At 39.2% G+C, this 133995-nt stretch overlaps 1 protein-coding gene across 2 annotated transcripts; it reads left to right on the top strand.

Moving 5' to 3' along the window:
- Positions 1 to 20745: 20745 nt before the first annotated feature.
- On the top strand, positions 20746 to 121354 carry LOC139727323 (GTP-binding protein Di-Ras2-like). 2 transcript variants are annotated; one of them, XM_071638276.1, is made up of 2 exons: positions 20746 to 20867; positions 119943 to 121354. In XM_071638276.1, exons 1-2 carry the CDS (start codon positions 20757 to 20759, stop codon positions 120570 to 120572), a joined length of 741 nt encoding a protein of 246 aa, XP_071494377.1. In that variant the 5' UTR covers positions 20746 to 20756; the 3' UTR covers positions 120573 to 121354. The 2 variants fall into 2 exon arrangements, with proteins under 2 accessions (XP_071494377.1, XP_071494378.1); XM_071638277.1 differs by lacking the exon at positions 20746 to 20867 and adding an exon at positions 68494 to 68521.
- Positions 121355 to 133995: the final 12641 nt, after the last annotated feature.

Genomic DNA, 133995 nt, shown 5'->3' with positions numbered 1-133995 from the left:
TTCTTCTTCTTCTTCATGTGCTTTTGTTTTTTTCTCGTCGCCAGAAAGATTACAGTTCCTCCACTAAACATTCAGAGGGGAGATGTGAGTAAGAAAGGAACGACCCTAGGAAGAGCATGAAAGGTGTTGTTGCGGAACAGAGAGGGTTTCGAAATTGTGACGCAGTGATAATTTCTCGTTTGCCTGTGACATTCATCCGTATCGAGTAGTATTCATGCAGTTTGTAGATTCTTAGCACAATACCAGTATCTGTGTATGTTAGCCTGCTAGGGTTACTGAGTATACAAATGACGTGCACAAACATAGACAACTGTGTTTTTCATAAACAAGAGTGCTTGAATGTAACCAACACATGGATTTTATTTTGTGTAAGGAGCGAAGAATGTAAGACCGAATGTAGCGCTAAGATTAGCACGTGGCCATGAAATTTACCATGCTCCAAAAATTCTTATGTGTAAGTGCAAAAATTGTGGTTTCAGTTACCAGTTGACTTACTTCTGTCTGTGGCAAATGGAGTTACTGATCTCGGTATGATGAAACAAAACAAAGTTATTCCAATGTTGATGAATCAGTTTGCAGTAGCTGCTATACTGGTTCACTTTCATACGTGATGAAGGCCATTTACTTGCGAATAATGCGCACACGATGTTACGAGTAGAAGAAAATTCATATCCTTGTGAAAGAAAGATGATTAATTTATAGGATTTTACGAAGTTACAGGATTCACGAGTGTTGCAGTGACAATTGATTATATCTTTTTCTTTTTTTTTAAGATGTGGAAGAAAAGAAGTGATATATAGTTTCATCTCATGCATACTCTGATGTATCGTATCTGCTTTTCATGAACTTATTACATTTAAAGTGGGTTACTGGAGTACAACCATTCATATTTCATAATTCATATAGTAGCTTGCAAGTTCGTGTTTATACTGAATATTGTGGCTTTACCATCTATGTGTAGGAAGAAAATTGGAGTAAAGGAAAAAAGAGTAGCATTAGTGCAGTGGAAGTCACCGAGAACATTGCTTCCTGCGAATTGCATTTACGTAAAGAGAAAAATATGTACCAGTAATTCATTATCAAAACTACATGGCATAAGGCTTTTGTTATTTTGGTGGATTTCATTATCATTCATGCATCTTTACCAACCGGTGTTTTTGTCACAGTCAGCTCTGAAGTGGAGATGTTGGTAGAAGTATGCACAACCCTAAATTTGTGGGGGAATATGTTTTCCTGGGTTTGTGATACAAAACGCGTAGTTGGGCAGGTTCGGTTGAGTTTGCTTGAAATGCTTGCACATGCATTAATTCATTTTCCATTAGGGCATTTGAAATACGCTCATAGCGTATCTGGACAGTTGCAACTGCCTGCTGAAGTAGTATCATAAAAAAAAAAAGAATTGCTATCATGCGAATGTAATCAAACATGCATCATCACTGTGTGCAGCCAAGCATTGGTGTTGGTTTACCTGTTGGTATTTCATTACCTTTCTTGTGTGAGGATTTCTTTTCAGATGCGCTTTCTTTCTTTTATTCCTTTTTCTTTCTTTCTTTCTTTTTTTTTTCTTTTTTTTTGGCTTGTATGCATAGACTTGACTATTGTGCTGTGGTGGCCATACATGCAATAACAGCAACAAGAAGAAAAAGAAGAAATAATAGAAGACTAAATATGCAAAAAAAAAAAAAAAAAAAAAAAAAAAATGCTTAATAGTACTTTAGAGCTATTTTAGCATGTTCCTTATTTTACCGCACAAGGCATATTTCATTTTAGGGACAGCTTCTTACCAATGCATAAAACTTCGGTGGCTCTACTCTGAAATAGGAAACTCTGTAGCAAGGCAAGTGCACCCAGTGAGTGGAAACAATCCATGTAATCACAGATGTTCCAGATTACTATCTGTTTATGCCATGTTTACCACTGGCTACGTCTGTACGTACGACTCCACAACAAAGGCACAGTGGGCTTTATCAAGGAATAACTCGAATTCACATATACATATGTGCCCAAAGGTACTGGGCCTGTTGAATGTACCAATAGCAACTGGCCAAGATATTCTCAAACATCGTGGCTGTGTACCACTCGGGTTCAGCCGTGCATTGCGCAGAAATATGGAAATATGCGTACAGGAGATGTTTATTCTCATCATATGTGCTCTGTAGAGTTATACAGTATGACAAGAATATAATCTATGTTAATTGCCCGCACAGTGAGCTGTTTAACCACTAGTAGATGATATATTGTATCTTGTAGTGTCTCATATTCTTTGCTAGTGCATGCCAGTATCTATCGCAGTAGCTTGCGTGTCAACGCTGTAATTACATTTACCATTCAGCTACCAGGTAGTGCTGTCACATTAATGTTTGTCATACATTGGAAATCGAGATAATATGTGGCCAGCGTGCTGTCTTTTGTGAGTAACTTGCCAATATCTGCGCCACAAGTGATGGCTGCAGTGAACAAGGACGGGGGCATTTCGTTCCACTGGAAGTGCATAGTTATTTTGTTTTTGAGTCTAGATGAAAAAAAAAGGCAGTATAGCATGACGCCCGGAGTCTCATATAGCATGTTCTATAGTAAACACGCCTGGATGGATATACTAAGTTTGTGCACTTTCAAATGCATTTTTTTTTTTCACTTTTCTTTTTCACTTCTTGTTTGCTAGTCAGCTGTCGTACAATGGATGGCCTATACTTGGATCGGCTATGACCATTTGGCCAAAATTGCTTGCATGTTCTTTATTCATAGGTAGTTTGTACGGTTGACCTCTCAAATATGCAAATGCCAGCCATAAGTAACATCTGGATTATGTATTTATCGTAAGATGTACTTATCAAGTTAGTTTGCCTGTCATGGGACTTATCATTTTTTTGTCATCAATGTTATGCTGTGATATATAGTGCATGCTGGATCGCATCCCATCGTACAGAGCATGGTCGTAGTGGAGTTCTTTCTCGCTCAGCAGCCAAACTTTAAAAATCGTTTTATACGTGGAAAGAGCAGGGCGGCGGCGGCAAAGCTGCACCTGTAAGTATGTACTGCTATCGTAAGCTATATCGTGTAGTGTAAGTGATTCGGTCTTAGGGCATACAGAATATGTTGTCTGCGTAAGCTTATTACGATCTTTTACTCGTAGCACGTTAGGTGACCAAAGAGGGCGACGCGTATCGTAGGAATAAAGGCGGCAGAAGTACCTCGTCATTCCGGTGGAGATAGGGCAGCTGGCGTTGCCGATTCCTTACGTCGCAAGGAAAGAGGCAAACATTTCATTTCCAGCTATATTGTATGGCGTACCCTTCATGTAATGTGTGGGGACTGTATTTTCAATTCATATGTGCTGAGCACATGTCTTTAAGAAAAAAAGAAAAGAAAATTGCATTCTTGCTTGACAAAAAAAGAGAGGGAGAGCGTGAGAAAAAAAAAAATAGGTGTGACAAAATTATCGGGATGATTTATCCTTTTATTGTAGTGTAAATTGAGCATGCCTCAGAGAGAGAATGAAGTGTATTTTGAAATGCGTAAGTACTTCAAGTATTCCAGGTGTAGAGTGTAAGTAAGTCATAGCAATCAAGGCGTAAGGGGAGTGTGATGTATCTTTTTTATTAGTATTATGATAATGCTAGGGCAACTCGTTAGCACAAAGGATTTATCGATGAGTGTCTGTTTGCTAAGGATATACCTCTCATACTACGAAAATAGCTGCATTTTTAACCTTAAGAAGGAACTCTACGTTAGGTATTCATTTGCCTCGAGGGAAAAAAAAGAAGGTATGTGATGTATGCGGTGTTTGAGGGCATGAGTTTTTTGCATGTGATTGTTGGCAAAACGTACCATACAGAGTGCATGTATGCATGTGTTGTGCAGATGTCTGGAACGATAAGTAGAACATGCTACCAAACAAACAAACAAAAAAAAAAAAGAGAAAAACTGCAAAAAAAAAAATATGTACGATGTAATTGTATGAGTAACATAGGAAATGTCGTTGTAAGCGTTAAGGAAGTAAACAATGGGTGCTTAGTTGTCACTTTTGCATCGGTTGTGTGAAGTGACCAATTTTTCTTCTTTTTTTTTTCCTTATGTTAAGATTGTGAGAGGGCAATATATTAAGGCAATATACGTACTTAAATGTGTGACTCTGTGCAGTACCTTGTATGTAGAGACTTTTAAGAGTGTAATGGGTAGATGCACTTGCATTTTTCGCCGTGTCTCGGAGGGAATGTTTCGCTGATGTCGCTTCTCAATCTGCCAGGTAAAATTTGCGTGAGCTCTTCTAAGTGGTGGGGGAAAGACCTACCGAGATGTCGTTGTGCGAGATATTACGTATGAGAAAAATATTTTAGTACTGTAATCATCTTGATATCGCAAACTATCATTGCTTCCTTGATTTGCACCTAGGAAAACTTCGTTGAGGTGAATCCAAAATCTCAGTCTACTGAAAAGAGAAAAACAATGTCACAGGGCTTATGCAATCCATATTAACAGTTTGATCCCCTTTTCAGCTTCATCAGAAACCTCGTATAGATTTAGTTGTAAGCGTAACATACAGCATCATTTCCACACGTTTTCCACTCTCCAATTTCATTGTCTACTACACTAATCTATGCACTAGGCTTTTTGCAGGACTTGAGGGAGATAACAATGGATTTGTAATGACTATCTGTAATCATATTGGGGGGGGGGGGGGATACATGAATGTGTAGATGTTAGCTTCTGATTGTGTCTGTGTATGATTGGTGGGACCATAGCTTCTTAAACATGAGTAGGGATCTTGTAGGCGTGCGTGAAGTTCGGGTGCGTGTTTGTGTAAAACATCTCTTCGTGAACACAGAGGCATAGCTTTCTGTAAATGCAATGAATCAGCTCAATTAAATGCAATTCGATTTAGTCATTCCATGTAAACTCTCTTTTTGTTTTTCTTCTTCTCTTCATCGTTAGATTTTGAGTTCATTGCACGTGAGAAGGTCTCTTTAAAAAAGTTCGACCTCTGGCTTCGATTGGACGAAGAGTATCCACATTTTCCAAACTGAAGCAATATGATAGAAGTGAAGTTCTGGGTAGCTCTTTGATAGTGTTTACATATTGCTTTGTATTGCTGGTCAGTAAGTTTGAAGACGCAATCTTTGTAGGGAAAAAAATGTGGGGGAAAAAAGAAAAAAAACAATTATCAAAGTGTATCTGTTTGGTACATCTTGCAGGTAGCACAATTTTTACCTCCTGTGTAATAAGGGGAGCAAAGAAAAATATATTGTGTACGTGTATGGATAATATCTTTGGCAAGCTGTCACTACTCTTCTATTTTCGTTAATCTGTTGATGTAGCATCTTGTGTGAATGGGCTAACACAGGGTATTTTTAGGGAATAAAAATGAAACGACAAATCAGGTGATTTGATAGAGTTCTGATGAAAACTGTTTGTTGTTGCAAGGTGATGAGACGTATCTGTGTGATAGGAAATATTGCGAGCATTATATCATGTTTCTGTATCAGGGCTTTCTATATTGGAATATTAAATGACGAGTTCTGCATTTGCTATATTAATGCACCTATATGAATATCATGCAGTCTTCTGTTAGAATAATATTTTTGTGAATGCTTTATGATTTTTTTTTTTCAATTAGTACTGTTGGGATGTTGCTAATGAATACTTCTTCCCATTTATAAATGATGTGATATGAGTTTACTACGAGGAACCAAACGTCGGATTCTCGGTTGTGATCCTCAGTATGGTCTTTTCTCTGTGTTTATCTGCAGAAGAAAACCTGCAGTCGGTCATGTAGGGCTAGACCCTCAGAACGATCCAATTCAAAGATGTTAGTGTAGCCCAGTAATTTGGCTCATCATTATTGTACTCCAACAGTCTTGTGTGTGTACTACCAGTGTTGGTATATAACAAATAGTTTGAGGTTGTACATTTTGTTTTGTTTTTGTTTCATTTTTTTTTTTATGTTTTATTTATTTTTCTTGCAGCCTGCAGTATATGGCCATCTGTATGCAGTGTATGGCTTGATGTATCCTTATGGCATAGTAATACACGCTGGTGGTCGAAAGCCACAGTACAGATCTCAAAATTGTCCCCTAATGACTGTTGATAGTAATAGATGAAGATGATGATCATCATCACGTTGAGAAAAAGCTAGACAAAGGCCATATCTCCAGAAAACTGCAAATTAAATTATGTGTGCGTCCGTGCATGGACCCCCCTCCCCCCCCCCCCCCCATATCGGGCCTACAGAGCTGACCAGTGCTGTATTTTACACATCATCAAAGCTGCGGACGGCAGCCATTTCAGTGCATGCCAACTTCAGCGGAGGCACATGCATGTTAAAGGGATTGTACAGTTTTGGTTGAGACCTAATTTCAGGTTTCTGACACTTTTTGGTGAGATAATGAGAAACCTCTTATGAAATATGAAAGAGCATGTGATTCTATGAGGAATTCAACGTTTATTTGATGAAAATTGGTTTTGAAATGGCTGAGATACCCAAAAAAGCAATTCTGATAAAGTGTGGGACCCACACTTTATTACGATTGCTTTGTTTTACTGTGTTTTTGGATGTTTCAGTCATTCCAAACCCGATTTTCATCAAATAAACTTTAAATTCCTCTTAAAATGGTATGCTCTGTACTATATCATAAGTGTTTTGTTGGTATCTCGCAAAAAGTTAAAAGCCCAATTCTCATCTCCACCAATACTGTACTATCCCTTTAAATGTGATTATGTCAGCGGCAGAGAGATTTGAATTAGTGCGCTATTCACACCCTTGTCGTAAACTAGATGGCATTGTTGAATTCATGGTGGTATGGCTGCTGGTATCTATCAAGTTCTGACTGTAGATGGCGTCCTTTTGTTTTCAGGGAATAACATGTTGGCATCCTCGTCAACTGCAGTGCATTTTGGACAGTAATTCTTATTTCATAGAGTGGGAAAACGGCACAGCTCCTGTATACATGGTGACACAATATGTGTCCTATTAGGCTACCCATCGATGGCAAAATGAGTGGATTATCTAGGAGAAGAGTGATAAACAATGATAATACTGATGAAGAAGTTTTGATATGGTGCTAATGTTTGACGTTTATTTTGAGAGGTGTAGGGGGGAATGTGATTTACAGTGTTTGATGAAATATGGGTTTTCCCCGAGTCTCCATTTTCTGTGTTGTTATAGAGGAGTTATGACCGTGATATTTGCTAGGCAGGCAGTCTGCCGTGTACACAGCAACCACTACATTTGGGCCACCTTGTCAGAACAAACTTCCATTAAGTCGACCTCAAACTATGGACAGTGATAACTTAATGTTGGTCATCACACTACAAGTTTTACATCCTTAAACACAAGCCGAAACTGTTAATGTTTATCCCCTTTATGTTGTTTTTTTCTTTCTCTCCTAGTCATGTAACTTTATGTATTTTCGTTGTTATCAACACATTTAGGTGTTTCTGTGTCAGTTAAAAAATTCAGACCTGTTAATAGATGAGTAAAGCTATGTAGGTGGTTTCTAGGTTCTTCCAATACATGTTATGAATGGTCACTACCACTGTCCTTGCCCACTGTGGTCATTTCAGTGGTGGGCCGTGCTTGGACATCCCCTCATCTATCCAGTAAGTTCAGGTTTGATTGCGGGTGGCATAGGAATTGCCCGCACCTTGTTTATTGCTGATGTCTGCTGTTGCTTCTGCTCATCAAAACTATTGAGGATATTGTGTGGGACTGTTGATTACTGCTACTTCAGAAATGAATTATTCCTGTAACATGTCGTTGCATTTAGAAGGTGTCTTATACGGTTATATTGAGTGATTATTTTTCATTTTTGTAAGCGATATATGGGGCTAGGCTCTAAACATTTGATGATTGAGTAAGTTTTATTACTGTAAAAGAAGCTATCAGTATTTTTAAGTGCATTGATAATGCCATTAACTGTACAGTATTTTTTAAGTTAAGGTTTGTACATTTGAAATGTTATTTATTGTGGGTAGGGGGTAATGAAGGCTGCAGATTTTCAAAGTTTTGTCTCCCTTTAAGTGCAAGGGATGGGTGGCTAGTTTTCGAAAGGTGCATTACGAAATGAGTTTTGCGTTCCTGAAGGTGGATGTGAGACGGAAGGGATCATGAAATTTATTTGGGGGAAGTATGTGAAATTCTTGTGAATTTGCAGACTTGCCCAATCAGAGGTGCATTATGCGTTTGATACTTTGAGGTCATGTGGCATCAATTTTGTTGCATGTCGTCGTTCTTCCTGCAAACTTCAGCTACTCAAACACTTTTGTTCAATGCTGCTTGTCTATGTCGATGCAATTCCCGGCCATGTACGCTGAATCGTTCGCCGAGATTAGTTTAGATTTTCCCCATCAGACGCAAAAGTTCAGACATATCAGGTGTGAGAGTGACTATTGGACATGGTGATCATGGTAGAAGATGAATCCAGGTTTAGGAGACATGGTACAATTTCTCGTACCTTGTTTATAGAAACGAATGAGTAAATGTTGAGCACATAAGAAAAATGTACCTGGTATCTGAGTTTGTGTGTATGTATGTGAGAGACTTTGTTAGGATGAGTGCTTTCAAAACCCAAGGAGGATGCATAGACAGTTTATGGGGGCATGGCTCCCTCTTTGCCTTTCAGACAACCTTTTTTACTAGTCTTTCTGACATGGTCATTAGTATCACTCATGAAATGGGATATGTACATTCTGCATTGTGAGTGTCAACACATTATTTTGGTGTGTGTGGGTTTTTTTTTCCCCTTCATGTCCCACTAAAGTTAGGGAACTTTCTCTGCAGTTGTAAAATTTGTGACTCCCGTGCTACAAACACTGTGAGATAATAGGGGAGAGAAAAAGTTTGAGCGTCGTCGAATTGTCTGACACAAACACATAGTTAGGAAAGATAGGTTAATTTTTAATCAAAATGAGTCATGTCATGGGGAATTAAAGACTTGATGAGGAGTGGTTTGCTTAACTCTGCAGATGATTGAAGTCTATTTCAGTGTGTCTTGTAAGGTTAAGATTTAGCAGAGTGCTGAAGTTTTCATCTTGCCAGGTGGTAACACGAATGCATCCTGTGATGTGGTCAGTGACAGTTTACTGTTTCAAGCAACTTGTTGATATATTCTAAGCAATGCAAGGGGGAAAAGACATGGACGCATTTAGTCTGAAATTATGAATATTGTGTGGATATTGCAGCATCATTTGACACACTTAGTTGTGCTGTTTCAGTGATAATTGTTTCCATAAGATACAACTCGTACCATTCATTTAGGAAATGTTCCTTCTTAACTGGATTGATTAGAAGGTTCATATGATAGTTCTAGCAATGGGAAATATTATCAGCTTTGACCTAATGAGTTCAATCTATTGTATGATTATTGGCTGAACTATACTGAAATTGCTAGTGGCCCAAATAATGCTATTTTCTTTTTTTTTCCAGGTGAGAAACTTATCACTGAATAGGTTGATATTTCTGAAAGCATTATGTGTTTACAATTGCAACAGTTTCTGCCAGCTGCATGTGTCTATAGAGAGAGAGAGAAAAAAAAGTTTTTTGAATACTGTGCAACTGACCGCAACTATTTCGCTAAGTGATGAATATCATTATGAAACAGTATATCAAGTTTTTGGGGCATTGCGTATGAGGCAGTTTTATCTGTGAGAGAGAAGAACACTTTAAATCTGTGTGCAAACTTGTTTCACAGAGTTTGTATGGCAGAGTTTGTATGTTCACAATAGAAGCATCAAAAGACACTGGGCATACAGTGATTAGTATACTCCCCTTCCCCATGTCTATTAGAATTATTCCCTCCACCTGACTTAAGAATTCAAAAAAAAAAAACATTTTTTATGATAGTAACAGAGTCATAAAGGTCAATTTTTACGGTGTATGTGTCACCTCTTTCCATTTCGTTCCCTAGGTGAGAATAGTTTGTGTTGCAGATTGCACCTTTCCTTCACAGCATGGTACTCGAAGTGCATAGCATTGTATTGAATTACCGAGTCTCTGACAAATCCCCAATTGGTCCGTCTGGACAAATTTCGCAGAATACCTTGTTTCTTCTCGCAGCCCTTTAGCTACTGAGAATCAAAATGAGGGACCCTGTAACTTGCTCTTCTTGTTCTTCCATGCAGTATATGCATTGGCGCAGTGCTAGGATGTAGTGTGTTTGGAGTATGTCGCAAGACAAAATCAAAACCAAGATTTCGTTGACAAGACAAAGGTTTATCTTACTCCATTGCAAATACTGCTCGTACTTTTGTGCACCACTCTTTGTTGTAATGTGAATTGGAAAGGAGTGAAACATTTCGTTGCTATTTCCAGATATGTTTGTGTATTTTGGGCATTCCCGCTGTAGCTATGTGATATTAATGCAGATCTACCTGCTTTGCACACCACAACTGATAAATTATGGATGGGAGGGGCTTGATTGATTGGCTGTAGTGAGATCAACATGCTCATGTTGTGACCGAGACATGAATAGTAGTTTGGGGGGGGGGGGGGGGGGGGGGGAGCCATGTCACTCAATCATGGTAATTGTTTGTGTAGTGGCTCTTGAGAATAATAGCTTTTAAAGCCTTCTTGCTGGTGGTTATGTCGATTCCATTAGTGGTATTGGGATGATGTAGGTACCTAGGTGGCATGGTATCTGTTGGAATATAATCATTATATGTGCAAACAATGCAAGTTTTTTAAAGGCATGTGAGACCCACCCCCCCCCCCAAAAAAAAAAAAAGATATCAGTAGGTTCCATTTGGAATTGACCATGCTGTCATTCTTAAGGTAACACCCCAACCACATTGAGGTGCAGCTGTCATTCTTGAGGTAACACCGACCACATTGCGGTGCAACTGTCATCCTTGAGGTAACATGGACCCCATTGAGGTGCAGCTGTCATTCTGGAGGTAACACTACCCCCACTGTGGTGCAGCTGTCATTCTTGAGGTAACACCGACTACATTGAGGTGCAGCTGTCATTCTTGAGGTGACAAGGACCCCATTAAGGTGCAGATGTCACCTTGGGGTAAACCTTTTGAAGTGCCACACCGGCACCTTGAGGTACAAACGTCTCCAACGAGGTCTATGCAGTCTGGTAGTAAGGTCAAGAGTTATTCCCCGTTTCAGGTGTGTGACGAGGTAGATCTACAGAATCATTAAGGTGTCTTACCCCACTTCTCCGCCTAAAAAGCATTATTTGTCTGAAGGACGTCTCATATGTCATTATTTCCGTTTGTCTTTGATTTTATATTCGTTTGTGTGTGTGTCTCTCAGTCTCTGAGTTGGGTTAGTAATCTCTGTTATGTGCTGGATTTTTCTTCTTTTTTTTTTGTCTTTCATTAAAACACCTCTGAGTGAACTTCTGTGGTAGTGCCAGACAAAATGACCAAGTTTTCTCCCAATTTTTTTTTTCCCTAGTACAATGAAATCAATGGTCAACACCTGGTTGTGTCAAATTGTCCCATGTAATGTATTAAGGCTTGGGACAATATTGTGGATACAACGATGTCTTGTTTGTGTTTCGCTGCTGAAGAGGTTATAAACCAGCGCATTGCGGTATCTCATACTACATGGAGTACATGTACCGAGTGAAAAGGGCCCTACACTGACAACTTCATCTCAGCTATATCTGGTATTGTGTGCTATATCTAGCTCCTGTTGAAACTTGTAGGGACACAATCAACTCTGCCACACATATACATGTCTAAGCGTCCTGTTGCTTTGGCTGTATGTGTGTATGTATGTATGTTTGTGTGTGTGTATGTGAATGTGTGTGTGTTATTTTTTTTTTCAAATTTTGTTGTTGTTATTTGCACTGGCCAATGAAGCTTTGTCTTGCCTGCTACAATTGGCAAAAGTGGCGAAATATGTGTAAATGATAATTTCTTTCCCCTCTTTTTTTTTTTATTAAGCCTGTGATGTAACAGTGGACGAGCGATGTTTCTTCGTCAGTGTCGTGTTATACTATGAATATGCATTTTTTGTGGAAATACCTGTGACAGCGGCCACCTTAGTTATTATCATTCTCTTCTTTTGTATGGATAAGCGATGTTTCAGATGTAAGTAATTTGTAAACTAAGATATTTATGTACAAAATTATGACAGGACAATAAGTATGTTATGATAGGTGTATGAAGACTCAAGGTTATAGGTATAAGTCTGTAGAACAATCAAGGATTGTTATGCTACGAGGTAAGGCTAGGCATCTGGCGTGCAGGAAAGGACAGTGAGCGTAAGGATTAAGAGGACTGTAAGAGGTACGTCTTAAACATAAATAAGTAAGTACTGTTTAAAAAGGGGCAGCTCTAGGACGGTAATAAACTATGAAGTAAGGCAAGATTTGCTCTCTCGGTTTGCTGATTTTTTTTTTTTCATGCCTCCTTTTCTGTACTCTGTGTATGTGTTCTGTGTGTTTGAGTCCTGTAGGTTGAAATGGTGGTATGACAGTATACACATATTTCATACAAATACTTATATAAACATTCTCACACTTACACACACACACACACACACACACACACACACACACAAATATCTATCTATATATATATATATATATAGATATATATATAGATATATGATAGATATATAGATATATATATATATATATATATATATATATATATATACACACATATGTAATGAAGAGTTTGATCGCAAAACGACTTAACTTCGTTCTTGTTAAATTGAGATATTTTGCAGTTAAAGCTACTAAAAGATACAGAAAATGATTAACTGTTAGAAAATAAAAGGATATTTTTAATCAAAATTTCAATGAAATTCTTCGTCTATGTACCAAGTGCAATGTCGCCTGAAATTTTTCAATCTGCTCTATCTGATGATGGACTTACTTTGAAATGTTTAGAAATTGCACTTAACCCCTTATTGCAATCAAACTTCATATACTAGTATTCAGATACTCGGAATAATATTGCAGAGATGGAGAGAGCTTGGACAAGTGATATATATATATATATATATATATATATATATATATATATATACATATATACATATATATATACATATATATATATGTATGTATATATATATATATATATATATATATATATATATAAAGACGAAGACAAACAAGTTGACATAATGCATTGGATTCCAACTTCATTTATTTGTAAACCAAATTTTTCATCCTTGCACGGATCTTCCTCGGGGTAACAGTTATAATACCATAATACCATAATATATATATATATATATATATGTGTGTGTGTGTGTGTATATATATAAATTATGTATGTATAGGGGGATGGTGTATGACATTCACCACAATTAATCATTAAAACAATCAGTTTTCCATGTCTTGATAGTGGAGAACATAACCAGTATAGTAGAGAGTATGCAAAGAAATATGGCAGATTACTTACTAGTAGCAGATGCATGAATCCTTGCAAGTCCCAGATCGACCCGAGCTGGCACTGATAGTTAGTCCAATAAAATAAAACGAAGACAAAACATAATTGTGTGTAGCAAATTTTAGTACGAAACGGCACATGAATACTGAGTACATCAAATGATTTTCTGATTTGCCAAGTATATTTTTCCCTCTTGTCTGATTTGTATGCCTCCGCCGGGAAGTGTCGTTGGAAGCATTTGTTTTTGGGTTGTCCGTCAGTTTGTTGTGGACAGCGTAACTTTAGAACCTCAATGAAAACTAGGCATTGATTTTGTGTGTATGAGTGAGCGAAAGTATGCCTATCAACTTTTCTTTGCACACGCTCGCGGTCAAAGTTCAAGGTTAAACTAGAGATTGTAATTTGTCATTACTGACAAATTAAGGTGATCCGATTTTTTTTTTAATCAATGATTCGAGTCCTGATCGCAATAGGCATGACCATACATGTTTCATTTGTGTTTAGAGACATTGGCCGTGTGATGTTTGGATTCTCATTTAGAAAAGTAAGTCATGTCTGCCATCTTTGGTACTGATTCTGTATACACTAGATAACGATGATACAGCAACAAATACATATGACCTTTGACCCACCTTTACACTCCCAAAATGGCATCTGAGGAAAAAGTGGTTATTTTGTGAAATGATTCTCGCGACATCGTCTATACGTGTGCAAAATATGGGAAAGATAGGACAGGTATTCACCAAGATACAAGATGAAACATTTATGACCTTTGACCCTAAATTACATAACCAAGATGGTGTCCGATCAAGTAGTTGTTATTTTATGAAATAATGTACGTGACATGAACTTAACATGTGCAAAATATGGGGGTGATAGGGGCTGTTTTTCTTAAGTTATTGCAAAGAAAGTTGCAGAATGAAAGAAATATCTAAATACATAGAAGATAAGCTTTAATTTCAACCAAGTTTTTTAACGTGAACCCGACATTGTATGAAAAAACGAAGGCACACTGGCGATAGCGCAAAGTCTTAGCTACAACATACTAAAATCTGGGAGAAATTCACCGAAGGGTAAGTGAGCTAGTGCTCGATAAAGACAACCATGTCAATTTTCACATTTAAAAAATTCCCTCCCATATAGATAACACGTCATAACGAAGATACAGAAAGAAGTACATATGACTTTGACCCCAATTTGCACAGACAAGATGGCATCTGAGCAAAAAGTGGTTATTTTGTGAAATGATCCTTGTAACTTGGTCTTTGCGTGTGCAAAATATGGGAACGATAGGACATGTATTCAACAAGATACATGATGAAACATCTATGACCTTCGACCCTTATTTACATACCCAAGATGATGTCCGATCAAGTAGTTGTTATTTTAGGAAATAATGAACGTGACATGAACTAAACATGTGCAAAATATGGGGGTGATAGAGGCTGTTTTTCTTGAGTTATTGCAAAGAAAGTTGCAGAAAGAAAGAAATATCTCAATACATCGAAGATAAGCTTTAATTTAAACCAAAATTTTTGACGTGAACCTGACATCGTATGAAACAACGAAGGGCACATTTACGGTAGCGTTAAGTCTCAGCTACAACATATTAAAATCTGGAAGAAATTTACCGAAGGGTAAGGGAGCTAGTGCTCGATGAAGATTGTCATGTCAATTTTCATTTCCAGAAAAACTGCATTCCCATAGAGATAACACGTAAACTGGTCAAATTTGACAAGATTACTTTCAATCCATTTTTACGAGGTGATGCCGTCATCCAATCAAAATTTTGTAATTTTACGTTTGAAAGAACATTAAATAAGCTACAACATACTGAAATCTGGGTGAAAATTGGCAAAGGATTAGTGAGATACGCTCGAATGAACTTGAAATTTGATGACGTCATTTTGAAAATTTGCTTTGTTTACTTTATTAAGAAATTTGATATATTTTAATCATTTTGCCAGCATTGCCACAGCATGAAATGACATGTACAACTCATCAGCTTTCAGAATATGTAAAGAAAATGGGGGGGGTCACCGTCCATCCTGACGAGTAAAATCGGATTTAAAATTGGCGGTTTTTTGGCATAGTTGCACTGTATATCGCTATTGACGCGCGCGCGGAATTTCAACTTTGACGGGCCCGTATGACGTCATATTGAGTCAGATTGACTTGAAACTTGGTAGAATTATTCCTTGACATTTCAAACATCCGATCCGTGTGAAAAACCGGGAAATTTATATTGCATATGAGCTGTGCTTGCGTATATGCGCGCGCGCGTACGCGTCCGTCCAATTTTTTCAATTTTTCAAAAAATGCTGCAAATGGTCTGAAACGGATGCAAAAAAAAATTTGAGCTCGATTGGAGCATACAAATATTTCAACGCGCGCGTACGCGCACGTCTTAGGGTATAGATGATTTTTGAGAATATGGGTAAAATCCGCTTGACTTGAAATATATGTGACGTAAATTTCATTGAAAAATTCTAGTCCATTAATGAGATATGAATGAGAATGTGCTTTCATGTAATGACGTCATAGTGACGTCACGGTCGACTGATCACTATGATTTTATTAGATCTGTCGTCTTTGTGACATGATACATATATGGTATAATTTTGAAATTGATAGGAGCAGCACTTTCTGAGCTAATCGCTGCACAACTTTTGTCCAGAAATAAATAAAGAATCCGTACAGATACAATAGGTGATCCGAAGGATACTCGGATCACCTAATTACTGAAATGTCATGTCATCATATCCCCATATCTCTGCAGTGCCTGAAGGTGTTTTCATGGAAATTAGTGGATACATATATACATATACTACCAGATAAAGATTCTCTAGAAAAAAAAAAATCGGGCAATGGGGTCAGAGGTCAAAGATCAAGTGAAAATGTTAAAATTTTGCTTTTTTTTTCTCCATACCTTGGAAAGGACTCACGGTTTCTTCATGAAACTTAGTACAATCATATGCATGTACTGCCTGGCAATGATTCTCTAGGGTGTTTTGGGGTCATGGGGTCAAAAGTCAAGGGTTAAAGGTTAAGTTAAAATGCTAAAATTCTACTATTTAATGCTGAAATTACACTATTTGCTCCAAACCTTGGAAATTTCTCAACTTAATCAAATTAGTTATACACGTATATTACTGCACAACGAGTCTGTAGGAAGGAAAGATTTGGGCCATGGGGTCAAACGTCAAATGAAAGTGTTAAAATGTCACTATTTTCCCCCATGTTTTGAAAATAGCTCAAAGTATTCTGAAAATTGAATATTACCAGTTAGATATTATTCAAAGAAAGTTGTGGACCATGGGGTCAAATGGCAAGGGTTTAAGGGGAGGTGCATACACTCAAATTCCCGCATACTTGCTCTCTGAAACAATGTAGCCATCCAAATGAAACCTGGTTCAGGAAAATGCATAGACACTCAACGCATTTGGGGTTGTGCCACCAAACTTTCAAACGTGCCATTTTCAGCTTTTTGCCAATCATGTAACGCTGTCGTATCACATTGTCAAGATGTATTCTTGACTTATTTGGAGAATAACGCGATATGGCTGAGACATACTAGTCGCTTTCCAGTTTAATTCTGATACAAAAGCAACTCTCTCTTTCTGCCTAACTATCACTCTATCTCTCTGCCTGTCTATTTATATGTCCACCTCTCTGTATCTATATATCCTTGTATTATATATATATATATGTATACATATATATATATATATATATATATATATATATATATATATATGATACTTGTAGTCCGCGTGTTGATACCAGTACAGAAAAGATGGCGAAGTAGGGTGGTAATGCATTTCAGTCCAACAGTGCTATTTTATTCAGACGAAATTTTCGACGAATACATTCGTCTTCCTCAGGCTCGAAAATGTGGTCTGAATAAATAGCACTGTTGGACTGAAATGCATTACCACCCTACTTCGTCATCTTATATTCTATATATATATATATATATATATATATATATATATATATATATAGAGAGAGAAAGAGAGAGAGAGAGCGAGAGGGAGGGAGAGAATTACCTGTATCTGTCTATTTTTATCTCTCTCTCTCTTACATCCAAATGCAAAGATACTCAACTCACCTTATTCTATTCTCTTCGCACCATTTTACCTGTCCCATTTCATGGGTGGTGTCGCGAATCTCTCGATCAAGTGATGTTGCTCTCTGAACAGTTCGGTTTCGGTGTGATGGGGGTTGGGTGGGGGGGGGGGGTTAACTCCAGCGAGAATTCTCGATTAATCAATCGTGTCACGTGACATATAGCAGTTAGAAAGGGAATTGCCGTCTCTTATTCCAGCCGCCGCGCTGTATACAACTCACAGCAGACGGTACGGAAGCAACTGGTGAATTCAGCGTGCGCGCGAAATGAAATCGCGCTGATGGATGGATGGACGAGTCGAGGGGCACCGAGAAAGGGTTTTATAGTCCTGTCTCTAAAATTCATATCACCATGACAACATATCAAATGTGCACTATGTCGAAGCATGCTCATGTGTATAATGCGGGATGCTGAGGCACAATTCTCCCATTGGATTGTACGCGTATATATATATATATATATATATATATATATATATATATATAATTATATATTGTGTAGCAAGAGATCAGAAAATTCCTCCGGGAAATAAACTCTTGGTGTATACAACATGATAACTTTCCGGAGGAACTTTTCTGTTCTCCTGCTATTGATATTGTTTACTCAACACGTGGACTACGAATTATTTGATTGTTTTTTTCATTTCATGTCAAAGAAGGAAATTTATTGCAGGTTGTTTGTAGGTCAATGGGAGACAAATCAGACAATGACGTCATCAACTCATTTTACTGGCATAATTTGCAGTTCAACTTATAACTTTTCATAAAGAAGTGTGGAAACTTATAACATTCCATAAATTCCTTATTATCATAATGTCCGATTTTTATAAAACTGCTATCGTTTTGTTCGACTGGTGTTATTCTATTTACCAGTAATAACACGACATGAACGTAGTTTCGAATTGCACTTCAGTTTCTCTGATTTCTATTGAAGTGTCTTTTGAATTCAGATGATAACCATGATATATCGGCCTGTGAATGCACACACGTTGTGAGAAGAAAAGTGAGTTTGTTCTCGGATTTTTGTTGGTAAATAGTTAATTGAGGTAGGAGGGTAAAAAGACCAAATGCCATCATCTTATTCTTAGTGTTGTGCATCGTCATACACATTGGTCATCCCACAGATCTATGACAAGGCATCCACGGTGGCACCACCCCTCCCCCCCCCCCAGACACACATTACACAAACATACACACAAATACACCGTCTTTTCGGATAATAAAAGATTAGGTAAATTTGTCTTTATGCTAAACATTACACTGGAAAAAAAAACAAGCAACATGAAATCCTACTAAAACCAAATATTTTTCGTCTCGGGAATTGCATCAGCCTATAGATTTCCCCAACGTGCCCGGCGTTGCCTGGACCCCACAGGCAGTAGTAAGACAGGTCCCTGGCTCTCGCTCTCTCTCCCCCCCCCCCCCCCCCCCCCAAGCCCTGTAGTATGCTCGTTCCTTCGCATATAATATAGTGCTGAAATTGTGTGTGTGTGAGAGAGAGAGAGTGTGTGTGTGTGTGTGTGTGCGTGTTAATGTGCGTGTATCCTCTTTCCCGACACTGTCCCCGATAATTTATCAAATACATTTTTCTTCATTAGCGCTTTTATGCGTTCACACGTGGGAGCACTCTACCCCCCCCCCCCCCCCCGCTGTCCCAAGCTATGTATCTTTCTTATTTCTTTTTTTTTCTATCCTCCGTTCTTACCTTTTTTCTCTCTCTTTATTCTTTGGTCATTTTAGAGTCTCATATTTGATTTTAGTTGTACATTACTGCTTTTTTTCTTTGCATCTGAACAATCGTTATTTACTGTTAAATGCAACATGTCAAATTCATGTAGATAGATTAATTGATCGTTAAACCGTCGACAGTTTCATTTCACTGTTGCACATATTTAGCAGTAGAATAATTTACCATGTAATTTTAATATATGATATATATATATATATATATATATATATTTTTTTTTTTTTTTACAAAAATGGAAATAAGTAAGTAGGGTTGAGATTAAAGAGATTAGATAAAATGAAAGAGGATGAAGAAAGGCTTCTCTTCTCTCTAAAATTTTGCTTCTCGAAGACGTTGAAGCTACCGGTATCTCGAGTACATCCTTTTTATTAAAGTAATGTTCTCAAAACGGTCTATTATGATTTGTGTAGCCGGATCAGTTACCTCAACCAGACGAAATTCTGAGTTAAGTTCTGCGTCCTTCAGTACGAAGTTGACAGATAGTCTATCCGCAGGTCTGACGGTTATGATCTTTCACTGTGAATGCACTGATCCCCAGATCTCACCAGTCGATCCACAAAGTACAATAACTTTGCACTTTTGTTCCCAGGTACAATTTCAGAGCAACAGTAAGGTTGACTTCAGAAAGCGATCGATAGCGGCCAGCATCGTGACGGTGCTATCGATTCTGCGAAGCTGACATGACAGGCAAAAGATACTGAACTTGATATCTTTTTCTACCGGGGTTTATGGAAGCAAACGACCAGACTGACGAATTGATATGAACGACTGGCGGTAGTCAATCGGATAATGCATAAAGAGGAAAGAGAGGTAGATTTCAAAGAAAGAAAAGTAAGCTGGAAGGAAAAGATAAAAAGCAAAGAATGGGAAGAAAAAGGGAGTGATTGACTGATAGAGAGTGAGAGAGAGACACTCTGCTAGGATTACAATCAATTGGTCAATTGCGACAAATTTCATGCCTGCATTTTTTACACGACGAGCTTAGTCATTCATCCAGGTGGTTGTTTTCGTTTCTATTGCATCCCTTGATCTCGTTCCCACTTTGGTTTCCCAATCATCAGCCCGCAAGCGTGTCTACGCGCACGTTGGTGAAGACCCAAAGGACTACAAGCAGGTTTAGACTTGTGATTGGTCGCTCATTTACTGCCAGATTTCCTTACCCGCCAACTGCTGGAGCAGACGACCGCTACCGTAATGTTTTATTAACCTCGCGGCGATATAAGCTAGCATATTGAGAGGTTAGCTTTTCAATCGTGCACCACTCGACTCACGCGAAGCGATTCGTCATAACTAAGCAGTGCCCCCGTTCTATTTGTTGTGTCTTTGCCGCGCAAATTTTTGATTGATTTTCTGCATCCGTCTGAGAGACACCGATCGGAATTCGTGTTTGGATTAATACCGGTTATATCGAATAGGCCTCTGGATCTGAACTTGCCCCGCAGGAACCCAAATCTTTGCCTTGGCTTGGATTTTATACTCCTATAGATTGTTCTCGTCGCTCATTTGAGTGACCTAGCTGGCCGGAGGTATGTCCGTGGTACCACAGAGACGCGAGCGGCGGCATGGCACGGCTCAGAACCCGATCCAGACGGGGAAAGAAGAAGGTTTTGGGCTGGATGTCTGGCAGCCAAGGGAAAAGGTAAGCTTCCCACGCGTCTCTCTTATACATCCAATGTTTTTATTCACGTGTTTTTACTCTCATTAGGAAACGTATTCATGCTCCAGGTAAGAGTGTGGGAGAGTCAGTGGTAATTCCTGTACAGAGGAAATGGAGAAGTAGTCATGTGGTTTTGCAACTACAGTTTGGATAGACTTTTACGCCTACCTGGCCATACCTTGTTGAATCCCATTCATTATAAACAAGGAAATGGACGAGGTGACCATTTAAACTTCCACAAACTGATAAAAGATTGCATACAGAGTCTACGAGAAGAATGGGCTCTGTTTGATGAAGTAGTTTGCTTAAGTAGTTAAGAGCTTTGATACTTCACTTAAAAAAAAAGAAAATAGATAAGCCATATCCCTTTTAATCTCCGTTTCACTTTAGAAATACCCTTTTCTAAGATTACTGATATTTCAATAAACATCATGAGACCAAGAAAAACACTCCACGAGAAGGAAGGAAAGTGGAGATTGTACAAAAGAAATTATGTTAAAAGGCTAAGTCAGTTGGTCTAAATTGGTATGAAGTTGGATGTTTCGTCGCCTAATCTAGGTCTTATTCCAAACGACTACGAAGTCTTAAACTTCGCTGCTGCTCTGTATTACGAAGACTTCGTAGGACTAGACTTAATATGCGGCCGCTATAAAGCTGGGGTGCGGAAGCATATTTAAAGATGATATTTTATTGACATAACACTAACGAGCTGTCAAATTGCATTGTTATTACAAAAAAAAAATCGAACAACTTCCGGACCTCATCGTGTCTGCATATGGTACTGTGTGTAGACTCTTTATTTCCTAGACATCCCATTAAGAGAAATCATTGGTAATATCGATGATGATTGTCTTTGACACTGTGCACGGCAGACAATGGGAAATCAACCACCAACGATTTCTAGCAGTAACCTTAGAGTGCTTTTTCCAGTTGTTGACCGATATGTTATGTATGTTTTGTCGCTGACCACCAAATACTTTTGGAAGTTATCTTTTTTTTTTCCCTGAAGCATCCGTCAGCTGGATTTAGACTCGGCTAATGAATCTACCGACCTTGTTTTCAGACGACATTCTCTGGTTTTAAGAGAAATGAATGTGACCTTTCATGGATGGTTTCAGGGCTCTCAGGAAAACATAATTTTGCCAATTTAACGTTGATGCTTCACCAAATTACTCACGGCAGCTTGCTGTCAGTAATCATTAAATGACGTCACAGATAAATAATCGAGTTCTTCACGTTCGGATTTTACTGAAATCTCTCTCTCCGCACACACAGAGTATGAGAGAATGAATTAAAGAACATTAAGAAATAGTGACAAAATAAAACAAATCGCACACATTTGCATCTATGCGACGAGGTGTGCTATAGTTCTCTTGTGTGTTACAATGGCACACAGGTAGTAGATGACGTGAATATTATACAATGTGAAAAGAGGGAGTAAAAAGAGTAATAGGCCATGTCTACCATATTACAATTTATGGACTTTTTCCCCAACAGCCTGGTAATGATGCATTTCATTATCCTGCTCCCTTCGATTAAGTTCCCTAGGTTGGAGTTCACCGAGTAGTAGCTAGGTTGGGCAAGCCTCGGGCAAGCTTTGTGGTTGCTAGAGGCATCTTTTGTGAACAAAGCGTGCATAGAATCTGAATGCATTACAGAAACCGGTCTATTAAAGCGTACGTGCTTTCTTCATTAGATATGAAAGTACTACATTGTGTACAGTGCAAAGTGTTTCACGTAGATATACCATTGTGTTGGAGCATTGCAATGGTTCAATATGTCTTTAAATAGAATGTACTAACGAGACATTATTATTATTCCTAGCAGAACAGATGGTTGTTCTACATTTCGTATTCAAGGTTAAAGTTTATGACTTGCGTGTCTATGGAGATTTTTATTCAGATTTGACTAGCATCAAGTTTTACTTTTTACTCGATGCATGGCGGCTATGTCAAACTTGTATGGTGTTTTTTTCCCCCACCAAATAATGGCACTCGTCTAGATTGTGATTCTTAACGAGACATTTAAGGTCAGTGCAGTCCTGTCATTGAAGCACTCGGGCTAAATTAGATAATGGACATCGTTATACTTACGTGGAAGTGCAGAGGAGGCCAGCCGAACGTTGCTGGCGAATTTCCTTCAAAACGTATTTACGGCTTTGCACAAAGCCTTGTAAAGAATAAGTGTTCACTAATGAGCTCGCAATTTCTGCCCACTCATGTGCTGTTGTGTTTCTAACGCTTCCAGAATCACCGACATTCACTTTGGTAGAAATTCAGCGAATTTCTGATCGGGGGCACCGATCTGTTTCAGGTCATTTCAAGTTTTAGTTTGTTCCTCTGTTTCTCGCTCTGTTAGTCTGTCTTTCCGTCTGCCTGTCTGTATCTCTTTTCTCTCTTTTTGTCGTTTCACGGGCATATGTATAACATGGCATTCCTTTCGTAATTACTATAAAGTAAACAGGTGCCCTGGACGATTTGACCTGATTATCGATTGTCGTTCGGTGTGGCCCCGTAACGCGCTCCCTCTCTTCGCCCCTTACCCAGCGCCCCTCTCCCACTCTCTCTCTCTCTCTCTCTCTCTCCCTCTCTCCTCGAGTGCAACATGAGCACAAGCCTGGCATCTCGCTGTCAGTTTTCATAACACGGCTGCCCGCTGAATTCACTGCGTTCCCTCTAGGCCCTTAGATGAGGCATGCATTTACGTAAGAGCGGGAAAATGAAGGGCCGTAAGTGTCATGGAGTGGCGTAAGACGGAATAGAATAATGCCTTGTCGACTCTTGTACCGAGGGGAGAGAGGGGGGCATACGGGGCAGGTATTCACAACTCAACATGGATTGCATTTTTGCCTCTGCACACAAAATGTAGGTGAGACTGGATGACTGTTGACATGTGATTTTCACTGACTTAAAAATGCGAATTGCATGTTTGCATGCATGACATCGCAGGGGAGAAATGTTTGCGTTGAATCTTTAAGACGGCCATAAAGGTCACAATCATGATGTCTCCAGTTATCAATGATGATTGTACTTCCGAATCAGCAAAATGTGATGAAAAATATGTCTCCTTTGTCAGAGTAGATCCGACTTGGTGCTCTGCTTTTTCTTTATTTTTTGAGCATCCTTGTCTTCATCATCTCCATGGTTACGACATCTGAAACCTCACCAGATTCCATATCACAAATCGCACTCTTGAGGAATGCCAGACAATTTCAGCTGACAACTTCTTGTTTGATATCCTGTTTCAACTTCATTTACCACTTTAATTCATTTATTTCCATCACGGCAAAGATAACCTTATAACAATTTCAGAGCAAAATAAGAGAGATAAGTGAGATGGTGGACGAGTAGGTACATAACGCAGTTCTTTTGTTGTGCTGCTATTGCTACAGAGATGATTATTAAGCACAGCGGATATAGGCCACACGATAACGCATGTGATGTTGGGACGAAGCAAAAAGCAATGGCAATTTGTATGGTGCCTGATGTCGATGCTATGTAGTACCCGTCTGCTCGTGCAGAAGTCAGTAATGAAGAAGCTATATGACATTCAACATTCTCAGACAATATTATGTATTCGTCAACTCTTTAAAGAAAACATCGAAAGCACATTTTCCTAGGCATAGCCGTTTAATTTCATGTGCAGGCTGCACATGTATCTTATATTCAATCTCGGCACCCCAGACAGTAGTTTTCTAAGCTCCCCCCCCCCCCAACAAACAAACAAAAAAAAATCGTCGCAAAAACTATCACGGATGGACAGTTATTGTCTTTTCAAAATATTTACTGAAAGAAATACAATTTTTTATTTGATGATTCGAAAATTATGAGTATCGTATTGTTCCAGGAAAAAAGGTAATTAAAAGAATGTCCCTTCCAAAGAGCATTGTAAAAAGAGTATTTCATCTTTATGTAGTAACAACAATTTTATTGCATAGTTTTAGAACCATAACGACTACTTTAAGATGCCGATAGGACATCAGGGAATTGTTGGTACTAAATAGCACAGAAGCGGATTCTTTGACCCTTGGTTCTATTTAAATTCTCCTTCTGTATATATATATATATATATATATATATATATATATATATATATATGTATATATATATATATATATATATATATATATATATATATATATGGTGTGTGTGTGCATAAATGTCTGTGTGTGGTCGTGTGTGTGTATATATATATATATATATATATATATATATTTACACATATACACATATACACATAAAAGCCTTCATGCGCGTGTGTGTATAATATACGGGATTATAATCATATGGGAGAGACGAACCTAAGTATGATGTCCATTTCTTTCATGCTAACTTCATGTTAAGCTTGCAGCCCTTTTCCATATACTCCCCCCCCCCCCCCCCCAGCAACCCCCTCCCCACATTCCACCACTCAGGCTTATCTTCTAATCCTTCGAGCACATCATACCCGGAAGCAAAGTCTGCTCGCAAGTACTAGTAATACGATCTGGCCCCACATTTCTCAAAGGGACGAGAACGAAAGGTCATGCAGGAGATATTACGCCCCTTCCTATTATGGATTTACGGTCCATTCTAATGCCTCGCGACATTAATGATAAAAAGGCGTCGGGATGCACAGAGAACGTTGTAATGTTTAACCCATCCTTCATTAAAGTCACACTTGGGGTTTTCCCTCCCTAATAATATCTGCAGGAGTTTGGTTTTACATATACCAGGAAGATGACAACTGCCAGGAATGCCGGTTTACTAATGACCAATAAAGACAGCAACGACGCAGCAAGAGATTTTGTGGTTTATGTGGTTCATTATATCTTCTTCTGACTTCGAAGCTAATGCATTGAATTGACAGCTCTGAAATCGATGATATTGACTTATTTCGTGAGAAGGGCATTGCCCCACAAAGTTGCTAAAGTATTGATGAGATATGCCTAGAGTTAATGTACGAAAAAAAGAAAAGTACACCTGCATTAAAATAAGTATAAGTGCGCGGGCGGGTCAAACATAGTAATACCATATGAATTTGAATGATGAATGGTTGACAAATTGTTGGCGTTAAAATTACCTCATTTTTGCCCACGAGCCGTCCTTAAATTTTTACTGTGTTATACTGCAAGGGCATTTTCAACGAACCCCAAAGAAGAGGATTTGAAGAACTTTACCATGGGGGTTGTAATTCACTTATATTTCTGTTTTCCCGCTTTTTTGGTCCTCGTTTCGGGGGGGGGGATGTTTCAGTTGATAAATATTTGCTGTCCCCCAACAGACAAAAGTGCACGTATCAACCAGAGCAGTTTCAGACAGTTCGGCACAATAAATTCCTGTGTCATTTGCGAAGGTTCCTGGTAACCCTTTCTATATACACAAAGCAATATTCAGCTCATTTTCCAAAACCCACTCTGCATCAAACCTTCTCCATCCGAGGAATTGGTACGTCTGAGATACATGTACTTTCAGCTATACAAGACGAAATCCGCCCACGAGCAACAAGTGATTTTATCCCTCGTCGCTCACTTTGAACAAACAGCTCAATGCTGTCATGTACTTTGCGCGAGATTTCGATCTATTTCCGTCCTAAATTACTTAGTCCAGATATATTCAACCTTCACTGGCATACATCAACTGTGATGTTGTTTACTTATCCAGCAATATTGTTATTATTCAAGCTAAAAATAACTACCATGCTAAAATTTATCAATTGAAGCATATCGTTTATTGAAGTGTATGGCTGATGGAGTAAAATGTCGTTGGCATTAATCTTTTTATTAAAGACGTTTAATTAATATGAGCCTTCAAAGCCAGCCGCATAGCAGGCTAGCTAAGCTACTGTGACTTGATATGGCCGTGATAGCATTATTAACAAAAGCAAGTATGTTCCTTTTATGCAGTGGTTCGGAGTGCTAGTATAGCCCAATATAAGCGTCGACCCATTTACGCCACGGTCAATAAATAAATGGAGAAACGCCACTTTTACGACTTGTAGGAGAGATACCCGGGTGGAAACTATAGGTTTACAGAAACGAACTAGTGATCTATCTCGGTCTTGATTTGTTGATATGTTTTCCGTGACCGCCAAGAAAGCACTGAATGCAAGCAGTATTACGGGACTGACGGTTTTTAATTAATGGTTTATAGTTTGGGTGGAGATGGGACTTCAGGTTTCCAACTTCTTTTGTGAGATAATGAGAAACCACGTATGAAATATAAAAAAACCATATAATTCTAAGAGGAAGTGAAAGTTTATTTGATGAAAATTGGCTTTGAAATGGTTGGGATATCAAACAACAAAGGGGTCCTAATATAAAGGTGGGATCCACCTTTTATCAGGACCACTTTGTTATACTTTGTTTTTCCCCATCTCAATCAAAACTATACCATCCTTTTGAGTCATCTTAGAAGGACTATAGGCAATGAGGATAAATTACCTTGCCAAGAGGGACGCAGCCGCTGTCGCGAGGAGGACTCGAACCAGGAACATCGCGACTGATAGTCCATTGTCTTATCCACTTAGCCAAAATAGCTAGAATGCATGTCGCGAGTTCGACACCCATGATTCATGCAGCCCATGAGTTATACAGCCCACGAGTCGTACAGCCTATGCGTTCGACACTAAGCAAACAAGGCCCATGAAATCGACACACTACCCCAATGTTGTACTGTCGAATTCGTGGGCTGTTTCTAGCTAGTGTCGAACGCATGGGCTGTCTATGACTCATGGTCCTTTTTTCAGTGTCGAACTCATGGGCTGTGTGACTCGTGGGTTGACCCCAATAGCTCCTCTTTGAAACAACTGGCATCATTTCAGGAGAGGGAACGATCACATACATGGCACAACTAATTTGTTTATCTGGTATACAGTCAAACCAAGGGAGAAGATAAAGGTGGCCGCTATGGATAGGGTCATTTTAAACATAGTTTTTCTCTAGGTTTTTTTTGTGTGGCCGTATACAACAGGTGACCAATAGGGCAAATTGGACTGTAGAATAATCTGCTATTTTTTTTTTTTTTAGTTTGATCGACGCTATGTACGTGATTGCAATTTTCAATATTACCACGTATGACCAGTTGTCTCGAAGGAGAACGAAAATTGCTGAAATCAATGATTAAACATCGATTGATAATTATTTTTAGCATTGGATTTAATCCCATATTTACAAGGAGTTTTGTGTTTATTTTGTTTTACGAGATGCCTCACGTACCAGCTGGTTAAAATGCTTCACGTACCAGCTGGTTAAAATGCTTGTTCTATATAGTTCGGGACTGAATCGTATGACGTCTGTTGTACTAAGAATTGCAGGGTTCCTGAAGCGAACCAGACTTGTGGAGACAAAGCCATTATCGAACTCCATGGTACACATCCTCGGGCGAGCGAGCATGAAAGAAAAACATACAACATGACAGAGACATAAACATGTCTTGCATTTGAATTCCCTGTTGGCACTGGCTGGCGCGAGAACAAAAATAGTCTCCACCCCAACGCAGGTTATACATAAACTCTTGACTAGATTATGATAACCAGAATCTATAATGCACTCAACAAGAAGTTTTTTTTTTTTTCCTCTGGTGGCCCCGTTACGGCCACTTAAATCTGTAAATCTGAGATTTTGGCGGCCCGAAAGTGACATTTAGTTGCCCGAGATAAAAACAAACGTAACAATCCATTTTGAACTTTAGATGTCCGATCGATGGACCAATATATAGTATCATGTATTTTTATATATAAATGTTGAACATAGTAGATTCATATTACAAGTGATGATTGGTCAGCTATAGATGTACATTAATCACTCTTTGTGATTGCCATATATATATATATATAATATATATATATATATATATATTGCAATCACAAAGAGTGATCAATATATAATCACAAAGAGTGATTAATATATATATATATATATATATATATATATATATATATATATATATTGCAATCACAAAGAGTGATTAATGTACATCTATAGCTGACCAATCATCACTTGTAATATGAATCTATTATGTTCAACATTTTCAGAATGTTCGGTGAAAGAGCATTATTTCCTAGCAAAAGGTGTCATTGGGCTTAAGCCTTGAAAGTATGTGATTAAGAAAATGATGATGTTGAGCGACCCACACACTAAAGTTTGTGGAATGGGACGGGCTCAAGTTTGGATAAAAACACCATTGCCCGTCAAAAGCTATATCGCAAATACGCCCATGATGACGAACCGAAATGTGTGTATGTATGTGTCAAAACATATCCACGCCAGCCCTCTCCACCTGCAGAAGAAACGTTATTATCCTTAGGCCTCCAGGAGTGGCCAGGGGAACCAGGACATATCATAAAACACGGGGTCAACGGGTTGACATGATCTGCCGCAGTGGCTGAGGTGCATCGGAGGAGTGCAATGCCTTGATTTCACCACGTGACCGCTGCAGGCAACACGGATGACAATCTGCTCTTCGCACACTGTGAGGCCAGGTTTTTGGCGCCTCTGAGTCAGTGGTAACACGAACCACGGTCAACTGACTTAGACGCGTGTGGCTGGGAGTGATTTTTACGCGAGTGTCCTGTAGACACTTACGGAACGCGCTTTGGGTCGCCCCTAGCGGCACTCCTTCAAAGTGCCAGTGATTTCTTTTTTTTTCTCACATCGTCGCTCTTACAAACTCTGTGATATGAAATCCATCCATGATCTCACCTTATTAAAGACCACTTACCACAATGTACGGCTGCTAATAAAATACACACACACACACACACACACACACACACACACACACACACATCTCTTGCTGAACGTTTTTTTAAAAAAGAGATAACATGTCAATAGTCATTGAGGTGTAATGTCATACACAATTGTCATAAGTCTGTTGGAGGTCTAAATGATTCATCGTGATTGAACAAAATCAAGCTCATTGCAGAATCTATTCGAAAGGAAAAAAAAACAACTTTCAATGAGGTGGAACACATGGTTAATCTATACGTAGAGACTGGTTTATACAAACAGCTGTGACGAGGTCCAGGTAATTTGCTGTGCGACAACAAACGTGATTCTACTCATCATAAAGAGAACGATGCAAAACAGAGTCTGAAATAGCAGACAACACAACACTTCCTGCAAGATTTTACGAGGATAAGAGGCAGAATAGTGACGTAAACTTATAACGCGCATCATACAACACGGTCATTGATGCAGGGAATGAGAGTTCAGCAGAACTGTGTCAAGTGAGTTGAAGGGCCAACAAATTGTTGTATTGACCGGTGTCATCTCGAAGCAGTACAGATTATTATGAAATGTGCTATTTTGAAGGATGCCGAATGACGTTACTGCAGACGGTTTCAGTTCAAAATGTTACGCACACTTGTTGATTCAGGTTGGTTGAAACTACATGTCAAATTAATGATTGACGTTGCAACTTAACGACGGAAATGATGACAGCTGATTGGATGTTACCAATTGCTACCATGGTTACAGCATTTAAGTATTAATTTAAGGACTGACGATGTACAAAGACAACATTCTATGGATCCGACGAACATGATACTGGAATAATATGACATGATCTGTTCAAAGCCCACCGATCTAACTCCAGGTCAACTTTTCGCTGTCACGTTAAGATATATACGCTTATTTTGAGTGCAAAAGTAGCTTTAAGCATAAAAATCTTGATCATAGGGACGCCTTTCATGGATTATCAAACGTCAGCATTATACTAGGTAGAAGTTCATCATACTTTGAAGTAAATGAGAAAGCTAACCACCCATATACATTAACTATTATCACTACCGTGATCTTAAAGGGTTATAAGAGGAAGCAATTTCTCTGTAAGTGAATGCGATGATCAGAAGTTCAGGTCCATACCCAACTGGTGCCCACTACGCACATACGCTCCCATTCATTTACGCAGCACACGAACCCTCGTATGATGAGTCATTACAGTGCTGCGGCGCTGAGCACCACGTCGGCATAATGTTATCGTTCCCAGCCGAATTGCGAGGACCGAGGGGAGAATCGCAGACGGACCATGGCGGCTTTTGTCGCCTGTCATCGAGCGATTCGAGAAAGCCGTTGCAATCGATAAGCGAATGCATGGGCTAATTTGTCGTCGTGCTGATCATCTTCAAAAGTCAAAGAGCACTGTAGATCAAAAACTTTCTGCAATCCACTTACATTTAATTTCCTAAAGAATTCTTCATTCCCACCATTTGTTTCAGTTCGTTACGCATTACGTTACGATGCATCACATTCTAGAAGCATTCTATTTTCGTTGAGATCGGTATGCTGGACCTGTATTGTGCCGCTTTTGGAATAGGCTTTTTCCTCTTCCAATCCAGTGGATATCATGTGCGTTCATCTAGCATGTCTACTGGTTCTGGATCACCGCATTTCTCAATTAAACCGTGGGAGGCGCACTTTAAAGGTACTTGTCCGGGTGCAGAATGAACGAAGGTTTAAAGTGAAGTTCACCCACAGCATCTACAGACACGCACATGTAGTAATACACGCTTCTTGTCTAATTCACATCACTGAATGAGCCCTTGTGCGCTCAGATCCTCTTTAAAAAAAAAAGAAATAAGGAAATTATTTTCAAAGTCACTGTGAATTGTAGAAATAGATTCTAAAGTTAACGAGTGATCGAGCCCGTTACAAGAACAGGTTGAAAATTATCAATTGGTCGTGTACACATCTGACGTTCTTAGGCTGATCATTCCAAAAGACGCTGCTGACTCGAAAGTGGCAACCGCCTTTTAGTCCTTTAGTAATTTAGCATGGACATCGAACTTGATCGGAAATTCCTGGCGACGTGTAAAAGTCACTAAATTTCCTGAAGATAGAACGGAGCAGTATATTCCAAAACAGTAACAGGAGTGACAGCAATATAAAATCATCCTAGTTTGTTAACAGGTAATACAATGCAGATCATGGGGAACAGAAGAAAAGAAATGCTGGATTGAACAGCTATTAATTAAGTATAATGCAGGCCATAACAGTAAAAACTCATAGAAATCTGTGCGGACGTTATAGGAAGATAAACCATTTATTTACTTTTTTTGATTACAGCTTTGTACAGAAGCGCGAGAGCACACACATGCACATAATGTATGTGTATGTATACATGTGTATATCCATACATAATTATGATTATATTCAGTATATATATATATATGTACATAATACAGTAATAATTATATTGATACATTCACGCACAGTCGAATTATAAATAAGTCAAATCCATAGCCTATGTATGTATGTGTTAGTGTGTGTGTATATGTGTGTGTGTACAGTGATAATTATATCGAAATAAAATTTATGTACAGCCAACTTGTATTCATAAATAAGTCGAATCCAAAAGGACCAGCGAAAATCCTTCGACCAACGTGAATCTCGACTTATACAATATAGTCTGGGTGCCAAAGCCACTTTTTGGGCCTAACCTTGTTTTACCGTCCACCCAATGTTTTTTGATAGTTCTACCCTATTTCGGGGGTGCTGAATCAGAATCTGGATGATGCAACTCTTGCATCCTTGAGGGTTTCGAGATATTCAAGATGGCCGCCAAAATGGCCGCCCAAACCAGAAATTCCCATGTATTTCCTTCTAGATGGTGAGAAATTGAAAACAATTGATGGTTTTACCCTATTTCGAGGGTGCCAAATCCGAATCTGGATGATGCAACTGTTGCATTCTTGAAGATTTTGAGATATTCAAGATGGCCGCCAAAATGCCTGCCAAAACCGGAAATTCCTATATATTTCCTTCTAAATGGTGAGAAATTGAAAACAATTAATGGTTTTACCCTAGCTCGGTGGTGCTGAATCCGAATCAGGATGATGCAACTCCTGCATCCTTGAGGGTTGTTAGATATTCAAGATGGCCGCCAAAATGGCCGCTAAAACCGGAAATTCCCTTGAATTTCCTTCTAAATGGTGAGAAATTGAAAACATTTGATGGTTCTACCCTATTTCGAGGGTGCTGAATCCAAATCTGGATGATGCAACCCTTGCATCCTTGGAGGTATTGAGATATTCAAGATGGCCGCCAAAATGGCAGCCAAAATTGCCGCCAATTAAAACCGGAAACTCCTATGAATTAGCTTTTAAATGATGAGAAATAGAAAACAATTGATGGTGTTACCCTATTTCGAGGATGCTGAATCCGAATCTGGATGATTCACCTTGAGATATTCAACATGGCTGCCAAAATGGCCGCCAAAGCGGAAATTCTTATGTATTTCCTTCTTATAAATGGCGAGAAATTGATAACAATTGATGGTTTTGCCCTATTTCGAGGGTGCCAAATCCGAATCTGGATGATGCAAGTGTTGCATTCTTGAAGATTTTGAGATATTCAAGATGGCCGCCAAAATGCCTGCCAAAACCGGAAATTCCTATATATTTCCTTCTAAATGGTGAGAAATTGAAAACAATTAATGGTTTTACCCTAGCTCGGTGGTGCTGAATCCGAATCAGGATGATGCAACTCCTGCATCCTTGAGGGTTGTGAGATATTCAAGATGGCCGCCAAAATGGCCGCTAAAACCGGAAATTCCCTTGAATTTCCTTCTAAATGGTGAGAAATTGAAAACATTTGATGGTTCTACCCTATTTCAAGGGTGCTGAATCCAAATCTGGATGATGCAACCCTTGCATCCTTGGAGGTATTGAGATATTCAAGATGGCCGCCAAAATGGCAGCCAAAATTGCCGCCAATTAAAACCGGAAACTCCTATGAATTAGCTTTTAAATGATGAGAAATAGAAAACAATTGATGGTGTTACCCTATTTCGAGGATGCTGAATCCGAATCTGGATGATTCACCTCGAGATATTCAACATGGCTGCCAAAATGGCCGCCAAAGCGGAAATTCTTATGTATTTCCTTCTTATAAATGGCGAGAAATTGATAACAATTGATGGTTTTATTTTTGACTGCAAGATTTCATGTTTTCGTTAATGGCACAGTTTGAACTTGCTGTATAATACAGTGAAACCAGCTCTACCGGATATCTTTGAGTTGGTAGGATACAAGTGTGCCAGCGGTTCATCTAAATCATATTGTGATAGTGATGTAGAGAAGTTTACTGAAATTACCCAACATTATACCTGTCTTAATCCATTTATATATATATATATATATATATATATATATATATATATATATATATATATTATATATATTATTATATATGAAATTACCCTTATTGATATCTACTATAGTGGTCATGGATGCAACCATTTCCAATGACGTTATCAGAATATGAGACAAGTTTCATAAAAATACGAGGCGAGACTCGTCAGAATACAAGACAAGTTTCAACACCAAATACCAGCATGCTATAATTTAATTTTACTCTATTGATAGCCGAAAAGGCGACCACAAGCATTATTAGCAATTATGCATAAAGGAATTTCCAGTCGTATCTTTGTGTTTGTACGTTTCAGTATGATGTCAAGATCACTTTTTTTTTCCAGTACGTGTTAAAGTTCCGTTTGAGACATATCGGAATGTCTCAGTATATTACAATATCATTGTGACAGTCATTTTGGATGCCAAATCTTTCGGCTGATTTGACAAATCCGCTCAACTGAGTTGAATGTTAGAATACGAATTATTGCTTTTCACCCTGGGTTTAATCCCCCGCTTCGCGTTAGAGCACAATACTTCACCATTTAAGTATAAGAAAATGTTGAGGAGTTTCCGCTTATACAGGACATTCATAGATGTCTCTAAACCTTCAAAGACCTTCAGCACCCTCGAAATAGGGTGAAACCATCAATTTATTTTTAAATTTTCACCATTAAGAAAAAAATTAACATTGGAATTTCTGCCACTTATTTGGGCTGTCATCTTGGACGTCTAAAAACCTTAAAGAATGGACAAATTTAAAAAACCGAGTTTCGAGGGTCACGGTCCTGAATAGGGTCTAAAATTTTCTAATTTTTGACAGTTATTTTGGTGGTCATCTTGGACATCTCAAAACCCTAAAAAAAAGAACACGAATGTTGCATCAACAAGGTTCGGATTCAGCGACCTCAAAATAGAGTAAAACCGCCAATTGTTTTCAATTTTACACCATTTAGAAGGTAATATAGGGCTTACATGAAAAATTTCGTTTTTCACGGCCATTTGGGGGCCATTCTGGCGGCCATCTTTATCATCTCAAAACCCTCAAGGAAGCAAGAGCTGGATCCTGGAGCATCAAATTCAGCAAACTGAAAATAGGGTGAAACCACCAACTGTTTTATATTTTACACCATTTAGAAGGAAATAGGGGGTCTACCTATGAATTTCCGTTTTTGGCGGTCATTTTTGGCGACCATCTTTACCATCTCTAAACCGTTACGGATGCAAAAGTTGTATCCTGCAGCTTCGGATTCAGCACACTCAAAATAAGATAAAAACCACCAATTGCTTTCAAATTGTCACCATTTAGAAGGAAATACATGGGAACTTCCGTTTTGGGCGACCATTTTAGCGGCCATCTTGAATATCTCAAAAACTTCAACAATGCAGGAGTTGCATCATCCAGATTCGGATTCAGCACCCTTCAAGTAGGGTTTAACCATCAATGTCTTCAATTTCTCACCATTTAGAAGGAAAAACATGGGAATTTCTGGTTTTAATTGGCTGCCATTTTGGCGGCCATCTTGAATATCTCAAAAACTTCATGGATGCAAGAGTTGCATCATCCAGATTCGGATTCAGTACCCTCGAAATAGGGTAGACCCATCAATTGTTTTCAATGTCTCACCATTTAGAAGGAAATACATGGGATATAACGAATTTCAGGTTTTAATTGGCGGCCATTTTGGCGGCCATCTTGAATATCTCAAAAACTTCATGGATGCAAGAGTTGCATCATCCAGATTCGGATTCAGCACCCTCGAAATAGGGTAAAACCATCAATTGTCTTCAATTTCTCACCATTTGGAGGGAAATACATGGGAATTTCCGGTTCTAATTGGTGACCATTTTGGCGGCCATCTTGAATATCTCAAAAACTTCATGGATGCAAGAGTTGCATCATCCACATTCGGATTCAGCACCCTCGAAATAGGGTATGTAACACCATCAATTATTTTCAATTTCACACCATTTAGAAGGAAATACGTGGGAATTTTCGGTTTGGGCGGCCATTTTGGGGGCCATCTTGAATATCTCAAAATGCTCAAGGATGCAACAGTTGCATCATCCAGATTCGGATTCAGCACCCTCGAAATAGGGTGAAACCATCGATTGTTTTCAATTTCTCACCATCTAGAAGGAAATACATGGGAATTTCCGGTTTTGGCGGCCATATTGGCGGCCATCTTGAATATCTCAAAACCCTCAAGGATGCAAGAGTTGCATCATCCAGATTCGGATTCAGCACCCCCAAAATAGGTTGATACCATCAAAAAACATTGGGTGGACGATAAAACAAGGTTCAGCCTCTGGCACCCAGACTAATAGAATTGCCAGGGCATGTATATCACAAATGTATATTCATCCGCGTATTTTTTTTTTCTTCATCAGAGGCAATGTTCCGACTTGTGTGAGTGTGACTGTATCTCATCTTGTCCCGGAAGTGACGCTTTTTTCATCGTATTTACATCCGGGCCAAGTAAACAAAATGGAAATGTAATGCATTTAGCAAATCCGATACTGCTAGACGCTGTCTGCCATTGTTAAATTGACAAAAGCCTGCAAAGTATAGAATTTCCCCACTATTTACGAGAGATGTGAAATTCATGCAGACGAAAACATTCCACTTGTTTTCCTTACGGCACCACGGCTAATTGACTATTCTGCTCGTAGGGAATTCTGTAATGTCAAGTTGTCATTATACCCCATGTTTTTTACGAAGACGTTAAAGACTTAGTAGAAAACAGCTGCGCCTGTTGCGTGGGCCTGGAATTTCAGTCGGAAGTTAAAAGTTCATTTGTTTTCATATTTCTGAAATGAAGAAGTATCAATGCAACCAGTACAATTCAGTTGATTATGATTGATGGCCCTTCTGTGATATTCTATTTTCTGGGGCATTGCTGCAGCAAGTGTAGCTGTGAGAAGTGTCTATCAAGCGAAGCGGTAAACACGAGAGTCATTTAAGCTATAAGAATTACAGTGTTGTTGTTTTTTTTGTGTGTGTGCTAATGTGCGTGCATGTGTGTGTAAAGGAGTGTTCTGATGATTATATTTCATCTATTTTATCGGCAGTATTGCTGATGCTAAAGTACTTTGTTTGCTGGAAAAAGAACATTGCATTTTCAGTCGAGATCGGAGGGTGTAGTTCTACTTCAAAGAAGTTTAAAGGATTGTGGAATATTATTAAAATGATCGCTTGGCAAAGAAAATATGTAACTGTTGAAAATATTCATTGATATGACAAAGTGCTATATATCGCCAAGAAGCAGCACACTGTAAATGATCTACATGTGTATCAATGTAAGCCTGGTATGTAAGTCAGAGATACACTAATTATAATGCCAAGTGAGTGCCGTTGTAAAATACACAGCAAAAAAAAGAATGAATTAAGGCATAGTGACATGCATCGAGAGATTCTTGTTCAGCAATATTGACAGCTGTTTTGTGGGTAGATGAATAATATGATATATATATATATATATATATATATATATATATATATATGTGTGTGTGTGTGTGTGTGTGTGTGTGTGTGTGCATGTGTGTTATGCATATAGTTTTTTTATTTATATACAATACATCCCGAAGAAACTCCGAATAAACAACAATAAGAAACTAGCAAAGATTTTACAGTACATCCGTGCTCAGTGCAAACAATAATTTTAGTATAATTTTATTGATCAATTTTATTTTTTTTTTCATTTTATTAATTGGGTGTATTATAAGTATACAGTAATTTCGACACAAATGAGAAGAGATACAAGAGAGGGATATATAAGATAGTTTTAAAGGAAACTGCATGCTTGTGACCTTCTACCAATGTTTTATTAGTTCTGCAGTGGTTACGGCTGCGCGGGTATCAACATTCATTTCAGTAACCACCACCTATGCCAGAAATTTTCATAAGGGGTCTTATCCGAATCAATAATCAATACACTGGCAATGGAAAAGGTGCCGCAGAGATTAGGAGTACCGCCAATGGCTGAATTACGATGAGCGCCATCGATATTAGACGCGCCGAATTAAGATCAAGAGCTAAATTGTGTATGTATGCGTGTGTGTGTGTGTGTGTGTGTGTGTGTATGTATGTGTGTGTGTAGACATGACGTGTGGTTGACGATGTTTGTATGTGTATATATGTATGTACACACATACCACACACACGCATATATATATATATATATATATACATATACTTATGCTTGTGTGTGTGTGTGTGTGTGTGTGTGTGTTTCCTTACAGCGAGCATGCAGTCAGTGATATCATTCGGGTTTGTTGTTTTGTCTTGTCTTGTTAAAACAAACAAAAACCCGAGTGACTGCTCTGGCGCCAGAAAATGCTACTGTCGATAAATGTACATTTTGAACGTATTATACCGAAGTTTATTTGAATGTGTTGAGATGTTCACTGAATCGTATTGAGGCAGGCACGGCTGATTATATAATGAATAATGAATGCTTTCCCAGCAGAATATGTTTTGTATGTCAGTCCCACGATGTATTGGAAGCTGTACGTCTGAACGTGTAGAGTATGTAAAATCATGATATAGGATGTGTGATAGCAATCGCTGACGTATTGTATTTATGTTCATGCATCAAATTCCCACAAAATGGCGCCAGACGGGTCTTTTTTTTTTTAGAGTTGTGGTCAAATTTTGAAAGGGGGGATTCTCAGCTTTAAAACAACTCATCAAAATTCGATGTTCCCCAACCATCAAAATAAATGACATGGACAATCAAGCATGTAAGTACATTACTTGTGAGAAAAGGGGGGCTTTGAAGGTATTAAAAGGGTCTGCTCAGGTATACTGAGTCAACCTTTATTAAGTTTGGAAAGTGAGATTGAAAATTCCATGGCAGCCATGCACTGTGAAAAGGGATCGTCGCATTTTAAAAGCACTTACCATCATACACTAAACAACAAATTCATCGTTTATACAGCTGCCAACAAGAACGGCCTGGATTGAACAACTGCTGTTTCTTCCTAATGCCCCCCCCCCCCCCCCGACCCCTGTGGTTATCATGAGATTCGGTGAGCGAGTGAGGTTATAATGCACACACATAATACTCATTACATATAGGCCCACATTATTCGTGAAAAGAGAAAACAAACCCAATTTGAGACGAAAAAACACTGAATAAGGCTACAAAAATATTGAAAGTACTATATGCGACGAAATTCATGCTTCAAACGTCGAATTTGTATAGTAAAGGAATAAATGGGGGAATATCGAGTCCATAAATGAGCTTTATTTTGTGACTTGTTATGCAGGATCGCTTTTTCATAATGTGATGGAACTGAATGTATACAATAGCAGACTGAAATATATATTTTTTTTATTTATTTCAAAGAATTCGGCATATCATTATTGATATGCAACATCATCATAACTTCTTGTTAGAGAATCTTTGGGAACATCGTCTATTCGCATAAATTGGTATTTCATAGCTGCGCATGATTGCACATTAAAATTGTTGCGTGACAGCTGTCCAGACAAAATTGAGAATGGATCCCATTACGTTATTCCGTCACCTCCCTGTTCTGGAAAAAAAAAATGCACCAACAAAATGCTACTTCATGACTGAAATTTACGGGACTACTCATTACTGGATGAGCCTGAGAAGGGAATGGAAACGTATCACCTCCTGTCTGATATGAACCACACTTCGACTAAATAATGTGTTGACGGGAATAATAAATAAGCAGTCCGCAACGCGACAAGATGTTGACAAGACTCGCTAATGAACGTCAAAGAATTTACGACGGTGGTAGACATAAAGTACCGAGTCTCCGTTTGAGACTGACTGTCGTGCCTGTTCACAAACGTGTGAAAGTTCGTCACTACGCTCCAGATCCCCTGGATGCAACGTTTCCAGAACACTAGATAACCTTTTTCCATGCTCGCTTGTCCGAAGGGTGTCAAAACACGATACTGGCCGGCTTCGCAGGTGGGCGGCGTGGGTAAACGCCATTTATCTTATAGATTACGGTCGACGTGAGTTTGGATCTTTTGTCGAACATGGCTCGCGAGATTATATCATACTCCTATCATACATCAATGTGATAGCAAGCTTATAAATTTCACAGCGCAGTAACCCTCTTTGAGAGTGTCATGTTTCTGAGTAATTTACTTGTATTATTGTTCGCGCTGTGACTCATAATTGGTTAGACGTTCCAAAGTCAAAATGAGTAATATGTTAACATCTACGCCTGATAAAGCCTCTAGTAGGCCCCTACATTCCCAACTAGCTTACAGACATACGGAAACAAGCATTTACAGAGACAGATTGCGAAGACAGTTTTGAGGATTTTAAAGGCCTACATCAATAGTTTTGGGCATCCTTGCCAGCAAACAACACACATTTGCACTGCACACCCGCCTTGCAATACACACTTGCGCGTATGCCCAGCACTTGTTACAGCCCAGTTTTCATGTGAAGACCGATCTACTATAGGTATATACGTGCGTGGGATGGAGTACCCAGACCATAGAACCACTGTTGCTGAGTGTACATGCACGCCTGAGCTTTAAAAGCTTTTTGATTGAATAGCCCTCGGCAGTGACCTTCGTAAATGTTATCCGCTTGTGGCAGTAGCCAGTAATCCCAACAGATTATTGTCTCAGGTCAGTCGGCGGAAACGAATAAGCGCAGCGTGGCGTGGGCAAATCTGGTAATGGACACTTTCGATCACTCCACTCAGTTTAGATTTGCCGGAATAATCGTTTCATTGCAAGACATGCATGGTCGTTCATCATTATACAAAATTATTGCGGATGCAACTTTTTTTCTTAATCTCTTAGAGGGGGATTTGGGATGGATCGGAGTTTGGCTTTAAAATGTGATGCGCTGGATTTGGAACCGAAAGAAAAAGGTTGAAAAAATGACACAGTGTAGCAAAGAAGATGGGAATGATTTGCCTTGAAAGAGAAAATGGATCAGTCAATGATTATAACTGATGCATGCAAGCGTAGGATCGATCTGATAGTTCGTGCTTCATAAAAATCATCGGCGCATTTTTATTTTCATTTCAATTTCACGATACAGGTATATCATACAGAATAAATTGCACCAAGACATGTCCCAAAGCATGAAATATTCAATATATTCTTTTCACTGTATCGTATCTATAACGCGCAATTTTTTAATCTTATGCTAAAATCAGTGCATCAAGTTAAGACATTACAGGATTGCATAACAGTGCCGAATTCTGAGAACAAAGTTGCCTTAGTTCAGGGTTAAGATGATTAGTATGAACTATACAGAGACAAATACAAGTCGATTTATATGTTAATGCAAATTCACCCTTCACGACTTCCCATCAAATACTTTGTAAAATTGAAATATGCCATAGCACAAGGTACTACATTAAAACACAAGAAGCATGACTTCCGAGTATCTTATCTTTGACGTATAGACATCTCGTCTCAATGGTCTGTTAATGCGAACCAAAATGCTGGACTATAGCATTTGAGGTAGGCCCTATACCCAGTGCCACAAAACATGTAGAGAGACAGTAAGTACGGGTTGAAGTTACAGAACGTGCAATGGTAACAGTAAAATATCCAGATTTTAAAGATCAATCAATAAGTGCTGGTGCTTTGAGTTGGTCAAAATGAATATGATATGACATCGAAAGGTCAATTTGACAAAGTCGATTCAATCATACATTTCAACACACACGCGTCTTAAATGCAAAGAGTTTACCTGACAGGGAGAATGGAACTACTTGAATTGAGGTTTCCTATAGGTATAATGTATGTGAGTTTGGCCGATGAGAGTCGGACCAAAGATTGGGTTTGGTTGATGACGAGAGCTGCCTTCGTGTGGTTTCATTGCTGTCTTCGGGTGCTGTTCGTTATTCCGAAGGTTCGATATTCCGAAGGTTCGTTATTCCGAAGGTTCGTTATTCCGAAGATTCGTTAATCCGAAACACACAAATTCCCTATACCTAGAGGTTCGTTAATCCAAAAATGAAAAAGGGTTCGTTAATCCGAACATTTGTGGCGTTATTCCGAAGGTTCGTTACTCCTAAGATTTGTTCATCCGAAAATGAAATTCGGAAAAACGAACCTTCGGAATAACGAATCTTCGGACTGAAGAGCCTTCGGAATAACGAACCTTCGGAATAACGAGCTGTAACCCTGTCTTCGTCTAAGGAGGAGGAGAAGTTCAGGGTGCGGCAGTACAGACCTGTACGAGGCTTGTCCACATCGTCAGCAGGTGGATATAGCAGGTGTAAAGGGGAACATGCGTGCTCGTGGATCAAATGGTACCACTGTCCGTTTTTCTGTGTAGTGACGTCATAATGATTTGACTCGAAGGTGGACGAGAGAGGGAGAGGCATGTTTGGTTTGAGGAATGACAAAGGATCAAGTGCCAAAGGCCTCCGAAAAACACAACCATAGATGGTCATTTCATGATCCGTTGCCGCGCTCTGTGTAAAATTTGATTTGATTCAATTTGATCATTGATTTCTATGTAATCATAGTAATCAAATGGTAATTACATTAGAATGCAAGCTTCGCTATGATCGCGATGATAAATTTATTCGGGTTGTTTTAGTTGTTTATATCATTTGGAAGCGAAACAAACATCCAAATGACAACAGCTCCAGAGAGATTGGTGCTCTTGCTACACATCTATAGACAATATATTGTTTTGCATGTCCTTACTAATATCAAAATATGTAAATGACTTGTCTAGAGGAGAGGAGGGAGAAAGGAACTTGTACTGCTTTCGTTGAAGGAAGTATCATAAAGGAAAGATTTTAGCGCCCTCGCATAAAAACCACTTTCCTCATTATCACATGTATTTTCATTATTAGTTGTGGCAGAAGTTTTACCAATTTTCCCCTATCATCATTATCACATATTAGTTTTGGCATCATCATCATCGTCATCAGTATCACCAACCGCAAGCTATATACTGGCTTGCAATGGATGGAGCAAACCTACCCGAGTAGAAAGGGATCACATCACCTCACACTTGATTGCCCACAGCGGTAATGGCCCCGAGTGAACTCTTTTCCCTACTGGAGGAGGAGGAGGGTTCATCCACCCTTTCCATACACGTTTGTGTGTGTGTGTGTGTGTGTGTGTGTGTGTGCGTGTGTGTGTGTGTGTGTATCAATATTGTATAACTTGCCACCAGAGCAGTCAAAGGTACTTATCTATAGGAATTACCCGTAATGGAAAGTATGGGGCACCATACTGCGCACATACGTTCTCATAATGTATAAGTGGCTTTGTGTAAATGCAAACATTCTTCGGGGTTCCACGGAAGACCAGGACCTCATTTCATAAACTTTGACAGGGTATGAGAGTGAAGCTCTTGCTAGAATGGCAATTGTCATGGCAACGGTTTATACCGACAAGAATCCAGCTTCCTGATTTGCTGTTACGTGAGAACTTATCATTCCAGCAAGAGTTGTTGTCCTAACATATTTTATGAAATGGGATCCAGAAGTATGACTATTATTGTCAAGTGTGATGATTGGGCAATATCCACCGTATTTTCAATTTAGAACATATTTTTATCTTAGATGTACTTTTCTCTGACGATTCTATATGTTCTAAATAAAGATAACAATAACAACCCGATTAACAATACATTTTATACACACCGCTTCCATTTTGAGCAGAAGTCCAATTTACCAGCAGCGCCGTGCGTATCTCCGTCAAGTTCAGGGACTTTTTTTTTCCTTATAAGGCCAGTGCACACGAAGAGACATTACTATTACTCCCTTCATTAATCAAACAGTATCCGATTTTTTCGTTGTTTTTTTTTTTAATGCAAGTGTTTCTGGTTTGTTTGTTTGTTTGTTTGTTTGTTTGTTTGTTTGTTTTGGGTTTTTTGGGGGGACGTAGTGTCCAATGAATGGTAAGGCACATAACATTATGTCTATTGTTCAGCTCAAGTGTTACAGGAGGATGATGTCACGGCTGAAATATGGATAAAGATGATCTTGAGGATTTATTTTTCTTAGAGGTGATAGGGCTTCACAGGGTGTAGAAAAGAATGAAAAAAATGATTAAAAATAAATGATGCATATTTTCATGAAGTATTTAGAAATTTCGTTATGAAGAGACCAAAAGGCATCAATACAGATCAGCATACATGTCGATTACAGCGTCCTTTTAAATGTACGCCAACTGAGAATCATACTTGCGCATAAAATTTTAATCCCAAATCTTGAGCTTACGCTAACTAGGAATCTTTAAGCATGGATTTATTCCCAAATATAGTTTATGCTGAGAATCCCTAGGCATGGTAACTATTCCTATGCCTTAAGTTGATGGTAGTTGGAAATATTTATGCATAGTATTTTGGCTTTAAATCTGCTGACTGGGGATCCATGCGCATTAGTCCCAAATTGTTAAAGGGATAGTACAGTATTGGTGGAGATGAGAATTGGGCTTCTAACTTTTTGCGAGATACCAAGAAAACACTTATGATATAGTACAGAGCATATCATTTTAAGAGGAATTCAAAGTTTATTTGATGAAAATCGGGTTTGGAATGACTGAAACATCCAAAAACAAAGGAAAACAAAGCGATTGTAATAGAGTGTGGGTCCCACACTTTATCAGAATCGCACTTTTTTGGATATCTCAGCCATTTCAAAACCAATTTTACCAAATAAACATTGAATTCCTCATAGAATTACATGCTCTTTCATATTTCATAAGAGGTTTCTCATTATCTCACCAAAAAATGTTAGAAACCTGAAATTAGGTCTGAACCAAAACTGTACGATCCCTTTAAGCTAATGGCAACTGTGAATACAATATGTACTTACTTGCGTTTTTTTTTAAGTTCCAAATGTTGAGCTTATACCCGATGCACATGTTATTTTGTTTATTAGACAGTTAGATGAAAGTATTGTTTTTGTTTACGGTATTTTTTGTTTTTGTTTGTTTTTGTTTTTGTTTTTGTTTTTTTTGCTTCACGTGACAAAGTATGTATATGATTCTTTATGTCTAATAAATTCATATCTAAATTGATGTGCAACTTTGATTAAATCAAATCAAATCAAATCAAAAGTTTAAGGTCACCTGTCCGTCTGCTAGATACACGTTGCTTCCTCTGACAGTTGTGCAATAACAAACACTGGGCCAAACTTATTTACACGCACTCGGATGTGATTGTTGTGATGGGGGTACCATCTTCGTCTATCAATAGGAGAGAATGTCAATAATCAGTTTTCCGCGGAGACGCCGAAGATGTTTAAAAGCAAGCAGCCGACAAGGTTTCGTGTTTGACTGGCGCTGCTTCTCTTTGACGTAAACATCCGGAGAGAACCCCTACATCTGGATTTAGCTCTGATGCAGGCGGTGATTTAGAGCAATTTTCCTCAGTGTGGTCAGAATAAACACGCCAATCTAGCATAAACCCGTTTCAATGTAAACAAACGAAGTCACATTGCGCGTAATCATCGAGCACCTGATCACCGGGCCAGAGGGGAGCATTCATGAATAGTTCCTATACTTCACAAACACGCCACCATCCAATCAAGGTTTGCTTGTTTGCTCAAGCTCTGCTATTGGTCATCTGCATCAAATACTCATCAGTCTTCATTCCAACAGAACGTATTCAAATTGGCAACATCACTTCGTACCTTGTCGTGTGGGCTACACGCAATAATTGTCATATCTAATCACGGTGGACATACGTATACCTTCATTTGCTCTGGCATTGTCTCGGCATTATTCAGTTGCGCTTAACTCTTCTGTCTATTCATTCGAATGAGTACGAATGTGATCTGACACTTGGTATTTGTGCTTTACGAAGTACCATTAGATTTGATCGTGGATTTGATGTTGCTGCCTCATCCATTGACGTCACATATATTAGAGCTTTGTAACACGCTCTTTGTTCTCACGAATGTGACAACTTTGACTTAATAAGTAGTTCAATAACATGTCCAATTTCGGCACTTCTAGTTTTAGAAGTATCAATATTATCTTCATTGGTATTAACTGCTATCATATTGGGATCGACGTCATAAGAGGTTACCTAAAGCCAAAACCACGCTGGGGCCTCATTCAAGTAATGGCACGTCGCTATCTACTACATGGATTGTAGTTCCAACCGAGTATTGATTGAATGTAATTGAGCGCGTATAGTATTACAATTTAGTGTTCATCGTGGAATCTAATAAAGGGCTTTTTACACTTGCGTTTCTTAACCCCGGACTTTCTCTGACCCAGGACTATCGTTAGTCCCGTACCAATTTTTTCAGCTTTTTACACTCGCCAATTAGTCCCGTACTATCTCTTGTCCGGGGCTAAGGAGAAAACTGACCTTTTTACACTCGTATTTCTTAGCCCCGGACTTTCCAAACCACATGAATATTCATGATTACGCTGTGTACTGTACACGTACACGCGCGCACCGGCAGCACTTGATTACCTCGTTTCTGATTGGTCAGTGAGGGTCGGACTTCGTCTCCGTCGCTTAGCCCAGGATTATTTTTTCGTTCTGTTTACACTCACTTGCTTGGCACCGCAATTGCGGTGCTAACCCCTGCTATTTTGCAGGGCCAGATAGTACCGTACTATCGGTGGGGCTAGCCCACTTTGGCAAAAACGAGTGTAAACAGAAAGTGGGCTAAGGATAGTCCCGTACCAACGGTGGGGCTAAGGCCCCCCCCCCCCTTAGCCCTTAAGTGTGTAAATATGTCCTTGTGGTTTTAGACGTACGTAATTTGTCGATATGATAGGTGCCAAAACATGCATTTTATTCATTAACATATAATCATATGTGATTACACATTCATTGAATGTCACCATGTGACTATTTGGCGTCGAATTGCTTCCTTCTTTCGAGGACGCTGAAAATGCGAAACTTTATCTGATGCTTGCTATACGACATAATCGTCGACGTTTAAACGGAGAGGGCTGTGCGCTTCTGACGAAAGTTTCCTCGCTCCATCTGTGACGCAAATTCCCACGCTCAATCTGTGATGCCGCCAGCATTACACTCTTCGTGTCTTTTAAGTGGCAAAAATATTGGATGATATTCTTCAATTTTACTTTTTCTCTGTTACCTGACATTTAAACCGTGCTGAGAAAACATTATTTTCATGGATGTGAGGGGACTTTAAAAAAAATCAGAAGAGCCTTCAGACAGTTGTCAGATTATTAGTATGCAGAGGTATATCTGTTTACACTGCATTAACGCAAATCCACGCTCATTACTTCATACCACTGCACCTTTTGTCGCCTAATGATACCACGAGACGTGATAAATGGAGAAAAGGCATTGGCCTACATCTAAGATCATTAGGGTTGGCGTCTTAAATGAGTTTGAGAATATATCCGTGCATTACGACGAATTTATGGTTCCCATGGAACACGCGATGTACTGCATCGGAAATGAAAGACGCAAGACTTTAGCGTTGTGACTTGCATAATAAGTTACTGCATGATACTGCTTGATAATCATCAGGACTGACTAAAAACAACAACAAAAACAATTGTGGAGGCTGCTGAAGGAATGAAGCTGCCTTTTCTCTTCATTTTTACTTTAGTTTTTTTTTAAAGGAGAAGGAAGAGGGATGAATTAGTACTATAAGTGTCAAGAATTCTGTGAAGACGTATTGGTTTTTTTTCCTTGCGAATGGATTGCGCGCTTTGATGTGTGAGAATCAAATCTACAACAAAACGATGCTTCATTACGACAACATCTTTAATGGTAGATAGGCATCTTCTAAAACACGTTATCCATTAAGATTGAATGTGTAAAAAAATCCCAATGAATGCAAAACGAAAGAATAATGAACATTATTATGTAAGGCCAACGCTTTTTTTTTTTTTTGCTTGATTAAGAAAATGTTGTTTTGACTTTAAGTCTAAATGACAAAAAGTCACATTATTCACCAAGAGATTTGAACGATAGTATTACTGCTGCTAAACAATATAATCCTCGGTGATAGTCATGTTGCTTATAGTCCATGAAACATCCCCCCCCCCCAAAAAAAAAAGAAATGAAAAAAAAATAAAAATAAACAAACAAACAAAAAACAAACAAAGCAAAACAAAAACAAAAACAAAAACAAAAACAAAAAAATAATAATTATAATATCTTCATTATACTGGGCCGCATCTGTTCTGCACTGTGTTGGCCGGCTCGACAGAGAGCAGTGTATAAATATGATATTAGCGTCCCTTTCTATGGAGGGACTCTTATGTAGTTGAAAGGCGACTACATTGTACTTGAACTCGGTCTTTAAGACGTCTGTCGGAGATCTTGCGCATGCGTGACACTGTCTGCATGCCCACGTCACCTGCCTACAATTGTTTTTTAACCCCTTCTGTTTTAAGATGGGCAAATGTGCACTAGTTTCACTCACATAGGCCTACCTATATCGACTGGATATTAACGTGGAACGCGGAGGGTTAAAGTATGATGCTATTTAGAGGTTCCGATGGTCTTGCCAAGGCAAGATGCTACGTTGTGATGTCAAGGAAGGTTAAAGCGCTTGCCTTATGATGTTTGCCTTTCAGTTTCTGTGTTTATATTATATTAACTGATAATGCACTGATAATGCATACTGTATTTTGGTTCGTTGTCGCCCTCAACAGAGCAAGCCATCTGCGTGACAGTCGGTCACTAAGTATGATAACCCCACGTGCTGTTCCGTGACGTCATCACATCCTGATATTTCCAAAACAGTTATTATGTTCTGACCTTTGTGTCAAACAGTAGCCACTCTATATAGCTACTGGGCCTACCTCCAGTACCGTGGTTGACCTCAACAGGGTGAATGCCCGCACAAAACCTTACTAGTCTTTCCAAAAAAAATGAAAACAGCAAACAAACTACGAAATCATAAGACTGGACGACCCAAAGTCGAAATCACTCGGGATGCATTTACTTTTCCTTTCCCTTCTTATCCGCATACAGCGGGGAACGTGATGCTGATTATATTGTCTTGGCCAAGTCAGGCGTCACGACGTCTCGTTCCACACAGTCGGAATGACGATCTCCCAGTCGCCTTCGACTGACGGACGATAAGAATTAAGAGCTCAGAAAGCATTGACGAGCTCATTAGGCAAACCAAAACAAACTTAATTTCACGTCGTCGACGAATCTAAAATTGCATATACGCTCTGAATCGGAGACGGTTGGCTCGAGTTGCTGACCTGTACGAAGACGGCGGGGTTTACGCCATCTATCTTTGTTAACTCTGCGGTTGACTCTGAATGCCTCTGTCTTGATCCGTTTGCTTGTTTCCGTAAAAAAAAAAACGACTCCGAGTTAAGGGGAGATGTACCCCCAGATTTATATTATGTGAATTCTGTGAATGCAGAAATACTATAGGAAAAAAACAGACATAAGTAAAGTTTGAGGAAAATTAGACAATCCGTTCAAAGGGTTATGAATCTTTGAAGTTTTTTGTGAAAGCAATATGGAGTCATTGCTGAATAAAAATACTGCAACACAATTTAATGTCATGCACAATAATGATATTGAACGACATGAATATGATATAAGGAGAATTTCGTAAAATTGATATGCACGTAAAGTATATATTCCCTCTCTTTATAAGTGACATACATGAACAAGGATGATACTATTCTCCTGCCTTCTGAAGGCGGAAAGTGAAGTCCTTTTCCATTATCCTAGAAAAATTATTATATGTGGAATTTCCTTTATACGTTTCACTTTTGTGACATCACCTATCTTAATCTTTTTATCCAGCAATGGCGGCACCAAAACTTAAAAACGGAATATCCGAACTTCCTCAAAATTTCGCTGACGTGTTCTACTGATATTGCTGCTCATGCATTCAGTAAAATTCACCTAACACTTAGGATAAAAACCTTAAGAGGCACTTTTTAACAATGTATCCATTTCCATAAATCCGAGCTGAATCATCCATTATATAAACAATATCAATATTTCTTTGTGTAAAAAATGCGAATGATTTTTAAATGCATTGACAAAGTGAACATCTGTAGGAAGATTTTCGAGATTCGATCGTGCCCATTAAAGTTTTGAATATACTTAATGTATTATATAGACCTTGAGAAAATGGTTTATTAGCATTACGTCATTTGTTTACTGACATCGTATGATCTGTTCATAATTTGCGTTGATATCAGTGCTGCCTGGAGGAAATTATTCTTAATAGGGTCCCGTTTATTTATTTTTCATAAATAATAATAACAACATAATATCATATTCACTTACATCTTGACATTGACAGCATACATTTTCTAACTCCGCTATGCTTCAATCTGATTTCATCCATTCCAACATCAATATAAAGATCAGTCCGTAATATCATAAGTTTTATGATTACTGCGCCACCTCAAGTATGTAATACAGAACAAATACAGAATGTCAGCGGAAGAAACATTTTCCTTCATTTGTGTATTTGTGTATGTGTGCATTATTAAGAATGTGTAAATGAGATGTTAGTGAAGCAACGGTTACGTCATATTCATATGTTCAAGTTGATGAGCATGTATGAGAGAATTGCTCAAACATTAGTGAACCAGCCGTTGTATAAGAAGTATATGGAGTAGAAGTATGAATCTAAAAGTGAAGGCAGGTAAAACATTTGCTTGAAATTTGACGTGACATGTAAAATGTATGATGAGCTATCTGACGTCACGCTTTTATTTGTTGTTTTCTTTTTCAATTGATTAATTAATTGAGTGTTCCGTTTTTAATGCAGTCATATTTCTCCAGTTCTGATAAAAAATGATATTGCCTCATATATACATATCCCAAGTGATGATACTAAAAACTTTCATCGGTTGGGGATGACAATAAATTCAAATGTTTAAGCTTCTACCAACCTTTAATTGTAGTGGGCAAGCGTAGGACGAAAGCTTGCCCACTACAATTAAAGGTTGGTAGAAGCTTAAACATTTAAATTTATCTCAAGTGATGCTTTGCGATTTTTTAACGCTGTTATCTTTATTCGATATATTTGCAATCCATCATCAGGATAACAACAAAGTATGAGTTACATTAATGATGATGATGATGATGATGGTGATAATAATAATAATAATAATAATAATAATAATAATAATAATGATAAATTTTGCTTAACGCAATCAAATCCTATAGAATGTGTAGAGAACATCTACCTGTGTCTCTATAGAGCATTCCCATACGTCTGTATATCCATTAGTCAAAACCTGAAATGATGTTTGAAAAATAGTCAATTAAAAACCTTTACTTTCTCTAGCTTCAGGCCGAATGATCCTGATGGTATATTCCTTCAAATACATAAACGAGGATTGATCACCGTCAGAAAAAACAGAAACAAAATGTAATATGTGATTGCCAGCAAACTGTCACAACGAGAAGACAGCGCTGAAATCAAAAAGTGTTAAAAGTTTTGAAGTTGAAGAATCGACGTTAAGACACAGGTCACAACATTCCGGAATACGTTTCTGCAGTGAAGACATGGTGAGGCGAAATGAGACTTGACATCTAATCCATATTCTAGACAGGTTGTTTATAGCTGTCATCACCTTATCACGGAGTTCAATGATAGCAGATACATCGTGAGGCTGTACACAAATGTGAACATCACGGTGTCCATGTCCGACAGTACAAATGGCATGCTGAAGTCTCTAGAATGTGACTTCGTATGCGCTCATGTTATTCCGTCTGTTTGATTCCGTCCCTCACGATCCCCATCCCTTTTCAGTGTCAATGGCTTGAAGAAGCAACCTGTTTCTTCTATGAGTTATTTTCTAAACACAAACACGTGTGTTCAAGATCGGCAAGCAGGTGCCAAGGGGATTCTCTATGGAAACCTACATGCCGATGCCATTATAGGTGCAGAATGGCGACTATCATTTCGGTGAGGGGGAAAAAATCTAATTTCTTTGGGCCTCTCCACTTACCAATATAGAAGCGAAGTATTAAAGTAATTTTGGTCGAATCATGCAAACTTAGATCACCATTCTAATCATCTTTATGATTTATTATACCTGCATTCTGGCAAGAGAAAGAGGGAAATTGAAATGGACAAAAGCGCCCCTGTCTATTCATGAGAAACGCATTTTCTCAACTCGCGAGGCTGCTGCGTACGTGGTAGGTCACTAACCGCGACCTGGAATCTAGGCGAAAGTAGTACGTATTCGCGACGTCGAAACTTCGACTGCAATTCATTGTCATGCTGGGCGTCTGCTCCGGTGGCGAATTTTAGATGAATCAAATTTCGAAGAAGAGCAGGACGGTTTTTTTTTGTTAATTCGGCTGCGGCGATGCTTCCTCATATTTGTGCATCTTGTTTTTTTGAATGTCTGCTTTGTTTAGTTTCAGCTCTTAACTTGCTTTTTCCTTGGATAAGATAATACACAAATATGTGTATGAATCTGTAAATTTCAGCGTGTGAAAGCTGGAAACTAGTCTATTTTATAGTTGCCCTGCTAGACCTGACATGTCGCGATATCTTATCATTAACAATGCTAGAATATAAGATATCTTCTAATGCGATAGACTTCTTGAACTATTGATAAGTTGAGGGAAACTTTTATACCGTCCCAATTATCGGTTGAAATCGTCATTAGTAAATAATCATATTAAGCTGTGCACATAAAGTGTCTAATGCATTTTAGAATTGAAAGGGTGGTAACACTACATTGGCAAACAGAGTATGCATGCAGCAAAGATGCGCCAAAAAAAAGACACACTTTTGCTTCGTTTTCGTCAGACAACAACAAACACCAACTACAGCAGCAATACTCTAAACTGTGTTACGCTACACAAAATGAGTACTGCATGGCAATGTTGGTTTTTATAGAACGAGGAAATTAAACTCGACATCGAGTTCCGCCTCGAAATCATCCTAATCCCTCGGCCGCGCATGACGATGATGATTACCGGCAGGTAGACACAACGCCGGGATTGTCCGGTATAGTTTAAACCTCGTGTAGAAAGAAGCGGCTGTAGTGAGGAATTCAAAAACGTTTTTGACAGTTTCTTCCATCTCCCATGAGACCATCTGTCAGAGCACGAGCGTATTGTTGTCTCCGTCGAACATATTTAAGATCCTTAATGTTTGTAGCGGCAAATGACCCTCAATATAGAGCACCTCTCGATTATCATTGCTCGGAGTTCCGCATTTTCGTAATATCACTGACATATTTTGATATGCGCTGTCATCTGCAGGTTACAAATTCAAATATAACATGACCATTTTATACCATCAAAAAATTGTATTTTAAACCGTAGATGCTTTTAGGCCTTGCCATTTGCACTTAATTGTTTATCAATTAATTGTCTATTTTTTTTCTATTCACATCTATACCAACGCAGAAAAATCACTGAATGTGTCGCAACCATCGCATATCAATCGCAAGTGGGCGGCAGCAATTACAGATGAATCGCAGAGTGCTCCCAACCATTTCAGTCATTGAAGATTACTAGTAGATGAATCGAGGATCCGTCAAGGTCATTGTAAACAAATCGCAAAGAGAGTCGCGGCGGTCGCAAATGCATAGCACATTGTATGGCGGGCGCAGAAGACAACTCGCATTCGGAGCATCGCAAGTGTGTTAAAATCGCAGGGTGCCTCTTCAGCCACTTAAAATACATCGCAGTGTGACGTGTTGTAGTTTTAAACAAGTCGCAAACATCCTCACAACCATCATAGAGAGAAATAGAGTGCATTGCGGCCATTGAAAATTATATCAAACAGTGAATCGTAATCACGTCTAAGTCGCATGGTACGTCACGACGTACTCATTGCAGACAAATCGCATCCTGCTCACTGATCTCATAAGACTGGTATAATCTTTGCGATTACAGACCGAGCGCTTGTCGACACCGCGATTTTACATTTCAAGGGGAGCTTGACGACGGGTAATATCACCAGACGTGTATTAGTATCGATGTGATAACTAACCGCTGAGCACGGAGACATGTCATGAATCAGGAATTCGCTGATCCGTCACATCTCATTCGAAGTGTTCTCCATCATGAAGGTCAGCGAATTCGTCTTACCATTTCTCTTGTTTCTTTTTACCCCCTAGCTTGTTTCTTGCTGTTAGCGCAACAGCGATTCTCTCAGCTGGCTATACAATCGGATGGAGAGGACAAATACTGGGAGAGGGGAAGTGTAAGTCATCCCGGCATCAATCTTGCCCGCTCCATGAGCGGAAGATAAATGAGGGGCCTAAATGGGGGCAAAGCCGGGAGAAAGGATGAGTTTTCATTATCAGGCAGGACACTGTACAGTAATCGAAACTGGATAAATGATTGCCCAGCCGAGTCGAGACGGATTGCTAGCACCACATCACATAGGTATCAGTGAAATACTATAATATCATATGTCTTACGGAAGATAGATGATTTAGTTCCAGTTACAAGTCTTTTCCCAACTTAAATCTTACCCTTGTTGATTGCAACGTGGCAATGTGTTATGGAGTATTTCTTGATTATTCCATATGGATTTGTCATATTTTGATAAATATATTTCGGGGAAAGTAGACTCAACTCGTTTACCGTCACGAAATCTCCGGAAATGATATCTTAGATTGGTTCAATGTTATGTATTTCTGATCATATCGGTGCTCAGTGAGTAGAATCTAAAGTATAAGAAGAAAAGATGTCCAGAACTTATTAGGTAGTCACAATAGAGCGCTCCCGGTCTCTCTCTCCCTTTCTTCCCCCCCCCCTTTCTCTCTCGCTCTATATCTGTCCGTCTGATCTATACTCTATCACCGTCTATGGGTGTACTAGACTCTCGATGTATGATTATTTCATTCTAATAGTCATGGAATGCGGTATCATTTCGTATGCTTCTTAGCCTTTGCCCATGGTAGAAAATAATGACTCCAGTCACTAAGTACATCATGTTTGATGTGCAAACTTTATATATAATTATAAATATATATTTCTAATTTGTCAGAGATGACTGCCCTTTAAAAATGTACCCATTTGTGCACCTCGATGAAAAGTGTGGGGGCACACCACATCAAACGGATGTTTGCACCAAATAAGATCTGAATCCGGATTTTCTTTCCTGTTCTACAACACATTTTTCTCTTTCTACTCTCCTCTTTTTAAAGTGTCTTTATTTTCTTTCTTTTCATGGCTAGAAAGAGAAAAAATGCATGAGAGATACAAAGGGCACACAATGAAACTGGATTCTTCCTCCGGATTTTATACTTGGTAGACTGTAAGTTCTTGACTATACTAAAACTTTTTTTTGTTAATGTAAAATGAACTACCTATCGATATTAACTGATTGCATTGCATCAGATATTGTTACATGGGTTAGATATATTTATCAAGGCATCTGTGTACTCGATCACGGATAAGTCCGTCCAGCAGCAGCAGTAGTAGTAGAAGTAGTAGTAGAAGTAGAAGTAGTAGTAGTAGTAGTAGTAGTAGTAGTAGTAGTAGTAGTAATAGTAGTAGTAGTAGTAGTAGTAGTAGTAGAAGTAGTAGTAGTAGAAGTAGTGGTAATAGCAGTAGCATTAGAGTTAGTAGTCATGGTAGTAGTGGTAGTAGTAGTAGTAGTAGTAGTAATAGTAGCAGCATCAGCAGCAGTAGTAGTAGTGGTGGTAATAGTAGTTTGATAGTAGTACATGTGTGGTATAGTAAACCTATCAATAGCTTATCTAAAATGACAAAAGAATATGAGATATTAGTGACTTTTTTTGAGGGGGAGGGTCATGTGGACTTGGTGAAGAGATTCTATTTTCAAGTCACCTGTTCGTATTTGGAATAAAGTTTGCATGCATTGTTTAGTCATGTTAGGTTTTGCTTTCTCGGGGATGTATCGGGCGCACTTTCCGATAGTTAGGGACAGCTTATGATAAGGGTAGGCCTATATCCAGCACATTATCAAAATGGAATGTTCTATATTTAAGACACTCTTATGATATAATACGCCATGTATACCATATACGACATACACAAATAGGCTGTTGACTAGAAAGAAGTGTACCGTCCTTTCCGCCCTGCTTGAAGTTACGTGTCGTTGCTACACTCCGAAGGATAATAACTTACATGCAAATGAAACTATTTATGGTGCTGGAAGTAACGGTCCGCCTTTTTTCGAAGCTTTCTTTTTCCAAGGCCAGACTACACACCACCATGTGATGATTGTCCACACTCAGATGATTAAGGGAAAATATAAGAACGCACACACAAAGACACTTTCACTTTCACCCTCACACACACACACACACACACACACACACACACACACACACATACACACACATACACACACGCACATTGAAATCAGCTTGCAATCTGTGGGCCTCCAGTGATCTCTCAAGTTCGCCAACAATGTCACAAGTGAACAGTGAAGAATGCAAAGTTCACACGCATTTATAAACGCGCCCCCTCCCAAGATACACACGGAAATGAAAACGGAGAATGTGTGATTTGGCGTTACCGTCGTTAAACATGGAAGTAGTGACTAAGGACTTGAGGAGACTGAGAGCCGTCTGAATGGCCGCCAAAAAAAGGGGGAACCCTTCCACTCATCGGGTGCCTCCATCATAAAGCGAGAGTAATAAGCTTTCAAGATAATTACAGCCCCGATAGTTGTGGGATATTCTATCTCTTTTCGCCACGTACGCGATCAAGCGTCACCCTTTTTCATTCGATGGAGTGTTTCTTCTTCTCCCCCCCCCCACCCGCCCAACACACAGTCAGTACGTTCACAGTGGTTCTTTTACTTAACCGTAATTATAGTAACACTGAATGATATACCAGCCCACTCGGAAGTGAAAGAAATCATAGGAAACTATATTCTCCGTGTCCATCTACTGTCCGTTTTCACCTATTGCGGTTAATGCACGTCGTGAATGTTTGGTATTAATCCTGTTTTACCGCCATTCTGATATCAACCCTGCTGTTCGTGATTATGCAACACGTGACAAGTACATAAAGCGCTCCTCCGAAGTGAACCTATTTTCTTGGGTGTACTGTTTGGGAAATATTGACAGGTTGGGAATGATTTATCTGTGAGACAGCGGGACATTCGTTCCTCTTTTGGAATAGTTGTGTCCCATGATTGATAGCCAATCTTCTATCTGTCTGTCCCCCCCCCCCCCCTGCTAGCATTCATTCTTCATTTTCTGGCGCATCCCATGGGGGTACTACTCATATTATCATTATTGTTATATCTGTTGACATTTCATAGGTAGATCGAGTGGTAAACAAAAGATGAGACTATTCCCCTGTCCACATCTGTGCGATTCCCGGCCTATTTTCATGCCTTCATTTCATGTAGCAGTTTGTATGTTGATTTGTTCCGCAGTCATCTTGCCTTGATATTTCTCTTTCACGTTGCATGGCCCTGTTGTGATTGTGAGAGTCGCTGACCAAGCATCTTATGCCAACGTTCAGAGCTTCTCTTCCGTGATCTTAGATTTTTTTTCAAGATAGCATAGAATTACTCTTGTCGAAAACCCCGGGGGAAATCAGGCAGTTTGCAATCATTTTTGATATTGCATGCTGCAATAATTCTGCAATCCAATACAGCCCTTTGTAACTCAAGAAGACCACCATGACTACAATCAATTGTCGATTACCCACTTTCTAGGAAACTCTGCATGGGATAATGAAAATTTCATTATGACTTATTAAGTCGATAAACATGTCTTGTGACGAAATGAATGATCACATCAAAACATTCTAATCATAAACCCTCTTTATAAGAGAGTGTTTTATCCTGAACTATTCATTACAACCTTTGTTTTCTTCTTCTTCCTCCTCCTCCTCCTCTTCTTCTTCTGCTTCTTCTTCTTCTTTAGCAAATAGAACCGTGGTGCCTTTTCAATCGCCCTGCATCATAAAAAAAAACCCAAACCAAAATAGAACAAAACAGGGGACCGTTTCATGAAACTTTTTGTCAGTGATTTACACTGACGACTGTTAAAAGCTACTGAAATCCTTGCGTCTGATTGGCTGATAGCAAATTTGTCGGTGAAAATCACTGACAAGTTGCTTCATGAAACATCCCCCAGATGTGCTCCCGCAAATTAACAGTCGTTAAGTGCAACGTAAGACCAACGCCCACTGATACATTTACCTGCTCTGTGCCGTTCCTATCTATGAAGAGCGCCACCTACAGGCCTTAAACTGACTGACAGTGAGCAGAATTCATATCCAACAAAATCCCGCCTCCCAACTTTAATCAAGCAGCCCTCGGCAAGTTGGACCGACTTGTATCCCCCCAAAAAATCAATACAAGATCTGTTGATCTGCTGCAGATGTTTCGACTTCTGGACGAAAGCCAAGGACTCATTGGAGTTTCAGGACAAACACATGAATAAGGTTTGACCAAAGAAAATATTACTGATTTGGATGCAGTTGCGTCAAGGTTGTCGGAAGTTAGTGACAAAAACATTATAAGATAGTGCGCATCTGTAACTTATATTCTTATAACCACATTTCTCTTATTTTTATATTTTTGTAAGGATATGGTAAGAATAAACATTGTTAGTATCCATGACAAATTAATGATGATATATTGGAAGAAAAGATGCAAACTGCCAAGTGCTTGCAGATGCAATAACAACATCCACACCGCCCACATACTTGTCTCTAATTATGTATTACATAAAATACATATGCAATACACAAATATATATATATAAATATATATAATTATATTCTTGTGTTCATATGTTTATAGCACGTACAAGCACACACGTGAATATCAAGAAGCATGGATAGGATTTGATGTCTGTTTGATGTCTTAGAGATTTACCAATGGGTTGACATCTAATGAAGATAGCACAGCTGCGAATAACTCTCGTTTAACCTTGTGGAAGGACTGTACAAGCTGAAATATGCAGGATGATCTGATTAAAATCGCTACCATGAGACTTATGTCCACGTCACCTTGCAAGCTCGCGTAGGTCAAGGTTACTATCCTAGCTGAGAAAGCTTCACTTCATAATTGTGATTGGGCTGTTAATGACATATGCAGGCGTCTTACATATCATATATACCCATGTAATATATATATTCTTTATATGTTATATATCATATGTTATAATCATATATTGTATATCATGTATTATATATTGAATATTGTATAATATATATCATATATTATATATTATATATATGTTTAATACGTCGAATATTGGGAATCACAAGGAGAAATGAAGCAAAGGACATAAATAGTTATAATAATCGTGACCTGTCTACCATATGTTTTCCATCGCCATTACGTTTCTAACAATATCCCCTCGAGAACGATTTGTTGGAATGTGACACTCGCTCATAAATCTCTTGAGAGTTAACGGCATGGCTTTCACAAATTGTACATGTTCGCATATATTTGTCCCCCCCCCCCCCCCCCATTTGATTAACAACGACTTAAAAAAAAAAATCAGGTAGCAGAATCTTGAATTGAACTATATACCACTTTGTCAAACATTTATCTTTAAATCAAACTTTGGCAGGACATCTATCTCAAATTAACCAAGCCCCCCCACTAACAGTGATTACATTTTGTAGAGAAAAACTGCACAAGGCCATTAAAAATGGATCACATAGTCATTTCAAGGAAGTTTCATTTGAGGTTTTTCGTCAAGTTGATTCCTGGGTCTTAACGCCTGATATAAAAAATCATTTAGATTTCTCATATTAATTTTGTCTTTTTTTGTGAATGTCTTCACATGATATCGAACACATCTCTCCCCTACTCTTCCTAGATTATATGTATAAATCTGTCATCATTTCTGCGTATATATTATATGTGTGTCCATTTCTGTCCAATTCATGTGCAGATAAATTTATGCCATAGGTATTCCTGTGTAATCATTTACTGTGTATATTTAAAGTAACCGGAAAATAAATGATAATGTAATAGTAGCTGCGCTATAGATAATGATTATGATGTAAATGCTATGAAACAGCTTATGGTTTGAAAAAGCATTATGAAAATGTAATTATTGTATCATTGTATTTATTCAGATGCATAAACACGTGCTCACGCATACGTACACGCACACATACAGGCATACAGTAAGACGTACGTCGGCTGTAAAAGAAGGAAAGTTACTTTAAACAAGACGTTTCGGAATGGAACTTCCTGTGAATTATTAATCCCATCAGCATGCAAATTGCCTGCTTTGGTTTCCACTGACGGAATTAGTGTCAAGCCACAAAATATCAAAGCATTATACCTGACTCATTAGCAGCGTGGTTTTCATTGATGGAATTCCGTCACACCACGACATGGAACAAACCTCAATCAGTAGTTAAAACCCGTGGGAGGACAGGCTTGGCTCTATATTGGCAGCGGAGTGGAATTACTGTCGGGCTCCATGCACGCAGGTCCCGCCGCAAGGATATAATTTGAATTCGGCAGCGGAAGAAAGTGTTCGTGGTAAATTGCATCATTGATAAGGACAGTCACAATGATGCGCTGTTGTGTGTGTGTTTGTGTTTGTATGTATGTGTGTGTGTGAGAGAGAGAGAGAGAGAGAGAGAGAGTGATACACGGCATTTGACCCACACCTGAGGATCATGTGCTTCAACAAGACAACTGATAAAAAAGACAAAACAAAAAACAATTGCACAAAACTCAAAAAGTTTTAGGCCGTCGGAATTTTTTCCCTGAATGCTTCCTTTCAAATTCCAGTAGTCAATTCCATTCAATTCAATTCATATCACGTTATCTTTATTCTTTTCTCCAGCAAAACGTAACATAAAAATTACGAATAATAATGTCAACAATAATTATAACACACTGATAATAAGCATGACAATTACGAATATACGCTGTTGTAGTGTTTGCTTTGAAATAACAATAAAAAAGAGAAGTGAAGTACTTGAATAGCAGTACTCTTCCCCAATATATGCCCCTTCACCATCGGATGGACAGGCACCTATTCACGCGAATTTGATCACGTGGTATAGGAAACAGATCGAAAAGAATCACGTCAGAAGAGAAGCCTGCCCTCATACGAGGAACATTAGTAATTGGCGAGTCCATATTGCTTTTCATCTGTCAGCTCGTAGTCTCCTCATCGATAGTATCGATTATGGTTTATCTGTCTACTTTTAGTCACCCATTTATCAACAGATCTTTTCATTACATCCCTCTGGTCAGATGATTTATATTGAGATCATCTCTTATTGTCTCTTAGTTAGTGAATAGATATCCATGCACCCAGCCAGCTGCTCAGAACTCTCTCCTGCTTCCTGAGATAATCTACTTTTGTCTACTTTATCTTTCCTAATTCCTTCGTGGTTACTAATATAAAGCTTTTGGAACATGTCATGAATGTACTCATAAAAGATGGCATTATTGATACTACTGGATGAATTTGAGTGTGATTAAAGTTACTAATATTTCAAAAACACGTAGTTCAAGCTTGTATGACAATGTAAGCTAGAGAAAGGAATGCATCTTCGGTTAATCATCAAGGTTGGTATCATACTGCCTGAAAAATGCTCAATTTCCACGCTTGCTATAATCTCGTGTTCAGAAAAAAAAAATCAATTAAAGCTGCTGGTACGATACCGACGTCCGGTGGTTCTTCCAAGGGGAATTGCCACACTAGTAATGTTCAGTTCAACCTGGCCATTCGAATAGAATGCTTCAATAAAGATTCCATTCGAATTTGAATTAAGTGCAGTAAATGCTGGACCATAAAATGCCTTAACGCCAAGCGACATTGACCGCGGGATCCCGTGACAAAACTGTCCCGTTACAAAAATCATCACTGTACGGCCGTAGATGGGGCAATTCATAAAGAGAGAACTTGTCAGATGGTGGGATGCGCCGGGATGTAGTTTAACTTGTCTTGGACGCTCTTTTGTATGAGTGACCTATTTCTTATTGACTCCAATGATACCTGCAACAACCGGCTGTGAGTGAAATGCGAGGTTTTCTTTAAACTGGTGATTCTGATACGGTTAACATAGTTAATTGTGCAGGATTCCACACGTGCTCAAAGGAGGGTGCAGTGTACAGGTTGCTGTCGTGAACTTAGTACAAACTTGACATACCACATATCGTGATGCGGGCGTGTAAAGTGATGTTTCTGTACTGGTGGAAGCGTGTTTCACGATGTAAGATAAATCTATCTAGAACACGGTAGATATGACAGTCACAGTGTGTTCATATGGCTAGCAGGGAATTGCAATACGATGTTAATGTTGAGAATAAATGGGCATACACTTCAAGTGATATAACCACGACTTGGAAGGAAAAGCAAAGGAACGTCTCTAGATTATGGAATGAACGCCGCCATTTCTGTTTTCCAACTTGTCATGCTAAATGAATCCAACAGAATGGGCTGTTGTGCATCCGAATTGCTATTCTTAGTGGTCGTATTTCTTTAATCAAATTTTAGAGACACCTCAGCTTTTGTTGCGGAACTCTTCAAACTTCAGGCATGTGCCATGCAGGAAAAGATCATGATTTTAGGGTGCCGTAAATGTGCTGATATTCAGAAAACTTGATATGGGATGGTATCATCCTCGGGATGGACCAAGGTTGTCACCGTGGGTGAGACGCTTACCACAATTTCACGAATACGAAAGAAAAATAAAATCACCCGGATAAAAAACATGTCTAACTGCCGTTACCTTCTTTTGATTTTCAAAAAGGCAAACTGAAAACTGATTGCAAATTTAGCAGCCGCTTCCATGAGTGTCTGAAGAAGGTTATAAGCTACCATGATGATAAAAGCGTATTCGAACAGTGTGCACCGGAGCTTGCATGTATTGTCCCATAAAATTAAACCAAATACAGTTTTGATAGCTGACCAGAAACTTCCAGAAGAGATGGCAATACCGCCAACCTTGCTTTGCGCTTTGCCGGTTTTGGCCTTGACGCTAACACGCTTTGTGTCACTCTTATTCCTTCCGCTGTTGAATATGAGTGCTTATTCTTGAAATTTTACATGTCCATGACTTTTACGTTGCAATGTATCGATTACACATGTTATTTCGATTGCGAAGAGTGAATTTCTTTTTCTGGTCCCTCACAATTTTTTGCACATGGATTTTCTGCGCTTAAAATATAATGCGCCATATAATGCTAACACGATTTAGGTGCATCAGGCATGCAGGAATAGGCAAATGTTAATATTACGTCATTCCTTAAATGGTGATAGATATGTTATTATCGATTAGTTTGTCATCTCGGTGCTGACTGTCAACCTTATCCGCGCTGTTCTGTAAGTGTGTTATGTACGGACAAATAATTTCAGATCTGTTTGTTTCTCTCCTGTACGATGTTCGTAATTACTCGATTTCACAGGCGCCCTCACGTGATCACACTGCCACAACTACAACAGTGACAACCACAACAACAAACCACGCAAGCGTAAATTCTGATGCTGACTCGAAGCAGCGGAAATGCGTCGTCAATACGTTTGAGTATAATTACGTGAGTAGACCGCCAAAGTTGAGATGGGCGTCGCATATATCATATATGGCTTGAATTGATGTTTATGTATATATCATTTCATTTTAACTTATTACCTTTTATTTACTCTTTTCGTTTTATTCTATTTTTGCATTTTCCAAACAACATGACCTTATACATATTCGTTGATGAATGACTTGAGTACAAAAGGACAAGTATAATCCTTAACATTAACAGAAAAAGCATACATAACCGCATCTTTAGATCACATGCTAATAATCTTGTTTCAGTATTTAAAAATAGGAGCTTCGATGCTTTGGAGTTGCCAAAAAAAAAAAAACGAGACAAAACAAACAAACAGGCACACAAAAGTAGCAGACTGCTATCAATTGCTTTCACAATGTCACTTCGAAGCCTATGTTACGGTATTTTTTTTTTCTTGTTTCATTAGTATGTATCGCCTATCATTATTCCATGCGACGTAATAGATTTAGGAGAACCAACTGATCACGAGTTAAAAATTGAACTTTGTGTTTTGAGCGATGTTACTTATTGACATTTTGATCATGTTCACGTGCGTTTATAAGATGTATAGAGGAAGGTTAAAAGCTCTCTGAGGAAAAATACCGATGTTAGCGCAAAATGAAATATATATATATATATATATATATATATATATATATATATAATTATTTACTTCTCGTATAGATACTGGTTAATAGGCTACTGGTTAAAGTAATACCACAAAAAGATCCAAAAGTAAGGGATTAGAACAAAGTATTACCGCATTGAGAAAAAAAAGGATTGAATAATCGGCAAGGCTTAGCAATTGCCACTGCTTGTGCTTGATAATCATAAGAAATGAATGGCACTGGACAATTTTGTCGGTGGTTGCATTGTGCAGACTAAATAGTGTTTGGTGATGAAATGTTGCTTGTCTCTTTTTTTTTTTGATAGAAATTGTGTAGTTTCTAGTCATCGTTAATGTTAAAGAGTTTCAATAGTGCTCACTCAGTCAGTGTCAGATTGTTTCCTAACGTGTTGTATTCTATATACCGCGTTCATTTATACACATATGCTGCACTATATTTCAACTGAAATATTCCACGTTTACCCATAATTTATGTCTACTATTTACGCCATTTGACGTCTTTAATTGTTTTTTTTTTGCCAAGTTTAGTTTATATATAAACATTAATGTCAACTCCAACCCCCATAACACGCTTTGTTGTAGACTATACAGAGGTTCACTCTGAAAGTGAAAAATATCTTTACAAAAGAGAAGAATGTTGTTTCCTCTAAGTTTATAAGTTAATGAATCAATCCTGCTCAAATTTGTTTTATCGCATCCCGAAAATCCTGCTTGCTGCCCCCTGATGAGTATTACAACGTTTATATAAAACTTGCCCGAGCCCATTCCACTGATTCATATCTGTAAGTCATTTTGGGTAAAATGTTATAGGAGGATAAAGTAAACAAGCAGCTGAAGTGAGTCTAATGTTTGAGATGCTTATTAAAAAAAAAAAACTGCTGCCAATAATATCCATAATTTGATAAGAAATAATATAACCTTTATTTGAATTTATGCTTCGGAGAGTGGTCCTTAGACTACACATTTGGTAGTGTTTCATTGTTAGTTACTATTGATTGACGATTAGATATCAGTATTATCAATTAACTTGATTATCAATAAACTTTCGCATGACTTTCAGTGAAATCCAGATAATCCGGTTCCAAGTGAAACACAGCTGTCAATGAACCGGAAATGTGACACCCTTAAACGAATGTTAACGAATATAGCAAACTTTTTTTTAAAACACGTTTCTGTACAGAGTGGATACACCTTTGTTTGGTACAACCTCTGAGAAATTATCTGAGCGATCTTTCACGTCATCGAAAGGTATCTATTCAGGAACGACTGATTACCGACTTCGGACTTCCACCTGTAGAAGTTACACTTCATAGCTTTTGGCTGTCCGCCAAGGAGCCGCCTCATTCATCTCTTCGTTATGGGAGTACGATGCTATTTCTCATAACTTCGAGACTGCTTAGACCAAAAACCTCTTAGCAAGCAATATTCGTCAGGCGAAGATTGGAGGAGTATTACCAGTTTTTGTTTGTCTGTTCGCTTGCTTGCTTTTGTCCGAGGCTTTGTAATGGCTTTTTTTACTATAATCTTGGATTGGTTTCTTGCTTTGCTGTCGCCAAGCATTAAATTCTGTTTTATCTCTGCGTTTCTTGTCGTCAACAAGTCTAGTCCATGACGTGGATATAAATGGGCTCAAGATAAACATTGGCTCAGTGCTCGCCAAAATCGAGACATGTGAATGACATCTCAATGGCTTTCTGGTATTGTCTTTATTCCTGACAGATTCAGCATGAGTGGGTATATACTTGCTTTAAAGTTGACACAATTCTATTGTGATTTCAACGATATACAATTCAGTAAATCGGTAGATGAGTATAGTTCCTGTATAGCTCCTGTACAGCGAAATTGCATCGCAAAAACATGAACTTTAATGAATCTTTTAAAGGATAAAATGAATGCACTTTTTTTTAATAAAAGAATGCTAAATTTTTCATCCAGATGGGTGCGATATTTTGCTCTGAACCTGCTGAATACAGATATACAGCACTGGCACATGCGCTGTGATCTTATGATGCGTGTATCACATGTATTAAACTATTTTACGTATATATGTGTGCAGTGGAGGATTTACGGGGGACGAGTGGGATGGGGGTTGAACCCCTTACCCTTTAGTTCCATTTTATGGGCATGTCAGCAAATGGTATGTAAACTCATAAGAAGGAACATGATAATAGATATACCTCAGTTAAATTCAAATTTAAGTTGATTTTAAATTTGAATTTATGCCGCACAACATCTCTTATCTATTATTATACCATCTCTGCACAAAATGTATTCTTTTTTTTTAGGGGGGTCTATCGAAATCCTAATTATTTCTATTCCCATCCGTCTCTTATCCTTCTCCATCTTGAACTTCCTTCAGTACCTCAAACGATGATTGGAGGTATTCTGAGTCTTGTCATACCAGGCAGGTGTGCCGCCCACTCTTTGTTTTTTGACAGACCGCATTATTCTGTGTGTGAGCAGTGCAACGGCTTTTGACCTTCATATTCTCCGCATCTTCATTTGTTCAGTTCAAAGAATGGCGCTATGTGCGCATACTTGAAAATGATCGTATTGAATAGGCAGGAAGGAATGCCCGCACATGGCTCCGTGACAATAAATATTGGCATGGAGATTTCTCGTACTCTTTTTTTTTGTGGGGTCGTTGTTGTTTTTATTTGTGAGATTAATCGCTTCCTTTCATGCTGCTGTCTGTGTATCTTTCTATCTATCCATCCATCCACCTATGTCTATATCTATCTTTTATGTATTTATCTCCATGTCCTCATATCCATAAATATATGTGGCTATTATAAAGAATCAAAGCTTATCAAGATTTAAATCTTAAGAATTTAAACAAAAATTCCAAGTCACCTTAAAACCACAGTATTGCTATGAACAAGACTTAGTGTTTCACTACTACATGTCAGGTCCCAAGAATTGTTCCGCTTTAGGAGGAGGAGGGGGGTTAAACCTTTATGCAGAGCACTTGTTTCCCTCTATATGTCACACGAGCATGAATTCGTCTCTTCTTGCTTTCCCGTTCACAACGCGCCCTTATCTCGTTCATCTATTTGGAAATGCTGCCCTCTGCGGGAAGAAGCGAGAATGATAATAATAATGATAAAAGAAAACTCAAGCGTATTGTAACGCCATCTACTCGTAGGTTGCTCCAGTATCATCATTTGCCAAATTCCCGCAGGGACCTATAAATTTCTTTGTGTCTTTTATCGACTTCCTCTAGTCAGTAAATCAGTTATTTTTCTCTCCGTCAGCATCCGTTGGCTTGTTGTTGATCAAATCCACGGACCAAGATGGGTTCCAAGTCCTGAAAAGATATTTTCGGTAATCAGCCTAGATTATTCGAACAGACAATGCTATTGTCATACTTACGTGTTGAATTTTGTGGTCCTTGCTTTAAGAATTATGCAGACAAGCTCAATTATACGTCAGAAATTAAGATTGACAGCGCTGCAATGAGCTGTACACATAATAACACTTTACTTCTCCTGACTCCGTAGATTTCTTTCAAACACTTGATTATTTCCATTATGGACTCATGATATATTTTTGAAAACGATCATTGTTAACCAGTTCGTTTGACTGGCACAAATCATAATGTAACGTGCTAATGTGTTCGAGAAGGAAAGGCTGACCACTAACCACGCTCCGTCAACAAACATGAGACGGCACAATGCCTGTGATAAGAGGAAACAAGACGTTCCCAAATTGTGCTACCCAGTATAAAGTAGTGGATGGAACGAAATTTCGTTCGATTTTATCATACTTGGTGTAGCGGATGCATTTTGCACACTTAGTGTGGATCGGGGGCTGGAGTAGGTGCTCGAATTTCATCGTCTGCTCGGCATAAATCATATTACTACATTTTCTTCATCGGAATCGTTCTGGCACGCCGCCTGCACATCACTCAACCGACCAATCAGGCGTGTTACATCTCGCTGACGTCACAGACTGGAACAGTTGATTTTTCATTGATCGTCAATTGCATTAGCGCACCGTGGAACGTACCCCCGTGTTTCGTAGCGCGCCAACTGACGTTGGTACAATAGGCAACATCGTGCCGCGGAGAATAGGAGGATTGAGATGCTCTATATGGAATAGATGCACGCTTTCAGCAACACCGAGCTCGGTTCTGATGTCGCAATTTGGCGACGCAGTTAAGCAGACAGGGAAAAATAAGGTCGGCCGATACACGCTCTGGCGAACGATGTTGGATAGCATCTTCCCATCATCTTAACCCCGTGGAGAGACAGCCCACAATACCTGGCAGCTAAACATTGCTTGGAGGCATTCTGCGCTCCAGAGACTCTTTTCCCCATCTTCCGTCCGTGCAGGGTATTTTTTTTTTCTTCACATTTTTTTTTTTGTGTGTGTAAGGAACGCATCAACCTAAGACTCCAGAGCCCACAGGGGGTGTATGAGTGTGCGGTCAGCATCCAAAGCTCACGGGGACTTACTGTGGCATCCCGCCAGATTTTTACCTCAGGTGAAGACCGTGCCAACCGCTGAACTGGATACCAGTATCACTACAATCGAGGTGGGTGTTTGAAAAATACGACTAGGCCCAAGACTACAATACACACGCCATTGAAAAATAAAATGCTCGGTGGTGTTAATGCCGATTGAGGTCTACGCAAACCATAATGGTAACCAGCAATGGCGACAATCTGGTAGCTATATAGATAGATTACATGGATAACAATCTATAGAGAGATCCGTGATCATGTAATTTCTACGCTGTGAAATGAAATACCCTGCTTACAAAATAGCGCGTGAGTGTACGAGGAGGTAGATTATATATTTGTCCTTATAACCGGTATCGTACACAATATCTTGATGCGAGAGCAGTAGTTAAGTCGTCCGTTAAGCCTATCTCACCATTGTATAGTCATGTATAGAGAGTATTACCTGGACAACGGGGATATCAATAAATCATGCATTTTCGCGCGGGTGACTCCATTTTGCCTTGGCAGCGATATTTCATAAAGTATGATCTCCCTATTCCTCTTACTCTCTCCCTCTCCATCTATCCCTCTCTCTCTATCACTGTCTCATACACACACACATACACACGCACACACACACACAAGCACACACACTTTCTCCGTTCCCTTCCCCCGTCTCTCTACATTGTATTACCCATATAATTTTTAGATTCTGCCATTGAAGCACTTTAGATCGTTTATTCAACATTTAGTGTTCTTTCTCTCTCCTACACAGACACACACACACACACATACACACACACAAACATACACGAATTATTCTCCATCCCAACCCTATCTCTCTCTCTCTCTCTCTGTTTTTGCTTATAAAATGATTCGATTTGTGAAGTCTTGTTGATTTGTTGCCTTTCATTGGACATCGATGAGATATCTCTTTTTGTCACTCCTGGATTCTTGGAATCATATATAATTCACGTGAATGTTGATGTGCCCACACGTGCAACCTGTGTGAGAGCAAATTTTGTAGAGATCTTATACAAATACGCATTGGCCTTTCGTCCTATAGAAGTTGTCTCTGATGTGCGTATAGTTTTCAAGTGCTTGTCCTACACTTAAAAGACAAATAAAGTGGTCCATTATTTGGGGGGCAAAAAACGTGACTTCCAGTAGAAAATGATCAATGACGGCATTGTAGGTTGTGGTTTTATTTCCGGTTTTACAGGATTTTTTGTTGCTGTTTTTTTTTTCTTTGTCTGTTCGGGCTGTTTTCATTTACTTTGTTATACTTTAGATGACATTTACATGATTTCATGCGCACTTAACCGTATATTTAAGAGCGTCACACCCAACGCAGCCCAGGGTCGTATCACAGAACGGGTACGAAGTCGTCATCAAAATCAGACTTTGTTATTATATCTAACAGGTGGCAATAAATTCGCAATGATGCGTATTTATAGATATCGAACGATCTTAATTCATATCTTTGCGTGGGTCTTGGGCAATTAGCTCTGGACAATTACCCCTTTCCTCTGACCCTGACCCTAACCATAATCCTAATCCTGAACCCAATTCTGACCGCGGGGCAAGGTTATCTTTGGTAAAAATCATTCGTACTCTTGAAGATAGCTTAAATGTGACCTATCCCTCGTGTTGTAAGTCAACATTCGGCCAGAGCGATACTCGGCATCATTAAAAGGTTGATTTGTTAGTTTTCGCAATGATCTGGAATCTGAAAAGCTCAAAATCTTTCATGTAGGCCTACACATTGTTCTTGCTGAGATCATATTAGTCTGAAATTAAATACGCCTTCAATCTAGAACGCCCATTATCACTGGAGCCAAAGGTATTAAGTCAAGTTTTATCGTTAACCTGAGACGAAATATCGACAATTACTCATTATTTTCCATAATTTAACACTATCAGCTTATATTGCCTAGTGTGGAGAAGTTATAGTCAGTTATAAACAGGTGAGATCCCATATTTGATTTCACCCTTGAGTCATTCAGAGAAGTCTATTTCAAATAAATTCAGTGAGTTCTCGACATTCCTTAGGTATTCTTTAAGTTTGTAAACAAGGAATAAGTGTCATTTTTTTCCCAATAGTGATAAGTGTATTATACTACACCTGTCAACTGAACTTTAAACTTCTTTTCATTTACCACAGCGACTTGTTCGTGAAATAAAACATAATTCATTTGACATAAGCCGTGGCTGCTGGCTCTATGTTATTCGGTCAAATTCACTTGACATTTCCGACGTGGAGAAACTAGGAGAAAAAAAGACATCAAAGCAAAACAACAACAAGATCGGGGCAATGATCTAGTTTGCTTAACATCGAACGATACTGCATTATTTCTATCCCGATGGCTGTCCTAAGCCAAGCGTCATTAGCGTAATTAGAACACGGTCGATGACTAGGCACGTGCAATATTCTGAAATGAGAAGAGGAAAACTGGCTCGTTTTTTTCGGAGACAGGGTATAGTAGTTGTCTCTTAAAGAGGGGCTGATTATTCAGTCAGTTATTACCTCATTAACATCAGTGTGAATGATTAAATCCTGATGTCCTTGCCAAGCGCAATTTGATTTTTCCCCACATGAGAATGCAGATGGCGATCCACTATACCCTTATTGCAAAACCTGCTGATGACTATCGACGTCCTCTGAATCGCGTCTTCGTTTCTATTTGCCATGGCTAGATGCGAGACCGACAGACTGTGTTAGATATCATTAGGTTGTCAGGGAGAACCAAGAGGAGGACATCCATTAGGGGGGATGGTTGTAAACAGGTCAATAGCTTACCAAACGAAATCCGAAATAATGATCGTCACCTTTAGGCGAGTACATATAATCCCCAAGAGATTTCGAGGACTCAACTTTGCGTTGGTGCCAGGTGAGAAGATCGTACGAGCGCTGCTGAAATATTACATTTTTATGGTATTCAGCACGCATTTTCATCGCAAAAATATACGAAAGTATGTTTTGCCTTAAGCTTGTTTCAGCGTGAATATTGTGTGCAATTTTCGCAAAACGACGTCACAGTTTGATATTGGGCTTCGCTATTATGTTTTTTAATCATGGATCAGTATGTTTTTAGGTTCTGGTGCAGGAGTTGGCTGCGCCCGCCCTGGTGTATAAAAATGATCTCGGCAAGCACGAAGCGTGTTTTAGTACGTGAATACGTATCAGCTGATATATGCACATGGTCTATACGGTATATCATCGCATGGAGTTGATCCGCACAAAACTAAACATTGTTGACGAGGCAAGAATATCTATGATGATAGTGTTTGTGTAGGTCCTAATAATATGTGTGTACGGCTATCGGGGTGTTGATGTCGAGAAAGCCAATAAATGCACCGTCATGTATCTGATGTACCGAAAACAGTATACCATCGACGGATCCGACATGGACTTGTTTAGGCATAATGTCATGGGCAGCCTTGGTGTTGGGTGCTTTTGGTTGATGGGTCTGTGACAAATTATCTGTCTTGGAGGCTGGATGCAGACGACCAACGCAAGAAAATTTTCTTCTTCTGTCAATGGCGGGAGACACACTTACACCTGCGCACATTCGTTTGTTCTCCCTATGTTCAGAAGAACCTTGTTTTTTTTTCTCTTGTTTGGTGAATTTCGTTTTACTCTATGGACTATAAGACCCAAATAGATGTAACAGTGGACATGTGGACATCTCGTCTCGCGCATTGCAGTTAGATATGATGATGTATAGCTCACAGAAGGCCTTCCATCTGAGATGTACCGAAACGAGCTTACACAAAACAATTATTATGACCTGATGACGATTACAACTGTGGTACATCAGTGAGACAAGGTAGAGGTATCAATTGTTATGCTGATTCATTCGAACACAGGTCTATTGCCAGTGATGGACGCGTTTGTGTCAACCATTTTATCAGGCGCACCTAGATTTTCATGGTCGGACATCCGGGTACATGTATTTTATAGTGGCAGCTAAAGTGAAAACAAACCCACGCAATCATCAGTGCACAATCGACGTATTTGGGGGACCAATTTAATTATCAAATTTTCTTCCTTAAGTGGCTTTGAAATTCCATATAACTGGCAGAACGCGATTCATCCTAGCATTTCCGATAGCCACAAGACCTGTTATTGTTGATAAATTACGTGAAAGAATGGAAGATCGAGGATTTGAATGCAGACGCCGTATCGTATCATATGATGTTACTACATGATCATCACGTAGATTCGTACACTGTATGCTTGCACAGCACAGGGGGTTCATTTACACACAGCATTCACACCGATTCACACCTCAGCCTCGCACATGCACAAGCTAGCTATTTGTTTTTACTCCAGCTATACCGGAAGTGACGTATACCCGACCATGAGAATATGTGGAATCAAATGTTTGAAGCGGTTTTCTCCTCCAGAATATCACGAAAGTAATCCGAGGAGGGAATGCTGTAATTGCTGTGATTTCCCTGACCAAATTTCGGGGAAGGCGAGGGGCTGTGTTTGATAAGCACTCCGGTGACACTTTACGGGGATGGCGGAGCACACAGTTGCTTCATGACTTGCATCGCTATCTCACTGAATGCTCTCTTCATAATTCCTATAAATAGCTCGTTCTGCAGGCTTTCATCCGGGTTAGACACGTAATGAAACTCGAGTTGACCATGCACTCGGTAGGCTTTTTGTCAGTCCTCCTAACACACTCTTGCTATTCATTTTTTTTCTATACATAGACTCATAAACACTTGGAAGAGATCTGCTGTACTGTTGTATTCTATGCGTAAACACGCAAGTGCGGAATCTTTTTTGAATCCATCCTTTAACTGCGGGCCTATAAGCTAATAGTAGGCCTAAGTATACGTATCAATGATTCTGTCTATTGCCGGTGACGATGAAAACATGATGTCGCTGCATGTTTTACCCTTATTACAGGATTTTAGGGTAATGTGTATGCCATGTAACAAGTTATTTCTATTTTACCTTTAGCGACAAATTGTGATGATGAAGAACATTAGCAATCAAGTTGACACTCGGGACGGGAATTCTGCATGGATGGAAATAAGTGATGAAGTTTGTTCTGTTTTTATTATCTATGTAATTATTGGCGCAGAAGCCAAGTAAGCTGTTCGAGATCCCTCTTATGGGAGGCCTATATCTTTTTTTTTTATGATGTAGTCCAAATTTCAAAATCTATTTGGAGAAAGGAACAAACCTTTGTAGATGCTATCGCAGCGTCTAATGAACTTCATTGTTTCTGTAATCTACAATCATCGGTTAAAAGCACGTGGGTGTTGAAATTAGGACACACTTTCTTATGCGCTAATTCGCTGGCGCCTGTATATCGGCCAGCAACTATGACTATGTGCTAGGATCATAAGACGGTTGCGTGATGAGGCCGGCGTTTCTGCAGCGTTTTGACGCACTATCTTTGGAAGGCCACTTTGCATTCACTGAAAGATTATGACATGGTAGTTGTTTATTGCACGCCAGCGAGCCATCGAGGGCAGTTATTCACGCAATCACCAAGAAGTGGATGATTGATTATGCTTATTAGCAAACTTCCATTGCTGGAAACACCCTCCTCTCTTCACAACGCCAAACACACCCGTAAACACCCGTACCCACACACACACGCAGCAAAAGCACACACTCATGCATACACACGTGATTAAGATATGGCACAGCATTCATCAAGCGGATTTTTCGTTCTTGCATGTGGATCTCGTCATCGAGCTTGTAGGCCCCCTCCCCCTCCTACTCCTCCCCCACACAATTTCATATACAGTAAACATCACATACAAACAAATCACCACATTCTAAACACAACACACTACTGACAGACACACACACACACACGTACGCAGACACGCAAACAGGCCTTAATACGATCCCTGACACCAGCGTCCTTTTTTCCTCCTACTTGCCATGGTACATCCTTTCACAACGGACACTATGTCTGGTGAAGACTGTGTTGTGACAGCGGATGATCTCTCATGCCCCCCCCCCCCCCCCCCCACACACACACATTTCGTTTCCTCCCCCTCATTTTCTATATGTCCCACTTTCCTTATCCATCGCTACCTAAACACACATAACACACACACACATATACACACACACACACACACACACACGCACGCACGCACAAGAAATTTTCATTATTACACGCACCCTAACCCACATCTTTCTCTCCGTTAATTTGCCTGTTATCCCTCATCGCTGGAGCGTAATTACCAATTCTTGTCTAGTGTGACATGGTCTTGACATGTCATCTATCAACAGGAAAAGCGTCTCATGAGCTCGCGCTGAAGTAGGCCGCTGATCTGAGGGAGGTTATGGGGGCTCAGCCGCGACGGTGAAAGGGTGTTAACTGGCATCAAAATCTATTTTGTTTGCATAAGGAGGCAATGTTCGCCCACGTTTCAGCTTCAGCACATGTTTGTTTGTTTGTTTGTTTGTTTGTTTGTTTGTTTTATTTCCGTCATAAACATACATACAGATATAAAAGACAACATAAGGTATAAGGAAAATGATACATCATGCATAAAATGAAACATACATACATAGCAAATGAATATTTGTGTGACACATCATCGATATACAAAAAGAATAGAATGTAGGATTGTAGAAAGATAAAAGGCTGGATAGCCCATGTACTTGCTTTTCAGCAACTATTTGAGCAGAGTTTCCAGCTTTTACTTCTTCTTCTTTCTTTTTTTTTTTGCAGTAATTTGTACTGTTTATTTCCTTCTTTTTTTAAGACACTGTAGGGTCCATGGAAATACTGTTTTCCCCAAAATGTATTCCCATACACATGTGTACTGCAGGAAGAACATAGAAATACTGTTTTCCATAAGGAAAACACCTCTTCAGCCCTCAGAATACTGCAATGATATTAACAAGGTTGGCATGACTGTCAAAGCCAGTCCAAGGTAGAGTATGAACGTCTAGAGGGCTAAATGATAAACCAATATAATTATGATAATACATTTATATTATATACCCGTTTCTTATATACCTATATACATGTATATCTATATCTATCTATCTATCTATCTATCTATCTTAGATCTATCCATCTATCTATCTATCTATCTATCTATCTATCTATCTATCTATCTATCTATCTGTCTATCAGATTATAGATGTATAGATATATTACATGACGCCACGAGCGTTATTTTCAATGGAGTTCAGCGCTTTATAAGAGGCCACTATTATTATAACATATAGATATAGATATAGATATAAATATAGATATAAATATGTTCAAATTAAAGGGAGACACATTAAGAGGAATAATAGTTTCAAAGCTTCGCACTGCCTTCTCTGTCCTCATTTTTATCTCATAATACATATATTGGAACTTTATTGGTTCCTAAATGCACTTTGAAGAATGTAGCCTGTATAGGCCATACTGTGGAATATCATTATACCCTCACATCTTTGGATGCATCCCGCATCTTTCGTTAGCAGCTGATGTCGCATAAAATCTATATCTCCATCTTCCGTAGATGATGCCCTCCGCCACGGAGAGAGCACCCTGCCCCTATTGTCATATCATTATCCGCTACCTGCGTGTAATTGTATCTCGGCAACGAACCTTTGGTATGCATGATTCATGGGCAGAAATTCGATTTCTGTCTCATCTGTACAGCGCGTAGGACAATTATTCATGGTTTCCCCCTCGGCTAGAAAGCCACTGAAGTGTCAAGTCTGAAAATTGTATGGCGAGGCCACGGGACCGCATTTCTTGTCCCCATGGGGGGAATCTCCGTAGATCCGCTGGAATGCCGAGCGCCATACTTAAGCAGTTACCTCGGGGGATGAGCGGGAGTACTGATTGTATGATTGCATTGGGTATATATACCGAGCTCCACTGCAGGCGAGGCTGAGGCTAAATGCGTGTAATTCTACGACACGGCAGGCGCGGGATCAAAATTAGAGAAGAACAACGTCGAAAGAAATGAATAAATAATGACCAAAAATGTTTCTATATACTCGTCCCTGTTATAACACCTTTCATCCATAATTAAAGGCTGCGTTTTCCTCCCGCTAATGCTTTTGTCGTCTTTGTCATATCAAGGATGGTTTAAAAAAAATAAACGCCGAACTGAGGGAAGGACTATTGATGTCTGAGCGAGGAAGAGTGATCGTTATCGCCTGTATAAACGAGGTATATTAAGAGTTGCTCAGTGACGATAATTCCAGCTGTTTAGGCGCGGAAGGTCGCGGTTCAAGGACGACTAGTTTTCATTTCCACCAGGGGTTGCGGAAAACGACGCTTTGACGTTGACCTGATTCAAATGGTGATGTATAGTATCAACAGCAAACTGATATAGCGCGATCATTCATTCTTGTGTCATAATATACGTATTCTATTTCTACCCTCTATCATTCATAGTTTTTTTATATTCTTATAAAGAAGAGACTAGCATTATCGAAGAGAAAAGCAATCATAAAATACATATTTCTAGGATGTGATGATAGTCAAGCCTTGCATTCAGGATGTAATGAATCGTAAATTGTCACAAATAAGTTATCGCAATTCACAAGACAGAGCGCTTCCGTGAGGCACTGTAGAGTTCAGAGAGAAACAGTCGTAGTCAAAAGGTCTTTTCTCCGAAAACATCTCGATTCAAATCAACACTTCAAGTCATGCTGTAGCCCCAGCACTTCACGTTATAACAGCCAAACATTTTACGTCGTCAGTGGCAAAATAGGATATGACCATGCATGAGAGTGACAAGAAATCTGGTACCAATTGAAAATGCTATAATAGCGTAGATGTATATTGCATTCTCCCTTTTGTTCCACACCTGAGCGTGATGAGCCCAAGTGTTATCTCGCTACGTGTAATTGGTAACATGACCTAAGTGGCAACAGACATTCGGTGTTGTATACTGCACGGAAGTGTAAGGGCGAAATAGTTTACAGAATGGCGAACTTGAGACGGCGCCTCGAAAGGTCATATTAACGACGCGATCTGATCTGAAAATCTAGATATCCAGGAGTTTGTCCTTGTTTCATCTCATCAGTAACCCGGTGTTCTCGAAATCGCGAGAGAAAAAAAGTGGCACAGCGAACGTCAAATTTCCTGTCGAAGGAGGGCGTTATTCATAGAGAGCCCTCATGCACATGGTAACTACATTAAACTTTATCTAAGACAGTACTGACAAATATACATGCGTCCCTCGATCTCACCTTGTCAAGGGTAGCAAATCTAAAGAAGATAACGGTGTTATATTAGTATGAGGTCCCTGACAGCAGCGGACCGATGCTAAGTTAGTAGGTTATATATCAGTGTTATGTCCACACTCCGGTAAAGATGGACTGTTTTAAGTGTATATTTATATGTATATGATATTTAAGTGTCGATAACCTATGCGGACCTGATCCTAATTCATCATCAATTTGAATGGATGTGCCTAAGACGCACGTTATACGGAGATACAAACAGTAAAAGACGAACACATTCACACACAAGCACAGATTAACAGGAGTCGATGGAAGCGTATCATTATTACTGCGATGAAACATGAATCGCATTCATCAATTAAGATCAGCCAAAGAACCAGCTGAAGAAAATGACGGGGAGCTCATTTTACATCTGCCGGAAGCAATATTGGGTGTTTAGTGACTGAAAAACACGAAACTGCAAAGATGTAGTCTCGTCATTTTTTTCTTTTTTTAATTGAATTGACATGAGCATAATAGATGCACGTGATCGATTGTCCATGTACGACACACGCGTTGCCACAAACAAGATGTAGCTATACTACGCTTGTTCCTGCTACCACCCTAAATGCTTCCGCAGGAGTATTTAATGATCTTCCATTCTATAGCTTTATCTCCTTCCCCTTCCCTCTCTTTCCTTAACTCGTCACTCTCAGATACACACATTATTGGTCTTTTTATTCCCCTCTCCATTTCCCTTTTCTCTCCCTCTCTTACTCATCTCTCCCTATCTCCAACGCACACGCACACACCCACACACTCTCACACACCACACACACACACTCTCCCTATTTCTTTCTCTCTCTCCCACTCTCTCTCTCACACACATACACACAACACACAAACATACACACGACACACACACACACACATACACACACTCACTCTCCCTCTCAGACACACACCACACACACACACACACATACACACACATCACACATATCACACACAAACACACGGCACATACACACACACTCACACACACACATCACACACAAACACACACAGACGCAAACACACGCACAGACGCACACACGCACACACACACACACACACACAAACCCACTTGCTCTCTTTTCCTCATTCGTCCTGTCCTCTTTCTTACTCCTCTGTTCTCTCATCTTACCTCATAGATTCTCCATGACAACATATCTCATTCGCGGTCATCTTCTCTCCCCCCCCCCCCCCCATTCTCCTTCTCTCTCTCTCCCTCCCTCTCTTTTACCTCTTCATCCTCCTAAGAATGGCCTTTATTGATGGAGATCCGATTGGTGCAGGACGTTGTGCCAGATACGAACACCTGCAAAACATTTCTGCAGGTTCACAAGAGATGTGCAATTTTAATAGCAGAAGGATGGACACTCTTCACTCTCTTCGTCTTCTTAAACCCTCTGCACTCTGCATTGATTAATTTATTATCAATTTATTATGAAATAATTATCTCTCAATAGGTATTTGTGTGAAATTACTGTGCACATTCTGACTTACTGGCACAAAAGGGGTAGGTAAATATAAAGAGAATTGTAATTGATGAACCCTTGCACATCTTCAAAAGACAAAAGGCATATAAACATAAGATAATGATTATATATCATAGATTACATGATTATAGACATAGGTCTATATATGTTCTGCAATCAAATCTAAATACATTTATGCATTGTTTGAGGTAGAGTTGTAGTTTAACAGTGTATGAGGAACTAGTATTTGGATACTGTTAGAACTTTTCCCCCTCCCAGATACATCTATATGGATCACGTTTAAGGGGGGGGGGGGGCGGAACCCAGTTTGTTATATTTTGTTTGTCATATTGATGACGACCCCGTATATTGGTGTTTATGACGTTGCTATGTACACAGAGGAGATTTATTTTCTACGATCATGTTGCGTCTGACCTTTATCTTAAGCATTTTGGTTTTCTCTCTCCAAATGTGATCCAATCCCGTGTGGGCACGACCCTATACCATGTTTTGTTTGCCTTTCAGGCCGTCACGCTAATGACATTATAGATTATTAATCCAGAGTTTGAGAACATGGCTGCCTCATGTTTAAACGCATGTAATATGGAGGCAGCAGACGACCAGACGAATCAATAGACATGATAGACGTCATTTCGTTGATTACCTTCTGCCAATTCTTTGACTTTTTCTCTCGTCACCATCGTGTCAAAAATCGCAAGGAAGCTAAAAAAGTTACTGAATGATTGTCCCTTTACGTTCCGATGCCAAATAACCTTTAACAGTAATAAAGGGGAAATACATCTCAGATTACCACGAAATTATCATGAAATAATAATGATGTACCCTTCATGTGGTAATGAATATCTTTACACTCGCTGCGTCAATCCACTGGGGATATGGATATACGTTCTGCCAACGGGAAGACTCGGCCAATAATGTGACAAGCCAATATTAAACTCTATGCAACCAATAAGTCTGTGCAGGCCTAAAATGAGATGCGGCGGATACAAGTTTGTCTCTATGTGCACGGCAAGACGATTTTTAGAAACATAATCAGTAGTCATGGTAGTGGGCGGTGAATAAGTGATGGCATGAAATTGTCGACTAAAGTGATCCCGAGTGGATTAGGGATATTTGTTTGGTATTTTACACTCCTCCACTCAACAGAGATGAGGTAATAACAGTGTTTGTTTGTTTGTTTGTTTGTATATTTGTTTGTTTGTTTGTTTGTTTGATAACATTAGGAAAGAAAGGTGATTACATCTGAACTGAAAATAATTGGGAAAAATTGCATTTATTGCAGTTTAAAATGACTGTTTGTTCAAGTTTTAAAGGATATAAGAGGTTACAGAGTGAAGCAAAATCAGGTATCGATAGAGGACGGGTATTGTATTTTTGAGCCCCCCCCCCCCCGAAAAAAAGAATAGAGAGGAAAAAAACCCAACAACATCAATCTGGAAAATCCCTTGTACAGCCATGGACTGTAAAACTTGATTATAATATAAATTGGATAGATACTATACGCATATCCTGATCCAGTAGTACTGGGATATGAAAACCCTGGAGATGTTTTTCATGTTTGTCACTATAACCGGAACAATGAGATGAAATTGCCTGCTACGATTTGGCTCTAAGGGGTCCCAACGTTTGGATAGGATTTGATATGATGAAATTGTGTCGTGGAATTGTAAACAACAACAACGAAAAGGTTGCATCTGTTGATTTCGGGTTGTATTTGCATTGAAAATATTGCTATTTTGCCCATTTTTTTTTTTCGATGCGCTTCTAGCTGTGGATATATATATATATATCCCTACGTAATATGGAAACCTACTTTGGTTTATAGATGATTGTTCTCCCGCCGGCCCATAGGGAGCGACCTTCGCCGCTTACCGCGGTATTTCAAGCAATCCATGGGAACGAAGATTTAATATAAAAAGGTCAACAGGGCTAGAAAAATGCCCGATGTATATGTAATGTGCGCGCGTCATGCCCTTAAAGCTCGGCGTTATCTACCTCCTGAAATTCATTACCATCCAGAGTTAGAGGAAAACCCACCCGCCGGGCAGAGTTCTAATCGACGTGTATACTCAAGCTTTTTGGTGTGCTTCTTGTTGTTTTCTGCACTTTTTTTCAATAACCCTTTGTCATATACTGAGTAGACAATATTCCCATATGCTCAATTGGATGAAAATAATACTTTGCAAAGAATCATTCGATGCCATTTGTTTTTCTCTCTCTGGCAAAATGCTGATATTCAGATTTGTAAACAAGTGATTTTTTTTTCTGGGGCTTCCTCCGCTCATGACGTAATTGCCTATTTGAAGAGAGAAATTCAAAACAAAAGTATTTTGTCGGAGTGTATACGTGTTGCCCACCTCTGACCTTTGACCCCTAACGCAGTCTTGCAAATGAATGAGGGGAGATAGTGAGTGACACAAACGTAATTTAGCGTGCAAGCCTTAATGTCAATATTCAATAGCGGCTGATGTACCGAGATGTACCAAGGAGTGACGTCTGACATTTATCAGAACGAAGGAGATGAGACCGGGGCCATTGTGCTCCGATGCAGACGCCTTCACTCAAACTGGATACAATGTAGGCCTACGGACCGCAACAAAATTTAGGCAGATATCAATCACATCTTAACCATTGCCCTCCGCATTAAGTACATTTCACTTCAGAGGTAAATAGCTGTTTTTCTGCATTAATGCCACTGTTATACAAAACGACTACTCGAAAAATGTAAGCCTTTTTGTGTATGTCTTGAATTGTTTTGCTCGTTGTTCGCCTTGAACCATGTCAGTTGAATATGTTATGTCATTGTTAGGTGAAATCCCTATACCTGGCCCTAATGTCTTCAAACCTCTCATTGTGAAATGGTCGCTTATTAACTAATCAAAATACGTGAAATATTCTTCAACTTAAGAAATGGTTGCTTCTGATCTGAAGTACTCCTAGACATTTCAGACAAGTGTCTAACCTTTAGATAAAGCATGATAGATTTACATGAGAATTTAGTGCCTCACACTTAATCCTCATCTCTGGAATTCCGATAAAGCAAGAGAATTCGTCATCCAATATTACTGCATCACGCACAAACCAAACCCGATTACACGCAGCGCGCCACTCTGCGGTGCGATGCCTGCCGTCTGTCCGTGCGCCAATTGTCACTGTAGATTTGTGGCGCTGTGCTTAAACATCGTACCTGGACTCGATGTATTCGCCAGTGATGGCGGTAAAATTTATCACATTAATATGAACACACATTGGGTGAACACATCCGTGATGAAATTGCCCGTTGCATCGTAATCTTACGCAAGCTTCGCAACGAATGGCCGTCGTTGTATGGATGCCATAAGTGAGAGAGGTTTCATTGTTGATCAGCATTTTTTTCATGGTGCAGTTTGCCTTCGTAAAGACATTTAAGATCACACCTTGTTTATTCCTGGAGCATACTTTCAGGCTTTAGATACTTAACGAGGACATGGCTTACAAACAAGTTGTCTCTTAACTTTCCTTTACCCCGCCACATACCTCCGACAAACATGGCACATCGACGCCAATTATTCCTGGCAAATGTAGTCGCCTGTGCCACACTGCTCTCTTGGAAGCCAGCAAAAATCTGCCCCTCCCTCCCCTCCCCCCCCCCCTTTCAGCCCCCTGTCACTCAATTGAAAATTCAATTTCGTTGTCATCGTCAGAGCGACGGTGTTAGAAGCGGGGCACGGCGCGCCGTTTCGAGAGCCGGCCTCCGCGTCTCACATGGACACACGATCTAACATGGACCAAACAAGACAGACGAACGTTCCCTAGGAGATTGGCGTTTTCGATCCAAGAGGACCACCTAAAAGTAACATTAAAGGTATATCACGGACATTATTGTACTTACGACGGTAGTTGGAGTGGAGAGTATAACGAGGAAATGTTACATTTCTTAGTTGCTAGGGTAGGGTATATCATGTGCAAATCATGGAGACGTAACAAAGGTGCTGACGTCACAGCCGTGGACAAGTTGTCATTTTGCGAAACGACTATTCACAAACAGTATCTACCACCTGCCAAATACTTGCACCTGTGTAAAGAGTCGAAGCTCCATTAGATATAGCCAATATAATCTTCTGACGTCACGAGATTTCTTCAGGGTATTGGAGAAGACGAAAGAGAGAGTGCAGAAGAGCTAGTAAACATGTACACAAGTGTTTATTGACGATAATTATAGTTTTGTGTAAGATGAAATAGATAAGATATGGGCTTAGATGCATTTGACATGTTCGCTTAAATTTGTCTTCAAGTTTAAACAAAATGGCAGTGGATGATTATTCAAAGTCCGTTTCTTTTCTATGTGTGATGATATCACGTATGCCAGCAGTATTTACATAATGTGTTTATATTAATGAAGCAGACAAAAAAAAGTTAGCAAAAATCTCAAAATGAAAACAGGTTAATGTCATCTCGCATATAGTTCCCGTAGTCTTGTAAACAATATAAAAGGTTATACAACCACAAGATACATGGTTCAGGCCGCCGAATTTCAAAGCCCGTGTCAAAAAAAAGAGAAAAGAGTTAAGTTAGATGCACTCAAAGCTTTCAATTTGATGAATACTTTATATCTCTCAAGGTGTCTCGTTTAATACTGCACTGCACAATACAGGAAACTTGAATACGTTGCCATATTCATTATGACGCACAGTCCGACCTCCTTACAATTTTAAACCCCCCTGGGATACTGGGATAGTTCATAGCTATTTAAGTAAATGCGTTCAAAACATTGATGTTAATGAAAATCTCATTTCCCGAGACAGCAGGTTAAATTTGTTTCCTACTCTGTATCGATGACCTCCCGAGTGCTGTCGCGTCACGTCTCACTGTCATCTCCGAGAACACTGACTCGACTCGTCGAGGAGGCAGTAAACTGTCAGGATTTCATTAGCCGAAAACGTGACTCCTCCATGACAACAAATTTTCCATCCAGAGCTCCTGCAAGGCGCACTTTATTTCTAAGATCTCTTCTTCTTCTGTTTTTTTTTGTTTTGTTTTAAAAAAAAATATATATATATATATTTGCATTCGAATGAAAGTTTGTTCACATTGGAGATTCTTGCCATCCCATTGCGATAAATGGTCAAGCCGTTATTATGTCATCAATTCCGATGCGCATTTTCATTGTGGTTATTAAATCCTGATGAGAACTTAAAAGCGTGTTATCATTTTGATTAAGTTTGTTTCCGGCATAGCACGAATAAATCCACGCTTCTCTGATTGTGTTTGTGTTACAGTTGTTCAAATCAATTAATGCTCATTAATGTGCCTGACACCGGGTCATCTGAAATATGAATGCGCACTATTTCACATGACTATTACAATGGTTTACCCATACATCAATTCTATTAAAACCACGACTGCTAGAATAATCTAGAATACATCTGTGAGACTCTCTAAGTCTCCTAGTAGATTTTCCCAGAGCAGATTCAATTTTGTTTTGACTTGTAGGCCTATTGCTTTTCATTTCCATTCGTTATTCCCCCAAAGCCATGAAGTCCTTCTTTGACTTGTTTTGAGTGTAAGTCTATCCTCATCGGTGTTTGGGGCCAATGATATCATACAGCGTTTTCATGATTGGCATATCCTCGTAATCTTTTAGGCACTATGTCATTTTGTTTCATTTATTTGGGCCTGCTAGTAAAGAGCGTACCAAAATAAAAGTATACATAACAACTTTCTGATAACATGTAGGTCAGCTTAACATACACAGGTCATGATTGCATGCTGTGCTAACAACAAAATATACATTTCAACGGTAAGCACGAATGTTTGTATACGTTTATGATATATGGATCCATTATTCGGAGAGCCAGAAAATACGTGCAGTACATTATACTGTGTTTATGTCACTCTGTGCTGCTCACAGCGATCATTTTACACCTTCTCAATGTCGATTCCAATCCTTTTAATCATCACCGTTTCTCCACATCATGAAATATAAGACTGTCTTGTGACCGCTAACGCTTTCGTCTCCACCCACGCTGAAAGAACCAGTTTCAAGCCATCGGAGGCGACATTTTCACAGCTTGACGATGAACTGGGCGGGCTCGCATCATACGTGATACAAATGAGAAAAGGTCATACTAAGCCGACTTCCCCCCATCCCTTGCCTTCCGGCGATATATCGATAGCAACTCCACACAAAAACGCGCCTCGTGGCAACCTCACCTCCAGTTCTTTTTATGAATGGGAGTGCTCAACCTGATTAGCGGCATGGCGAATCTTGGAAATTAAAAACCATTTTTTTTTCTCCATACGATCAGTAGTGTAAAAGAGAGAAGGAGTGGGAGGGATGGCAAAGGAAGGATTTGACAAACATCTGGCTAGAAGGCTAGGATATTTGCATTGTTTTTATTTGGAAAAGCTGGGGGAATTCTAACAGGATCACAAACTATGAATGATGAATGTAGTGAGTCAAATCAGCATACATTACAAACTATAATGTTAGAGATGTCTTCCTATCTAGATACGAGGGCGAATTGAAGTCAAAAGGCAGCTTAGGTCATCAGGGCATTCGTTGGAGAATTACGCCTTGTTGTTTGTCGTTGAAACAGAGGGGAAGTGGTTCTGTGGAGTCAATTACGGTGCATCATCCATTTGAAATTGTATATTGAAGAGATGATAATATCTGGGAATTTTTTTGGGTGACAGATTGGGCGTGGGTGTGAGATGAAATCCACAGGATTTTAAGAGTCGATTGCATGGCAAATTTGAATCTATAGTAAGCAAATAAGTTGTTTTTGTCATTACGAAAGACAATGGCATATAGGGGAATATATTTGTTCTGTTGCAGGCTGATGAAAAAAGCAATGATTATCAGTGATATATTGACCAATCATGACGATATTGATGATACCTTAATAGTTTATGTGCATACAATTGTCATACATCAACACACGAGCTGACGCTCAATGGTAGCATGGGACTGTACATATCACGCATACTGCCATGTTCTCAAAAAATAAAATGAATATCATTTTCGATGATTATGTTTCAGTGTAATTTTAGGGGGTTCAGTGTGTAATCGTTGATCTATCTCTTGGGAAATACTTTCATGTTTTTGCTTACCTTGCGATGGACTTCGAAATTTTGATTTTTCATTCATGGCAGTTATCAATCTTCTTACTGCTGAAATCCACACAGTTTACAATATGCCTCATTGCCTGTTGAACCCTTTTTTTTCTCTTTATTTTATTTTTTCCTGGTGCGATTTATGAGTAGCGTAGTTTTTGGTCGGATTGAATTGTTGAATATATGCCATTGAGTCTTTACTAGTTCACTTTTATATATCGGCATGGTCGGTATGTTGAATATCCCAAAAATATTAGGGTTTTGTTTTGTGGTATATCTTAACTATTATAGGTTCCTCTTTGCGTACCTGACGAAACACACGAGTGCAATAAACATGAACCTGAATATCAATTGCTAATATAATATTCACTTGGAATTACCTGTTATCTTAATTCTATTTTGTGTGGCAATATAAAACGAATTCTCCTTAATAGTTAGCTCTGCATGTACCTATTTATAAACAACGCTGAAAGGAATATTATCATGTTTTAATACAGTCGTCATTCTGAAGCAGCTATACGTGTAGTGCAGTTGCTGTTGCTCTCGGTATCACGTGACTAGCTGAAGGGCGTGATTGTTGAGTGGTAGAGCAACAGCTTAAATGTTGGTTTTCATGGCACCGTATAGGACAGGGTGACTAATCGAAAGCCTTCCCTTGTGTGCGTGTCACATCACAGAAGCCACCTGCAGCCGTTATTTCGAGTCTGGACACCACTGCTACCCCCTATTAATTTATTCATACATACAGGAAAACAATTGTAACCAAGTTTGCATAAACAGACATGTTTTGTTCCAACTACACGACTAAACTCAAAAGTGGCAGTCAATCGTGCGTTCTATGGCAGAAATAGACTGGATTAAGCAAATTCACCTTTGCTTCGTAACCTGTGGACGCCAATGCAGACGTCATTCCGGTTGAAAATAATGTACACGAATGGCTACAGGTAGAGACTTAACATTATATACTTGTACTAGAAGAACTCTACCTTATGTCTAACATCCTCAAAAACACCTGCTGTTGTTCGATAAGCCAGAGCATCGGGTGTTAACGCGAGCGACAAGGCCGTTCAGTCAATACCCATGCCAAACTCAATAATGAGTTAACATCAGCGTTAGATCATGAGGCCTCCCGTACATTCTGAACTCGACGTGTGCAGTTAGTGCAGCACACGGTTTACAAATTACCCTTTATCCGATAGCAATTAGACTCTACATTATAGCAGAGCGCTTTTCAAATCATCGAGCTCATGCTCCTAAAGCCATACCTTATCGACCATGATTATTGGACGCTGCAGTAACCTGTTCTTTGTCATCGGTTTTGATTATATTATGGATCTAAATTCGATTAACGAGGAGTAAGCACATATTGATGCCTTTGCCATGGTATCATACCCCACTACACGGAATGCAGTATAATTACCGGAAGTTTTGTCGTCTCTTGATGTACAACAAAAACATTTACTCATGTGGATCATTTCTAAAGATTAAGCCTCAAGGTTCTAAATGCCACATTCTTGGGGTATGCCATCCCAGCTAATTGGTAATCATTTTAACCATCCCTGAAAGGACTCGCGGCTGTACTATAGCATCGCGTTTCGTATAATGCAGTCCTGTTCAAATGACGAACTGAACTTTACGCTCATATCTCCACAACAAAATACCACTGCCATAGATTAAAAACTGCATATTTCGTGTAATGTCTCACGAAATTGATAACGCCCTTGTTTATCAGAGGGCATTTTATGAAGCATTTTGTCCGACAAAGTTGTCGAACAAATTTGCTCTCAGCCAATCAGATGCAAGGATTACAGAAGCTTGTAACAGTTTTTCAGAAAAATATGTGACCAAATTGCTTCAAGAAATGCCCCCAGAACAGTATTTTAGGCCTGATTGTTTAAGTTGATACAATGTTGTCTACAGTATGATAGTATAGATCGTTCCAGTTTCTCTGATTAATGCGGGTTAGCTCTGAATAGATTCGGAGCACAGGTTGAACACGTGAACGGAGATTCTTGCCTATGTGGTGGTGTTTTTCACGCTCTGGTTGTAGATTGCTTCTTAGATCGAGATAAAAATTTTTATGGCAGTTTTTCCTCACCCTCATTACTTCGTCATATCCATTTTTTTTAACGTATGGGCTCTTGTGTAGGCCATAGTTCCTGCGTTCAGATTGCTTTACCCCAACAGCACAGCTATCCATGATATTCTGTAACATGCGTAGTGACTTGGTAATATCAGTCAGTGTTGTAATATACTATCAATCTACACCAGACGAAGGACTTATGAAGTTAAATCCATATCGATCAAGAAATCGATGATGTATTATGATATCAATACACTTATTTCACAGGTGATTTTTGCTGCTAATATCTTACTTCACTTGGGGACTTCAAGCGCCTAATATCCGGACTTCAAATTTGCTTTGTTTCTTATGGATTAAGTAACGGTATGAACTGGTACAATTAGTACATATTAAGCGGTACACGACAGGCTGAATTCGATTATCAGATGCAAAGAAGTCGTCAGCTATTCGCTCATTAAGGATTCAATCTCTTCCTAGCTTTTACTTTCAACGTGGTCTCTGCAAAGTCAAGCTGCCCTTTTGTTGGATTGTATACGTCGAAAAAAACAAAAGATTTTGCGTGTTTGTCGAGGCACTGACCTCTACAGTTTCTTTGATTATGATGTCTTTGGCTAGTTTTCAACATAGCCTCTGCAAAGTCAAGCTGCCCTTTTGTTTGATTACACACGTCGTAAAAACAACAACAACAAACAGTTTTGCGTGACTGTCGAGGTATTGACCTATACAGTTTCTTTGTTTATGTCTTTGATTAGTTTGCAACATAGCCTCTGCAATTAGTCAAACTGCCCTTTTGTTTGATTGTACACGTTGAAAAAAAAACAACATCAAATGGTTTTGCGTGACCGTCGAGGTACTGACCTAGAGTTTCTTTGATTATGACGTCCTCGGTGTTCACGTAAAGACTGTTTACCGATGCCTAATAACATTGCGTGATGATACACATGAATATCATGTACGAGCCATTGCTGGTTATGTAATCACCGCTTGTTTGGAACAGACGGCTATAAAGGTTAACAGAAGACATCGCTCAATTAACATTTCACTTCGCAATCCAGATAAGGTTGAGGAAATGTCAGAGAGCACAAAGGAAGGTAACGAGGAGAAACACACGGAGGGAGGGGGAGGTGGAGGCGGGGGGGGGGGGGGGGGGGAGGGCTCCGCCTGTGTTCTGCGTTTCTGTATCATGTGCTTCATTCTGCATGTTCTGTAACATTTCGCATTTTAAGACAAAATGCCGAAAAGGATATGATCACCCAGTATGTTCGTCCTGTATCATGAGGTGGCCTATATACATACATCGTATAGTCTCTCTGTGTAGAAACGCGACATTCAAGTTTCCCGGCAAATAATGACGAGTGAAGGATGTTCAATCTTGTTGGCGTATTTCAGGAAATCATCACATCGCTATTATAGGCAACTGACACCCAGTGACTGAAGATTTCCTTAGACTAGATTGAAAGAGTTTATGGGGATTCAGAGTTTCCATCATGATTATTAAAATTGGATGATTACTAATACTATCAATGTCTCCTGTGAGATTTCGGCCATTTCGACCACCCATAGGATTGAACAGTTGTTCATTGGACAGATGTCGCTTTCAAAATGTCGTATGTAAGCTTACACGTGCTTCGTTTTCATGCTCGCGCGTGTGTCCTTGCATTCCTGTGCATAGATTGTGTGTGTGCGTTTGTGCGCGCGCGCAAGTGAGCGTGCGTGTGTGCATGTGCCAAGGAAGGTCCCATGGAATTACGCGTTCCAACTTTACTGAAAGACATCTCATACCACTCGGGCATGTCGAGTTTGTTTAATCAGTTCTCGTCTTTCCTCCGATGCGCATATTCTTCAAAAGAAAGGGGAGAAAAAGGTATACAACTGCACCAAGATAGTGTAAGAATACACTTAGAGCAATTCGAGGACTTCAGAGCACTTGGTTCCAATTGTGTATCACTGTCAACTTTTCCCCTTTTCCTCTTCATAGATACATGGTGACTATAGTAGGCATACCGCGGACATGCATCAAATATCGACGACAACCGGAAAGCCAATATTGCCTTATCTCGTCCGTAGAGGGAAACACGATCCTCTGAAAATATTCTCGTGAGGAGAAGCTAATACGAGAGAGAGAGAGAGAGAGAGAGAAGGCGAGGGAGATAAGGAGGAAGAGTTTGGAAGAGAGGAATGTGTGCGTGACAGAAGGGGGAGCGAAGATGACCCTTTAGTATAGGCAGCCCTATCTTAGTGTGATCGCAATTAGACGCAATATTTATATGTTTGATACATGCACGCAACCAATCAACGACAGCGGTAGTCTGGAGTTGTGAAGCTAAATGGTATCTCTTTTAACAAAAAGGGAAAATACATCTTGACACAAGGCCTTGTTTTGCTTTCGATAACCACAGCAAGATGAGAGAAGTAAATCAGTGCAAATTTGGAAAATATCAGGAGCAAGAACTTGTGAGTTTATTAAAAGTTTAGAAAGTACGACAAACTGACAACATTGTGTGACCTATTATAGGTCTCGAGAAATTCTCTATTTGTTATGAATATCAAGATGTCAGTAGGTTGGATTTCTTGGAAATGTTTTGGCGCAAACAGCACTTATCCCATTAGGAGGACATGCAAAAGTGTACTCTTTTTTAGAACCGGTCCGAAGAAAAAGAAATCCTCTGGGGATTAAGAGTTTGCAAATCCCAGCAACGAAGCGACCTTTAGCCTCCTCGAAATAGCATGTTAAGCCCTTTAGTTAGAACTTTCTGTCTATTCCCGAGAACGAAAGGTTATCATCTGCTGCGCAAGTGTATCATAATTATCCGTAAGTGAAATACAGTGCACAACGACTTCGAGAACGGATTGGGTCCATTATAGGAATTTTCCGTGGCAGGCAGTGTCACTGCGTCACAACCAAGATCGTGCCATACACACCACGCAGTGCGGCTTTTGAGAAGCATGCGCACTGTGCGTAACAAAATTGTGTACCAAACTTTATTGCGCGATGCTTCCCTATTTAAAATCACTTTTCCATACTAGTCGCAAATGATCGGTCGCTTGGTTTTAAATATTGTATAGATTAGGATGTGAATAGGATCATTACATTGATGGGCTAAAATTGCATGTATGTCGTCATCCAACAACCCTCCCATTTGTTCATGCCTCCCTCCCCCCCCCCCAAAAAAAAAAAAAAGAAGAAGAAGAAGAAGAAGAAGAAGAAGAAATGAAAAGCTTGCTTTTATTCGAAAAGGTATATTTGCTGTGGGATATTGAAACCACTATAGGTTTTCTTTTTGATAATCATATGTCGACAAGAAGAAGTGAAAATTCGTGCGTAGCCTCGTAAGAAATTTATGTTGCCTTGGCATCACATCCTGTTCAGTTTTAACAAGTGCCTACTATACCAACATCACTTTTTCGCTTGTATGATATGATATACAAAACATATTGGTCATGTTTTATAAATACATAATATAAATGAAACCTAAACATTCCGTAGATACTTCTTTGTCGAATGAATTTTCAAGTCTAGTTTTTCTGAATTCCTCCTTAATTACTTTGTTCACCAAAACCTACATTTTAGGTAACCCGCTCAGACTAGTCACCTTGACATGCCGCATATACACTGCGTATACCTGGGTTAAACAATGAACTTGTACGTACAACTCTCTCGTGTAACTCATCTATTAATTTCCTTTCACTACCTCTTTCTGTGAGTCGTGTTTTGTATATGCATGTACGTCTAGCAGGAGATAAGCTCATTAGAAAAGAGACAGTAAGATTGGGAACCGTCTTAATATGACAGACACTCCTACAACATCGTCTGCGTCATGCATATCAGTGATTCATTGATAAATGAAAGCCACACCCAGACCCGTTACTTCCCACACACGACAAAAAAAGCCATAATCATTAACTTTTGACGTCAGTTTCTTGTAAAGAGCATCATTTCTACTCCAAATGACATGTATGACAGCTAGGAGCTTTTAGATCGATTAGTTGGTACTGGAAAAAATAGAATGACCCGCATCTGTTTTAAAATTTCCTGCAATGGCTTAAGCATCAATCGTCTTCTTTCACTCTGCTAAAAACTGTCTGTTGGTTTCACTTACTAAGGTGTAACATGAGGAAAAATGAATGCTGGTGGCACAGATCTGCGTGATCTATTTTTCATATCCTTTAACCCGAAATTGTTTGCTGAGAATATTTCTCTACTATGAATGAATGCTGTCTGCATCAGATGGCGAGCAAAGTTCAGGTACCTATAATACCCACATGTATACGCGTCATCTCTTTATAACCTCGTGGGAACGCGACGCCAGTAAATGGACTTCCACATGCTGTCCCATATGAGCGTGGGCGAACGCAGAGTGCAATGTGCCGGAACACCCCATTAATTATTCACATGAGTGTGTACAATGCCGGAAGCCATGGCCGGATATTTATACCTAAACCACACTTAGTCTCCATATAATTTCTTTATAAGTTTATTTTTGGAACAAAATCTTCATGCTTTGTATATAGGTAAACAAAGAACCCAATACAAGAACGGGTACACTAAGTTCCTACGATTAATGTTGCTTTTTAAAAATCCAGTCTCGTAGGAGCCTTACTATGCCATATAAATACATGTCAACATACACGATTCCCAATACCCTCAATATCACTTGTATGGCCAAAGGAATATCTAAATATGTGCCATATATATTATATATTTTCAGTGATTTTTTCGGATTACTTGGATACGTCCACAGAAAAAAAGAAGCAACGTCCAAAACAAGATTCTGCAAGTGTCGTCACCTTTCAGTCATTGTAATGTAGTGGTGTGATTAACAAAAAAAAGGACATTGCATCAGCGAATTTACATGCGAGTTATGCTAGATGTGGGGGAAAGTGTATTCCAATGTCTTTTGGGGGTTAGGACTGTTGATACTGTAGTAATCTAATGATTATTACGTTTATTTCATGACAATCTTTACTCGACATGAGCATGATAAAATATCTAATAAACACGAATCAAGAATCAATTTGTTTTCAGATTTGGTGCTTCTGAAGGGTTTATGAAAGATGACTGTTCTTTCTCGTAAATGAAGTGGCTTTTGGTTAGCATACGTGATGATGGAAAAAAGAACTGGTAAATGTTTTAAATTTCGCTGAAATATCCCCCCAAAATGGCACGATAATACACAATGTTTGAATTACTTTTGATGGTTGAATATGAGGTTGCGTCATAGATTGATAAGAATCAGCAATATTCAATGACTGAATCACTAACTATGCACCAGTGGAACGGAAGTGTATAACTGCAGTAGGCCTACGCATTATCCTGCCCACAGTATACTTTTATGTAACATTCAGAAATGATATTGAAGAGGTTCGAGTTGATTTTTTTTTCACTAATTTATCCTGAACAATGAAGATCTGTTTTTAGCTCCCAATAGATAATTCAGAGCCAATATTAGACTTCCCTCTGCGATTATAAAGCCAGGCCTTCCAAGAAACTTGACTATAATGTGGGAGTGCGCGGAAATAACTCCTGCATCATCTGTATATCCAAGAAACTTGGTTCCGTTTGCATGAAATATAACAAGGATTACAGCTGTGAAGGCAGAGAAATAGATAAACAGGAATAAAAATCTATGGCAAAATTTCTACTATCCCGTACCTAAAAATAGATCATCGAATTTTCATGCGATCTCTCAGCTCACGAGAAAGGTGGGACGATACTGTTACACCATCGCGGAATTTCCACACACCAGGCTGTGTATAGCTGGAATGCATGCAGGCGATCTAGTCGACTAAATGACGCTCGTTTTCGAGTCCACTCGAAAGATGCTGTCAGGGACTGTAATTAAAGTACAGCGTATTCCCTGATCCGGGCGCGTTCCTCTTTCCCAGCGGTAATGATCATTCGCATTAACTCTCTCCGCGCCGTTGCATCAAAACAGCACTGACATCTAACGTGTGGTAGTTGCCCGTGGTAGTGAAAGATCTAACGAAAAGCCTGGACTTTGGAGCCGAACTGTGGACCGACATCCTGCACACTCTGAAGAAGCCACTTACTCCGATACCTGGCGTCAGCGTAGAGAAGAAGAGACAACCTCGCGGTAATTCTGTAGGCAAGTACAGTAAGCGAACCGTCGCATCCTCTTCGGCCTGTTGTCGAATCGTCCCTGTTTGAACAAACGAGTAAAACAAAACAGCTCTTTGATCAGATTCTTTGTCTCAACCAAGAAGCGAATTCCAGTAAGCAACATTTACGACTTCTTTCCTTGAAATAGCATGTGTTCATCCGTCATGATAAACGTGCAATCATATAATATTGTTAGAATACTTATTATAATATGATAATATAATAATGTGTTCTGTTATGATAGTTTTCATTATGAACCCAAGGCCACTTTCCTTCTTGTATCAAAAATGTTGTTTGATTTACATTGGTATGTTTACGCCGGTGACACGAAATTTGCTCCTGCGACAATGGCTCCGTCTTATTTTCTCCAAGGCCCTATAGGGTTAGGGTTGTGAAGGGTTTTAGGTTAAGTTTGATGTGAGGATTAGGATCAGTTTGATATGAGGATTGGGATTAGGATTAGGGTTAAGGTTAAGGTTAAGTTTGTGAGCAGAATATGTGTTTGGCTTAGCATACAGATATCTTATGGGAACAATTGTCGCAGGAGAAATGTCACGGAACCGCTCACCCCATAGTTTTGTCATAATAATAACATTGAATAACCTTGTGTCTTGAATCGACATTCTTGATTAATGAGAGATCTGAACGCGAGTAATTAATATAAAGTGTCTATATAGCTTACAGGCCTGGTACCAGTACCATTTGTCTGTTTTCTAAAAGTGCGTGTGAACCAGACCACTTCCTTTGATTTGTCCTTCCCCCTTAATAGTAGAAAAAGTGCAACAACAACAACAACAACAAAGACAAAGAACCCCAAAAGGTAACCTTAAACGAGACTACTTCAGTGTTTGTTTGATATTAAGCTGGACCAGGCCTTTGTTGCTCATCATCCTTCGCTGGTGGCGCTTTTCTCTCCACTATACTCGACGATATCGATTCGGGTGCAATCGATCGTGATCGACACGTGACAATATGCCAGGTACCTGCTCTGTCACCCTGCAAACCAATAGTGCCACTGGCATCGTCATATCGATTACTGCAGCCCCCGTCTGGTGGTGTTAGAAACTCTCACGCATCTTGCTCCAAGATAACTTTCTTCAGACACTATACCGTCTAATACCGACTTTTTTTCTTTTCAACGACCTAGAAATTTCATCGTAACCTCGACCAAGAGTTTCAAGTAATCAATCCAGTGTTCCAAAAAGACTCAAAGTAAGATATGTCTACCGCTAATTCAAGACTTCAATTTATAGGTGTTATATCATCGTGATAATTATATGTTGTTTTTTAAGGGGGTGTTGTTATTTTTAGTCAAACCAAGAGATCATTCAATTTTACAACAGTGGTTGTGATACGTTATCAAAGCAATCTTGATGATGGAAAATATGCGATCCCGTAGGCATTTTAGGAGCTATTACTGGAGCATTTAGACAAGAAATTGGGGTTAAGTAATAGAGACAAGTTTTACTATGTACCCATAATTTTGTGCTAATTTCTTTAAGATGGGATTACCTTTGCAACCTCGAATCTATACCTTTAGGAGATGACACTGACAGTGTTCATATTGTCATATAAAGACTTACATGAGACACTAGATTACTTGCTTTGCTATAGAAGTAGACTGAACTTTCAGTGGTGGGAGTTCGTCATCAGCTGTCTTACTTCTCAGTATTAAAGTTTATCTCTACGGAGAACTTCCAAACAGCGAGTCCTCTCACCTGCAAGAAATCAAAGGAAGTTTTATGTCAATGATTGTACTTTGAAGCTCGAGGGGGACGGCTGACTATCGACCTACATCCGGGGCCTTCTTTCCAATCAGGAAAAGTGGGAAATAATTCGATTTCTGGCCAAGAGGGCGGGCTGTCCACTGACATGCACTATATGCATGTGGTGACACGCCATTTATCTTCTCGATGGATTGCCTCCTTATTCAATTTGTTGAGCTCTGTAGTCCACCGTGCAGTGGCCAGTGGTGTTTGTGCCTTTACTTATAGCCCCACCGCTTTCCATTTTTTAGCTACGTTCGATTGATTGCTTTCATACTCTTGGTCGATTTGGAACATAATGAATATTTGGAAACGAAGCATACATAACGTGTCAATGTTTACCAAACAAAACAGTCTGGATAGAATCGATGAAGTACAATCTCGTTCGAAGAAAACACAATTTTGAAGGTTTCTAGAGAGTGCGAAGAAAACCGCGTACAGGGTGTACGTACCACACAGGCACTGGATGTAGTCATATGCGCAAACATTCTGTTCCCTTATCAAAGAATCTCTCAAGGATGGGATGACACGTATCACGAAGGCGAAGTTGCTATTAATTAGTAAAAGTTGAGGAGTTTACACAGATCTCAGTCAATATTGATCATTGCACGACAAGCAGGGCGAAGGTTGAAGCAAGGAATGTTTTCTCTAAATATACGTCATAAAGATAGGCGTATCCTTTCCTCCACCTTCTCATTTCCCCTCCTCTTTCTCTTCTTCGTTTCTTACACAATCCCTCTATTTCCCTTCTTTACATCTGTCGTCTTCCTTCCTCATCTCTTCCTACTCTCCATTTCCATCCTACTTTCTTCTTCTACTTCTTCTCCCACCTACCAACTACCCCACCCTTTCTCTCCTTCTGATCGTCCTCCTTGATATGCATCTCTTCCTTCCTCTACTCTTCTTCTTCCATAACATCTGCCCGCTCCCTTTATCCTTCTATGTCAATTCTGCAATGCTCTGCATTACCTACTCAAACATATAAAGTCTTTAAGGAGGTCCAGAGGCTGTGTTCCAGAAAATATAGCCACTTTCACTTTACTATTTATCGCTTCCCCAGACGTCCTGCATGTACCTTACCCTTTTTCCATTCCTTTCGTTTGGCTTCATCGTTCACTCAGCTAGTAAAGCCAAAATGTCAAGGATATCAATTTGCTTTGTTCGTTCAGAGTGGCCATATTCTACTACCATAATGCAAATGCATAATTTATTTACATTACAGGTTTATTTCCTACCTATGTCCATGTAGGTCGAATCTGTTACGCCATGCATGCACCGGCATTATCGTGTAAATCCATGCGAGGTCAAATTTGTCCTAAAGCTCGGATAAAATTGCATTTGGTCTGTCGTCAAAATGGCAAGGGCACTTTTGGAATGATCGGAAATTTCGAACGATGATCCCAAACGGGCCTTTTCTTTTGTCTGTTCGCAAGACGCCGAATTTGCTTCTTTATTAGTGCCTCTTCGAATACGGCGGAAATCCTCGATTGCATCCATAAACATGTATTGATATTTGTAAAAACGATGTCCAAACAGAAAGTGACTGATATATGTTTTCTTTCAAACTTTATTCGACATAGAACTTGTTGCTTTGTTTTCGGAAATACGTGAAGAACACTCCAATCGCCATGAAAAACCAGGATAATATTATTCTGGAGCTTCATCGCGCTCAGGACGAATTACTTATACCTAAAATGTATAACAATGAGCTTGTAACTTACTACCGTGTGAAGATGATTTTTCTTTTTTTAAAATTAAAAACATCAATGACTTGGAAAGTGTTTGTCGTTGATAACGGTCAATAATGACATCGGTGAATGATGACTCGTGGTCAAGTAGGGTCCTAGTTTGAGATGTTATTGACCAAACCATCGACTAATGCGAAGTTAGAAGTGCAATCACACCGAGTGACACTTATGTCAGGACATTCTTCTTCATTTCATTTCATTTCATTTATTATTTCCGTACCAGAATAACACAAATTATTCAAAAGTAGCATTAACGCTTTGAACAAGGTGAAATGACATGAAGCAAATACAAATACAAACAATAGTAGGCCTATAACAAAAAGTGTAATAAGTATACACAGCTGCACCTAATATACAAACCTATATGATTGCACATAATTTTCATAATTTGCCTACATGAAATCACCGTGAGTTGAAATAATCCTAGCAAATAAGAAATATGGAGGCAACTGAAAAAAGCTGAGCTTGTACAATTAGCAAGTTCCCTGAGTAAAAAGAAAAAGATAAAAGGGTTTTTTTTTCATACTTGCGTATGCAAAGACTTCACAAAAAGTACAAGCTGTGTGAGTTAGAGTTTTAGATGTATTGATTCACCCTGCTATTTATAAAGCGATATCAAGAGAGGTGCGAAATGAATCATATTTTTTTTTATAGAAGTAAATAATGTAGAGACAATTTCTTACTTCAATTGATATGTTAATTTTCAATGCTATTTATTGTATATTAAAGCCACAACAGAATGTTTAAAATAAGATACACTCTATGATCCTTGTTTTTCGTTGTTATGAAGAGAAGTTCCAATCAAAATAATTATACAGTCAGTATAATCCAGTTTATTCTAAAAGCGTGTTAGCTCGAAATGGGATTATAATTCATCGACCATCTCAGTTTCTAAGAAATGCAGTACGTTGTATTCTGATTACATAATTCGCATGCTCTGTTCTAGTGAAGCGAGATGATACTACATTAGCATTATCTAATACACCAGAAATATATACGTGATGCAACGAGTAGCATTAACCGCAGGCCAGATTGTCAATATAACCTCATTGAAAATTGATGTCCACTTCTCCGGAAAATATTCCCAAGGGCAAACCCGCTTTTCGCTTACGGCTTACCTGGATTTTTTCCGACCTGTGAAAAAACAAGAAAACCAACAAGTTAAGTATGATTTATAGCCTCATTGAGTAAGCAGTTCTAATCCGTCTTATTTCCCCCCCCCCCCCATCGTTACAAAGTACTGCAATGAGAGTATCACAGATAAAATATGAAAACGTGTTTCTGACATTGTGAAATCTATCATTCAAAGACATAGAATTTTCCATCATTGACAGTGAATTTGCGAACAGTGAAATGAATCCGTGTTATTATAATCTCGTACTTCCCTGCATGCACGATTCACTATATCTATAGCTGATGCTGTTCCCCAGTTTAGTGAGGTGGCAGAGTTCTGTGTCTGCTGTCAGAGTGCAGATAAAGGGTGCTCAGGAGGAGAAGCGCAGCAGTAGCGTGGAGCCAAATAAAGCCGTCTATCCTTGGGGGATTGCACGGCGTTCGCGATGATGGCATGGTTAATGCGCTACCAGGAATTCTCTCCGCGGCTCGATCGTCTTCACGAGCACGGCAACTCGGCGCGTTGATGGGTCCCTCAATGATTATCTGCCTGGCCTGCTCAGTAGTTGGCCAACGGGCATTTGCAACTGGCCCGCCATATGCTGGGAGGGAATGAGAATCAGCTCCTTCTAAATTACGCTGCGATCCAATTTCAAGACTTTTCCTCCCCTAAATCATGTAAATGACATTTCCTTTCTCCTGCAAAGTATAGTCGGTTCCACCACTTTAGCGCTTGTTACGCTCTACGTCACTGCTACGTGTATTGTACGCAGGTATATTTGAGCATTCGATACTGACTTCACGTCTAACTCCGAGTGTGTTGGGGACCAACACGCCGGAGAACAGGTTGGGTTGAAATGGAATTTCTTACCCTATTTGAGTTGACATTGATACATTCGGTAAAATTAGACAAGACGCACTGATTAAAATCAGACGAACAGAATTGCAGAAGTTTCATCAAAATAAGAGAGTTTTGCTATCTTAAAGGTTCACATTGTGTATTTACTGAATGTCCGCAACCGCTTTTATTGCCAATTAGCTGAAGTGATGTATAATCAATTCACAATTATTCCATCAATATCATTAATACACGGACATGTTCTCGATTGATAATTTGTAATAACTACAACACTTTCATCTTCAAAGTCATCGTTGTTACACAAGTAATTCATGGGAGGGATACAAATTATCCTTTTAAGTCTTGTCTGGAAATGAAATGTATAATGGAGATTCGTGTATAGGTCTAAGAGACATCATGTGACCATGACGTCATCACTTTGCCTAATTTGCATACGCATTTTTCTTTTGAAATATGGGTAACATTGATATTCCGTAACGTTCCTTTTAGGCCCAGTTTAATGATTCATATTTCATTTTGTTTATATGAATTTCTTTCTTTCTTTTAAATCAAGGTCACTTTGTTCACGATGTGAAATTAATCTCTAATCTATGAATTCAACCAGAAGTGTCTTCCGTGACGTTTCGTTTGATAGTCAAAACTCATTTCAAACTAAAAAAAAAAGAAAATAATCATAAGCTAACATGATACTTTTGTAGGAATCGGATTTGGACAGCAATTGATTACTTTTATTCATTTATCACATTGCTACTAGAATATGGGAGGGCATAAAATAAGTGACTTTCCCTGTTTTGGTAAACACTTGTCATTTTCTACTTTCAGTAGAAAGAACTGTAGGAAAAGGTGATTCTTAAACAGATTCTGCTCGGACGAGAGCTGTTAAGCTTCTAAAGTGCTTGCTTTTGGCAGACGTATGCATTTTACCTTGGTGAATGAAGGATCGTCCTATGACGACTCGCTAAACGACATGTCGCTCCGTGATTTAAAGACAGCTTTTCGTCACCTTGGACGAGTCCTCGGACAACCTTTACCTGGAGTCTATTTAAAGATGAATGAAGGCTTACATCCAACCGAGATTGTGCTCCATATAGGCGACTTAGAAACCATGAATTATTCATCCTGATTCCCGGCGGAGGTCGAGTTGTGAATGATTGAGTTTATGTTGTTGGTCTTCTTTTTTCTCTTTCACCTGAAGTATGCAGGGGGAAAACGGTTGATTGACCTGACGAGGGTGCTGCACTGTAACTTGATGCAGAAAATGTAAGCCAAGACGATAGCCGCCGTTTCCTCAAACGCGACAACCAGGGCGAATTAGTTGGCTTCTTTTTTTTTCTCCATATCTTTTCTCACCTTCAGAAAAGGCTATTTCAAACTATTTTCTGATTAAGAACGTCGGTAATGAACATTTAACATCCATCGGAAATTGTCAAATCTATTCAGAACGTGACTCTTGCCGTGTTATGCCCCTCAGTCAGATAATTTTCTCTTAAATACTTTCAGTCTTTCTTTCAGATTGTTAATTGTACTGCAAATATCCACAAGTGACTCCTCGGTCTCTAACACAATAGATAAGTGAAGTCTTTTTCTCTGTACACCGGCTGGATCGGTATGATATATACAAATTGTAAAAGAAATCCGAATTTTCCACAGATTTGCCATTCTTTCACTCTTTTTTTTTTTCATTGTTGCTGATGTCTGGTTGTTGCTTCCTATAAAGTTTCCCGTAGAGGGGAAAAGGTAGAAAGTCGTCTGTTGTAAGCGATCAGACCGCTTTAGAATGCCATTACAATAGCGTCGGTCTCAAAGGGAATGCATGATGAAAGCAAGCACGGCGTCATGGTATATTCTATCCTATGGAAGCCATTAACGTGGTGTGCTTCTCCCTGAGGCCGACCTGCATGCATCGCTGAATGCATGAAACAGTGCCGCACCCTGTATGTTAACCAAAAATATCCCGGAAAGGTTCATGTTTCTGCGGTGTAATCCTCGCGAGACGAATACTTCTGCTACATACGTGAGGCGGGAAAAACGCCCTCTTTCTATCCGCAAACACCTCCCTCGGATCGTGTTTAGAGGCGAACCCATTGTGGAATTTCACGACAAAGAAACAACAAAGTGAGGCTTTGGTGTTTTTTGCGCCCTCGGGCACTGCTGACGTCAGCAAATGTATCTCTTTTCAGTCGGTAACCTCCCCAGTATTTTGTTAAAGGCGATTTTATTAACTGAAAAAAAATGTGATAATTATATTTCCTGCATTATCACCGCGAAGGATTCGATAGATTGCTTTCATTACAAATACACACGCACACGCACACACACACACATATCTATATATACATATATATATATATATATATATATATATATATATAAACATACATTTAACAACGAAGGTATGACTATGGTATGATAAAACACCTATTGAGATTGAACTGTACAAGAAGAAGAGAAAACGGAAAGTGCACAGATTATACGTTTTAGCCGCCGTCATGTCTTAGCTTAGCTTGTGGGAAGAAAATGTGGCAAATAGATGGATTGCCCGAGTTTAAGTCGGCTTATGGCGTCACTGTTGTACGTCACTTCTCCAGTGGCACCTGGAAACGAGCAGGTGTCTAGATTGGTAGAGAATTACGCGTGGCCCAAAATCCCATCCTATATACGCCCCTAGCATTTTCCCGCAGAGCCTGAGGAGACGTTCGTCAATGGGGTATTCCAATCTCTTAGGATTACTAGGTTTTGCTTTGCAGCATATTGTTCCATCCGCTTTCCAGCACAATTTAAATTACAACACAGCCTGACTTAAGTTTGTTTTTTGTTTGTTTATTATGACTATTTTCTCTATATATATTTTGCGTGCGAACACTGTAGAACATGCACTGCCATCGAGTCAAAAACCAAGCAGTGGAACTTTATAGCAGTATTTGAGCGCAAATATAATTATGTTTTATCTATTCACCATCAGAGTTCAATCTTGAGTTTAAATTCTTGTTAATATCCTATATTTGATTTGATTCTAGTCTTCTTCGAGATTTACAAGTATAGTTTGCTTCATTTCTTGTTCGTCGTGGGTAATTTCTTTTAACTATTTAAGAAAGTGAATTGAGACCATTGATTGGGCTTCTGACGTAGTCATCGAGGTTATTCGGTCATGTTAATAAGGGTCATTGAAAGTTTGGTTCAGAATCGCAGGTTATTAGGCTACCTCCCGCGTCCCAGAAATGAATTGCGCGTTTGCTTGAGATAGATTATCTAACTGCCATAATGACGTGTACACAATTATATTATTTGTCTTTAGATTATTTTGAAAAGATGAAAATTACCTTTCACTCAGTTTGCTTCCATGACGCTCATCAGGCGATCTCATTAGCATATTCGCTTACGCATTTAAACTGCTTTCAAGATCAAGCTTTCGACACGACTAGGAGATCGCCGAGCAAATGACGTTAATGTGTACGTTACGTAACTTTCTCTAGCGCGCACCATGTCATCTCTGATCAATAACCCATTTGCAGTGAAATGTACTAAGCAGATGGTTAGGGACAGAGGCCATGCATGCAGACGAGATGGCACAGGGCTGTTATATGAACTATTCGGTGTTATTTGCACCGTTAACAGACACAGATCTGAACCAGGAATAATGCATTATGATGAAACCTTACACTTTCTCAGAGTACCGCATTGCGGTCAGGCTTCTTAGTCAAAATATGTTTGAAGTGTAGTTTTCAATCTGTAATGTATTTATTTTGTGTCGATCGTCTTGTGCACCAAGTAGATGTTATACATAATGAGACTGTATACGTAACTACTCGTGCAAATATAATAACCTTAACGATGATAATCATCATCATCATCATCATCATACTAATGATGCAACAAAATACTTTAATTTGCCGATATTCATTGCAGCATTCATGACCTTTCGTCAATTTCTTTATAATCCATTAAGCAAAAATACACAATTTGTGCCTTCCTTTTAACTAAGACCAGCCTTAAAACTTTAGGTCAACTGCTATGTAATATGAAATGGAGAAGAATTTGCAATCATAAACAGAAGTATGTGGAGTAAAGACTGACTGTTATAAATCAAGTGGGTTTTTTTTTTCTCTTCTCTCACTTCCCACGCCTCTGTGAAAGACATGCTACAATGAGGAATTAACAAGCGTTAAAGGGAGTGTACAGTTCTGGTCGAGGTGAGGATTTAGCTTTTAACATTTTGCGAGATATTCCGAAATCACTCTATGAGATGTCAAAGAGCATGCAATTCTAAGGGGTATCGAAAGTTTATTTGATGAAATTCGGTATTGAAATGGCTGAGATATCCAAAAACAAGGTGAAACCAAGAGATCATATAAAGTTGTGACATGTAGTCTTTTATCATTATCACTTTTTTGGATATCTCAGCCATTTGAAAAACAATTTTCATCAAATAAACGTGTAATCCTTCTTAAAATTACATGATCTTTCATATTTCATAAGAGGTTTCTCATTATCTCACTCAGGAATGTAAAAAACATGAATCCCCACCTCACCAGTACTGTACAATCCCCTTTAACTTCAGCCAGGTGATTGTGATATGTAACTGTGACGACTGTTCGACATACATCATTTCTCTGTATAATGAGAGCAACTGATCCACCTGCTGTCATTTACTCTTTCCCAGCTCTCTCTGCCCCCCCCCCCTCCATCTCCAAACACACATCTCCATCCCAGCCCTCTTTAATAAAGGGATCAAATTGAGTGACCGGATGTGCTGCGTATAAAGGAGTGACGCATGTTGTATCGATGTAAGTGCGACTAAAATAGCGCGTTATATACCTGTTCGAGCTGACATCAATATACCCTTGTAAATTCGCACCTCTCATTTGCTATACATGTGGCGGATGGCAGGGTACTGTGTTACATCAACACTCGAAGAAATGGATCATTCAGGAGTGAACTCGAGAAAATAGTCCAACCTCCATATCGGCAGGCTAAGGTTTTTTGGGAGGATGCGCGTACATCCAGGCAAGTTCCATTGTAATATGCGGAGTATTTTTGTCATAAGGCCGTATATGTACCACGAAGAGCTGTTTGAACAAGCCGTGCTGTACCTTCGTCGCGAGCTGTGTACATTCTTCGCTGCCCAAGATTGCATCTCGGTAGATGTTGGCTTTATGAGCTTCACATTTCTTTTCGCGCGATACCTGGTCTCGGTGATTGAGGAGCAAGCGGGGGGCCCCCCTAGAATCTTACCCCGTCTCTTCGCTCCGGTTTTATTCTATGTACCCGAAGAACCCTCGGTCAATACACCTGACGTAAGACAAATACGCTGTATAACCATCACACGCCGAGCTCCACCGCGTAGGAAGTCCATTAAGAGAAGAGTCAGGTAGGGTTCCATTGCTTTGTGCAACCAAGATTTTGGAAATCTAACCTTTCTTATTATCTCGTAACGAAATGCCGATATCTTGCGGGGTCGGTAATGGTATTTCCATTTATTATTTTGGAGGGAGACACGTATAGGAAAAGCTTTAACAAACACTCTGCTTTTTTTTTTTCTCTCTCTCTTTATTTTATTTTATTTTTGTGACACTAAGATCTTGGAAATCTAACCTTTTCTTATTATCTCGTACCGAAATGCCGATATCTTGCGGGGTCGGTAATGGTATTTCCATTTATTATTTTGGAGGGAGACACGTTTAGGAATAGGAAAAGCTTTAACAAACACTTTCGACTTTTTTTCTCTCTCAATATTTTCGTATATAAGCTCCAAAGTGAAACTTTGTATTCTAGTAATCCTGGGTGAATCACTGGAATGATAGCTTGATGATTATTCTGCTATATTTTGAAATATTTGCGAACATTGATGACGTAAAAAATGAGATCAAGACGTTTCGTAGAGAATAGTGGTAATGCGCTAACCAATTTCAATGGAAACATTGACACGCTATGCATTTCAGACGTTCTATTGATGGGGGATTTTTGTCTAGTACCGCCGGGAAATGTGAGCTTAAAGTATAAAATTACCTTTAAAAGGAAGACATACATTGTACGCTGAAATAGGAAGAATGTCCTCAATTTTGCCATGCATACAGAAGTGCGGTTTTTTTCCTACTTACTGACTTAACCCTTTGTCTGCTTGGAATGCCAACTGGCACAGAGAACCCATAGCATTGTACATACTGTCCAAAATCCCTGGCACTGAAAGGATTTACAGCTTTCATTACAATCACATCAGCATGTTTGTGTAGACTGCCGTGCCCAGCATTTTGCATTGTTCTCTGTTATCTTGCTGCTACGTTCAAGTGTGCGATGCTTTGCGTGCGCAATATAGTTTAATATGTTTTGCCTCGCAAGGAGACTAACATTACCACGCACATTTCTTTTTCCGTTACGAAACTATTTCCCTTTGCCCCTTACCCATAAATGACGTAAAAATTTGGTTGTTGGTGTGTCTATGGATTCTCGTGAGGTAATTTCAATCCTATGGCTGCATTCCCCCCTTTTTTTTCGGGGGGGGGGGGGAGGGGGGATAAGAATACTTCGACATACAAAATGACACCCACGAAGATTCGGCATAGACGTTGTGAATTGTGACACGATATCATATCATACAATTAAAAGTACAATGTATATGCAATGACGGAAGGAATTATAAGAATTCCCTTAGTGCAGCACAAATAGTTTTCAACAAATTTTACAGCTTTTTTGACTAGTTACTAAAAATTTCGAAAGCACTTTTCTTTCGCAAAATGCTTGAATTGTCTTGATTTGGTTATCGGCATGATGAAGCATTTGGTTCAGCCCGCAGACAATATAGCTTAAATGCTGTGGCGCAGGAGTGTGAAAGCAGATGCTTTTAAAAGTAATGATTTCATGGGTTGGAAGAGTTCATGTTGGACTTAATACTGATAACTATGTGGCTGGAGGGGTGGGAACCCTGGTCAGTGGTTCTGAGCGTATTCTATGGATTGAAAGCTTCGAGAAACAAAAGGTGTTGATTGGCACGTTTACCGGGCCCATCAAAGCTCTGCTAAGCATTATCGTTCGCGTTGCCATGGATTCGGTTCAGTCGCTTCTTACAAAACATCACGTTTCTGGAAAGAACGGAAGGAGGTCAAACAGGAACACAAAGGTACTCAATAAAGCCAATGATGGTATAGATGGATAGGAAGGTTTGTGGCAGAATCCTTCTGCCACTAAATGAGCCCCTAATGCGAAGCTGTATTCGGCCTCTACATTTTCAGCGTGGAGGAGCCAAACTGAAGTTTTCTTTCTGCTTTATAGCGTGCATTACGTGCCTCGAGGTGCGTTGTGGTTTTTACTTTCGAGGCTTACCATCAATGTGACACACTATACGGACTGTCCTGTCAATCTACATAAAGAAGAGTAAAAGAAGGAAAACGGGTAAGTCTTTTGCCAGAAAGCATCCTCGTTACGTATAGACAACAGAAGACCGTGCTGGTCTCCGAGCGATGGAATGGTTTAGGTTTGAAAACAACTTCGTCGCAATGCAAATTTTCGTCACGTAACCACACTCATGCGCTGTCAATATGAGTGCTACGTGTAAGGCAAAGCGGGCACCGTGCAAAATGATGTCCAATACGCAAGGTGTTATCAAAATCACACACATGAGCAACATAGCCATATACGGGTGGAAAAAAGATTTGTATCGATATTCATTTCCTTTAAAATAGATTAGAGTCTCGAACATAGTGATGTACTATGATTATTCTGCTTGATAAACTTTGAATACATTCAGAGCTATTTCACAAGTCCTCCGCTGAGGTCGTTAAGTTCAAGGCGACCAGAATTTCACTTGTATAAGCTTACACAATCTAGCTTTACGTATAATGGTGTGATTATAAATTCTAGCCATAGAAACAAAATCACCATACAGACGCTGCAACGGAAAGCTCATTTCTGCAAACACATGGCTTGTAACTTGTTTGGTTAACGTGAAAGATATTTCTTCCACCCGTACCACCACGCTTTTTGGGGCCAGCGGTCGCTGCATGCATACTTAATGACCAGGGCGCTTAGACCTGGCGCGTGCTGAATTCAATTGCATTCAACGCTGTAAAAATAGAATCATCGCGCTTATGGTATGAATGACCTTTTCCTGCTCTCGTTCAAATTGTGGCTCCGAACACACTTGGTGTTTTTATTTTTTATTTTTGTCAGAGCAAAGTAAAATTGCGAGGCAACCAGAGAGTGTTTAATGAGCACGAACTGATAACAGCCACATCATAGTTGGATCATCTCTGGGATCATCTCCTCGGGCGTCATTGCAATCACGATTAAGATGTGGGTTCTATTACCCAATCTGCATAAAGATAACGATATACAGGGGAAAATGAAATCGTTTTGATCACAGCTTTCGGGTTCCCCATAATTTTGTATAACCCATCGGTAACAATGTGCATTGTAAGCCGGATGAATAATATGCAATATCTCCTATGATGCCTTGACGCGTGTTATAAGCCAGTTCGTAATTAGCTCATGTGCACATTTTCCATATTACTTTTCTTTTTGTTCCTTAAGTTGGTTAGGCACTTCACTCATTTTCAAAGCGACATAGTGCTTGAGCTTACCAGACGTAACAATTTGTAGAATTCATGTTCCAACCAAGAATAGAACTTGCATAAACCAGGTGACTAAAATGAAGGATCCATTTCATTATTGTGCATCGAATATACTATTTATTATTATTGCCAAATACAGTTTAAGGCTTTGAATGTCTTTGTCGTTTGTCAGATATATGTGCTGGCAAGCACCTTTTATAAGAATTATGAGAATAATCATTACATCACAGATGCTTATCTCAGTGACTGTAACAACTAGCATGCCAGTTATCACAAATGCCCTTTTTCTGCTCACGCGCAAAGTGAAATTACGAACTGGCTTATTCCTTGAATGCCTTTGTTATTGGTTGTATGGTCAACTAAGACTATTCTACTTGAGGGATTTCTCGTTGCTTGGGCACTCAATGAACCCATTCCAAAATAGATGCAGGTTGAAAGAAAGTGTAGACCCTACCCCAGCACATAATAAGCACGATAAGAGTGAGAAAAGCACGGCAAGCGGCTTAACAATCAAAGTAAGGAAAAAAACCTGGCACACGCATTAAAATGTGGCATCCGATGCGTCCAGAATCCATTCATACAATTCTGCAGAATATAGGTGTCATGACCAGGTATTAGAATATATAGATATATCAGTTCTAGATATGTACAACCTGCAGGTCAACATTCAAGTATTATACGAACCACTGTATCATAATACGAAGCCTGTTCCCTGTGCCTTCTCTCCAAAATGTTAAAACGTGACCAGTGATACTCTTCATTATTACTTTCTCCATTTTATCTATGATACATTTTCCTTCTTTATTTTTTTCCAAGGGATCAGAATGGTGTTCATTTCCATGGTCCACCTTGAACTAAATTAACTAGGCCGCCGTGTCGCCTACTTCCTTTGCCTCGTACTACATATAAACTATCCGCCTTTTATGTTTTAATTCTATTCCATGTCACGAGTAGTGTTGAGGTCACTCAGGCATGCATGCTCGCCTCCAGTCGAGCTGGAGTATTGATTTATCTCGTGCGACATCTCATTGTCTTCTCCACCGGAGCAGCGGAGGATGAGTTCCATCCGATAATCATCTAACCTCCGATCAAGGATATCGGGGAAAAAATATGTGTGGATTTAAAGGGATGGTATAATATTGGTTGAGGTGAAGATTCATCTTTTAACGTTTTGCGATATTTTCAGAAATCACTCTCTGAAGTGTTACAGAGCATGCAATCTCAAGCGGAATTGAAAGTTTATTTAATTAAAAATCGGTTTTGAAATGACTGAAATATCTAAAAGCAAGTTAAAACAAAGCGATCCCAATAAAAGTTGTGGCCTGTCGCATTTTATTAGGATCGCTTTCTTTGGATATCTCGGCCATTTCATGACCAATTTTCATCAAATAAACTTTGGGTTCCTGTAAGAATTACATATTCTTTCATATTTCATAAGAAGTTTTTCTTCATCTCACCAACACACACACACACACACACACAAACGCACACAAAGTTGGAAACTTGCAGCCCCATCTAAACCAAAACTAACCATCCCTTTAACAACATGGTGTGAGAAAGAAAGAGAGATAGAGAGAGACGAAATATTCGTGCGAGTGTTATAGTGTATCAACGAATTTCCCATGATAACTCTATAGATCATAATCACCCGATATAATTTAGACTCGTCATGCCCCTATGTAATTTGGAGATCAACAGAAATTCCGCATGTTGTCGCCCAGTGAGACCAAACTCACATTCTGCATATTCAGATTGTTCGCTGGAAAACCATGTGGAATTTATATGGCTTGAATCAGTATGTTGTTTGGTCCACGAATGATTCTTTTATCGCGGTATATCCTTTTGAATGTCATTGCCCATAGGCACGTGTGTGTATACTCACGTTTAACCGACCTGGGCTCTCTTGAAAACAATGGGATGTGCTAGGTATACGTGCTTTCGTTAGTTTTAATGTGAGAATATTCGTAAAGTTATGATGATAAGAGATAGAAAGAAACAGGAACATATTTTGGTGTTTGTCTTGATCATAAATATAACATGATAAAGATGTTAATAATCCATGTACGGCTTTTCTGCTCCAACCAATTTTGTAGTTAATTGGATCTGCACAGGGCGTGAAAGTCTACCTGTTTTCACTCTTTGCCTCCGAAATATGGTCTGTTCTACAGATTTAGCACATGGCATGTTCAGTTTCCACGAGCAGTGAGTTATACTAATAACCTCTTCTGATGATGATGATGATGATGAAATCATCACCAACACTGGATCACTTTCAAACAAAATTTGAAGACCTACTTATTTTGATATCCCTTGATATGCACTGGACTTTTATTGTCACTGCCTGGTATTTGTATATATTTATCTCCTATGGCGCCTGGGGATGACATTAACATTCATAGCGCTTTGTATCCAGTGGAAAAGGCGCTCTTAAAATATCTATTTTTACCATTATACTAATGCAACGTCGTGCTAGTCGGAAGGAAATTCTCTACAGGAAGTGGAGATAGTGCAAATAATTTGCAAGTTCCAGGGTGCATGATTACGGATTAAATATCGAAAGAAATGTTTATGGGTGTAGGCTATACCACTTGTTTGTTTCCTTGTCCATTGTAGAAGATAGCATAGCTGGATTGCCCATATTTAGCTACTAGCTGGTCTTCCATGGGGTCCAGTTGGATGTGAGGAGCATATTACCGGATACTCAAAGCAATGACAATAAGCCAGGTCTCAATGATAATAACTACAATGAGATGGAATTTGAATCTCTTACCAGATGATTTTTCTTCTGGATTCCGGGGAAAAGATTATACAATGTATCCTAAGTTATACAATTTTATTTTGCCCCCTTTGTATGAGAAAAGCGGCAGAGACAAAGGCAAAAAGATTTAGATAATCGTTGAATTTTTGTAACAAAGCTATCTCGTCATCAGCAACAGTGCATTATGCTGAAGTATATAAATGGTACGCGAAGTATTATGGATTTCTGGCCACGGGTGCTTTAATGCGGGTTTTCAAAGGGAATTACCTACCTGTCAGTTATTCATGGGTTTCGTAGGATCGGATTTTCCCTCCATGAAATATTCATTTCCGGATCCACAGATGTCGCCGACGAGAGGATTCGGCGACGCATGTTGATGCCCGCATATTCAACTTTTGTTTTGTCCCTTTAATTGGTAGTTTGCTTCAGGGAATGATCTCGTAAGACGTGATAATGTGCTCCGTTGTTCAAACGTCTTCAATATTCCCGTGGGTGTGACTATAGCGCGGAATCTGTTAGTAGGCTTCCGCACGTATTTTGTTTGATATATGGTTCTTTCATATTTTGTTTATGAAATAGCCAAAAAAGAATCAATTTTGACCCAAATCGTATATGGGTGATGACAATCACCTCGAATTAACGCGGACACAAACCTATGAATATTTGTAAGAGTGTAGAAAGTGAAATCATAACATCAAGTGTGCATATTATAATAATTCCTCACTGAAAGCAACACCCAGGTGTAAAGCGGTGACGATGTTTATCTTTGGTAGATGTTAAACTACTGTGGATTTCTACCGCGTCGGTGCGGCAGCGAGAGATGTCTAAATATATTGTCAGCCTTGTAATTTTTAGTTAAATCTTCTCTCCACTTCTCTAATCTTCCATCCCACATACAGCAATCTCTAAGAAATGAAAAATAAAAATAAAAAACATCTCCAATGGCTTATGATGAAATATGATCGATACAATATCGTCATTCGATGCAATATCGTCAATTTCCTTGTAACGAATATAAAGACTAAAACCCGATGTTAGGAGCTATATAGTGAAGATAATACACGTATAAGTTATAATTGTTGATAGAGGTCATTATGATGGCGCCTGTTGTTTTATTGTGTGTGTGTGTGTGTATGTGTGTGTGTGCGTGTGCGTGTGTGCATTTTTTATATATAAGGGTTATAGTTGGCGAACCGCTGATAGACAAAACAAACATGCGTCCCTGGGTAATGAATAATCCCTTTGCCCACGGATATCTTTGCTATTTGATTCACTACAAATGAATTCCGTGAAAATTCATCAAATTAAGGACAAACACTTTCTCTCGAAGGGAAACGAGCTCCACGACGCTTTCAATGAATATAACTGATGTCATATCAGATCACCTTCAAAGATTAGGCGTTCCTGTTTTCCCTATCCTCTGCCATGAGTTTTACAGAACAAAAAAAAAACTGTATATGTATATATATATATATATATATATATATACATATATACATATTTATATATACATATCAGGCAAAATGGTAGTTGTCATTATTTTCCTGTTTTGAAACACGGACATTCTTCAGTTTCATGTCACAATTTCCCCCTCAATGTCACCTACCCATGTTGCATGTACTTTCTTTTGAACATGGATCATTTCATGGATTGTGTTGATCTAAATCAAAGGGTCTTACATACAAAATTAGTACATGCAGTTGTACATGTAATTTGTGATCTAGCCAAGAACTTTACTCATCCTATAGTCTTAAAACGTTTGGTTTCACTTGAACACTCTTCTCCAAAAACAGCAATGATTGATAACTGAAATCACTGTGCTGGGGAAAGAGCTTAAAAAGAAAAATTACGAGATGATAATGATTCTCTTCGGTAGATTACAGGTGTTGACAAATTGGTGGCCGTTAACTATAGGTCTTGTGTGTTCAGCATCTCACGCGAGGGGGGGGGGGGGGGAGGGGGGACATAAGATTATAATTTAACCCGGTTTTAGGTTTACCCCCTCTTCTTTCATGATGAACAAGTGCAACACTCCCCAACTCTGCTCACTAATCGAACATGCCTGACAGCGTCTCCCCTCCCTCCCCCTTAACTTTTCATCACTTTCCACCGGTGTCGCTCCTCATTATTCCCCAAAGACAAAAAAAGGTAGTGCATGTGCATCTCAGCGAACTTCTCTTCCTCTCTTCTCCCTTTCACCTCGCTGTCCTCCTAGATACCTTCCTCAAATATTCTCCTCTGTCTCTCCGTCCTCTGTGGTCTGCATTTCACGCGCCGATTACTCTCGCATAGATAGCGGAGGCACTCAAAAGCAAATTGCATTTTCACCTGTCTTTGGCTCCCGATCTTCTTTCGGGCTTTGTAATAGGTCAAGCGGCGCATATGTATACTCGCCGGTGCTTCTATCCCTCCTCCCCCCCCCCCCCCCACCTTCGTGTTAGCCGGCTAAGTTAGCATATAGCTACAGAGCGTCCAAATATCGACACCATAGCTTGGTGGTGATAAAAAAAGGTGACAATGTGACATCACTGTCGATTTCATTGACAAGTCGTATTTTCAATCGTCGTGATGTATAAGTAAGTTCATTTTCTTCTGTTGATACCCCAATATTGCTGTTTTAAATGATTTCCGAGACTGTAGTTACGTCGCTTTGGCTAGTAATAACTGTGCTCTCGAGTAGTCACACCATCTCCGTCATGATCCCTATATTGTTAATGCGATCAATGCGATGTACTGGGAAATCAATCTCACATATTCCACTGTATAGACACACACACAAAATAAATGTATTTAACTAATATCTTATATTACATTTTGTATTGTATACCCTCGTTATTTGTGTGTGTGTGTGTGTTGTGTATTGTTCATGTACACTCTACAGGTTTGAAAATTCTCTCGCCATTGTGTATGGACGATTGTTTCGTTTTCATAGTTTTGCAGTATGGATAGCTTTATCTATACAGTCTTTGAGCGGTCAGTAAGAGTTGCCCTATATTCAACGATTAAAAAAAAATGGAAGTCACATCTTTACCCTTATCGACATAGGTTTGTCGTCCCTTGCGAGTCATGATGATGTCACGTGATACAAATGAGGAACGATTGTGATCAGGTGATACGGTTTTGTCTGACGTACATGTATTGTTCCCTCACCATCATTATTCTGCAAAGAGGCTCAGATCCTGCTAGAGTGGGCTGATACACTGCTTCTAATGAGGTCGAACCACGCGCAGGGGATTATTAAGGACATGGTCATCCTTTCCCCAATAGCTTTCAGCACCCTGAGATTGGTATTGTGAGAAGAATCCTCACCCCACCACACCCCCACCCCAAAAAGAAGTTTTATCTGCTCTACATACCATTATACCACACACATGGCGTATTCCCCTCCTACGTCGCAATTTCAATAACTATACATAATAACCATGCAGTCACAAGTCTTGGAATATTGGAATATTGGAACCAAAGTAAGCAATATCATTTAACACTGGGTCATCTTCACGCCTGTTATAGGGTTAAGATACTAATAAAACACGACATAATAATGTGTTCTATTCTATTCCATTCCTTTCCTTTCCACTCCATTCCATCCTATTCCATTCCATTTCATTCCATCCCATTCCATTCCATTCCATTCCATTTCATTGCATCCCATTCCATTTCATTCCATTCCATTCCATTCCGTTCCGTTCCATTCCGTTCCATTCCAATCCATTCCATTCCATTTTATTCCATTCCATTTCATCTCATCCCATTCTATTACATTTCATTCCATTCTATTTTTCATTTCTATTCTATTCCGTTCTACCCGATGCCAACTGGTCCAGTTTGGTATAGGGTGCCATTTTCATTGGATGTGCAGAAGTATACGTATTGGTGATTTAAGGGCAATGGAACTCAATGTATAACGTGTATTTAGTAAATGCAGAAATACTAAAAGAAGAATACATCGATGAAGTTTGAGGAAAATCAGACAATTCGTTCAAAAGTTATGAATTTTGAAAAAAAAAATCTAAATAGCATAATTACAGAGCACTTTCAGAAGGCAAGGTGAATAATTACCCCAATTATACGTCAGTAATAAGGGAAAGGAATGTGCACTTTTCTCACAAAATGGAAACTTATGCACAATGTAATTCCTTTCCTGAGATGAGATACAAGCAGAACTTTATGTATTGTAATTTTCTTTAGAATTTCTATATGTCTGTTTCATGTCTAATTCTAATTTGCCCTGCACATTCGTTTATGCATCTTGTCCTGGGCAACGTATTATTGATGTGATAATTCTGTTACTTTTATTATGTTGTCACGTCTTTCAATGTTTTCCTTTGTTGTTTGATAAACTTCAATGAATTCAGTGATGATGATTAATTCTTTATATCGTCCCAATAGTTTCGGGAATCAGACAAACCAGAGGAATAATAAAACGCGTAATTACATGCTCAGATAAAACAGTATGTCTGTTTACATGGAAAACACCGAAGGAGGAGGAATCGTGTCTGCGTATTTCAATCGAAAATAGGTGTTTTCATATGGCTTCGAAAAGTGGGAAAATATATCATTTTGGAAGCAAAGTCAATATAATCTCTACACTTAGGTCTAGTTAAGATTATGGTTCTATTGGAAACTGACCACTTGTACGTCATATACGGGAACGTCGTTGTTTTGAGCTGTATCTAGGAGTTGTTAAGCAGTGCACGAGCTGATGGCTCGTATAATGTAGCTTCTCTGAAACTACATTAGTGTAGTAGCTTTCAAGTGAGAGTGTGTTGACACACGGCAGCTTCTCGTGTGTGTTGTGTTGAAGCACCATGTATTCAAAATGCGTTCCCCTTCTCTGTGCATTCGTGCCCGTGCTCCATCACCGCGCTGATATAAATAGACTGGTGCCCAAACCCACATTGACTCGCTCAGTTAGAAGCGCCATACGATATTGAGCGGCGGAGGGGAGGGCAGAAGGGGTCACCTACCTCGACAGGGGCTTGCTTACTCATTTGTTTAATGTCAGAGTGCACATGGATTCTCGTCTGTTCCTCCGGAAATTGTAGAGAAGGGGGTTTGATTACCAACTGTGACCTTTGTTCTAGTCTGTCCGTTCTTCCAGACTGCACATTAGTAGACTTGTCTGTAGTTTACATGCATGTGCATTACATTGATCCCAGCCTACAGCTCTCTTTGGTGTTCGACACTTTTGGAAAATGGAAACATAACATTATTCGACAGAGAAATTTTTTTTTTTTGCTGCCAAAACTGACATAATGGTATAACAATGTCTGCATTTTCAAGTGAAAAGTTTTCTCCTTGGTGATATGTGGGATTGTACTCATCATGAACGAAACTGGATTTCGTTGAATGAGTTTCGATTTTTCTTTTTGCAAATTCCAATCACATGATTCTCATCAAATATAATGCCCACATGCGCACGAACACATCCATGTGTGAGGTTATAGTTTGTGTATCTCTCATTCACATATTTTGATGGGTATTGTATGGCCGTATCATAATGTTTAGGGCATAGGAGTAAAGATATACATAATATTATGTAACAGTGTGTTAACTCAATTAACCCGACACCTCTCCATACGCCGTGGATGCTTGCTTTCCGTCCCAAATTCCAAATGAGCTCAGCTCGATTTTTAAGAGCCACACTCTTGCGCGCAATGAGAGAGTTCGTCGGTGTGGCGGAAATCCGAGCAAGAGCTATATAGCCTACCTGCCAGTCGGCGAGTTTTTATATCGCATAACGAAATACAATGCTCGCAAGGATGTAACACTCCTGTGTGTATAGTAAGACTATTATCGTCAGTGTGCTGTCATATGGAATGACATACAGGATGTTATCACCACACCAACTTTTAAATGTCATGCCATTGATATCAAAGTTCTTCGTGTATAGAAGATAGATGTATATACCCTATAGTCGAAGTAATAATCAAGACGAGAAGAGTTACAGCCAACAGACTGGAAGTAAAACTATGTTGGCGCATGCTCAGGCTCAATGACGGCTTGACATCATCATGTGACATCTTAATAATAATAATGATAATTGTTTTGGATATAAACTCCAAATGTTATTGTCCAAGAATGGAAATTCATTCTGCCCAATTGATCGTGGGCCCGGCAGCCACTGAGCAGCGCCAGATCGACGTTGCTCTAACCTTTTCAACTGTTGAACGGCAAACAAGGTAGCAGCAACTCCCATCTTTTAACGTCTTTTGGTACGACGCGGCCGGGGTTTGAACCCGACACCTCCCGATTGTGAGGGCAGCCGCTCTACTCACTGAGCCAACACATCGGTGTTGCTTGATCCGGGAACCCGAGATATTCCTCTCCCGTACCCTTAAAAGCACATTCATTTGGACAATACGGCAACATCGACTATGTTTTCTCTTTACACAATCATCATTTGATTCCGCTTCCCCCTTTTTTTGTAAAGAAATGTGTGTCACATCGTAAATCAAACAGTTTCATGGTGTTTATGAGGTGATATGAACACTTGATATCCTCATCCGCATTCAGATTCCGTACTGCTCTTTGTACGTGCTGGGAAGAATATATGTAATAATTATTACAGTCGTCGACAGTTTTTGAATGGCTATTCTATATACTATTTGATAAAACCGTAAATAGTAGTAGTCATTTCTAATGTTGGGATACGCTGCTCTTTTGTGCATCGTCCTTTTACGCTAAAATAAACACAATTTTCTCTTGAGACAAAACATACAAATCCACAACAGCTCTCCGGGCGAGGGAGACGGGCTTTAAAGAGATCAAACTAATCGTTCATCCGGAAGGTAGTCACGCCCTTGAAGGCATGCTTTTTTCTATGAGGATTTTATACCATAATGCCATGCTGCAATTGCGAGCTCACCATGCTAATCATTCCACTGCTCTCGCTGCTAAATATAGAACTATGTGCCCACTCTTTGCGAAGCATTCGTGACGCCAATTTGGATATCAGGTAATGCGGATTTTGGGGGACGAAAAAGGGGGATAACAAAATACGCAATTAGGTTCGGTATAGCCAGGGGAGGAGATTCAAACCAAACGTTGTGTTTTGCGTATAAAGCTTCGCTAAATCCTCGCTGACAGGACGGAGCTGTTTGTTACGTCGTTGGAATAGGATCTTCGTGACATTTTCCGACAGGACTGATACACGCACTGTCGAGACCCAGTAATCCTTTGGCAACATTACAGTATGCAAGAACGCTGTCCTGCCCCTTGGGACGGAATTTGGAAAAGGGACTCTTTTTCTGGTCGCCGTGAGATTGAGGGGCATAGAAAGGGCATGTCTGCCATTTACTCGAGACTCCCTGCGAAGTCACGTAAAGCAATCAGCGAACGCCAGACGGAAGCGACGAGCGGGGTTACATAGCGAGGTACAGGAAGACAGCGCAAACATTATAGGTATAGCCACCAGAGTCCCCCAAAAAGCATGCAATCTCAACACGCGACGCTGATCAGTTCCCTTATATTTCGCTACACGGTGAGAGATATAAGGGGAAACACGTGGACACCGTACTCTTCCCGACAAACGGACACATACAAACACACATAGTATTATACACACACCACACACATTCGCAGACACAAATTTATGTACGCCAATAAAGGGGCCGACGGAATAACATTAGCATGGACGAGTCTCTCCAAGCCTTATGTAAATATTTCCCTTCTATTTCAGTGGCATTTCACCTCGCTTGTTCTGACAAATCCATTTCCGAATTCATAAGATTGCATTACAGTATCATCAAGGTACGGATATTTCAACTGTAGAATGTTCTCAGATTGATTACCATGCCGCTATCAGTATTTGGCTTTCTCGACGTTGTTACCGATGGTGATTGGTGTGTTCTCATTTCATTTTTATTTCATTTCTGCAATTTGCAATTGGTGACATGATATAGAAATCTGTCACTTTGATAAAGTAATGCATGAAACAATGACGTAAAGAGTTAATTTCATGAAATCGTTTTCAAGCTTGTGTACAGAGAGCAACATGTAGGGAAAAAGCATGTTGCACATTAAATGGCAAATAAACATTCTATTCACAATGCTGAAGACTTGAATTACAAGCAGAACTTGACTTGACCGGCAGGAACACATGAGTATATTTTCAAAAATCCGCCGCACTTATTTATACTTCATTATCACATTTTGTTACAGGAAGCTGTACAAAACCTAAAAGAGTTATTTTTATTTTTGCATGTGTTTGAACGTGTCTTTGAAGAAATGGCGTGCATTTTTGTCCATTTCTGTCTCGTCTTTTTCTCCCCATCAGCGATTACTGACAACAGTCTTTTCTCATTTTCCAGCTAATTGCATTCCTATGGTGCTGAAAATTGTGGATAAGGCGATTTATATCCATTTTATTGTACGCGTACACAGGCACACACATACTCACATATCATACGCGAGAACATAAAGGCACACACACAGAGACAGACAGATAGAGAGACAGATCTGTATTCATATGCACATTCTCAGTGGCGCTTTGAAATGTATACTGTACATGGCTGGTTGGTTATATACCTAAGTATTCCAGAATTTTGACGAATATATTATGTACGTGGCAAAGTAGATTTGAATTCATATAGCTTGCTTGTCATTGGTTAAGGTCACAATATCGTAATGTGTCCATCAAAACAAGAATATAGCCATAATGTTGATAATCTTTTTCTCTTATTTCAAATCTACAGCTTCCTCGTGATCGCAGCATCCGCTTGCGCGTGATGCCGGAGCAGAGCAACGATTACCGCGTGGTGGTCTTCGGCGCCGGCGGGGTCGGAAAGAGCTCGCTGGTGCTTCGCTTCGTGCGGGGAACGTTCCGCGAGACGTACATACCGACCATCGAGGACACCTACCGCCAGGTCATCAGCTGCAACAAAAATGTGTGCACGCTGCAAATCACGGACACAACTGGTTCCCACCAGTTTCCGGCCATGCAGCGGTTGTCAATTAGCAAAGGCCACGCCTTCATTCTCGTCTACTCCATCACGAGCCGCCAATCGCTGGAAGAACTGAAACCCATATATGACGTCATACGCGAGATCAAAGGTGACGTCGACGGAATTCCCATCATGCTCGTCGGCAACAAGTGCGATGACCCCAATCGAGAGGTCAGCATTCAGGACGGTATGGAACAATCCAAGTTCTGGAGCTGTGCGTTCCTTGAAACGTCGGCCAAGACCAACTACAACGTCAAAGAACTCTTCCAAGATCTGCTCCAGCTGGAAAAGAGGCGGAGCATGAGTCTTCACCTGGAGACAAAGAAGACGAAATCGCAGAAGCGCCGCGAGAAGCTGAAGGGCAAATGCACTGTCATGTGATGCCTCCTGAATCCTCGGGTGCATCCATTACGTAGATGCAGGTGACTATAAAATTTGCATCTTATATAGGATCACAAAAGAGTTGCTGGGAGAAGTGTGGGGATGCCACATTCATTACTGCTGTGAGTCAGTCACGAGATTATCGCGCCATTTTGTCCGATGTTTTGACAGCGAGAACGCGGATCCCGCATGCGGTTGACGACGCGACAAGAATTTCTTTCGCGTGCGCGTATAAAACGTCACAGACTGCACACTGTTAAATATCAGACGTGTCTGTGTCACACCCTTTGTCTACCGGCGAGATTTGGTTCCTGGTCCCTTCACTCCGTTGTCGTTCCCGGTTTCGAGTTTCACTGTGTGTCAAAAGAACTATAGTGCTCCAACCATTTTAGCAAGGAGGTGTCGATGATGAATATTACCTTGGTCCACTAGTTGAAAGAATATTCGAAAGAAGACGGCGTCCTGAGCAAATCATAAACTATTTACAGCATCGCACCACCGACCAAGCGTCAGTGTTGCACACCTTTCTCAAACAGACACATCTCATTCTGTCCATCTGCATGTCTGTCTATTTATTGCTTATCTGTTCCTACGTCCGTCTCACCTTTCTCTATTTCTGCTCTTCAATATATATTTACTGAGAGAGCACATATAGGACGGTTTCTTGGTATTGCTGTGAGAGAAAGTTTCATGGTGTTAAGATGTGTACGTTTGTCATACGAAATAACACACAGTGTTTCCGTGGTGCATACAGTTATAGATAAATATGTCGTACTGCAAATGAACTCTGTAAGTTACGTACTACCGTTGTGAAAACACAGGAGTTTCCATACTTAATTATGATAATGTGTATTCATTGTTTCACAGTGTTTTTTGGATCATGCGTTCGAGTGAGGAATAAAAGAAACTTGACACAATTATGTCCAAATCATCATGGAGTCCAGGCAAAAGCACAGTGTGTTTGTAGTTTTTCATATGTGTTCATTACACAGATATCCTGCTTCACGTTTTCCCGTTCTTTTTCTTTGTCCCACATTGTTTGGTAAAATGATTATAATAGTAATAATGTCATCTTATGATTTTTAAAAGATGAATCAAATTAAATCAAAATTATGTCAAAGCTCTATAGCGAATATTGAGAACACTATTCTTCAAGAATTCTATAAAAGCATACCAAATTTTTTTTCTGTAAGGAGTACAAGACATTAATTGAACTGCAAGATAGCGGTATTTGCACTGTACTTATTTAATGAATAAATTGTTTTCGACTCAGTGAGGATATAATCGAAAGCCCATGTGAGATCATCTACGATTAAAGTTCTCTTGATGAAAAATCAAATAGCGAATGACTGATTTTCATGGTAGATAATCTTTTCTGACTCAAAAAAAAATGGATAGCTTCTGTGATAAGCTGATTCAGTGTTTGCTGTGTCGCATGTTGGTATTCATATATCTAAAGGTGATATCAGAACAAACAGACAAACAACTCTTTAAGAATGGTAGATTCAAGGTATGGCGACTACCGGTTATGATCTAAGCAATATCTATACCGTAATGTACAGAACGATTAATTTCTTGATTTGAAAGGGATGTTTCTATGAGACCAAAGACGGAAGAGACCAAGACATTGTATACTTGTTCTTACTTTCTGTTGAGTCGTGTTGGTAAGTTCATTCATTTTTTTTTTTTTGGTATCTTCTGTGTCTGTATTACTATACGTTATCAAAGTACAAGTGCAAAATTTAATTGTAGTTGATATTCAGTTATTTGTGCAATATCACAGTAATGATAGAAGACGTTCTTGATGTGATGCCAGAAAACAAGTTTAATTGAAGCGTGGTGGGAAATGACTTGTGCATTATTTGTCTTTCGTTAATTCTCCTGAGATTCATGTATGATAAAAAAGTTGTAGATATTTACTGTAAATTGACATGAATGAGATTTGTTTATTTTGCTATACAGTCATTGAATTTTTAGACGTTGATTGTATTTAATTGCACAATAGAATGGTGGAGAAATGGAATTGTTGTAACACAATTTCTCATGAATTTTTTTCATGTGCAATACGTCGCGGTACACATATCGGGATGAATTTGCTTGACGAGGTTCTGTACAGCATATAAAACGTTTTATCGATGTTTGACTATTATCTGTCAGTATTTAAAGTGAGTGATTTTTCCTTACTATTGACTCGAGGATGCGCTACAAGAGTGTCTAAGTTACATTTAATGCCATCATAGACATTGTATGTTGTTTTCCTCAAGTGAATGACAAAGTCTCAAGGAGCAATAAGCACGTGTCAAAAATGTTCTCTTTTTTAAACTTTTATTGAAAGGTTTATCTAAATTCAATCTCATACATTTTCTCAATTTTTAAAGAGAGGAATCAAGCACATGTTGGCTTGTTTATAATCGACAAAAATTCCTGCACACGGCGTACTGCAACCTCCAACCATTTGCCACTTTAGTTGCTTGAATTTATGATGGCTTAGGAGAGTATACTCAATACAAGGAAAAGCGGCTGTGCCATTATGGCTACCTCCATGATAACTACAGCTGACTTCCTCCACATCTTGTTTTGTCCATTTAATCATACCTTCTCGTCTCGTTCTCGCCCTCTTAATAAGTGATTTATTTATCAGAACTTTAAATGAAATCGTAACTTGAATGTTGGAGCAGTCATGTCTAGCTCACGCATTTTCAGTCCAGCTGTATACGGAGAAAAACGTGTATAGGTATCAGACATTAACGACTGTTTGCAAGTGATGTATCTCCAAGTCCCAACTTAATTCATGAAGCACACGACCCGTACTTTTGCCAGTGATGTTTACTTTCTGACGCATTGGCCACTCGACAGAATGCACGACCGATCATTTTAAAACATCAAGCCTGCTTTCTTCACTTTCAATGCATTCTTCCGACGTCTCACAAACATTAGATCTTTGTCGTTATCCAGGCGTATGATCGCTATCGCAAACGAGGTGCAGTCTCCATGGCATTAGGGTGATGTGGCGTGAAATAACTGTCGACCAAGGCCGGAGGAAAACGATATAACGTGGAATTCTGAATGTTGAGGTCACTACATATTATATACTATGCCTGCAACTCAAACGACTTTTTATCCAAACAGCTCAAATCACCCCGCATTCCCTTCACCAAAAGGGAAGGCAACTTTCATGGACTGCGATCAGTATGATCTCTAACTGCTACTTAGCTTTAACTGGAACACGAAATATGTTACGCATGGAATCTTTGGAAAGAGTAGATTCAATCCTATTCTCACTCCATCCATCAGCAAATTTTGCTATGTCAGTTTTGCACCACTGTATGTCCACAGAAGACAATGTATTCGTTGAACAGCCAGCGTTTGATATTCAAGAAGTACTGCATTATCTTACGGTTTGATTTTGGACGTATAGACCATAAACTACATGCAAACCACTGATGAAAATAGATGTCAGGGTTTGATGACTGACGGTGCTTTTTTCAATTAAAGGTACACAGTGCACAAGGTGGTCTTTACCACCAGACCCTTTTTATTTTAGCTTTGTTAAGGCTATTATGTCCACAAAATCAAGTAATATTCATATGATTTGTATTTTTTATGACGGTTCTGCAGTAAAACGAATTGAATACACCTGCTCTTGAAATCCAAGGTCAAGTATAAAGACTTCCACTGCACTAATAGACATCAATTTAGCACTAAACAGTAGTGGAGAAGACACCATACCAGCTTCAGATGCAATATGCTATTTGCGAGGTGGTATTTAGTAAAAACAGGGTCTCTTCTTTAAGAAAAAAGAAAGAAATAGAAATATATATAGGCAAACTTACTGTATCGCCTTGAATGAGGAGAGAGGAGAAACGCTGCACCTGTCAATATCATCCCATCATGTGCAGTTAGGTGCATGCATACATAATATCAAATCAACATTATGTCGTCATCATGACGACACTGCGATTATTTCAGTGGAATGAAAGTTGAGTTACGATAACATACCGTAATTTCTTGTCCTGCTTTACCCTCAACACTTGTTAACTTGCTGTTATATTTGTATCGTCTTTACATGTGTGAAAATGGAATAGATTCGGATATCCCTCCTATTAAAGACGTCATATCAAACGACCAAAAAGAAAAAGTCAGCAAAATTAATCCCCTTTTTTTCGAAGATGAAAGTCTATTTCTTTCTAACCAAGGGCAACAGAAAGTAATACTTCCTCAAAAATCAGCAAACCACCTGTCGACTCCACGCCCAACCCACACACGACGAGAAGTAGAAACAGCAACTGCATAAGGTAGCGGCAACGTTAAACCATCAAGCCATTTGGTGATTTTGCTTCAAAACTGATCATCTTATTATCACCAAATTGGCAACTTAGAATTCAAATGCATAGTGTTTCTTTTTCTCGGAGAATGGTTTAGATGGAAGTAGTTAGACCCATCCTTGGCTCAATTTATCAAAGCTGCGCAAAATTATGAAAATATAAGATTTTGCATTTTATTCGCCGTAATGCTAACAGAAATCTTTTGAATGTGTTGCCAATTTCAGGATTAATTATACATATAGCCATTTGAAACCTTTTGATAATTTTTCACCAAAATAAACGATGGTTTATGACCAAGGGAGGGGGGGGGTGCTTAAATGAAAGATTTTTTTTTTTATTCTACCTCTTGAATGGCTGGCAACAAATAATTAACTTTACAGTAAAAAGACACAGCATCACACCACAGAATGTGTTCTTTTTTGTGACTACATTATGTTCACCTGCCACGCTATCATTTTCGCACGAAGTTCCCTTCTAAAATGCATGTAGCCGAGTTTATATATAGTTATTGTCAATAGTAATAACCGATTGTTACAACATTTTGAGTGGATTGAAGGGGACGCACGATCTAATGTCAAATGCAATTCCTAGTCCTTTGTTGTAGTATCTTCTTGTGGTGAACTTTTATCGTTTTTATGACTCAGAAGACTTTAATTAATTTTTCCTCATTTTTACTCCAAATTACAGAAACGTGCATCACACCATGATTTTTACAGTATCAATGAAACGTTGGCTTCAGTAGATTTCACGATTTATTGTTATTAAAGCTGACTTTGGAAAGCAATCATACTCGCACTATGATGTTATAATGTAATTTTTCACGTAGACCATAAAAAAAAATGTTCATTTATTTTTGCATATTGTGTGACACATTTAAAGTGGAATTTGTAATGTTCAGGTTTATGTACTGTATGTGTGTATCTGCCACGATCCTTTTGCATAGTGACGGTATAATGAGAGTGACGACAAGTAACAATGAAACACAGATATAGTGCTGTCATGCGTAACGTATAGTCTAGCTTCTTCAAATATAATTGTATCAGCGCTTTGTATATCATTAAAGTTGGGAGTATCCTCAACGTTCTTCAAACCATCAGCGCAACACCCCATACATGATTATTCTAATTATTATTTCTTTTGCGCACAAGTTCGAACGATACTTTTCTTTCTTTTTTTTGGGGGGGGGGAAGAATGCAAGACTCGAGGACCGCAAAACAGAAAATCATGGATTTTTTACAAAAACCCTTCTCACAGAAATTGAAAAAAAATGGAAAAAAATCAAATTAATACCATGTCATAATCCCATTGGCAACAGTACCGAAGTTTACACCGAACCCTGTATCCAAAAACTAAATGTAACAGGCCGATTTCTTGATATTTGCTAAAATCATATAAAAAAAACAACAAATCTTTGGAGCTATGAAACAGAAAAGGGCTTTTGATCTTGTAAAAACTTTGCCAATGATATAAAGCGCTCAGATATAAGTTTATAGGTTGCTAATAATTTTGCAACCGAAATACATGATGGATTTTTAGGAAACATTGTTTCTTGGGCTAGATGGTTTACATTGCATGAAATTCATATAACATCATATTTGATCTCCAAGCTTTTTTATTATGATTATATTATTGCTTGATCCATCATAACTCTGGAGTAGGGCTTGCTGCTTTGCATTTTAAAAAGGATAAAACATGGACAGGGATACTGATCATTTAAAAAAAAACAGAAAAACACCCCCTTCTCCTGATTGTACTTGCTTTTCGACGATGGAAACGGTTATGTGACTAATTTGAAATTTATGGGGGAAAACTCACGAAGGTCAAATCAAAGTCCCCATTAGTTTATCCATTTGCTATTTGAAATAATTGATATTCTCAATTATAGGCTTACCAATGTTATTTATTTCATTAGTACATTGTACGCTACGGTTGCAGAGCAAATATCACTTGTTTGCTGCGCTCTTGTTTTATTTTATGTTTGTTTTAGTTAGGTAGAAAAGTAATACACAAATGCACAACAATATTTTAGATCGGGCAATTGAGAGATTTTCAGAAAGAAACACAAAATGAGATATGATGGATTTTTCCTTTGTGTGTGTATGTGTGTGTGTATCTGTAAAGAGGCCATGCTTGGCTATCTTTCTCGTATATTATTTGTCTCTCGTTTTCAAGAAACCAATCTCTGGATGGTGTATGTCCACGTTTTGATGTATTATGTCCGAACCTAACGTTACTCCTCTCTTGATATACAATTTTGAGGTGGTTTTCTGTGGTTGGAGAGTAGCATTAAAGGATGTTCTTTCTATACACACTGATTGTAAGATTCCTCTAACAAACTGTCCACAAGATATTTTTTTTTTCATTTCGTATATTGTACATAACAAATTTGATTGAAGAGTAAACGTCGTTTGAAAACTATGAAAAAAAGAATGATGGCTATTGTATATTTCAGAGTCAAATACGAAAATCACACGTTTGTTATTAAAGACACATAGACTTATTGGAAAATTTTTGTTTACGCTGTGTTGTGTTATATTTTGAACACCGTCATTTCATGTATGGTGAAAGCCGCCATACACCATATTGGATTCTGTAATTCATGTTTATTGATTGGTTGGCTTGGTATATGTGTATGTGTGTGTGTGTGTGTGTGTGTGTGTGTGTGTGTATTTGCAAAGCGTAACACTAGATGTCATTTAAACAATCCAAAGAATTACGATTACTTGTGGTTGAGGCACAAACGGGACGCAGAAACCTGGAATAGTGATGATGCGACGTCAGGGCCTGGTCACACGTACGCGAAGACAGGTCGCCGACCTCCAGCGACCAATTTCTGGCGACCATCGACAACCAATTGACGACAAAACCCTAAAATTTTCGATCGGCGGCGACTGGAAGCTGACCTGTTGCCCACCGGTTGCCCACCGTTTGCAAACCATTTAACAACTGGTTGGAGAGCACTGTGTCAACAACAACAACAACAACAACAACAACAACAATAATAATAACAACAACTGATAGTGAATAGGCAACTGGTCAGCGATCTAATAAAGATCACTAGAAACTTATCGCCCATTGGTTTCTGATCAATTCGTTTGGGTCTCGGCAACTTATTGCTCCAGGACTGCCAATGTGTAGGACTGCTCAAAAATACCCCACGCTGTCAATGAGGGGTCAACATTGTTCTGCTCATAGATGGTCGAGATCACGGATTTAGTGTTTGCCTAGAAGGAAGAAGAGGCGTGTGGCCAGCATTGTAGGGATCGCTTCACGGGGTCAGGAAACTGTGCATGAATGAATGTGGACTGCATCAAACACTTCTAGCACCAGGCACATGGACGTGGCATTTGGACGCAGACACTCTACAGCGTTCTCGAAACTGTGTTTGGTAGTGATTATTATACATGCAAAATAGTCGGCTACTTTAGTTAGTATCAGTCTTTTATCCGTCAGCAATTGGTCGGCAATTGATCGGTGCCGACCACATACCTTCACGCCAAAGACCAGAAATCACTGAAGACCTGTCTGAAAGAGGTTGGCAACCATGCTCACTCGGTGACCGGTTGCCGACAGTTTCACGCGACAACTTGATACCAGGTTGGTCGTCAAAAAGTTTTCCATGCAGCGTCGAAAACCTCTAGCCCACCACTGACAACCATTTTCGGACTTCCCAAAACCCCTTTTTCACGACCTGTGACAACCAACTGCCGACCAGTGATTTCAGAGATCGTAGAATGGTCAGCCACCGGTCTTCGCTTGTTCGTAACCAGGGTCTAATAGAGTGAATGCATTGGTATGCGATGATCACGAAGGTGAGATATTCGTGGTAGTTACCTATCGTTCATGACAACAGCACAGAAAAGATGGGGACATGAAAATGTGGCTTAAGAATAGTGATGACCAAAGAATTCAAGTATGATTGACGAATACTTCATTAAATCCTCATGTAATTTAGATTAAAGACTAAAATTTCAGCTTTGAAAATGGCAGATTTTGCTGAACAAAGTATACCGCCCCAATAATTCAAGCGCTTTAAATGAAATTTGGCACACATGTTAAGCTCAATGTAAGTTGTGCTTGACACATTTCTCAACATAGCGGATACTGTATAGTGCATTGCCATGGCATCAGCACATTATGGCCTCAAGATTGGAAAAGAGGCTGGCGGATGGAATGTCTTCGCCAGTTTTAAAGCGAGTCAATCGAAATCGGGCGCACACGTTGAGCTCAATTTATATTTACAGTTTTCAACGGTATACGAGACGTTACCATGGTAACAACACATTATGTTCCCAAAATGCTTGCGGATCGAACTACTTCTCCAGTTTTTCTGTCATTCACAAGAAAATTGGCGTACATGAAAAACTCGATGTAAGGCAATTGTGCAAAATACCTTTTTCAAGAGTACTGGAAAGTGCGTTGCCATGGAAACAGTGCAATACGGCCACCAAATCATAAAAAGCCTTGGAGATTGAAATTCTCTTCCAGTCTTTACACGATTAAGAAGAATTTTGACACACAAACACATGGTGACTGTGTGATAAAAATTTTAAGGACAAGTTTTTAAGAGAAGTGCATTGTCATGGTAAAAATGCATCATGGCCCAAAATCACGAATTATGACGCTAATATAGCGATGCTGGAAATTATTTCACTGACGAAGAAAGATTACGATTGATGACGTATGTCCGCAAAACAAATAAGAAGGAAAAAAGGAGTACTTGTGATTACTGATATATCATATAATATAATATCATATCATATCATACCATATCATATCATATCATATCATATCATATCATATCATATCATCATATCATAGTATTACATTAATACTGAACGGTGATGTCACTTCAGGTAATATGATTCGAGACAATATTTTCCCGCGGACATGACAATTGTTATATTACACCTCTAAAAAGGCAATATGTGTATAATTCATTCAAGCAGAAATATGAGAGCAAATGACTAACAGTTCCTCAGTATACACGCAACAGTTAAAGACAAATACATTTTTAACTATACAGTTGTGCTTCAATTCCAAACAACAACAACAAAAAAGATCTGTTGCAAAAGAAGCAGCCTTTTGAGAAATGACATGACAAAGAAAAAAAAAGCATCGCTGGCGGTTTCAGCACATTTCCTTCAAGATGTCTGTTCTATTCAGTTTTTGTTGAATATCACACATCAGCATCCCTTTAATCGCATTATTCACAAATCTAATCATGCGCGAGCGTTGCCCCAGTTTCAGATCTAAGTCATGCACGCCAACCCGGCGGCCGTGCGTAATCTTCAACACGATTAGACACATATTATGACAATTAGTTATCGGCGAAGGTTATGGAGGAAAATATGTCAAAGTTTAAGGGTGGGTCTCAATATACGAACTTGAGAAACTTTATTTGCGATTTCGTAGAACCATAAGTATTATTACTTAATTCAATTATTTATGATATATTAGTTACGTAATTATGTATAATATATATTCGTATCACATGTATAATGGTTATGTAAACTCATTATACTCACAATCGCTTGACAGAGCCCTTTGGCATAACATTTGTTAGATATCAACCTCGCAAGGAATTTCTTAAATTCTTCCTTTGTACTCTTCTACTCTAAACAGAAAACCAGTTTGATACAATATATCAATATATTTATATATACAAGTCTGTGTTTGCATACACCAGTTATATGCATGTACATCATAATCGCCGCAAGCATTATATTGGGTTGGCAAACACATGATATTGATTTCACTGATGTTATTGCAACTATGTACGCCTATACAAAATTAATGTTCAATGCACTAATAGTGAATTCTGGAAAAGTTGACTTCCGAATCAATGAACAAGGCAGCGTCGATTCCTGGATCGTTGTCACAGCAAGTTTTTCGTTGTCATTCTCATGATCATTCTTCAACTGACGTATAGCCGAACCGATTCTGAGTCTCAGGATTGTATCCTGGCGGCTCTTAATTGATTGAACAAAGGGGGATCGATAAGTGTCCTTCTGCACCTGTGTTCGGAGAGATATTGGTCACCAGCTTTCAATTTGCGTCTTCGCGTCGCCGCTAAAATAGGGTTGATATTTAGTGACCTTTCAGGCAAGCGGGCATACAGATCAAAATGAGCATGAAGCGCTCATGCTGCGATATGCAATTTCAAAATACGAGTCTTGGTCATTATTTTTTCCTGACGGTATTTTTGCTTTCCTTCCCAACGCTATTGTTCCCAGGTGCACGATTTAGCAAGCGGTGCAAGGTAGGCGCTTCGTCTGATAGACATGCATGGAAACGTTCACGATCAGCATGCCTTCCTGGCCACATACCAGTCATAAACGTCCTCACCGCATATTATTCAAGTCACGTTTATCTCTTGCTGTTCGCGCAGTATCTCTGCGCGTCATAATATGCAATATCGCACCAGGGCATTAACGTTATATCATTTGCAATCGGGACAAGCAATTGTTGATTATTTATTTCTCTCTTTTTTTCTCAGAAAACTACGCTCGTTCGTTCCCTTCCTCTTGTCACACTTTCAAAAGCGAACACGTATACACACACACTCTCTCACACACACGCACACGCACACACACACACACACACACGCAATAGGTACTTGTTGGAGTACACCGTTGTTTCCCGCCATACACAAATCCTCCCACAATGTCATTTTTACTCCCACAGTGGATGACTAAATAAAGCGAAACATATGATGGAACTCATACAATGTAGCCTATACCTCTTTCTCGTCCACAAATACACAAACACACACATACAGGCATGTCAAAATAATATTTTCTCCTTCTTTTTCAACATAATAATATTAATGTACCTGTCTCACACAATGAAGTAAAACATGTATGCCATATTCCTCTTCTCTCCGCCGCTCTCTCTCTCTTTCTCTCTCTCTCTCTCTCCCTCCCTTCTCTCTCTGCCTCAATCTCGCTTGGATTACCTTTCATCCTTCCTCCTTCTCCTCTGTAGTCCATTCTAATTTCACGTCTCAGGTGCTCTTAAACCAATTCTCAAAGCTGACAAAATCAGCCTACCAGGGCCTTGTATTTACAAGAGTTGCAATAAAATTATTCCTCGTGAGTTTGTGCAATGTAGGTTTAGCCCGTGAAATCCGATCGAATTAAAGGTTGCTGTCAATTGAATCTCTCTGTAATACAGGTCCCTGGCCGAAATTGAAAAGTAAAAAAACAGAAGCCTTACAGGCGTCATAATCAATTTTTACGTCTTGTCGAGGAGGCAAACGCAATCTTTATGGTGGTTTTGAAGATACTCTGTCGATGAAATAAAAAGGAAAAGGAAAAAGTGTAAGTATGAATAAATAACATGTTTCCATCAACCCCAGTTCTCTCAAGGCCCGTTGCCATGACGACTGCTCGTCAGAAAGATTTTTACTTCCGCGATGCGAGTATCAAGGGAATTGTTTGATTAGCACAAACTCACGCAGTACCACAGAGCGCTGTCGCGTGAGGCGCCAGTAACCCCTTCGCTTGGTAGCCGCTGCAGAACCCTCACCACTCCGCTGAACACTGGTCACGTAATTACCCCTCGTGTTTTCCGAAACGTCAGGAATTTTACGCTGCGGCACCTTCAAAAACACACCCTCCGCAGACGACTATACCCATATGAGTACTGAACGTCAAAACTAGTTTGTTCTAAAAGAAACGTAATATTATTCAGAGGGGTGAAGGTTCAGGTGTGAGTTTCTTCAATTTGTCTCCCTCTATACAAATTAAATTTGTTAAGATCGCAACTGCTGATCTGTAGAGTAACAAATATGTCGGAAAACAACATTTCCGACATGTTTGTTAATTTACATATCAGCAGTTGCGATCTTCACAAATTTTATTTGTAGAGGAAGACAAATTGAAGAATCTCACCTGAACTAGTTTGTTCTGTTCGCCATCATGTGTCGTGACTCACCTAGCAAAGAGCATTTGCGTGCATGTGAATGACATATATGACTTTTGACGGTGTTTTGGGGGTGATGTCCCGTTATTCCGAAGATTCGGTATTACAAAAATGAAATAATACCCTTCATTCCGAAAAGTACACAAATTCTCTATACATAGGTGTTCGTTGATCCGAACATTTTTCGAATGTCCGTCAATCCGGAAATGAAATAAGGTCCGTTATTCTGAACTTTCGTTCATCAAAAAATGAATTAAGGTTCGTTGTTCTGAAGTTTCGTTAATCCAAAAAAAAAAAAATGAATTAAGGTTCGTTATTCCAAAGGTTCGTAATCCTAAAATGTGGAAAGGAAATGAGGGGGGCTTAATGAAGAACCTTCGAACTAACGTGCTTCATTTCGCCTTAGGTCGTTTTCGGATTAACGTACCTTCGGAATAACAAACTTTTTTTTCATTTTGAAATGATGAACCTTCGGAATAACGAACCTTAGGAATAACGAACCCTCTTATCTGACGAAACCGTTGATTTGCAAGCTCCAGTGAAGACAAGAGATTTTATTACGAGGGCAATCGTTGTATAGTGGGTTATCATAGGCCCATTTTTAATTTAAGAATGGAGACTGACAAATAAACGAAGAGAAAATGATATTGATGTCGTTGATCCAAACGTTTATTGCAGTTGACGTGAAAGAACATATCAAGGGAAGGTACAGGATTGGTGGAGATGAGAATTGGGCTTTTAACTTTTTGCGAGATAAAACACTTATGATATAGTACAGAGCATACCATTTTAAGAGGAATTCAAAGTTTATTTGATGAAAATCGGGTTTGGAATGACTGAAACATCCATAAACAAAGTAAAACGAAGCCATCGTAATAAAGTGTTGGTCCCACACACTATTTAAAATCCCCTTTTTTTTAATATCTCAGCCATTTCAGAACTAATTTTCATCAAATAAACGTTGAATTCCTTATAGAATTACATGCCTTTTCATATTTCATAAACGGTTTCTCATCATCTCACCAAAAAATGTGAGAAACCTGAAATTACGTCTCAACCCAAACTATGCGATCCCTTTAAATGCTGTTCTGTCAGAGAGAGGTTACCTTATGTTGAACAATGTAGAATTAAAAAAAAAAATCAAGAATGATGCTTGACGTTGGAACGTGCAA

Source organism: Diadema antillarum, unplaced genomic scaffold, assembly GCF_040938485.1.
Source record: "Diadema antillarum isolate AM-2024a unplaced genomic scaffold, OU_Dant_1.0 seq00000126_RagTag, whole genome shotgun sequence".
Classification (NCBI taxonomy): Eukaryota; Metazoa; Echinodermata; class Echinoidea; order Diadematoida; family Diadematidae; genus Diadema; species Diadema antillarum.
This window is presented reverse-complemented; position numbering and strand designations above follow the sequence as displayed.

Coding starts and splice junctions, on each gene's coding strand:
- LOC139727323 (XM_071638276.1), top strand. CDS start 20,757: ATGTCCGTGGTACCACAGAGACGCGAGCGGCGGCATGGCACGGCTCAG. Junction 20,868..119,942: donor TCTGGCAGCCAAGGGAAAAG/GTAAGCTTCCCA, acceptor TCAAATCTACAG/CTTCCTCGTGATCGCAGCAT.